This window comes from Ruditapes philippinarum, unplaced genomic scaffold (genome assembly GCF_026571515.1).
Source record: "Ruditapes philippinarum isolate M1 unplaced genomic scaffold, ASM2657151v2 ctg3575_1_1_1_1, whole genome shotgun sequence".
In the NCBI taxonomy this organism is placed as follows: Eukaryota; Metazoa; Mollusca; class Bivalvia; order Venerida; family Veneridae; genus Ruditapes; species Ruditapes philippinarum.
Window position 1 is genome coordinate 6,477 of NW_026861127.1, and position 123,413 is coordinate 129,889.

General features: G+C 33.5%; 6 protein-coding genes and 1 long non-coding RNA gene across 13 annotated transcripts; 3 read left to right on the plus strand and 4 right to left on the minus strand.

The window, feature by feature from the left end:
- Positions 1 to 7,903: 7,903 nt before the first annotated feature.
- On the minus strand, positions 7,904 to 10,955 carry LOC132714607 (uncharacterized). Its single transcript, XM_060697501.1, has 2 exons — positions 10,128 to 10,955; positions 7,904 to 9,659 (listed from the first exon to the last, which is right to left on the minus strand). The coding sequence occupies exons 1-2, from the start codon at positions 10,612 to 10,614 to the stop codon at positions 8,284 to 8,286; spliced, it is 1,863 nt and encodes a 620-aa protein (XP_060553484.1). The 5' UTR covers positions 10,615 to 10,955; the 3' UTR covers positions 7,904 to 8,283.
- A 9,725-nt stretch (positions 10,956 to 20,680) lies between these two features.
- LOC132714599 (uncharacterized) lies at positions 20,681 to 40,287 on the plus strand. The gene is made up of 4 exons (XM_060697489.1): positions 20,681 to 28,614; positions 29,622 to 30,186; positions 33,087 to 33,224; positions 37,203 to 40,287. Exons 1-4 carry the CDS (start codon positions 21,778 to 21,780, stop codon positions 37,802 to 37,804), a joined length of 8,142 nt encoding a protein of 2,713 aa, XP_060553472.1. The 5' UTR covers positions 20,681 to 21,777; the 3' UTR covers positions 37,805 to 40,287.
- Positions 40,288 to 43,409: 3,122 nt separating this feature from the next.
- LOC132714601 (E3 ubiquitin-protein ligase CHIP-like) lies at positions 43,410 to 59,768 on the minus strand. Of its 3 annotated transcripts, none has more exons than XR_009623581.1 (8): positions 59,545 to 59,768; positions 53,497 to 53,695; positions 52,920 to 53,085; positions 49,993 to 50,083; positions 49,061 to 49,117; positions 48,383 to 48,499; positions 44,743 to 47,176; positions 43,410 to 44,590 (listed from the first exon to the last, which is right to left on the minus strand). XR_009623581.1 is itself a non-coding variant. In XM_060697496.1 (7 exons), the coding sequence occupies exons 1-7, from the start codon at positions 59,632 to 59,634 to the stop codon at positions 47,051 to 47,053; spliced, it is 846 nt and encodes a 281-aa protein (XP_060553479.1). In that variant the 5' UTR covers positions 59,635 to 59,768; the 3' UTR covers positions 43,410 to 47,050. The 3 variants fall into 3 exon arrangements, 1 of the variants encoding a protein (XP_060553479.1); XR_009623582.1 differs by having other exon boundaries at positions 43,410 to 44,032; positions 44,308 to 47,176; XM_060697496.1 differs by having other exon boundaries at positions 43,410 to 47,176.
- A 92-nt stretch (positions 59,769 to 59,860) lies between these two features.
- Positions 59,861 to 96,980, plus strand: LOC132714600 (zinc finger protein DPF3-like). Of its 5 annotated transcripts, XM_060697490.1 has the most exons (13): positions 59,861 to 60,020; positions 63,845 to 64,011; positions 64,910 to 65,029; positions 65,463 to 65,510; positions 77,008 to 77,219; positions 78,433 to 78,526; positions 79,686 to 79,793; positions 81,419 to 81,454; positions 84,938 to 84,967; positions 88,393 to 88,518; positions 91,397 to 91,509; positions 95,088 to 95,169; positions 96,279 to 96,980. In XM_060697490.1, exons 1-13 carry the CDS (start codon positions 59,980 to 59,982, stop codon positions 96,344 to 96,346), a joined length of 1,245 nt encoding a protein of 414 aa, XP_060553473.1. In that variant the 5' UTR covers positions 59,861 to 59,979; the 3' UTR covers positions 96,347 to 96,980. The 5 variants fall into 5 exon arrangements, with proteins under 5 accessions (XP_060553473.1, XP_060553474.1, XP_060553475.1 ...); XM_060697491.1 differs by lacking the exon at positions 84,938 to 84,967; XM_060697492.1 differs by lacking the exon at positions 81,419 to 81,454.
- LOC132714604 (uncharacterized) lies at positions 71,448 to 73,684 on the minus strand. The gene is made up of 3 exons (XR_009623583.1): positions 73,114 to 73,684; positions 72,678 to 72,790; positions 71,448 to 72,185 (listed from the first exon to the last, which is right to left on the minus strand). It is a non-coding gene; the product is annotated as an uncharacterized LOC132714604 (long non-coding RNA).
- Positions 96,981 to 98,978: 1,998 nt separating the features above from the next.
- On the minus strand, positions 98,979 to 110,324 carry LOC132714603 (ragulator complex protein LAMTOR3-B-like). The gene is made up of 6 exons (XM_060697498.1): positions 110,225 to 110,324; positions 109,695 to 109,729; positions 108,578 to 108,636; positions 101,496 to 101,629; positions 99,773 to 99,836; positions 98,979 to 99,251 (listed from the first exon to the last, which is right to left on the minus strand). Exons 1-6 carry the CDS (start codon positions 110,231 to 110,233, stop codon positions 99,178 to 99,180), a joined length of 375 nt encoding a protein of 124 aa, XP_060553481.1. The 5' UTR covers positions 110,234 to 110,324; the 3' UTR covers positions 98,979 to 99,177.
- Positions 110,325 to 110,382: 58 nt separating this feature from the next.
- Positions 110,383 to 121,512, plus strand: LOC132714602 (IQ domain-containing protein K-like). Its single transcript, XM_060697497.1, has 7 exons — positions 110,383 to 110,537; positions 111,439 to 111,690; positions 112,198 to 112,295; positions 113,091 to 113,143; positions 116,548 to 116,625; positions 120,724 to 120,808; positions 121,161 to 121,512. The coding sequence occupies exons 1-7, from the start codon at positions 110,483 to 110,485 to the stop codon at positions 121,347 to 121,349; spliced, it is 810 nt and encodes a 269-aa protein (XP_060553480.1). The 5' UTR covers positions 110,383 to 110,482; the 3' UTR covers positions 121,350 to 121,512.
- Positions 121,513 to 123,413: the final 1,901 nt, after the last annotated feature.

The window sequence follows — 123,413 nt, forward strand, 5'->3', positions numbered from 1 at the left end:
TGAAATTTTCATTTTTTTTGGCTATAATTGGCTGTAACTTTGTTATTTTTGAATGGATTGTCTTCAAACTTGAACATAATAATCTTCAAAGATAACTGTTAAAAATATACCGAAAGACCTTGACCTTCACTCATTAATGACATTGTCTTTGAAGGTCAAATTATTGAAATTTTCATTGTTTTGGCAGTAACTGACTGTAACTTTGCTATTTATATAAAATGTGTGTGTGTGTGTGTGTATATATATATATATATATATATATATATATATATATATATATATATATATATATATATATATATATATATCAAATATATATATAGACACATATATATACATGTGTATATATATATATATATATATATATCAAATATATATATATATATATATACATATATATATATGGATTTATATTCAATCAACACATTGAAAAACACATTTTCCTTTACTAATTAGTTTCATGCGCAAAACGCAATCTTCAGAAGTGTAAATGGTAGTTCTCAATAAAGGGGCGTAACTATGAAGTGTAAATGGTGGTTTCTCAATAAAGGGGCGTAACTATATTAATGCTCATTTTTTAAAGTTGCTTAATAGATATTTCCTGGAATGTCTGCAGGTTGATACAAGTTCGTTTCTTTTGTTAAGTTTAGCGTTTTCTTGTTTGCAGATAATGTAGAATTTCTCCCATAGGCACAAGTTGCATCGGTCGGAGGCTGGGTTGTAGGGTGAGGCTTGTTTTAAGATATTCCATGTTATGTTAAAGTCGATGTTTTCTTCTTTGAGTTCCCAGATATATTTACTTAATTCAGTGCTGTTTTTAAGTTTAGGATTTCTAAATGATGCTTTGTGGTTTGTAAATCGGGTTTTAAAGGTATTTTCTGTTAATCCTACATAAGTTTGTTTAGGCTTGTCGTCGTTTGTTTCCACTGTAGCTCTATATACAACCGATTTCACCAAACATCGTCCTGACATGGGGCAATCTATTATTTTGATATAGCAACACCAATCTACCAAAGGTCTATTACAAATAGTGGATATAAACACCAACTTAAATACTCAAATGAAGAAAAGACTGACAACGGTACCAAGAATCGCAAAAACAGAAGCAGAAATATAATCTGGTATAACCCACCATATAGTAAAAATGTAGAAACCAACATTGGAAAAACGTTTCTGAAAATACTAGACGAAGAATTTCCCAAAGAACACTTGCTACACAAAATATTCAATAGAAACACAGTCAAATTAAGTTATAGTTGCATGAACAATATAAAAAACATAATCGACGGACATAACAAAGCTATTCTTTCCAAAGAAATAGTAAAAAAAATCAGCCTAAAACATGCAATTGTAGGAAAATAATAGATTGCCCCATGTCAGGACGATGTTTGGTGAAATCGGGTTGTATATAGAGCTACAGTGGAAACAAACGACGACAAGCCTAAACAAACTTATGTAGGATTAACAGAAAATACTTTAAAACCCGATTTACAAACCACAAAGCATCATTTAGAAATCCTAAACTTAAAAACAGCACTGAATTAAGTAAATATATCTGGGAACTCAAAGAAAGAAAACATCGACTTTAACATAACATGGAATATCTTAAAACAAGCCTCACCCTACAACCCAGCCTCCGACCGATGCAACTTGTGCCTATGGGAGAAATTCTACATTATCTGCAAACAAGAAAACGCTAAACTTAACAAAAGAAACGAACTTGTATCAACCTGCAGACATTCCAGGAAATATCTATTAAGCAACTTTAAAAAATGAACAGTATTAATATAGTTACGCCCCTTTATTGAGAAACCACCATTTACATTTCATAGTTACGCCCCTTTATTGAGAACTACCATTTACACTTCTGAAGATTGCGTTTTGCGCATGAAACTAATTAGTAAAGGAAAATGTATTTTTCAATGTGTTGATTGAATATAAATCCATACATACAGCTCTGGGATACCATCGAGCACTCTGTCTAGGGTTTGTACTGACTTTTAGTGTTATTGGATTTACATATATATATATATATATATATATATATATATATATATACATATATATATATATATATATATATATATATATATATATATATATACATATATATACATTGTTGCTATTTTTAGAAATTGCGTCATTTTTTTTCTATTTTTAGAAATTGCGTCATTTTTTTCTATTTTTAGAAATTGCGTCATTTTTTTCTTTTTTTAGAAATTGCGTCATTTTTTTTCTATTTTTAGAAATTGCGTCATTTTTTTTCTATTTTTAGAAATTGCGTCATTGTTGCTATTTTTAGAAATTGCGTCATTTTTTCTATTTTTAGAAATTGCGTCATTTTTTTTCTATTTTTAGAAATTGCGTCATTGTTGTTATTTTTAGAAATTGCGTCATTTTTTCTATTTTTAGAAATTGCGTCATTTTTTTCTATTTTTAGAAATTGTGTCATTTTTTCTATTTTTAGAAATTGTGTCATTTTTTTCTATTTTTAGAAATTGTGTCATTGTTGCTATTTTTAGAAATTGCGTCATTTTTTCTATTTTTAGAAATTGCATCATTGTTGCTATTTTTAGAAATTGCGTCATTTTTTTATTTTTAGAAGTTATGTCATTTTTTTCTATTTTTAGAAATTGCGTCATTTTTTTCTATTTTTAGAAATTGCGTCATGTTGCTATTTTAAGAAATTGCGTACTGTTGCTATTTTTAGAAATATGCTTAATGTTTCTATTCATAAATATACAAAATATATAAACAAAACTAATGTGACAAGACAGACCAACTAAATTTATAAAAAGGAAACGTCAATATATGTTCAAACCTTTCTATGTTTGCGTTTAGAAAAAGTAAAAAGTCGAGCGTTGCCCCCGCCCGGCGGTGGCTCTTGTTATCTGTTTTTCATACATTGATACATATTTGGTAAATTTTATTTGAACAAGAATGTCATTTTTAAATAAAATTTCTTAATCATAAATTTCAAAAAACAAATATTCTCTCAATGTCTATCATGCAAATTTATATGATAATGAGTTATCTGTCATCTGTAGCTGAAAAAAAACTCGCACAATTTGCAACAATACCAAACTTTTGCACCACTATAAAACAACAATGCAGACTTCAACTCGTATTTGTTGGAACTTAATAACATTTGATCATTGACAGGGACAACTGTATCTGATTTAAACTCGTCGCTAGAACTTTTAAAACCCAGAGAAGGAACATCATTGTGGTAACTCACGGTCACTGTTGAAGGATTTCCCATTAGTACTTGCAGTTTCATTCGCCGTTACCGTTTCAGAAGTACAACTCTTTTCCGAGAGAGTCGCTTGCGTAAACATTAAATCATTTTTTCTGTTTTTATCAGTGCTTTTTTAACGTTTGAAACATTTTGATTTACTTTCACTTTCTAAGGTCGTCGGTATCGTAAGACGCTCGATAAACTTATACTAAGAAATCAAGCGTCTACTTAACACGTGGGTTGTTTAGACGCCGGCTATTTGCTTAATTTTACGTTCCCCCAAAGATCGATTTTTAAAAAAAAAATTTTAAGTTTTCGATTGGGAATTTTTGTATCAAAATTGGGAAAAAAACATACTATTTTCAATTGGGAATATGACCGAATAACGGCTATAAAATCGGCCAAAAAAAAACCCTGAATTGAAAATTTTTTTATTTTTTCATTATGAATATTTCTATCAGTTTGAGTCAATAGTGTTTTTCACACATTAAAACAGAGAACAGAAATGGAATCTACACCAAAAATTCTATAAGATTGCCAAGTTTGAATACACTATCTGAAAAATTAAAAAAGTTGTGAAATTTTGAATAAAAAATTTTTGCTTTGTTCGGGTCCGCAAATTCGCATCATTTTTCTATATAATATATCGGTACAATGTTCCAGAAAATCATGACATTTCACAAACAAAAATTTTAGCTGGGGTTGCTAATTCTCTCCCTTACTAGTCTTATAAATATGATATCACTTTGAGATATTTTTGCTTCTGTGCAAATCAACGTCCTATCGAAATTGCTCAAAAACCCATAGCATGTTTCGCCAGAAAGTCAGGCTGAACGACAGGCTTTGGGAAACTGCTGAAAATTTTGCCTGACATTCGGTCAGACAAACTTTCAATTCTTGTCTGACCGAAAGAACTTTTGTCTGACCGGATTTTTTCCCCAAATATATGTATATGGTAATACCTTTATGTTTTTTTTAAGACATAGCAACTTTTAAAGATTTGCAACACAATTTTATTTTCTTATATAAAACATCAGTTTATCCAGATTGATGGACTCTGTCTGGAAATCGAAACATTCATGATCAAAATCATCATCATCATTCACCATGAGCAGCCATTTTTCCATATACCCACAAATTTTCTGGGCGGGCGCCTGGACTCGTATTCCTTTTGTTTTGCTTTATTTTTCTGCATTAGATAGTTTACGTTTTTTGCCTGGCGTAGCGCCATCGTAATAAGGCCTAAAAAAGAGGAAGGACGGACGGACGGACGTTCTCACAGGACAGTAATTATGTGGCTAGAGGAACAATATAATGTTCTTTCACTTTGATGTCATTCATTTCATAATGCTTTTATATGGCTATTTTCTTTTGTGTGGCTAAAAAGAACAATAGAGTAGCCACATAATTACAAAGTGACAGGGTGAGCTTTTGTGATCGCTTTTAGTCCGGCGTCCGTCCGTTGTGACCGTCCGTAAACTTTTACTTTAAATAACATCTCCTCATAAACCACTATGCCAATTTCATCAGGAATGTTCCTTTGGTGGTCACCTTTAAAAATTGTTCAAAGAATTTAATTCCATGCAGAACTCTGGTTGCCATTGCAACGGAAAGAAAAACTTTAAATATCTTCTTTAAAAAAGCCCTGGGGTCAAAATTGGTCCCGCCCCAGGGGGTCATTGATTGTCCTTATATGCACATAGTAAAAACTTAAAAAATCTTCTTTTAAAGAACTCAAAGAGCTAGAGCTAAGATATTAATCATGAAACATGTTCTAATGGGTGTCTTCCAAGTTTGTTCAAATGAAAGCCCTGGGGTCAAAATTGGCCCCGCCCCGCCCCAGGGGGTCATTGATTTTATATGTATAAAGCAAAAACTTAAAAAATCTCTTTTGAAAAAAGCCAAATAGCTACAGTTTAGATATTAAGCATGAAACATCTTCTAGTGAGTGTCTACAAAGTTTGTTCAAATAAAAGCCCTGGGGTCAAAATTGGCCCGGCCCCGGGGGTCATTGATTTTCCTTATTTGTGTATAGCAAAAACTTAAAACTCTGTGAAAAAACCGAAATAGGTAGAGTTTAGATATTAAGTATGAAACATCTTCTAGTTAGTGTCTACAAAGTTTGTTCAAATAGAAGCCCTGGGTTCAAAACTTGCATCGCCCTTGTGGTGTCATTGTTTTAAACTATATGTGTATAGTAAAAACTTTAAAAAGCTTCTTTGAAAAAACCCAATGAGCTCAGAGCTTAGATGTTAAGCATGAAACATCTTCTTATGAGTGTCTACCAAGTTTGTTCAAATAAAAGCCCTTGGACTAAAATTGGCCCTGCCAAGGAGGGGGGGGTGGTGGCCTTACAGGTGAGCGACCTCAGGGCCATCATGGCCCTCTTGTTTTAGAAAAAACTTTTACAAATAAAATACTTACTCAGTGTGAAACAATACAAAACATGATCTGTTAAGTCAGACTTCCAGAGTATACTGGAACTCAATTTAGGATAAGCAGCAAAATTATCAGGGCTTTCATTTTCAAAATTTGGAAGTCAATTCAAAGACTTTAAAATCTCTGATATTGGAAGTCACATTATATAGGTAAAGTAGGAAAAGTATTAGATTTTGGAAGTCACAAGCCAAAATGAAGGAGGAAATGACTCCCAAACTTCCACTAGTGGAAGCCCTGAAATTATTTTATATTGTAGGAGTCAATAGTTACATAAGTCTTGGACTTGTTTTCAAATCCTCTTCTGAATTTAATAAAGTTAAGAATTTTTAAGCGTTGTTTATCATTAACTTATAATGTCTAATGATTATCCTTATCAAGTAAACTATTCATTAATTCAGAGCTACAGATACAGTGATTTTTTTCACTGTATTTTACAGCCGAATAAAGGCTGTTTCCCCTAGCCCAAAATAGATATATTTTCCCCTGAAAATGCTAATATTTTCCCCTAAAATGCCTCGTGCTCTTCCTAACAAGAATGATGACTTAACAGCAGCTGACTAATATATCAGCTAGAAGACAGAAATTTGTCCCTATAGACAGCCTCTGCTATGTACAATGCATGTTAAATTGAATTGAAATTATTATTTTTTCATAAAATGTTTGGGAAAATTTCATTTTCAGTTTTTGGAATTTGATTTCAGGTTTCCCCCTTTTTTGTTTTATGGCGCTATATTTTCCCCTTCAGAAAGCCACAGGTTGTTTTGAAAATTGGAAAAAAAATCACTGAGATAAGCTTTTATGTTAATTGGGTATGTACCCCTGGACTTGACACAATTGGGTAACACAGAAACAAAATTGGTTAGGCCATCCTTAAAAAAATGTTTGTTTGCAGTAACGCTACCGACTCACAAAATTTGCCCCTACTCAAATTTTTTTTTCATGGTCTGGATAATAAAATTTTTCTTTTGAATCGGAAAATTATGTCTTGTGCTTTGTTTTCGTTCTTTTAAAGGTTAATAGAAGAAATAAAATGTTATTAAATTAGAATTCAGTTATCAATTTATTAATTGTTACCAGATTATCAAAGCATATATTGTCCAGCATTTTGAAATTCCATGTTTATTTGTGAGTACAGTTCAATAAAAAAAAAAAAATCGACCTACCTACCCACCTTGAAAATTCTGGGTCGGGTTACTGCAAACAAACATTTTTTTAAGGATGGCCTTATCATTGAAAAATTTATTAATTTATAGAAATAGTCTCCTTCCATCCGTCCAACATTTTTGTCCAAAGCATATATGCCTCTGTTCAAATAATTGTTATCAATGTACAAGTCCGAGTTCAGACACTGTTCAATGGCTATTCTCACTCTCATTTCTTCTTGTGCGCTTTCATTGCCAAATAACAATATGCTACCTGTTCTAGGCAAACAGTTGCCGTCCGCCGTAACATTTACTGGCAACATCCCTCCAAGGCCTAGGAACTTCAAACTTGGTATGGTGATTGGTCATGATCAGTAGATGACCCCTATTGATTTGGGGTCAAGGGGTCAAAGGTCAAGGTCACATTGACCTCTTAGGTAAAAAATGTTTCCGATCAATAATTAAAGAACCCTTAGGCCTAGGAACTTCAAACTTGGTATGGTGATTGGTTATGACCAGCCAATGACCCTGATTGATTTTAGGTTAAGGGGTCAAAAGTCAAGGTCACATTGACCTTGTGGGTAAAAACTGTTTCCGATCAATAACTAAAGAACCCCTAGGCCTAGGGACTTCAGACTTGATATGGTGATTAGTCATGATCAGTAGATGTCCCCTGTTGATTTTGGGGTCAAGGGGTCAAAGGTCAAGGTCACATTGACCTCTTAGGTAAAAACGGTTTCCGATCAATAACTAAAGAACCCTAAGGCTTAGGAACTTCAAACTTGGTATGGTGATTGGTCATGACCAGTAGATGACCCTTATTAATTTTGGGGTTAAGGGGTCAAAGGCCAAGGTCACATTGGCCTTGTAGGTAAAAACGGTTTCCGGTCAATAACTTAAGAACCCGTAGGCCTAGGAACTTCAAACTTGGTATGGTGATTGGTCATGACCAGCAGATGACCACTATTGATTTTGGGGTCAAGGGGTCAAAGGTCAAGGTCACATTGACCTTGTAGGTAAAAACGGTTTTCAATCAATTAACTAAAAACGCTTAGGCCAAGGAACTTCAAACTTTGTATGATGATTGGTCATTGCCAGCAGATGACCCCTATTGATTTTGGGGTCAAGGGTTCCAAGGTCAAGGTCACATTGACCTTGTACTTAATGACGGTTTCTGACCAATAACTCAACAACTCAAGTTGTCTTGGTTGATATTTTTATATTAAACTAAAATGCTTTTGGTATACACATTTGAAGGTCTTATGTAATATAACAACTTGGCTGTCATGATTCATAAAATTTATGCATATATTATTTGGTAAGATTTGAAATAACTTAAATTGCTGCACACAACCTATGGGGTCATAATAAGTATTACCTTGTGACTAGTCATGACCAGTAGATACTAGATAACCCTTATTAATTGTTTGTTCACTGGGTCAGAAGTCATGCATAATAACCTGATCACATGACTAATTGGCTGCCGATAGGGGGCAAACATGTTTTACAAACATATCTTGTTTCAGTATGAAGGGCTGAGCTTACTTCTTTCAGTTTTGCAAATCCTTCTGATCCTGATAGTTCCATTATGGTTAATAATGAACTGAAATACTGCTGACGTTCATTTTCTGCATTTGATGTTTCTGATCGTCCTCTTGTTTTACCTGTCTGTGGTTTTTCGTCTGATTGTTTCACTGTTTTACCTTTCTTTGGTTTTTCTTCTGATTGTCTTGTTTTACCTGTCTGTGGTTTTTCTTCTGATTGTTTCACTGTTTCACCTTTCTTTGGTTTTTCTTCTGATTGTCTTGTTTTACCTGTCTGTGGTTTTTCTTCTGATTGTTTCACTGTTTTACCTTGCTTTGGGTTTTCTTCTGATTGTCTTGTTTTACCTGCCTTTGGTTTCTCTGATGTGGACTTCTTTGATTCATCACCTGCTTGAGTTTTACTTGACTTTGTTTGTTCTACGAGGGTCGTCTCTTTATACGAGTTCACATACTTTGAATTCAAACAATCAGGGTTGCCAGCTTCACACTTTATGCAAAAACACGACAGATTTCGAGCCTTGAAAGTGTTTCTGGTTTGAAGATTCAATACTTGGTGGATTTTTCTAGTGTCCTGCACAGTCTGTGCTTTCATTATACCAGGTCTCTCTCTGTCTATTTCCCCTAATTTCACTAAATGAAATGTTCTTTTTGAAAACGGCGAGTCTGATTCTAAATTTTTCTTACAGTATTGGTACAGATCTTCTGCATCATTTATAACCGTCTGATTAGCTACAATAGCTCTGTCAATACACCGATTCACAACACCGGTTTCAGCGTCACATTCACTTTTTCCGTGTTCAGAACCATAGTAATTTCGATTGATAACATCACTTGAATCTGCCAATTCAGCAAACGGTCCCTTGGACTTATACTGACAGCTACATCCATCGCTAAAGATGACTTTCCTGTTTGGTTTGCAGCCTCCAAGTTTCTCTTCAAGTTCAATATCAACTATCTCCTGAAAATGCTGAACTGCATAATAATCATGGCCGTTATCCTCTGAGATCACTATACTTGAATTTCTTACTAAACCAGTGTCTGCCTTGTAAAATGTGATGATTGGGTGCATTGTAATTTGGCCAGCTGTATAGAATGCTCCCTTGATTTCATCTTGATATTTGATTTCTCTATTCTTTGCAAAGTCCATGACTTGTAAAATGTCACAAGTGGGAAGTTGATTCTTGATTTGATTGAACTGAGCAATTTGCCAATGTGCTGTGTGAATGTGTTGGAAATAGCTAATTGCTTGAACTGGTCTCTTAAGAACTCCTTCAAGCATGCCTGCTTGTTGCCTTGCTTTGTCACAACCACTCTATTTGGCCATCATGTTTTGGGCAGAGCAAAATATCTAGAACATCAGTTTCACGTGTTTTTTTTCCTGTCCTTGTCAACAACAGCTCTACTCAAGCAAAGCATTTTGTAAAGTACATTGACGCAATAAACACAACAACAAAATTCCCTATCAGAAACACTCAATAGACGAACATTCTTTGTCCGCAATGCAGAGAACTTGCCAAGGCTCACACGTTTTGTTGGATTTTCAGCTAGATATTTAGAATGTGCTGCTTTTAGAGATACTTGCATCGCATACCCAGGTCCATCCTTTGTTGTGTATCTCTTCCCTGGCAAGACTCTTGAAATATCTTCCCGAAGAAAAATTGTCTGAATTGAATTTCTATCAACGTGAGATTTTCTTTTCATGATAGAACCTTTTTTATGTGCGATATGTCCTGCTCTATATTTTTTTACTAAATGCTCAGCGACAATGACAGAAGAAGCCTTCGAACTTTTCAACATCAGTCTGTTTAATAGCTAGTACCTTTCTGGCATATTGCACACTTGTAGTTGACTTTGAAATTTTCAGCTGTTTTAGAGCTTCGACTTTCCTTGGTGATGCTTTGGACAGCAAATTATCCACAACTTTCGCAAATTTTGTTGGTGATTTAGGTATACTTTTCCTTACTTTTGATGTTATATTGTACTCTGTTTTTTTAGACGCAAACGGACTTCCTGTTGATGTTGATAAAATTTCCTTTAGTTTCGCTGCTTCTTTTCTATTTATCTTTTTTCTTTCTCTGTCCTTCTTTCTAATCCACATCTTTTTTTGCCACGACATTTCCTGTCTTTCTTTTCTTTTCTTTTGTCTATTGTACTCCCTTCTTGTTTCAATAATGTTCCTAGTTTGAGGTTTAGCCTTTGTACTAGGTGTTGAACTTTGGATGCTTATCCCTTGTTCTTTCTTTCTCTCCATATACCTGTGAATAAGTTTAAACAAGAGCTATTTATAAATACTTACATTGCTAAACATGTGTTAATAATGGTTTCGAAAGATTTGTACTAGTGACCAAGTATGATCCAGTTTCGAAATTGACCTAGATTTCATTGACACAAACAATTTGAAATAAGAGATCACAGAGTGATCTTGATGCCCACCATAGACCCATTTGTGGATGTTCCAAATTTTATCAAATCATTAAAGGCAATTCGGCGATCTTTTAATCCGTTCTATATGTCTAGATTACATTTTCATATGACGCAGCTAAGTGAATTTTTGTCATGTGTTGTGATCCATTTCAGTGTTTAATATTCTATGAAATGTACTAAATTCAATGCTAGATTTTACCGACCTTTTTTGTCTGCGTCTGCATCTCATTTTGATGTGCTTTTTTGGCTTTAGATTGCTCATTTCCTTTTTAGCTCACCTGTCACAAAGTGACAGGGTGAGCTTTTGTGATCGCTTTTCGTCCGGCGTCCGTCCGTCCGTCGTCCGTCCGTCGTCCGTCCGTAAACTTTTGCTTTAAATGACATCTCCTCATAAACCACTGAGCCAATTTCATCCAAACTTCACAGGAATGTTCCTTTGGTGGTCACCTTTAAAAATTGTTCAAAGAATTTAATTCCATGCAGAACTCTGGTTGCCATGGCAACCGAAAGAAAAATCTTTAAATATCTTCTTTTTAAACAACCCTAAGAGCTAGAGCTTAGATATTTGGCATGAAACATCTTCTAATGAGTGTCTACCAAGTTTGTTCAAATAAAAGCCCTGGGGTCAAAATTGCCCCGCCCCCGGGGGGTCATTGATTTTCCCTATATGCATATAGTAAAAACTTAAAAGATCTTCTTTTAAAGAACTGTAAGAGCTAGAGCTAAGATTTTTGGCATGGAACATCTTCTAGTGAGTGTCTACCAAGTTTGTTCAAATAAAAGCCCTGGGGTCAAAATGGCCCCGCCCGGGGGGTCATTGATTTTCCCTATATGCATATAGTAAACACTTAAAAAATCTTCCTTTAAAGAACTGTAAGAGCTAGAGCTTAGATATTTGGCATGAAACATCTTCTAGTGAATGTCTACCAAGTTTGTTCAAATAAAAGCCCTGGGGTCAAAATTGGCCCGTCCCAGGGGTCATTGATTTTCCTATATGCATAAAGTAAAAACTTAAAAAAATCTTCTTTTAAAGAACCCAAAGAGCTAGAGCTTAGATATTTGGCATGAAACATCTTCTAGTGAATGTCTACCAAGTTTGTTCAAATAAAAGCCCTGGGGTCAAAATTGGCCCCGCCCTGGGGGTAATTGATTTTCCCTATATGCATATAGTTTAAACTTAAAAAATCTTCTTTTAAAGAACTGTAAGAGCTAGAGCTTAGATATTTGGCATAAAACATCTTCTAGTAAATGTCTACCAGGTTTGTTCAAATAAAAGCCCTGGGGTCAAAATTGGCCCCGCCCCAGGGGGTCATTGATTTTCCCTATATGCATATAGTAAAAACTTAAAAAATCTTCTTTTAAAGAACTGTAAGAGCTAAAGCTTATATATTTGGCATGAAACATCTTCTAGTGAATGTCTACCAAGTTTGTTCAAATAAAACCCCTGGGGTCCAAATTGGCCCCTTTTCGTCCGGCGTCCGTCCGTCCGTCGTCCGTCCGTAAACTTTTGCTTTAAATGACATCTCCTCATAAACCACTGAGCCAATTTCATCCAAACTTCACAGGAATGTTCCTTTGGTGGTCACCTTTAAAAATTGTTCAAAGAATTTAATTCCATGCAGAACTCTGGTTGCCATGGCAACCGAAAGAAAAATCTTTAAATATCTTCTTTTAAACAACCCTAAGAGCTAGAGCTTAGATATTTGGCATGAAACATCTTCTAATGAGTGTCTACCAAGTTTGTTCAAATAAAAGCCCTGGGGTCAAAATTGGCCCCGCCCCCGGGGGGTCATTGATTTTCCCTATATGCATATAGTAAAAACTTAAAAGATCTTCTTTTAAAGAACTGTAAGAGCTAGAGCTAAGATTTTTGGCATGGAACATCTTCTAGTGAGTGTCTACCAAGTTTGTTCAAATAAAAGCCCTGGGGTCAAAATTGGCCCCGCCCCGGGGGGTCATTGATTTTCCTATATGCATATAGGAAACACTTAAAAAATCTTCCTTTAAAGAACTGTAAGAGCTAGAGCTTAGATATTTGGCATGAAACATCTTCTAGTGAATGTCTACCAAGTTTGTTCAAATAAAAGCCCTGGGGTCAAAATTGGCCCCGCCCCAGGGGGTCATTGATTTTCCCTATATGCATAAAGTAAAAACTTAAAAAATCTTCTTTTAAAGAACCCAAAGAGCTAGAGCTTAGATATTTGGCATGAAACATCTTCTAGTGAATGTCTACCAAGTTTGTTCAAATAAATATGCTGAAAACACAATTCTAAGTTAGTTTGTGAAAACACAGTTCTAAGTTTTTTGCCGCCTTTAACAGGACACGTGCCTGGATAGGAGATTTTGTTGACGACCTCAAGTAGTGTAGACGTTAAACAAGAAGGTAAATCAAAAGGATGACATTCAGAACTTAAAAGCTGTCAAAAGCTGACGTTCACAACATTAATGGTAACAATTGTTTGTACAATGGGTTAATAAGTTTCAAAATTAACTCTGGTGTTAAGCAAAACGCTAAAACTTTCAAATCATAAAATAAGTGGCCCTATCTACAAGATTAAACAAGTTTATTTGATTTTGTCTGTCAAAATGACTTTAGCAACTTCAAAAGAAATGACGTTCGCCTCCTTTGTCTGTCATGATTATGACGTTCATTCATGCGCATGGCTGTTTTTCAAAATTAACAGAACCTATCTAAGCGATCATCTGTTGCCCGGGAATCAAATGCATTTCTGACCTCAAATACAAAATGTCAGTGCCACAAAATGACTGGAATCGATAGAACACAACATCTTTGGAGAACGTCATTAGTTGCGAACATAAAATAAAGTTGACAGACACGATTAAACTTCAAAATACCAACCTAAATATTTCAGTTTCTACCCGCCCGCCATTTTTAAGCATTCGGTTTACTTCGGTGTTTACCTCAATGAACCCAATCAGAATGAATCAACGGAAAGTAACCCTCTAAGACAGTGCGCGATAGGTCGAACGTCACTAAAAAAAATTGACGGAAATTATGTTCGCAAATTATTTTTTTAGAAATTCGTACGAAAGTCGTACAAAAACTATCGATGGTGGCATTTTTTAACAAGGACTAGTTGTATCTATCTAACTAAGATAGCCTCATTAAACATTTGTGCTTACAAGCTTGAGTTTCTTCACATTTTGCAAACGTCACTCGATTGACAGATGTGCAGTACGATACGTACCAAAAATGAAATCCATAAAATTTCTTTCATTAATCAAACTAAACAGCAGGAGATGTTATTTTTAGCTCATCTGTGGTCAAGGTGAGGTATAGTGATGGGGCCATGTCCGAGCTGTCGTCGTGCGTCGTCAACAATTGGGTTGTTAACAGTCTAGCAGTCACAGTTTTGATTGGATCATCATCAAACTTTGTCAGAATGTTTGTCTCAATGAAATACAGATCGAGTTCGAAGATGGGTTATCTCGGGCAAAATCTAGGTCACAGGAGCTAAAAATAGAAAAAGCTTGTTAACACTCTAACAATTGGGTTGTTAACAGTCTAGCAGTCACAGTTTTGATTGGATCATCATCAAACTTTGTCAGAATGTTTGTCTCAATGAAAGACATATCGAGTTCGAAGATGGGTTATCTTGGGTCAAAAACTAGGTCACAGGAGCTAAAAATAGAAAAAGCTTGTGAACACTCTAGTGGCTGTAGTTTTCGTCTAAATATTCCGGCAATTTGTCAAGAAGGTTGTTTTGACGATATCTAAGTTAAGTTTGAAATGGGTCATCTCCGGTCAAAAACTAGGTCACAGTAGCTAAAAATAGAAAAGCTTGTTAACAGATTAGGGGCTGCAGTTTTCATCCAAATATTCTGGAAATTTGTCAGGAAGGTTGTTTTGATGATTTCTAGGTCAAGTTTGAAGATGGGTTATCTTCTGTCAAAAACTAGGTCACAGGAGCTAAAAATAGAAAAAGCTTGTAAACACTCAAGTGGCTGCAGTATTGATTCAAATATTCTGGAAATTTGTCAGGAAGGTTGTTTTGATGATTTCTGGGTCAAGTGCTAAGATTGGTCATGTCCGGTCAAAAACAAGGTCACAGGAGCTTAAAATAGAAAAATCTTTTTAACACTCTAGTGGCTGCAGTTTTGATCCAAATTTCCTGGAAATTGGTTAGGAAGGTTGTTTTGATGATTTCTAGGTCAAGTTTGAATATGGGTTGTGTCCGGTCAAAAATTAGGTCACATTGCCCAAATGTGGAAAAATCTTTATAACACACTAGAGGTCACATGTTTTGACTCAGTTGTCATCAAACTTGGCCATGATGCTTGTTTAAGACATTGCTTGGATTTGGTTGTGTCAGGTGAGCAATTCAGGGCCATCATGGCCCTCTTGTTTATTATTGAAAAGTATTTATATCAATAATAAACCGTACTTACCTTGGATTTTGGTCTTTGAATTGAAAAAATATACCAGGTAATTAACATGGTGTAAACGCCGGGACATAAATTGTGTCAAAGTGACAACGGATGTGCTATTAAGGGTGTAACGGTTTACCGGTATACCGATATATTGCAATATGAAAAAATAAATTTCGTACCGCGGTATGATTTTTGGAAAACCGGTATTTTATAAAAATCATAATTTTCAATTAATTGCCCTCTATATTTGTACAAATTTCACATAAAATCTTTAATTGGCGAATTTTATTGGCGCCAACGTAAGGTAAAAGTATCCGACAACTAGTACACTTAATAATCAATTAGCGGCCGCATAATTTACATAGGCGGCCCAAATGTGAAAGGTCACACGGGACTAGTTTTGTTTATCAAATTGTGTGACACTTTACTTTCTATTTATTCCTTACATTTTTATTAAGTTTCTAGTAAAAACATATACATACAATGTATAATAATAATATATAATGTTACTCCATCTTTACATCAAAACATATACACGACAATACGTATTGCAATATATTGCAATACGCTTCGGCAAAATGGCAATATATTGCAATACGGTTTTTTCCGTATTGTTACACCCCTATGTGCTATACATTTGCAGTTTTTTCCCTCAAAATGTCAGATTTATGGAATTTAAACAATTTTTTTTTAAGAACTATTTTCAATATTCTAATTCACTAGGCCTAGTAAATGAAGATACATTACAAGGTCGTTTAAATTTTTAAGCTAAAAAAAATTGACGGACAAAATGACGTTTTCACAAGTTTTAAATGGAATCTGTCATATCTCAAAAAGTATTTGAGGTATCAACTAGAAACTTCATAGGTGGATAGACCACATTTAGGAGGAGTGCAGTGCACTTGTAAGAATGATAACTCTACCCTGCATAATTTTTGAGTTATTGCCCTTGGTTATTTTTCAAAATTAATTTTTGTCAAGAGCATAACTCAAAAGGCCTTTGAGACATCAATATGAAACTTCATAGGTGCATAGTTCACACTCAGGAGGTGTGCAGTGCACAAGAATGATAACTCTACCTTTCCAGGGCGGCAGGATGCCAAAATGCCTGTCTCAAATGCATTATGGGCCGCTTCAAAATTAAGAAAACACTCTTTGTTAAGCATGATAAAGACAGAAATGACCGCCTCAAGTTCAAAACAAACCTTCTGCAAAAAATGTTAATGACAACCCTGCCTTTCTATTTTTGAGTTATGGCCCTTTGTTATTTTTCATACTTAATTTTTCACCCGAGTGGAGCATAACTCGAAAGTGTTTGAGATGTCAACATGAAATGTCATAGGTGGATAGATCTTATTGAGGAGGAATGCTGTGTGCAAGAATGATAACTCTTCCCTATATAATTTTTGAGTTATAGCCCTTTGTTCTTTTTCATACTATTTTGTCCGGAGCTTATCACAAAAAGAATTTGCAGTATCAACTTGAAACTTCATAGGTGGATAGATTTTAATGAGGAGGAGTGCAGCACACAAGAATGATAACCTACTCTGCATTATTATCCCCCGCGGATGGAATCGGGAGGGTGATATAGTTTTGGCATTGTCCGTCCTTCCAATCGTCCGTCCGTCCGAATTTCATTTCCGGACTAGTTCTCTGCAACTAATGGCTGAAATTCAAAGAAACTTTATGGAAATCATCAATATCAAGAGGAGATGTGCATATGTCGGCTTGTTCCGGTCCAACACTTTAACTCAGAGTTATGGCCCTTGATTAGTTATGCAATATGCATATAGAGTAAAAATCGTTTCCACGCTACTTCTCTGCAACTACTGGCTGGAATTCAACGAAACTTTATGGGAACCTTCAATATCAAGAGGGGATGTGCATATCGTAAGCTTGTTTCGGTCCGACACTTTAAACTCAGAGTTATGGCCTTTGATTAGTTATGCAGTATGCATATAGAGTAAAAATTGTTTCCATGCTACTTCTCTGGAACTACTGGCTGGAATTCAACGAAACTTTATGGGAACCTTCAATACCAAGAGGAGATGAGCATATTGTCGCCTTGTTCCGGTCAGACTCTTTAACTAAGAGTTATGGCCCTTGATTAGTTATGGTTATGCATAGAGAAAATCGTTTTCATGCTACTTCTCTGCAACTACTGGCTGGAATTCAACAAAACTTTATGGTCGCCTTCAATACCAACAGGAGAGGCGCATAGCGTTACCTTGTTTGGGTCAGACACCTTAACTCAGAGTTATGGCCCTTGATTAGTTATGCAGTATGCATATAGAGCAAAAATGGTTTCCGCGCTACTTCTCTGCAACTACTGGCTGGAATTCAACAAAACTTTATGGTCGCCTTCAATACCAAGAGAAGATTCCGCATATCATTGCCTTGTTGGGGTCAGACATTTTAACTCAGAGTTGTGGCCCTTGATTAGTTATGCAGTATGCATATAGAAAAATATTCGTTTCTGCGCTACTTCTCTGCAACTACTGGCTGGAATTCAATGAAACTTTATTGGAACCTTCAATACCAAGAGGAGATGGGCATATCATCGCCTTGTTTGGGTCAGACATTTTAACTTAAGAGTTATGGCCCTTGATAACTTATGCAGTATACAACCAGAGCAATAATCATTTCCCTTGATAACTTATGCAGTATACAACAATTGTTTCCGTGCTACTTCTCTGTAACTTAACTGGCTGGAATTCAATGAAACTTTATGGGATGAGTGGCCTTGTTCCTGTCGGACACTTATAACTCAGATTTATGGCCCTTGATTAGTTATGCAGTATGCATACATCTCATTGGCATTTCCAGATATTACTATTTAACACAGAGTTATGGCTCTGTTATTCCCCTGAATATTTATCAAGTTCAAAGAATATTACTGTTTATGCCATGATAAATATATAAATAAAGGCTTATGTCTTCAGTTGTTGCGCTAGTAATAACCAGTACTCGGCGGGGGATATAAATTCAATGAATTTGCTTGTTTTTCAGTTATTGCCCTTTGTTATTTTCAACCATCAGTATTCATATAGGTTTCAAATCTGTAATCACTTCAGCCATCAGTTTTCATTACCAAAAGACCTCTTAAAATTGAATTATTCTGCTCTACTACATATACATTCTTCCAATGAGCAAACACATTTAGCAGGGGATGGTCATGTTGACATGGCTCTTGTCTGTAAAAAAAATTGATATTTGCATAACCAGTCTACTCAGCATCTCTCTGTAAACCAATGGAAAAAGAAAGTACAGAAAAGGAAATAGGCTATTTCGGATTTGTTTGGCTGAATTCGCCAGGCAAATAAGGGTCCAAGATATTGGAAATACGCTACAGAATTGAAACAAATTGGGTACAAGCCTTTGATTTGCATTTTTATTACTCAAAGATTTTATTGAAATTGGGTAAATTGGTCAAAATTATTAGGTTATTACGCAGATACCCTGCTTATCTGTAGCTCTGTTAATAATTTTCAATGGCTTAACACATTAATTATGCCCCCCCCCCCCCCTTCAAAGAAGTGGGGGGTATATTGCTTTGCATTTGTCGTTCCGTAGACCAAAAGGTTTCCGAGTGATAACTAAAGAACACTTAGGTCTAGGAACTTCAAACTTGGTATGATGATTGTTCATGACCAGTAAATGACCCTTATTGATTTGGGGGCCAAGGGGTCAAAGGTCAATGTCACATTGAATTGACCTTGTAGGTAAAAATGGTTTCCAAGTGATAACTTAAGAACGCTTAGGCCTAGGAACTTCAAACTAAAAATGGTATGACGATTGTTCATGACCAGTAAATGACCCCTATTGATTTTGGGGTCAATGGGCCAAAGGTCAAGGTCACACAGACTTTGTTACTAAGGTAAAGACAGTTTCTGATTGATAACTAAATAACGCTTACGCCAAGAAACTTTAAACTTAGTATATTTATTGTTCATGACCAGCGGATGACCCCTATTGATTTTGGGGTCAATGGGTCAAAGGTCAAAGACACATTGACCGTATAGGGAAAAACTGTTTTCAATCAATAACTAAAGAATGCTTAGGCCTAGGAACTTAAAACCTGGTATGATGATTGTTCATGACCAGCAGATGAACCCTATTGATTTTGGTGTCAATGGGTCAAAGGTCAAGGTCTCATGACCTTGAAAGTAAAAAGGTGTCTGATCAATAACTAAAGAACGCTTAGACCGAGGAACTTTAAACTGTCTTGGTATGATGATTGTTCATGACCAGCAGATGACCCCTATTGATTTTGGGGTTGAGGGGACACAGGTCAAGGTCACATTGCAGGGCACCGGTTTGGTCATTTTTGGGGCCGAATATGGGTACCATTCCCCTCTCAAAATCATGTATATTTTTATATGCCCGAAAGGACATATTATGTTATACCCCCTGGCGTCCGTCTGTCTGTCAGTCCGTCCGTCCGAGCAAACATTTTGGGTTTAGGGACTATATAACAGTAAAGAGTACAGAAGAGAACAATAGGTATATTCTGTGATCAAAGGGTTTAGGGGCTAGTAGCCCTTAAGAAAACAAAGAAAATAACAAAGAAAATAGCCCCTAAAGCCAAAATGTTGGAACGTCCTTCCATCCGTTAGCAATTTGGTTTCCGGAGCATAACTTAAGTTCCATTTGGCCCACAATGTTCAAACTTCATAGGATGATTGTCCATATTGGGTAGAAGACCCCGATTGATTTTGGGGTCAGAAGGTCAATGTCACAATTACCTTAAAATTGAAAACAGTTTCCAAAGCATAACTTAAGTTCCATTTGACCCTTAGTGTTCAAACTTCATAATGTAGGATGATTGTTCATATTGGTAGAAGACCCCTTTTGATTTTGGGGTCACAAGGTCAAAGGTCAAGGTCACTATTACCTTGATACTGAAAATAGTTTCCAGAGCATAACTTAAGTTCCATTTGACCCACAATATTCAAACTTCATAGGATTATTGTCCATATTGTGTAAAAGACCCCTATTGATTTTTGGGTCAAAAGGTCAAGGTCACTATCACCTTAAAATTTAAAACAGTTTCCCGAGCATAACTTAAATTCCATTTGACCCAATATTCAAACTTCATAGGATGATTGTCCATATTGGGTAGGATACCCCTATTGATTTTGGGGTCACAAGGTCAAGGTCACTATTACCTTTATACTGAAAACAGTTTCCGAAGCATAACTTAAGTTCCATTGGGCCCACAATATTCAAACTTCATAGGATGATGTTTGTCCATATTAGGCTTAAGACCCCTATTGATTTTGGGGTCACAAGGTCAAGGTCACTATTACCTTAATACTGAAAACAGTTTCTGAAGCATAACTTAAGTTCCATTTGGCCCACAATATTCCAACTTCATAGGATGGTTGTCCATATTGGGCTTAAGACCCCAGTTTCCAGAGCATAGCGTAAGTTCCATTTGGCCCACAATATTCAAACTTCATAGTATGATTGTGCATATTGGATAGCAGACCCTTATTGATTTTTGGGTCAAAAGGTCAAGGTCACTATTGCCTTGAAATTGAAAGCAGTTTCCGCAGGATAACTAAAGTTCCATTTTGCCCACATTTTCAAACTTCATAGGATGATTGTCCATATTAGATAGAAGACCCCTATTGATGTTGGGGTCACAAGGTCAAAGGTTAAGGTCATTATTAATAACCTAAGCATTAATCAACCTACAGCTGTAAAATTCTATAGGATGAACAGCTAATTCCCATGTCTTACAAATGCTTCATCCTTACTAAAAAGAACAAAACACTTTCAAGCATATAATGCTCCGCCTGGCTGTGCTTTTGTTACACTATGTCAGAAAAGAATCCCCTTCAAATTCTATTAAAAATCAACTTAAAGTAATTTGTTTGATTTGTTAGACTTAATTAAAAAATATACTAGCTATTGATTTCAGTGGTAGGAAAATCACAAACTATTGAAACCACTGGTGAGTAGTGTAATGAGTAAATGTGAAAAAAAATACACTAAAATACAAAATAACAATAAAAATGAATTTTGCCTTAAAAGGACGCAAAACTCCCCTTCTTTAGGGTGTGGGTACCTGTCCCCTAAAGGTGTCTAGTGCCCTGCATTCACTCTAGGCATAATAGTTTGTGCTTTTGAATTTTTATTATTTAAAAACCAACATTGTTGCTTTCAGTCAGTACATATATATTGCATGGAGATAGATAATCACCACTCTGTGCTTCGAAAAAAGCTTTTTAAGAGCATGACTGGTGACATGTTTGGGGTCTATACTTCACAGCTGTGGCATATAAAATTGTCTAAGTATTCATGTGACAAGAGCACAGCTATGAAATAAACATGCTTAGTTTTGGACAAATGTTATAAATGAGTATCCTCTCTGACTGTTTAAACATTATGTTTGATAACTTTAAATTTTATGTACTTAAAACAAATTTGTATTCGAGAGATAATGCCACGCCTATGCGGTGCTTTTGTTTTGTTTGGCCTCATCTTATTTTCTCTTGTTTTGTTTGGCCCAATTTTATTTTCTCTTGTTCTATGTTTTACAATTGATGGAAGCTTTCATTAACCAGATGTATCAATTTCAGGTGGTTCAAAAATGCGTCACAGACGAAATGAATTTAATGATGGAAGAAAGCAGTATGGAGATAAAAGGAGAGGAAACACGTACAAACCTTGGGATCAGCATATGTACAGGGAACATTTGCCAAGGGACAGATATTCTAGTAGCAACATTAATGAAGATAGACAGTCTTCTGAAGCAAGATATTCAGGAAGTTTATCTGGATTTGATTGTGGACTTGGGAAACTTACTGAGTATAAGGAGTACCTGAATAACAAGTATTGTGACACTTCAGTAAATGTTTGTAATAAGTTAGATATTGCTGGTAATATGCAAAATCCTAACATAGACATGAACAGAGACATGAACAATCTAGATACAAGAGACAAGTTTAAAAATACAATGCCTGTTCAAAGGTCTGACATTCCGAATGATGTTAACAAGTTACAGTATAATCAGTCAGTTCATTCTAATTATCAAAATCCAGATGTAATTGAGAAAAACAATTTACAAAGTGAGTATGTCAATAATTATGATCCAAGAAGTTTCGGAAGAAATGATGTATTACCTAATCAATCAAGGTTCAACTATGGAGTTTCAAAGTCAAAAGAACAAAAAGACTCTTACGAATTCAAGGAGAGACAGTCTGATGCATTATCAAACCATGGTCCATTTGAAAAAGGAAATGTGAATTGGAAAAGAAACGAGTCTGATAAATATTTAGATTTGCAAAGACAAAACAGTGATTATTTTAGAAAAGATAGAACCAATACTGATCATGTGCACCAAAATTACCCGCTTCAAAAATTTCATCATACAGACTTTTTTGCAAACAACAGTAGAGTGCATTCTCATGATAAATTTGATAAATTTCATCAAGATAGAGTACAAGTCCCTGATACTACACAACCAAGGACAAACCAAACTTTTGGGATTAAAAGTTCTACTTTTAATTTAAATTTGAATCCAGCAGTTAGAGATGAAAATTATCAGAGGTTGCCATTAGTCCAGGAGGCACCATATTTTGTTAGCAGTGTTGCTAATTTTTCTCAGCATGGAGAACAGGTTTGGAAAGAGGTTCAACCACCAGTGTCAAGAAATGGCTTTGAAATATTTCAGAGCATCAATAGGTCAGAGAAATGTTTAGGTTCAATTCAAGACACACCAGTGCCTGAAAGCTTGCCTATATGCAGAAGACCAAAAGACTCTTTTAGAGGTTATCACTCTCTAAATGCTGCTGACAGTGAAGATAGCATACATCAATCCACAGAGAGTATCCATCACTTATTTGTGAGAAGTGGAACATCACTACCTATACAGCTTAATATTGATACAAATATACATGCTCCCCAAATTCATACAAATATAATTCAAGATGTGTCGATGATACCATTACCATTACCACCACCACCGCCACCACCTCCTCCACCTCCTTCAGCACCTTGTTATCCTCAACAACAATTAGAAGACAGTTCTAATTCTACTACATCAACTTTCGCAAAGGACAAATTAACAAATAAATCACAAACCAAATGTCCAGTTGCTACCTCTGTTAATGTAGTGTCATCAACATCAACAGATGAGGTTTCTTCAGCTGTAGATAAACAAAACAAGGCAGAGGAATTAAGGACAACTAGTGCACTTCCTATAGAAAATAAGGAAATGAAAGAAAACTTGTCACATCAGGAAATGTTCAAGGCAAAATATTTTCAAGAAACCTGTAATGAAGACTTTAAAGGTTCAAACTCTCCTGTCAATGAGGAGTCAAATGAAAGTATGAATAATGACACTGTTTTTAAAAAAAGATGTGATCAGTCAAGAGAATGTAAAAGTAGATTTGACAGTGATCAAATAGATGAATTAACAATAGATAAAAGAAATCCAATTCCTGCATCTGAAATTAAAGGGAATTCTAATGGAGATCAGGTTAAGATACATGATAGAAATACAGTAGTGAACATTGAAGACAAGAAACTTGAAAATAGTTGTGGAAATAATATACAACATCAAAATAAGGAAGATGCAAATGATAAACAATACAATAAAAGAACTATTTATAAACATGGCCTGAGACAACACCAGAATGGTAGATTTTTTTCAAACTTAAATGAACCATGGAAAACAAATGCAAAGTTTCATAGACCATGGCAGGTTGACCATCGGATGAATGGACAATACAGATTCAAACAACATAACACAAATCGGCCAATAATACGACAATCATATAAGAGAACAAGAAATGAAAATCAGAGATTATCTGGTCTAGGGATACATACCTATATTCGTCATAGAGATAACCAGAGTAACAGACACCCAATCTCTTCAGACTATTTTAGGCCATGGGAGAAGCAGGGGCAGATACAATGTGACATTACTGATGATAAGAATGGTAATAGGGATCAAATCAACACTAGCAAATCAATTTGCTCATCTTTCTTTTCAACAGATCTTTTTCCTATCAGTGGAAATGAAGAGTTTTGGACAAGTCCTACAGAAATATATGGATCTGACAAAAATAGCAGATTTTGGACAAATAAGGATTTAAATACTGTGAAATATAAGAGGCGTTATCATGATAAAGATAAAAACATTTCATCTGAGAAAAAAGAAGAGAAAAGCGAAGGAAAGAAATGTATCACTAAAATGGATGATGAAGAGAAAATTAAAGAAGTGTCTGTAAGTACCATAAATGCTGCTGCAAAGAGTCAGGAAGGAAATAATACAGATTCACAAGAAACTAAAAACCTGTCATCAGATGATCTGTATAAAAAGAAAAGACAAGAGAGATATAATCATGGTCATCTATTCACAGAGATAATTGCAGTAAAAAATAGACATGATAAAGACAAGAAATTTAGAGATGAAAAAAATGGAATTGAAAGCAATAGCTGTAAAGATATAAATGCTGTGAGCACTAAAACATCTCAAAATTTTAGCAAGTCAATATTTGGCACTTCAAAAGGTTTAAAGAACTTAAGTCCACCAAGTACTGTAGCTATGCCTATTCTTTCAATACTTGAGAGTGCAATTTCAAAAGTTACTTCAAAAGGTCTGTCTAAAGTCGCTAAACCAGATATATCATTGGAGAACAAATTGTTAAAATCAGGATTAAGTCATAAAACAAAGCTAGGTACATACAAAATACCTTACTTAACAGATAGTAAAGAAGACACAAAAAATGACAAGAAAGTGAGATTTAACATGTCTTTAGAAGTGAATGTTGATGAATGTAGAAGAAGTTCAACCAAGCAAAAGGATACATCAAGCAAATTTATGACTGATAGTAAAATAAAGAATAATAAGAAGTGTCTGAAAGCTGAAAAAAGAAGTCCTGACAACTTGAAAAAACATAGATTAAAATCAGGTAAAGAAGCCAAGACAACTGTCTACATGAAAAAATTGCATCCAAAATTGAGACATAAAATTGCAAAGTCTTGTGAGGTTTCAAAAGAAATTGAGGATAGCATTGCTGTGACAGGAGGTAATATTGAACAAATGTCTACTGAAGGTGAAGAAATGTATACAAAAAATAATAAAAGTCAAACACAAGACAAAGTCGAAGAACATCAGCTGGAGATCACAAGGAATAAATCCTCACATATGACACGAGGTAAATTTGTTCTTTTTACGCCAAATACTTTTAAAGTTAAAGAAACATTAAAAACAAATCAGAAAGAGAAAACCTCTGAAAACTCGACATATCGCAGTGATACATATGCAAAAGAAAATTTGGACAAAGCAGTGCTTTCTGCCAAGAAACATTTGTTAAACAGAGCTTTGGCAATGGAGGCATTGACCAGGGATAAAACTAAACCTTTAGTTGAAGCAAAACAGTGTCAGAGAAAGTCTTTGATCACATCAGACACGGGAAGAGAGGAGCAGAAGCATCTTGCAGAAACGTATCTTACTGATTTTGGGGAAAATGTGTCTGATAGAATTGACAAAAGTATTGGAAAAGATGACAATAATAATGAAAAAAACATGCTTGAAAATCCAGAAGAGGCTAGTAAATATTCTCCTTTAAAGCTTGATCCTCCTTCAACTGAGTATAAACCACAGAGAACTCTGATAGGAAACTATGCAACACAATGTTTATTTGGCCCAATTGTCTCTTCAACATACTACAAGAGACCAGGTAAAGCTAGAGTTACAAGGAATTCTAAAGAAACATTCACTGGCTATTTAGGATGCCATGCAGGTTCAAGTCAAAATGACAAAGTAGACTTAAATCAAAACATACATAATAACATTTGTGACAATAGTAAAGATGAATCTTGTAATGTACAACAGAATTTTACTAACAGTACATCTGTAGCAGAAACATCTCCCTTAATTGATGTTGTATCAGTCAAGAGCAATGCATCACCTTGTGGATTTGGGAATTTTTCAGGAAAAGACTTTGATATGAATAATGATGAAGTAAAGGATAATATTGATGTTGTATCAGTCAGTTGCAGTGCATCACCATGTGGACTGGGGAATTTTTCAAGAAAAGACATTGATACTAACAATGAAGAACTAAAGGACAATATTGCATTAGGTGAATTTGAAAATGTAGCACATATTGGAATAATAGATTACCCTAAAAACTCATGTGCCAATATTGCTGATGTTTCAGATTTAGATTTTGAAAAGGGAAAGAAACAACTTTCTGAGAGTGTGAATGATTATCAAAGACAAAATTCGTATGCACAACATTCAAGCAATATATATTCTCCACCCATCCAGTCAGTATGGCTTAATAAATACTTGTGCGCTAAACAGGAGCTTGTTGATACATTAAAATCATGTCAAAATGTAAGCTCTCCCCCAACCTCTACACTGATGACTACCTCTAAAAATAGTGAGATGTTACCTGTCTGTAGTAGTACACCTGTCCACAATTCTGATGCAATTGGTATGAGCCCAATCCTAACTATAGACTTTGAGCACAAGTCTCCTGGAAATTCAGTTGCTAATACAAGTAGTACTAGTGAGTTACAGTATGAAACATCACATGAGGAGATTGAAATGTACAGGAATTATCAATTAAGCAGAGGTGTATCATATTCTGATAGTGATGTACTTAGGTCTCCAAATATAGGAACAAATGACTTTACTGAACGGAAAACAGGAGTGATTAATCAAAATTCAATTGACGTTGAAACATTAGAAAATGAAAACTGTTACGTTCAAAATACAATGTGTGTGTCTGAGAAAAATGCTGCAGAATCAAGCTCAGAAATACCATTTACTGGAAATGGTTTTGAAAACAGTGCAGGGAACTTTGAATCTCAATTTATTGAAGATAGTATCTCAGATGAGAAGTCTGCATTTCAGAATTCAGAAGGAAATATTGATTTACAACAGAAAAGATGTGAAAATATCAATATTGTTGAAGATTTTCTTGATACATCAAAGAACATATTTGAAGATCTAGTGACTGATATCCTTACAGATGTAGAACTGATGTCAAGTATACCAATTACTACTCCAGACCTGGCTAATGAGAACACTAATGCATCAATTGAGTTTCAAAATTCTTCTACAGACAGTTACCAGTATCAGTTTTATTCCCCAGAGAATGGAACATTGTCTCAAATGCCATCATGTGAAGAGGAACACCATTATGGGCACTGTAACCAAACTGATGCAAAAACAGACAGTGGAACTGTCTTTAAATCAGCCAGAGCACCTACTCCTCTCAGACAAAGCAGAAAGCCTAGGTTTGAAAAGAGGTTTCCGAAACCACTGCCTAGAGCTAAACCACAGAAAGCAATAAATGCTGAAAGGAGTTTGTATGAAGCTGCTGAGAGATTTTTGGGAGATTTTGACCACAAGAACAAAAGATCATGCTGTAAAGTAAACCCCGAAGTTATGAATAATACAGAGTCGGGAAAGATGGAGTCTGTCAAGGTTAATAAAAATGAGGAACAAGGGAAGAAAACTATTGGGAATGACAAGATTCCTAATAACATGTGCAGTGATAAAACAAATGAACAGATTAAACAGTTGGACAAACCATGTGATGTTAGTGACAATGTAACAAAGAAAATGTCTATAAAATTGAAAAATATGGATTCTGAAGTACCAGTTGTTACTCGACAACAAGTAGCTATGAAAAAGTTGATATTGAGATCTAAAGGGCAGATGAAAATATCAAAGCAAAATGTACATAAATATTACAAAAGCGCATCTAAAAAGAGACAGAATCTCCTGAAGGGAGTATATAAATCGAGAGAAAAGAATTTGGGAGACAACAGAATTCCAAGTATCAGACTAAAAGCAAGTAAGAAATTGAATGGAAAGGGAAAGATTGCTGTAGAAAAATGGAAAAAAATCACCCCAACATCTAGTGCAAAAGAACATACAAAAGAGAAACAACATAAATTCCATTCAAAACCTGATTCAGATGAAAAGTTTAAGGATGCTTTCATAAAAGATGAAAATAAATTGCTAAAATTGAATAAGCATAACAAAGGTAAACATACTGCCGAGCATCTGCATAAAGAATCACCAAGTCCTGTTCATGAAAATAAAATAAAGAATAAGTCTGTCAAACATTCTACATCATTTAATACCTTTAAAAAAGGAGAAAGTAAGAAGTCCAATGAAAAATATGTTCGAGACTATCCTGGTGTCTCTGAAAAAGGAAAGGGCAAAACAAATACTGAATCCAAGAAAAACAAGAGTAGCACAGTGGCTAGTTCACCTAATAACCAAAGCATGAGATCAGCAAAAGCAGATATGGATAGAAAAGTGAAGGATATAATGTATAAACAGACCTGTAGACTGTGTAGCTTCTCTTGTTACAGTGTAATGGACATGAAGCTTCATTACAGCAGAAAACATGAAAACTGGTGTCATAGATGCAAAATACAGTTTAATGATAAGGTAAGTTGATTTTCTCTTCCAGTTTGGCTTCAATATTTTATTCACCAGCTGTCATCAATAGGTTAGAGGGCATAATATTTCTATCTTATTGGCCAAAGAAGCAATGCTTTAGCTTCACTGATGACCAGTTAGATGCCACTGGTATATTTCAGGGTCAAGCTGGCAATCAAATGTTACTTTTTGATCAATCCTAAGCTTGCCTAATAACTGTCACTTGAGCTCTTGATGCAAGTTGATCATACAATCACATATGTCCTTAAAAACCGGACAGATAGTTAACTTTATGATGATGATATACGAAATGGTAGGGTCTAACTTGAAGCATTATGAGGGCGTTTGTGGCCGAGTTGTTGTCTTTGACTTCAAACTACTTGTCCAATGCTACTGTGGGCTCAAATCTGCCAGGGATTATTTTGTATGAGGAATGTATCAAGCTACCTTACAAATTGTCAATTGTTCTTTTCTGGTGCCACTTTGTACATGAAATCATGGCTGGAGAGAAAAGTTTTTGCTAAATAATTTATAAAAGTGGGAAACATATGGCTGTCAAAACCTAAGATAAACAGTGAAATACTTGTGTTTTAGATTTAAAGATCTTTGTAAAGGGATTCCATGAAACTTTTACTTTAATCTTTAATTTATATCTACAAGTTTATATAAAAGTAGTATAGCAAAATAAATCATAGTTAAAGAAATCTTTTCATTTCTGGTCTAATTGGATTCCATGAATTGATAATTTGTTTATAAATTTTGCATGCCTCACTTACTGTCTTATTCATAGTGACATTTTTCAAAATAAAAGAAAGGATGAAGTTGCACCATATTGTAATATTTTTAGTATCATTATATTTCGAAAAGGATGGGATTTGACTATTATAGTTAATTTGCTGGACTATGCTGGTGTAGTTTGAATTAATTTTTGTTGGCTTTGTGACACTATACTTGTATAAGTAATGCTGCTAGATCCAGGGAGATGTTAATTCAGCAAATTACTATTATGTTTACAGGAGTCATGTCGTTACCATATAAGTCAAAACCATAATGCAGAGGCATGGTGTGATGTGTGTGGCTCCCTGTTTTGTCATAAAGCTAGCTTTGAACGGCATCTTAGATCTCAGGTCCATCATGAGAATCTAAAGTTTGTTAATTACATTAAGAACGGAAGTAAAAGAAAAGAAACTGTTTCAATCAGCGATGATGATGATGACAATTCTGTAGAAATAGTGGCTGTGTCTAAAAATGTTTATGATACAAAGAGATTGGATAGCATTGGACCAGGTAAGCATAAAAAATTAAAAACGACAGATGACAAAAGCCCTACAGTCGATCTCAATTTAAAGAAACAAACTAGCTCAGAGTATGTTGAAATATCCGAGGATGATGTGGAAACAAAGAAAGTGAGGCAAGTGAAATATTGTGCAGTTTGCAAACAATACTATAGGAAAATGAGTGCTCATTTGAAGACGAAGAAACATGATGATATGCTGAAAGAGAAATTGAACACCGTGAATCCAGAGGATGATAGTTGCTCTGTATATTACTCTGACATGGAAGATATGTCCATTCATATAGGTAAGTCTGCTGTCTTCTGATGATATTCATCACACGGACTTTGTGAAAAAGTAATGTAAAACTATTCATTGTGTAAGACATCAATATCATTAAATTTTGTATTGTTGCAGTCTTGAACTATTGTATAAATATCAGTTAACCTCACAGAGCATGGGCGTTCTGCCCTATCACTAACCTTCATAATGCAAAATAACTTTATATTGTATCACAGTTTTGGGACTTTTCTGTTGAAAAAATGTCAGAGTTCAATCGTATACATATACATGCACTGTGCGTTAAGTGGAGTGCAGGTAACAGTTACCAGCACTCCAGAGCATGCCCGTTGATTGGCTCATTTTTGCTGGGGTTTACTTATTATGACGGCAGAGAAAGGAAAGGCGGCAGAAATATTATATTCAGATGCTCTTTCATTGGTTACTTTTTTTCTGGGGTTTTATATTGTGACAACAAGGAACGTGTTTTTATGTTTGACTAAGATACAAAAGAGAAAGAACACCAAAACACTCGGCAATCTGATTTATACTCGGGGGCTACGCCCCCTCGTACAAATCAGATTCCCTCGTGTTTCGGTGCTCTTTCTATTACAAAACACGGATCTGTTATTTCCTTAAATTGTATTTTAGACGCACTGTAATAAAGGTAATTTATGTCAGGGTAAAAGTTTAGATGCATATGTATAATGATATGTATAATAGAGTCATGTATAATGAATCAAAAGGTTAAAATTGAGCAATCAACAGTTGTTCTTCTTGCATGTTATACATGTAGCTCTTTTTATGAAAGTAAAGGTCAAGAAGGAGAACAATGTTGAACACATTTAAAAAGCTAATGGCAATTTTAGCAAAAACTTTACTATTCTTTTTGATAAAAGAAGGGAATTGTTCACCTGTTCATTTTGTCAATGGTTTTTCTTATTTAAAAGGAAAGAAGCATTAGCAAACAAAGCTGGTGTAAGTTTGGATTTTTTGGAAAACTGCATGGTTTTAAAGAAAATTTCTATTGGGTAGAAGCCTTTTATAGGCCTCTTTTTAGATCACCTGTCACAAAGTGACGGGGTGAGCTTTTGTGATCGCTTTTCGTCCGGCGTCCGTCCGTCCGGCGTCCGTCCATCCGTCCGTAAACTTTTACTTTAAATGACATCTCCTCATAAACCACTAAGCCAATTTCATCCAAACTTCACAGGAATGTTCCTTTGGTGGTCACCTTTAAAAATTGTTCAAAGAATTTAATTCCATGTAAAACTCTGGTTGCCATGGCAACCGAAAGAAAAAACTTTAAATATCTTCTTTTAAAAAACCATAAGAGCTAGAGCTTAGATATTTGGCATGAAACATCTACTAGTGAGTGTCTACCAAGTTTGTTCAAATAAAAGCCCTGGGGTCAAAATTGGCCCCGCCCCGGGGGGTCATTGATTTTCCCTATATGCATATAGTAAAAACTTAAAAAATCTTCTTTTAAAGAACCCAAAGAGCTAGAGCTAAGATATTTAGCATGAAACATGTTCTAATGGGTGTTTACCAAGTTTGTTCAAATAAAAGCCCTGGGGTGAAAATTGGCCCCGCCCCAGGGGGTCATTGATTTTCCCTATATGCATATGGTAAAAACTTAAAAAATCTTCTTTTAAAGAACTCAAAGAGCTAGAGCTTAGATATTTGGCATGAAACATCTTCTAGTAAGTGTCTACCAAGTTTGTTCAAATAAAAGCCCTGGGGTCAAAATTGGCCATGCCCCGGGGGGTCATTGATTTTCCCTATATGCATATAGTAAAAACGTAAAAAATCTTCTTTTAAAGAACCCAAAGAGCTAGAGCTAAGATATTTAGCATGAAACATGTTCTAATGGGTGTCTACCAAGTTTGTTCAAATAAAAGCCCTGGGGTGAAAATTGGCCCCGCCCCGGGGGTCATTGATTTTCCCTATATGCATATAGTAAAAACTTAAAAATCTTCTTTTAAAGAACTCAAAGAGCTAGAGCTTAGATATTTGGCATGAAACATCTTCTAGTGTGTGTCTACCAAGTTTGTTCAAATAAAAGCCCTGGGGTCAAAATTGGCCCGCCCTGGGGGGTCATTGATTTTCCCTATATGCATATAGTAAAAACTTAAAAAATCTTCTTTTAAAGAACCCAAAGAGCTAGAGCTAAGATATTTAGCATGAAACATGTTCTAATGGGTGTCTACCAAGTTTGTTCAAATAAAAGCCCTGGGGTTAAAATTGGCCCCGCCCCCGGGGGGTCATTGATTTTCCCTATATGCATATAGTAAAAACTTAAAAAACCTTCTTTTAAAGAACTCAAAGAGCTATGGCTAAGATATTGAGCATCAAACATGTTCTAATAGGTGTCTACCAAGTTTGTTCAAATACAAGCCCAGGGGTCAAAATTGGCCCCGCCCCGGGGGTCATTGATTTTCTTTATAATATATGTGTTTAGCAAAAACTTTAAATCTTCTTTGAAAAAACCCAAATAGCTAGAGTTTAGATATTAAGCATGAAACATCTTCTAGTAAGTGTCTACAAAGTTTGTTCAAATAAAAGCCCTGGGGTCAAAACTGGCCCGCCCCAGGGGTGTCATTGTTTTTAACTATATGTGTATAGTAAAAACTTAAAAAAAATCTTCTTTTAAAAAGCCCAATGAGCTAGAGCTTAAATTTTAGCATGAAACATCTTCTTATGGGTGTCTACCAAGTTTGTGCAAATAAAAGCCCTTGGGTTAAATTGGCTCTGCAACGTTGGGGGGGGGGGGGGGTTGGGGGGGGGGCCTATATACAGGTGAGCGACCTCAGGGCCATCATGGCCCTCTTGTTATTTTTAGGGTGAAAAATCACTGACTTTCAATAATACTACTGTATGTATGTAGATGCTTGTAGTGTTACTAGGTAAATGTGATTTTGTTATATCTAGATGATGACACTCAGGATGAGGATGACATGGAAATGACAGATAATATGTCTCACAGCTCGGACAAGTCCGTTGTTATTGTATCTGACCATGATGGCAATTTTGAGTATGAATCCGATGAATGCAGGGCAATTCCAAGTGGTAATACAATTTGATTTACTAATATTTATGCCCCTGACTAGATAGTAATTTAATAGAGTGTCTGTTTAAACAGTTAAAAGTTATGTCTGGCAGCAAGTTATTCTTGTTCAGTTGTTGTTCAGTTGTCTACTACACACTCTATACTAAAACAATAACTATTATTCTTCACTTTTGAGTGTATAACTAAAGGAATCCTTATTATACCCCCGAAACGAAGTTTGGGGGGTATATAGGAGTCACCCGGTGGTTGGTCCAGCAGTCTGTTGCATTTTCCTTGTCCGGAGCATAACTTAAAGACTAATGGTTTGAATTCAATACAACTTCATACAATGGCCAAGCACATTGAGAGGAAGTGCATTGCACAAGAACCATAACTCGATCTTGACTTATTACAGAGTTATTGCCCTTTGTTACTTTTCCTTGTCCAGAGCATAACTTGAAAACTTCTGGTTGGAATTCAAAACAACTTCATACAATGGTCAAGCACAGTAAAGGGGAAGTGCAGTGCACAAGAACCATAACTGTATCTAAAGTAATTAAGAGTTATTGCCCTTTGTTACTTTTCCTTGTCAAGAGCATAACTTGAAAACTTCTGGTTGGAATTCAAAACAACTTCATACAATGGTCAAGCACAGTAAAGGGGAAGTGCAGTGCACAAGAACCATAACTCTATCTAAAGTAATTAAGAGTTATTGCCCTTTGTTACTTTTCCATTGCTTTATTTTGTCCGGACCATAACTTAAGACTAATGGTTGGAATTCAATAAACTTCATACAAAAGTCAAGCACATTGAGAGGAAGTGCAGTGCACAAGAACCATAACTCCATCTTGACTAATTACAGAGTTATTTCCCTTTGTTACTTTCTTTGTCCGGAGCATAACTTGAAAACTACTAGTTGGAATTCAAAACAACTTCATACAATGGTCAAGCACAATAAAAGGAAGTGCAGTGCACACAAACCTTATCTAAAGTAATTAAAGAGTTATTGCCCTTTGTTACTTTTCCATTGCTTTTTTGTCCGGAGCATAACTTGAAGACTAATGGTTGGAATTCAATACAACTTCATACAATGGTCAAGCACATTGAGAGGAAGTACAGTGCACAAGAACCATAACTCCACCTGAACTTATTACAGAGTTATTGCCCTTTGTTACTTTTCCTTGTCCAGAGCATAACTTGACAACTACTAGCTGGAATTAAGTACAACTTCATACAATCATCAAGCACATTAAGAGGAAGTGCATGCACAAGAATCATAATACCATTTTGACAAATTACAGAGTTATTGCCCTTTGATAATTTTCCTTGTCCGGAGCATAACTTGAAAAGAACTGGTTGGAATTCAAAACAACTTCATACAATGGTCAAGCACAATAAGAGGAAGTGCAGTGCACAAGAACCATAAATCTATCTAGAGTAATTATAGAGTTATTGCCATTTGTAACTTTTCCATTGCTTTTTCTTGTCCAGAGCATAACTTGAAAACTACTAGTTGCAATTCAATACAATTTCATACAATGGTCAAGTATATTAAGAGGAAGCGCAGTGCGCAGAAATCATAACTCTTTCTTGACTCATTCAAGAGTTTTTGCCCTTTATTACTTTTTTTTGTCCAGTGCATAACTTGAAAACTAGTATTTGGAATTCAATACAACTTTATACAATGGTCAAGCGCAAGGAGAGGAAGTGCAGTGTACAATAACCATAACTCCATGTTCAGTATTTGTAGAGTTATTGCCCTTTGTAAACCACATTGAAAGGAAATGCAACATTCAAGAACCACAACTATCTTTAATTGCCCACAACCATAAGTCTATTTCAATTCTTTTGCAAGGTATTATGTTACTAGTAATTTCCTCTTTTCTGAAGCAGTCTTGCAGGGGTATTAATCACATTTAGTGATAGTTCTAGTTCAACATACTCTCGCTTCTTACAGGGATCACACTTGTCCTAAATTTTAGGGAGAAGTGACTTCTCCCTCCAGTGAAAATAGGGAGAAGTTTTTGGGGACAAGGAGAAGTGCATACAAGTTGTATTTTGGGAAATGTTGATGTTCCATTTAAAATACTTACTATAAGTTTTAAGATTGACCAAACATTAGGTGGACTAAGACAATGCATGTACACAACAGTTTATTAAGTAACTTGTAGCAAATATTTGTAACAATAAACAGCAAAATTACAAATGTTGTGAAATGAACTGGATGCTTGGAGACATTTTAAGCAAAGGCTTATTAAACAGCTGGTATCCTTTCAGTGAATTGGTTTATTTTATGAAAGATGAATGATTAAGGAAATTTTTTATGCTTTGTGGAGTTTTTGCCCTTGAATAAAGAAAAGGTTGGAGATAAAGGCATTAATTGCACAATAACTTCAAGAAAGAAAGAAGACTAAAAAAGTAATATGAGCATACTGTCTTGACAGAGTTAATAGCCAGCTGAATCCACACATACTCCTTGCAGTTAATAGCTTGTGTTTATGTAAGGAGGATAAAATAGCCTTTATGAGCTTGCAAATTAAAATGTTTTCCAAGTATTTAAGTGGGTAAAAAAACTTAAGTTTTTATGATGGATTGGCACTTTGTCCTAAAATAAAAGCCTTTGTCCCTTCCACAAATTTAAAGTTTTTAAAACAGATGCAAATGTTTAACAATCTTTACTCCACAACATGTCTCTGGTTATGAATACAGTAAAAACCCTCAATTAAGACCACCATTGGGACTGGACCAAAGGGTCTTAATTGCAGAGTGGTCTTAATTGTGGATATTCTTATCATTGTCATACACGTTATGACCATGGTCTATTTTAGTCTTTTTGTATGAACAAACATTATGTATCTTAACCTGCAAATACAATATAAAAGTATGTTATAATGTTACATCTGATGGGAAGAAAACATATTACTAACAAATTCTCTTTGTTCTGATTTCAATATTAATTATTGTATGATGTACATAATTCACATATCATATAAGACATTATTTCTTTACAAAATAAATGTGCTTAAAGCAACATTTAACCACTTTGAAATATACTTTTTCACCTTACTTTTTGACACCTTCTGTAATCAAGTGTCATGCCTAAGAGCAAGCAAGCAGATAATAACAAATATGTGATCTTGGTAGGTGTTCACTTTAACATAAGTGGTCTCAATAGTGAGGTCAAATTATATTAAAAGAACAAAACAAAGAATTGGGACTGAATTTGGTGGTCTTAAAAGTGGATAAGCGAGGTGGTCTTAATTCTGGATCATGTAACCATTGACATAAAGAACAGAAAATTCTGTTCTTTTAAAAACTGGTCTTAATAGCGGGGTGGTCTTAGTTCTGAGGTGGTCTCAAGTAGGGATTCTACTGTATTTGTATTTTGAGTTACCATTAAACCAAGTTAGTCAGTAGACTTGATTGTTTGAGTCTTGTATTGGTTGTGTGTCGGACTGTCAGGTATCTGTCAATCTTATTGATGTACACTTTTCTTAATAAGATTCAAAAGTCTCTTGTCCTAAGACTTCCTGACCAAATGGATAAAATTATTGGTCCTAGCTGTTCAGTTATTATCAATATCTAACAGGCATTTAGGTTTCAAGTGGAATCTGTGTCAGCCTGCTTATGAAAAAAGATCTATGTTTTTGCCCCAAGTGTAAGCTTGTGTCTGAGGTCTTCCTAATGTTTCAAAAATTGCAATTTTTAAGTTGAAGAAAGCTTATAATAATATTTGTCTAATATTTACACTTTTGAGTGGACTGCCAGAATTGGGATAACAATGTCATAGGTCACAATAGATAAAAAAAATTTCTAAATGTTTGTTACAGCATACAGTGCCATCCATAAAAAACTTTATTTTTTTCGTTACATAAAATAAGCATGTTATTAACCACAGTTACCTTCATAAACTGAGAAATAGACTCTGGATATTGCTTAGTAAATATCTATATATTTACCTTTTAATTATGTGAAAATCTGCTTTAATGGTGTTTCAGAGGAGGATGTTACAATGTACATGAAGCCTGGTCTGCCAGTTAAACATGCTGATTACAGTTCACATGCTAAAATAAAGCAGGAAACTGACGGAGATCAAGGGTCACAAATTCAACGCAGGATCAGAGATAGTACTTCAAGGTTGAAAGGCGTTGATGGAAAAAGAGAAGGTAGAAGTACAAATGTCCCTATTGTGGTTTCTACTTGCAAGAAAGAGAAATGTAGTCCAACACTTTTAGTACGAAATATAGCGGCTGATTTGATGTGTAAAGATGAACCTATTGATGACAGACAGAATATCTTTGAGAGTGTAAAACAAAAGTATTGCAATATATCGGGATCTAAGTCAAAGAATGAATCTAATGATGAATGTTGTAAGAGAAATGAGTTAGTTAAAAATATTTCAAATATTAAAGATATAAATAAAGTGGAAGAAAGCAATGAGGATAGAATAGATAATGATGCTGGTATGTCAGATGAAGTTGATTTATATAGAGATATGAAAGATGAGGATGCTGATGACTTTGAAATATTATCAGGCACTGACTATGAAGTGACAGAAAATCCTTTGTTTCATGATGATGTGAGTATGGATCAAGACTGAAAAACAGAAAATAATAATACTTGATTTGAGAAGTGATGAAGTTTGTATTAAGGTTTTAAAGTGGAAGAAGTTTTTAGTTTATTCAGTTGATTGGATTTTGTTAACATTTATTGAAACCAAAATATCTTGGTAAGGTACTCTGAAGGTACAGTACTAGATTAAAATAGTTTTCAATTGAGCATTTGTTAAGTTATAGTATTGATATGTGAAACGAGATATATTTGTTTGTGTTACTTTATATACTTGTATGTGTTATGATATTAAGACAAAAGTATGTCATATTTTTGCACATAGAAGAAACTGTGATCTAACTTTGTGATATAATTTCAAGTTTTATTTTGTTTTTGGTTCTGTAAAATTTTAGTTGTATTATTTGTTTTCAAATATATTATCACTGTTTTGTTGTCATTTATTCTTAAGTTACTCATCACTGATTTAACTTTGTTTTAGCCTTGTTTATTTTTGGGGGAAAAGGGGGAGGTACACTGTTAGCAGAAAAATATTGCTGATCTTGTTTTGGAAGTATTTCTGTTCATCATTCTGTTCCTGAATGATAAGATCAAGTTTATTTACTGCTCCATTTCAGGCTTCTTTAAACTAAATAGAAAGCAAAATAAAGATAAAAAAACATTACCTCTAAAATAAATGTGTGGATGGAGTTTATTCTATTTATATTGATAGGTATATATAAAAAGTTGCTTTCAAAAAACATTTTAGACTGCTTTAAGCACTTAAAAATTACTTTAAAAATGTAATTATTACAGATTTGTTTTCTGCTATTTTTTTGTTACTTTATTAAAGAATATCTTCTGAAAGTTTTTATCCTTTTAAAACCTCTCAAAAACAGGAGATCTGGGGAGGTCACAGTTATGCATCATTTGTGAAAATGTGTTTTAATGGTTATGGATTACCAAGTAAATATGGTGGTTAGATCGGATTCACGATTATTGCCAGAGACTTTCATTGTTTACTACTTAAAACTTTAATTGTACCATTGTTTAAACCAAACTAAAGAACAAGGCATTTCATCCAAGATAACGCTTTATGTCTTTATTATATATAAGGTTGGTAAGATAAGTGGATGTTAAGGTTCAGGTAAGAAAAGTAATTGTTATGGTTGGTAAAGATAAATGGTGTAAAGGTTGGTAAGCTAAGTGCTATTCTTACTGTTGTTGTTTTTCCCCGATAATGTTTTATATATTGTTATACAGTTTGTACAGCATATTTTATTTTTAGGAATTTCCATATTTGTTCAGTTTTGATTTTTATGTTTATTCATATCACAAGAATGGTTCTGTCTAAATATTGTTTTTCTTGTTGTTTTATATATGTACATATATTTGATATGATCACTGGTTGACAAAAATTGTGCAATGACAATAAGGTGGAAAATCTGTATTATTGGTCATCCTAAACTGTTACCTTGGTTATAGATTATTTGCATTGAAAAGCATTTGATGACCTCATAACTGATATTGAATTATCAATTACTGAGGCATATGTTGCATGGAGTTGTGTATTTGACAAAAGGTAATAAGTTGAAAAAAATCAGAAAATTGAACTATATATAACACTATTAGAAATTTTGCTGAAACAGCTTTTAAATTATTGAAATATTTTATAAGGGAAATTTATATTGACTGGTCTAAGGTGCTGTCCATTTTAGTATTTTGTAAAAATAATACAGGTTTTAGTCTTTTCAAGTATGTACAGTTAATTAATGATAATATTGAAATTGCTATGTTGTCCAGTAATGCCATCTAAAACTGTTAAACTGACAATAACTTAGGTAATTGAAAGATTTGATCATATCATCATTTGCTTGTTGGTTGAAAAAAAAATGTTCTGTGCACCTGTTTAGAATATGTTTTACTTGTGATTTTCAAATATTTTAATGGAAAAAAAAGAAAGAAAATAAAACAAAAATTGTCCACTTTTTTCCAAGATAGTTTTTACTCAGTTGTAGATCTATGATAGAGAATAACATGACATTGTTTATTTATTAAAGCAGTCCCCTTTTCATTGACAATCTCTTGGTATTTGAAGAATGTGTTCAGACAATTTGAATAAGTTATACATCTATGTTATTGTAGTTTACAGAAACCAAAAATCTTGTTAGAGAATTCTTATGAAGAAAATACTGTTAGAATTCTTTGAATAACTACTTGTACTGTGTTTTGTCTTGGATAACCTCATTGTTTTCAAATAATACAGGAGCATAAGATTTCATAATTTTATTCACATTTGAAGGGAGAGTTTGTCATGGAAGGTATCATACTGATTTATTCTATACATATATTACATATATATTTTGTATGTATTTGCACATTGTTTTGATATATTGATGCAGGTAGCATAAAGTATTTAGATATTGTTAAGTGTTTTGTTTCTTTTTTTAAGTTTTGAAATTTTTGATGTTTTACTTTTTATATATTTTATCTTTAAGCAAGATGCTTCATAACAAATAAAAGTTTTAAACATTACAGATTGTTCTGTTAACTCTGCACTTAATCACTTGATATTCCTGTAAACTTGAGTGCTCCAGTATATTGTGATATTTACCCACTGTCATGCCGCGTTTCAAGGGGTTAGAGTCGATGACTTCTAATCCAGTTACCTCTCTGGCATGGGTTTGATCCCCGGGAAATGCTTTGGTAGTTTAGCGCGGAGGAAGGTAGTCTAGTACTGGTGTAACTCTCCAGGAACGATGGTTAGGAAACTACCCGATGGTTAGGAAACTACCCGCCTATATGACTGAAATACTGTTGGGAAAAGGCGTAAAATGAAACAAACAAACAAAACTAGTTAAAGGTATTTATTTTAGAGCATCATCACTTGGCAAGATGTTATTTAAGTTATTCTTCATATTATAAGATATTTGTTACATAGCATAACTACTTGGCAAGAAGTTTTTTAAATAAAAAAGGCAGTTTGTTTAAATTCAAATGTAACTGAGACTATTGCCTTTATCCTTCCTCTGTTGTTTTGGCCTTCACAGTTACATGTATTAATTTCATTAACCAGTGGCTATATGACAGCATGTCAAGATGAAAGACATTGTTTACATGAAAGTTATTGGAAGGTTTTCAATTGGTATTTAACAGCTTTGAAAACAGAATGATTAACTGCAAGTCCAAAATGAATTGAAAATGGTATTCTATCTGTAACTTGAGCAAAATGTATACAAGACAGTTTATTTGAGAAAGTGGAGCTCGTCTCTTGTAATGGTTCATTAGTCAGAAAGTGTTTAAGCTAGAGCTGTCATCGACAGAAACAATATCAATGTATCGTTGATATTTTTCTGTCAATCAATAATCTGTACACATTTCAAAAAATCGATAATTTTGACTAATTAATTAAATGTTTAGAAATTATGAAAAATCTCACCCAAAACATACAGTAGCAGGTGTCCATATCTTAACATTATGCTGTTGTTACATAGTGGAAATATTTAATAGCAATCATGACCAAAATAGAATGGTCTGGAAAACAGTCATGCTATGGGCTTTTATAAACAAGACACTGAAAAGAACATGATTTTAAATCGGAAATCATTTAAACAGGCATGAAAGTGAATGACAGACAGGTAATTATCGATATATATTGGTGTATTGTTGATATTTGTCATCCAATATCAATATATTGTTGATATGCTTTGCACTGAATCAATGGCAGCTCTAGTTTGCACTGAATCAATGGCAGCTCCAGTTTAAGCTTATCTTCTTCATACTTTGTATACCATGTACATGCCCACTACTTTAAGAGTGCAGATAACCCATAAAAGAAATGGACACTTTTCAACATTTTGTTCTTATTAAACTTAAAATTTTGAAAAACAGATCAAAAATTTGTTTCATCTACGAGCTTGACTGAAATAACTTACACCTTTCTAAAGTTTTCTGTCTGGTAAATTTGGTAAAAAATTGATAATGTATTCAGCGTAATATTTTCAAGCAAGCTGGTTGATATATATCGTAAGCATTAATGTCATCTTGGATGTTATCTTGTGAGGCATTGCAACAATCACTAGGAATTGTGCAACAGACAGATCATACTGTAAGAGTCATCCACATGATGTGCAGGCAGCAACCTGTTTTGTCTGGATTTTATCTCCTAACTCTTAAAATGCATGAAGGGATTTCAGTGTTACTTAATACAATTAATGACCATCATGAGATGTTGTGTTGCACACATGGGTCACACTTGAAAATGCTTGCGCTTGGCAAAACTTTAAAAATCCTTTAATTATTTAAATATAACTTGAGGCACATTATTATGTTCCCCATTGTTAAACAGTGTTGCATGCAAAATTCTGAGGTCCCAATGTTTGAAATAAAGGTCAAAAGTCAGATTAATCTATAAAAGTTTTTATATGAAGTTTATAATTTATTCCATCACAAATACTCACCATTACATGCATAATCCAGGTCTTTTTGCAACAAGTTCAATGACTTTAAAGATGATGAAATGTCTAGAATTTGTCGGGAGCATTTATTACTGTTTGATGCAATTGTTCACCTTTGTGCACATGAAAGAGGTCTCAAGGTCAAAGATTAAGGTCTCCCTTGGAGGTCAGAGGAAATCACTCGTCAGGAGCAAAACTTCTACAGATATTGAGGGATTTATATACATGTACATGTATATTCGGTTTATATATAACTTAGCACATGTGTACACAATTGTGAGATGGAGTGCCACACACAAAATTACTTGAAGTAAAGATCATACATGATAACAGTACGAAAAATGTGTATAAAGAACTTTTGATCATTTTATAAATTGAGGGTATTTAACACAAATATTTACCATGATGAGTCTGAGTATTACAAGTATAATGCAGGTCCATACGTGCAAAGTCAAGGTCACTAAAAAATTAAAAATGATGAAATGTCCAGATTTGGTGTGTAACATATCTCTTACATGCATAGAGGGATTTCAGTATTACTCCAAACAAATTTTCACCATCATGTTAAGTAAAGCTGAATGCTTGAACTAGATCAAAGGTCAAGCTCACAATTTGAGGTCAGAGGAAAAAATTGTCAATGGTATAAGTATCCGTTTCTGTGTGCAAAATTCTTGTCTTGGTGAATTCTTGTGCTTCAGTCATGCATAGAATTTTGACCACATGAACATTTTTTCATTTGAATGATGGCTTTTAAAAAGTGTTTGTTTCACTTAAGTCAAATTCACTTCTCTACTAATATTTTAATACATTATCTTCATCAGAAACTTTTGTGAAAAGCATTATTTTGTGGCAATGGCATCCGCGTTGAAAATTTGAGGTCAAATGATTTCTCAAAACCACTTAAGATGTTCTCTTTATACTCTGTAATATTTCTTCACTGTCAAAATAGGAATGCATTTCTGAAGGACAGATAAACAAGTCTTTTTATTCTCAATTATTTCCCTTTTTGACTGGGATATTTCCTTTTCTCAGACTGTAAAAGGTAATTCATTTCAAACTTGCAAGTAGAATAGCCTTTGAAAAAAAATCGAGCTGAAAATGAAAAATCTGAACACTGTTTAAATGCCAAAACAATTTCCTTGTTACTACAGCATATTTCTACTTATAATTGAATGGTAAGCATTAATAAAGACACTTACATCACAAAGGCATCTTTATTGATAATAATAACAATATACATTTCAATGAAAGTATTATACATATGACTCATGTATGTTATAAACAAATATTTTGGATTAGATGTGACTGTATTCTGTTTACAGCTGAGCTAGCCATTGAAGAAACTTCATGGGTGTGTAATAAATTTTAAAGACAGAAATGTAGATGCACATTCATATAATATATATGGGTATTGTGTAATATTACACACCCTGATACGTGGATACCACAAATTGTAATGTTACAAAGGTTTAATAACAGGATTATACAATGCATTTTACAATAAGTTAAATTCTTAAGTAAATAAAATGACCAACTTGAAGTGTTAAAACCCAGAAAAAGAAACATTAAACAAACATTGTATCATATACAAAGAAATGAATGATAAATAATAAAACAAGAGCACTGCTAGGCGGAGCATTATATGCCCGAAAGTGATTATTTTTTTTAGTAAAGATGAAGCATTTGTAAGACATGGGAATTAAATAAAGTATTACCTCCTTCACAAAATAATCCTCCTTTGAAGTTTCAATATTGTGGTCCAAATGGAACTTAAGTTATGCCCCGGAAACTGTCTTCAGTTCTAAGGTAATAGTGACTTTGACCTTGTGACCCCAAATCAATAGGGGTCTTCTACCCAATATGGACAATCATACTATGAAGTTTAAACATAGTGGGCCAAATGAAACTTAAGTTATGTTCCGACAACTGTTTTCAGTTTTAAGGTCATAGTGACTTTGACCGTGTGACCCCAAAATCAATAGGAGTCTTCTACCTAATATGGACAATCATCCTATGAAGTTTGAATATTGTGGGCTAAATTAAACTTAAGTTATGCTAAAGAAACTGTTTTCAATTTCTAAGTAATAGTGACTTTGACCTTGTGACCCCAAAATCAATAGGGGTCTTCTACCCAATATGGACAATCATCCTATGAAGTTTGAACACTGTGGGCCAAATGAAACTTAAGTTATGCTCCGGAAACTGTTGTCAGTTTTAAGGTCATAGTGACCTTGACCTTTGACCTTGGGATCCCAAAATCAATAGGGGTCTTCTACCCAATATGGACAATCATCCTATGAAGTTTGAACACTGTGGGCCAAATGGAACTTAAGTTATGCTCCGGAAACTGTTTTCAGTTTTAAGGTCATAGTGACCTTGACCTTTGACCTTGTGACCCCAAAATCAATAGGGGTCTTGTACCCAATATGGACAATCATCCTATGAAGTTTGAACACTGTGGGCCAAATGGAACTTAAGTTATGCTCCGGAAACTGTTTTCAGTTTTAAGGTCTTAGTGACCTTGACCTTTGACCTTGTGACCCCAAAATCAATAGGGGTCTTCTACCCAATATGGACAATCATCCTATGAAGTTTGAATACTGTGGGCCAAATGGAACTTAAGTTATGCTCCGGAAACCAAATTGCTAACGGACGGACGTACGGACGCCAGGGGGTATAACATAATATGCCCGAAATTCTTTCGGGCATATAAAAAGTATGAAAATTAAATAACTTTTACCCTGCCTGAAATTGTGGTATGACTGTTCTTTGAATTTAGAACAAGAGGAAATGATCTGTTAATATATATTTGAATAAATGTTGCAGTTTATGTCTACAAAAATAATAAATTGATTAAACCTTGATTGAACATGAGTTAACTGGCTTTGAATTCAGAAATATCCAAAATTATGCAAATATGTTTAGTCTAAAGAGATATGTACCAAACTTAGATCTATAATAGTTGCAAAACGACTGTTGGCATTCAAATGTTTATCCAATACCTCCATCTAAAATCATCTTAAAATTACTCTGCATTTAAAGCAGCACACCTTTGCATTAGAAAAATAAATTTTCAAAAAAATCAAATTAAGAACAATATGTTTTTACAGTATAAATATTCATAATTTAGGTGAAACTTGGAATGTATAATGCAATTAATAATTATGTCTGTTTTTTTTTATTTTCACCCTGTTGTGATAAGTCATAGGTAATATCCTGTGGATAGTTAGTGATTTAAATATGGAAGCATACTATTATAAAGTTTGAATTCTGCAATCTAAAAATATTGCTGAAGGGTTTTTTAGTATTCTTAATTTACTATTAAAGTATAAATACAAGACCTGACGAGACCCTATACTGTAAGATGCTCTTGTCAAGTTAAAACATCTTGAAACCCTTTAAACTGGCTATGGACATTTCATTACTTAATGAACAAATGTATAAAAATTCAGCCTGTTGCCTATACAATTTTCTACGTACGAGACAATTTTCTGTGTATGTCAAATATTTTGTCGAGATTAGAGACCCTGTCCAAAAATAAGAAACAAACAAAGAGTATCATAATGACCCAGCATTACTCTCAAGATAATAAATGTACAATGTATATTAATTCATATTCTTGAATCAAACTGTGCATGCAGTTGTACATTAACAGAGAAACAAACATGAGCATGCGACATTGTAGTAGGACTTTAAATATGCCCGACTCTTTGGGTCCATGTAAAAATAGCTTAAGGTAATGACAGTCCAAGGAGTTTTATTATCAAAACATAACAGTCAAATAACATTTGATAGCATGTGGAAGGCATGACAAAAAAATAGTTTCTTTATTAGAGAAACAGACAATAAATGCGGAATTACCAAAACATGAGAATACGTCTAATGCAGCTTTTTTTTCATGTATTAACATCTGCAGAATTTCTCAGACTGATATAATAGCTCCCCCTGTGAGCTCACGCTTAACATGCTTCCTTCTACTGCAGAATGATGTGCAGTAGCCCTCTGACATAAAATCTTTACTTTTGTCCTTTAAAGCAGCACGCCTCCAGATTCATGTTAATTTTCATGTAAATTTTGGAAAATGTATTTAAAAGAAAAATATTGTGAGGTGAACAAATTAAGTAATAAACATATTGCAATCAGCACTTACAATCCACAAAAACAACAAAAAGTGGTTAATAGATGCAATAACAGCCCTTACTGCGTTAGTAACACAGTAGAATTATGGTGATAAAATACTGCAAAATCATTCTAAAACTGCACATGTAAAATATAACTTGGATCTTTTTTTACCTTTCTTAAAAGTTTAGTGCATTTTACTCAAAATTGATTTTCTTGAAATATTTTGGCTCATCTGGAGGCATGCAGCTTTAAACAAGTTGGCTAAATTGATGGTAATATAAACACTAGACCCAATTTCATGAAGCTCTGTTTCACCTTGATATAGCCTTTAATTTTCCTAGCACAACTTTCAGCATCATCTGTTTACTATCACAGGGCTGATCTGATACTCAGAAATGTTTTTGTGGATATCATCACTGGTATGTTGTTAAACAGATTGAAACTAAACTGTTCACGGAGTAATTATAAATCTTTAGGACTATTCTAGAATACATGCGTAGTTGTTTTAATTTCACATATTTTGATTTCTACATCTGTAAAATTGCATGATGTCATTCTATCTCGACTTTCCCAGCCATAAATTTGAAACTGCCTGCTCCTGTTTTCAAAGCTGGCAGAAGTTAATGCTGCTAGCACTGGTGAGTCATTCTCACTGCCAACATTTAAAACAGTTCAATCTGGTCATGTTTCCCATTTATACAAGATTACATTTAACACAATTAAAACTCCTCTGCCCATGGATTTTCTTCGAGATAATGTTCTATAACTTCTTTCATTGATAAATTGGGTATTAATTGAGTCTGATTTAAATCTGTTCTTGTCACAGGATCAAAATGACCAACTCTCTGAAAACAAACCAAAATAGATTATAAATAAAGGATCAAGAAGACTGACTGGTTAATTACATGTATATGTGGTGATCTTTATAAGTTTTCTTTAGTTTCTGCTGTGGGAGGGCAATAATTATGTAAAAAATCCTGGTTCTAAATCATCAATCTGGACTATGATCCTTTTCATGTTATCTTTTTATCAATGTTTTTTAACTAAACACAACAATCCAGTTGTCTTGTTTCACTTTCATTTTAATTCTCTCACATTTCTATCGAGTTGTCTTCTTTCACTTTTATTTTAATCCTCTCATATTTAACAACTTTAAAACTTTACAATCATCAACTTTTAACACACATTTAAAACTTTTTAGAATGATCACAGTGACAAAATACTAGCAAATTATACCATCATTGATTACTCTAGATGGAAAGTTGCGAATACATTCTAAACTACTAGAATATAGTAGAATCAATGCATCAATCATTTCTAGCAGTATCTAGATAATTACAAACGTTATACATCATTGATTATAAATACAAATTGTTTAACAATGTAACCGCTGAAATGAAAACCCAATAACTATTCATCAATACATATATAATCCTAACCTGTATTCAAATAATAACAAAAGGAGATAATCACAGTATTAAATATGTATGATTTTGTTAAAAGAAAGATGTGTCAATTGTTAAATCTTAACCAGTGGCACAAGATCCATCCTGTTCATCTGTCTTTCTCACCTTTCCATGACTTTATCATGAAACAATGTTAAGGTATTATCTGCAGATTCTGGCTCAACAAGAGAAAACAGTTTGTACATAATTTAAGACAAAAAAGACCTACTTGTCAGGTTGTTTTCTTCTTCACATAAAAATTCAACTCAAAGGAAATGTTTCAATGTTAGTAATCATAACCATTTGATCATGGAGACCATAGAGCAAATGATAAATAATGCATTACAACATTAGGAAATTTTATATTAAGTTTATTGAGTGTCCATGTCAATAGAACATGCATAAAATAAATCTATGCAGCATTTCATAATTCTAAATCTTTAAAAAAGTTCTTTTAAAGCAGTCAAAGATAACAAAGGTACTTGAACTCTATAAAACTCTCTCCTAACAAATTTAGATGTCACATCAGCAAAATTATCATTTCTATCTATTATTGATCAGGGAAAGATAACTGTAATTTGTAAAATTAAAGTTAAAATGGCTCACCTGTAAATGTTCAAGTATGTCTTTTTTATCATAGGTAATTCCACTAGGTGTTATCACAGGATCTCTCATTAACTCAAAACTGATTCTACCACACATACAGTCTGGTACATCTCGTTTCTATAACATATTATATACGAGTATAAGACTTAGTAACCTCTACCCTCTAGATAATGTTATACATTGTACATATATTTTAAGGAAAGCAACATCATATAACAGTATAAGTAATGATTGTAGTGTATGGACAAATCTAATCACACAGAGAATAATTCATGCTGCATATAAATGAAAATGTATTGCATGAAGATAATTTATCCCAAATTAAAGTTATGATCAATTATCATAAATAAGAAAAGAATCATTACAAGAGTACCTTGAATACTGACATGTTTGTTTTGTTTGTTTCATTTTACGCCTTTTCCCGTCATATAGGCGGGTAGTTTCCTAACCATTGTTCCTGGAGAGTTACACCAGTACTAGACTACCTTCCTCCGTGCTAAACTACCAAAGCATTACAGGGGATCAAACCCACACGAGAGAGGTAACTGGATTAGAAGTCATCAACTCTAACCCCTAAACCACGGAGACGGTTTCCTGATATGTAGTCATGTTAAGTTTTATTTCTCGTAAATATTATAAATATATATTTTCTAAATATTTCCTGTATTTCATACTTACTTGTCTTCTTTCATCAACTTGACCGAATAAATCATTGAGTTCTGCCATATGTTTATCCTGAAAAAATGAATAAATTTGATTATTTATCAACACAGAGAAGAAGTGAAATGTATGTAATGTTTAACTTTGTCATAAGGAGATAAACATCACTGTTTATATGAATTGTCAACAAAATGCTCCATTTTCATCAGTCTACAATAAACGACAAAATCCCTATTGGCATTTAGACATTTAAAATATTAGTTTTACCGGTATTTAAAAAGTGGCAAAGTTCCTATATTACAATGAGTGTTATAATTATGCTACATGCATCACTTGTAGTGTATTGTATTCCAAGAAACTTTCACGGAAACAATACTTTGCGTTTTTCATAAGTTTTGCGATTTCCTGGAGACAAAGTTTCATGCAATCATAGAGGCCTTGAATTTTGCGAATTTTATGTCGCTGGGGGTAAAGAGCATATATGTTACTAATATCACAATTGGGTTTCTGTATTTGTTCTATCTGTACCCGCAAGAAAAGACTTACATACAAAATTGACAAAACTGATTTTATTTGATCTGCAAATAATGGACTTTTACCTTGAAATAAGTATTAGTTAAGCATAGATAAAAGTTATGTATACTAAAAAAAAGTTCAGAATACTTCATACTGATATAATGAAAATCTAAGTGGTTGAAGCTACAAATGTTCGCGGATTTGTTACATGCAACTTTTTCGTGGATACTAACATTCGCGGAACTATATCTTCCACGAAAATCTCACATGAAAGATCTTTTCAGTAATTTTAGTTAGAGCAGACTGCAAGGGTTAATCAACCATACTTTCTGATTCTGTATTCAAACATAGTTTCAGCTGTAAACCCCAATGCTCTAAAAAACATACTAGTTTATTTTTATTCCAACAATATTTATTGTAACATTTACTATTACCTGTTCCTCCTCTAACACTCTAATTTGTTTATCACAGTCTGAATCTGACAGTTTATTTTCTCCTGCATTCTCTATCAATTTATCTTTCCTTCTGTAAAAAACAAGAGTAAAATATATGTATACACTGTATAACTATTGATGTTTTTCATTCTTCCTGGATAATTTTATAGGCCTAACATGTTTTTAAGAAACCTGTTCCATGACCAAATTGATAGTAAAATAACAACCAATGACATGCGCCTCACCACTGTTGATCTAAATCCCACCAAGGACTCTGGATGTTTATGCTGATTTATGAAAGGCTCCAAATGTCTACCTCTACCAATGAGCTGCAAAGTCACCATGCAAAGTGACTTGAAACCAAACCATAGGCAAAAGAAAATGTTCCCGTATGTGTAACTATAATCTCTGCTACAATATTGTCCCATCTGACACTCTGATGTTTTCACCATGTGATATGCTTAATATATGACACAACAATCTGCTGTTTATTAGTCCTGAATTTAAAATGAAAATGTTTTAAGCCAAATTATTCTACAGCAAGTCATCTATATTGTGAGCTGTTCATATACCACCTGTCAATAATACTAGGTATACAGTTTTAAAGTAATTGTGGGACAGACATTCAATGATTGGAAATGTATAGCTACACCCTAGTAAATTTAAATAAATGATTAATAACAGAATTAATTTGTCTAAAGTGAGATTTCTGAGAATGTTTGGTAAGTTTGCAATCTTAAGACAAGTCTCTGATTAGTAACAGAAAGTAAATTGAAATATTTCTAAGTTCTAACCAACATAAATACATGTTATACTATGGATGTGCAAAGTAGTTGCTGGATCTCATATTGATGTTAACAGTATTAGTCAACTTTATAGTCATAAGATAATACGAATTTTGTAGTTTACACAGATAACTTAAATAAAAGTTGCACTTTTATTATTATTACAATGAGAATTACTAATGTAAAATAACAAGATAGAAAGTTCTAAAGATTTACATGTTGAATTAGGCACATGTAAATTTAAAGTGACATTATGCTCATATGTTCATTATCAAGTTGAGCTAAATTAACTATATATTTTAAAACCTTTACTAACAGTGATTGACCAACAATTGATATTGAAAAATGTTTAGGATAAAATATAAAGCTGTCCCACTCTATAGGTAAATTTCGATGGATAAATATAGAAATTTCCATGGGCTGCTTGAGTTATTTATCATTCATGCAAAGTTAATTACAAAATTGAAAGGAATTATGGCAAAATTTAATTTAACTTATTTTGACTTTCACCTGCACACTCATTTTATACTTTAGCATGATTAATGTCATTTTAACATTTTGCTGTTAAAAAAATTCCATATTGAAAATCAATATAAATATTTTACGAAACCCTCACATTTCTTACTATTATAGTAGAACTCGATTAATTATTATTCCTACATGTGTATTTTCTATATTGTATTAATTTGCATAATATTGATGTATGTACTATTCTTTGCACATGTTTAAGTATTGTTGGTTAAAACAATAAACAGAGGCCATACCTTATAGTATGGTATGGCCATTAAACACAATTTGATAGTTTGTTATTCCTCGCGTGGCGGTTCATAAATATAAGCTATGCCGAAAAGCATCAGCGAACTTTATGCGCCGCCACGGGAGGTACGGGTTTTAGCCGTTCGTAGAGACGGCTGAACGGATAATAGCCCTACATAAAATCGTCTTGAACCAGTTAGCAATTACTAAGAAGCGTAGAAAGAGGAAGCAAAAATTTTACCCTCCTCCACCCCCTTCACCACAACAAAATTTTCAAAGGGTCTCAGTGTAACCCACATATTTCAGTGATTGTTAGAAAGATAGGCAGTATTTACTTTTTTATACATGCAATACTTTCTGTAACACTTGTAATGTTAATGATTATGTAGGCGTTTTTCTTACGAAACCCTCACATTTCTTACTATTATAGTAGAACTTGATTAATTATTATTCCTACATGTGTATTTTCTATATTGTATTAATTTGCATAATATTGATGTATGTACTATTCTTTGCACATGTTTAAGTATTGTTGGTTAAAACAATAAACAGAGGCCATACCTTATAGTATGGTATGGCCATTAAACACAATTTGATAGTTTGTTATTCCTCGCGTGGCGGTTCATAAATACATTTATACATAAATAAGGTACCATTCATAAAGTTAAACCAATGAACACATACATCATTTAATTTACTTTAAATAACTAAATTCAAGGTTGATGTTGGCATGTGAAAAATTTATTTAAGCAACAAAATAAAAGATAGTCAAATAATTATAATTATAAATTTTAATTCCTGCTGTTGCCATTCAATACCAAAAGGTTCATTATTGCAATGAAACAAAATGTGTTAATTTTACTTATTATACTTGAACATATAGATAACTAATATAGTAATTAAAGGATTTAAGATTTTTCAAGAGATAGCATGTTTGAGTTGTTACCATGACAGACTAACAGACTAGTAATCTAAGGATTGAACACAGTGTGGGTTCAAACACCTTCAGGGGCAAACGGTCATTTCCATCAGCAACAAACATCCATTGCTAAGTGGTTGGTTCCAGGACTGGATTACATTGTGTGTCTATAAGCTTATAGCTTCCTTCATAATCAAAATAATATATAAAATTTGAGCCGCGTCACGACAAAACCAACATAGTGTGTTTGCGACCAGCATGGATCCAGACCAGCCTGCGCTCTGCGCAGTCTGATCAGGATCTATGCTGTTCGCTATCAGTTTCTCTACTTGTAATAGGGTTGGTAAGCGAACAGCATGGATCCTGATCAGACTGCGCGGATCCATGCTGGTCGCAAACGCACTTTGTTGGTTTTGTTGTGACGCGGCTCAAATTCTGTATTTTTAACTTATTTCTAGTACATGTACCTTTCAATATCATCCCTAATCAATTTGTTTAAATATGACTGTAGATCTATTTCCTGCTGTATACGTTTATCTTCTAACTGACTCCATCTTTTTCTCTTGGCAAGTCTTAGAGCACTAGTTATATCATCTCCAAAATTCTTTCTTGAATCTTTAGCTAGTTCATTTGCTATGGATATAAAAAGAATAATTAAGAATGAACATTTATATTCTTTAAACTGTAATTTGTATCCAAATCTAGTCATCCTTACATTTTATTCTGATTTATAATATAACCAGTCATCAGATTTAGCACTGGCCCGGTGGCCCATGGCCAGTAAAAATTAGTTCAGGCCAGTGAAAATTTTAAGAAAATTTAGTTAAATATCTAGTAGAATAAATTCAAAACTGGAATTCGGGTTAGTAAATTCAAAATCTTAAATTCATTGACTGTATAACAGCAATTTTAATTTGCTTTTTGCACTATGATAATAAAAGAATAATCACTGAAAAAATCTTAAACAAGATCACAATTACATTGTAATAAGAATTATAATTATATACACTGAATATTTATCATTCTGTATGTAAGCTAGTATACCTCGTTTTAGGCAAGCTATAGCCTCATCATGGTGATTTTGTTCTGTAAGAGCAAGTCCCATAAAGTAGTGACCTTTGACCAGGGTTTTATCCAGTTCTAAAGCTCTACGACAATCCTGTACTGCATTCTCCCAGTGTTTCTGTTTTATGTAGCAAAGTGCTCGGTTTGTGAAGTATGTTGCCGTGTATGGATTTTTAATCTGAAAGAAGTGTTTATAGAAAGATCATAAGACTTCAAAGATCAAAAACTCCTACAACTTATTTCTTACACATGAAATGTGATATTAAATAATTTTAATTATCAAATTTCAATGACACTTTTCAATCTCTACAGTCCTGGTTATTCATATTCTATTATAAGAATGTTCATCACACTGAATACTAAAAATCCTATAGAATAAAATTTGCCCTCAAATAATTTGCATTTAGACGTAAAAAAAGTTTTATACATAACTTTTGGCACAATAACAAAATAACTATTAAACAAATGATAATTACATGAAGACTGGATGCGCGAAAAACTGAAAATGATATTTTTATAAACGCACATTCTCTGTTGGTGTAACAACAATTAAATCTATTGTCTGCTTCTGAATGAGCAAACAAACCGGTGCCACATTTTCCCAATTTGATAAAAACAAAATCATACATGAATTTCTTTTTAAACAAGAGCTATCACCCAAGTGATGAATGCCCCCCGAAAAGGTTTCTTAAGCATGCAAGTATTATGAAAAGAAAAGAGAATGAAAGTAACTTATTTCTTAATATTGTTCTTGTGAAGTAAAGTGCTATTTATAGCAAACTTAACACCTTTGGACAAGGGTCTTGAACGCAACACATCGTCTTGATGTGGTTGACATTTTAAAATCCTTTGATGCATGACAAAGTTACAGTCTAGACACAAATAAAGTGGGGATGTACAGACAGACAGATGGATAAAGACAGAGGTGCGATTTTAATATGCTGCCCTTCTGGGGCATAAAAAGTGGCTGAGTCCACCTTTTTAGCTCACCTGTCACAAAGTGACAGGGTGAGCTTTTGTGATCGCTTTTCGTCCGTCGTCCGTCCGTCCGGCGTCCGTAAACTTTTGCTTTAAATGACATCTCCTCATAAACCACTGAGCCAATTTCATCCAAACTTCACAGGAATGTTCCTTTGGTGGTCACCTTTAAAAATTGTTCAAAGAATTTAATTCCATGCAGAACTCTGGTTGCCATGGCAACCGAAAGAAAAATCTTTAAATATCTTCTTTTAAACAACCCTAACAGCTAGAGCTTAGATATTTGGCATGAAACATCTTATAGTGAGTGTCTACCAAGTCTGTTCAAATAAAAGCCCTGGGGTCAAAATTGGCCCCGCCCCGGGGGGTCATTGATTTTCCCTATATTCATATAGTAAAAACTTAAAAAATCTTCTTTTAAAGAACCCAAAGAGCTAGAGCTAAGATATTTGGCATGAAACATATTCTAGTGAGTGTCTACCAAGTTTGTTCAAATAAAAGCCCTGGGGTCAAAATTGGCCCCGCCCCGGGGGGTCATTGATTTTCCCTATATGCATATAGTAAAAACTTAAAAAATCTTCTTTTAAAGAACCGCAAGAGCTAGAGCTTAGATATTAAGCATGAAACATCTTCTAGTGAATGTCTACCAAGTTTGTTCAAATAAAAGCCCTGGGGTCAAAATTGGCCCCGCCCCAGGGGGTCATTGATTTTCCCTATATGCATATAGTAAAAACTTAAAAAATCTTCTTTTAAAGAACCCAAAGAACTAGAGCTAAGATATTAAGCATGAAACATCTTCTAGTGAGTGTCTACCAAGTTTGTTCAAATTAAAGCCCTGGGGTCAAAATTGGCCCCGCCCCAGGGGGTCATTGATTTTTCCTAAATGTATATAGTAAACTTAAAAAATCTTCTTTTAAAGAACCATAAGAGCTAGAGCTTAGATATTTGGCATGAAACATCTTCTAGTGAATGTCTACCAAGTTTGTTCAAATAAAAGCCCTGGGGTCAAAATTGACCCCGCCCCAGGGGGTCATAGATTTTCCCTATATGCATATAGTAAAAACTTAAAAAATCTTCTTTTAAAGAACCCAAAGAGCTAGAGCTAAGATATTTAGCATGAAACATCTTCTAATGAGTGTCTACCAAGTTTGTTCAAATAAAAGCCCTGGGGACAAAACTGGCCCCGCCCTGGGGGTCATTGATTTTCCTTATATGTGTATGGCAAAAACTTAAAAATCTTCTTTGAAAAAACCCAAATAGCTAGAGTTTAGATATTAAGCATGAAACATCTTTAAGTAAATATCTACAAAGTTTGTTCAATTAAAAGCCTGGGGGTTAAAACTGGCCCTGCCCCAGGGGTGTCATTGTTTTTAACTATATGTGTATAGTAAAAACTTTAAAAATCTTCTTTTAAAAAACCCAATGAGCTAGAACTTAGATGTTTAGCATGAAACATCTTCTTATGGGTGTCTACCAAGTCTGTTCAAATAAACAAATAAAAGCCCTTGGGTAAAAATTGGCCCGGGGGTTGGGGGGGGGGGGCCTATATACAGGTGAGCGACCTCAGGGCCATCATGGCCCTCTTGTTTCTATGAGTTACAACTTGATCAACATATCAGTGAAAAAGTGTTACCAACATCTTATAAAGAGCTGAAAGTTTAATACCTAAGAAAATTAAGATATTGTTAATCACCGTGATAAGACGTGCTAGGATATGTTTCGTAAATATGGTTTTCTCATCTTAATGTGCAGTTTTTTATACATGACAGATATAAAGAATTATTTTTATTTAGATCTGTTTGCCATTTGATGTTGGTTCAGACCAATAATAACTTGTCAGCGAAATTTTACCAAAAAAACTTTAACTTTCAGTTCAATTCTGAGTATATTTCTTTATTATCTTTTGCATATTTTTCTATTTTATGTGCCCCAGTTCATGTTAAAATTTCAAATTTATAAGTTTTTGTATCATACCCACTGCGAAACCTAACCAAAACAACACAAATTAACCTCATTATAATTCACAGATCATTTTTTCATAATAAATTCTTGTTCATTATTCAATAAAACATATATTTCAACATCATTCTACACCATTTAAAGTATCAAAATACTAAGTAGGTCACTGCAAAACATTAGTTACATTGACATTAATGTCTGCCATGACACTTAAGAGATATGCAAGAATATGCAGACATGTATATATTGAACATCTTTGTGAATTTCAACACTTTTTAGTGCTCAGTATTTATTGTCTAAATAAAACAATGCAATCTTCCATGTATTTAAAAAATATAAACAACATAAACAACAGTATAACTGTTGTATATGAGTTGTCTTTTACACAAAGTATTGATGACTGACACTTCTTTACACTTTTACTCTGCTTATCTTCTCAATACCATTGGTAAGTTTAAACTGGTGGTGGCGCAATAGCTCAATTGGTTAGACCAATGATTATCACTCAATATCACTCCTGAGGTCCAAGGTTTGATCCCGGGTTATAACCTTGGGATTTTTCAGAGACACTTTCAGTGTTTCCCACCTACCTAGAGGTGTACTGGTAAGAAATCCAGGTAATCCTATCATGTATCAGTCCTATTTACTGGGCATGTAAAAGAACCATGGGGTTTATTCAATAAGAGCTAGGAACTGGTTCCCGAATTCCCTTATATCTCATATCTGTCTCTTGAAATTGTATACAATGTATACCTGCTTAGAGTGATCGTAAACGATTTTAAAGCAGTATGATGTAGAACTAGACATTCTCTTCAACAATACTGTTGAGGAAAGTTTTTTCACGTGATAGATGCAAGCAGAAACATTTAATAAACATATTTAAAAGTCAACAATTTTACTATATATATTCTTCCATTTTAATTTTATCATGAGATTTTTTTATTACTGTACATTAATTTTATGTTTAGACCGATTAGACGCAATTTGCAGTTATAATAACCTTCTTTTATCAAAAAAAGGATGTTTCACAAAAGTTATTCTGGGGCTGATTTAGATAGTTTTGAGGTAAATTTGACTAATTTTGGGACAGATTCGACTTAGGACCCAAGGCCGTCGTCGATGGTCCGGCCGGACCAATATTTTGGCCAAAAATGAGTAAAAAAAGAACACAAAAACAAAAAAAAACATGCATCGCTGATTAGCAATTTGACACTTAACTGGCCCCTTATGCAATGCGCGGTAATATACAAACATGACACGAAGAAACAACTGGACACAATTAATTGACCAGGTATATGTAGGGGTCCTACAAAGTCAAGTTTGAGTACCTTTTCGGTGTAATGTTTGCACACGACATCCTAGCATTGACAGACAACCTCAGCAAATCTCCTCAACAAGTTTCATTGTCAGCATCCGAGGGCCAGCGGCTAGCAAAGCGGACTCTAGATAGTTTGATAGACATGAGATCAGACGACAGTTTTGATTCTTTATAGATTAAACTTCAAAGTTGGTGTTAACGATCCAAATGTTCCGCAGAAGAGAAAGGCGCCCACACGATTCGAGATGGGGCACAGTGTTGGCTACAACCCCGTTACAGTGCAGGACGTGTTCCGGCCTAAGTACTTTGAAGCAATCGATCTTGCCATCGCCAGTATTAAAGAGATTTGACCAACCGGGATATCGTGGAGAATTTACTTAAAAAGGCCGCACAACCTTTGAAGACTGAGTCCACTAGAGAACTTGGTTTTGTTTGTGATTTCTGTGGTAACGATATTAACCGAGACATCTTAGATGTGCAGCTTCACATTTTGACAAATCAGAAAATAGTACTGTTACTCTACCCGGCTTTTGAAATTTGCGTCAGAACAGTCGGTGCTAGACTGAGCACTGTTCGTTGTGTTGTTAAAGATTTTGTTTGTAATGCCTGCTACTAATGCTACCAGTGAAAGGACATTCTCGGCGTTCAGAAGAATTAAGACATACCTGAGATCAACAATGTCTCAAGTACGTTTGAACAATCTAATGGTGTTAACTGGACAGATCTACTCAACTTACATGTAATTGCCAATGAGTTCATCACTACCAGAGCACGACGGCGTTGTGTTTTTGGAAAATTTACATAAAATGAGACTCTGTGTTGTGTAAGATTATTGTTAACAAAATACAAGTTACTGCTAAACAAAAAGTGGTTATTGTTGACTCGTAATGAACTATTCTTCCATCATGTCATTGATTGTTATTTAAGCTTATACCAATGTGTGATTTATGCTAAACAATAATCCATGTACTGTAATATTTCTTTTATTTGTTTATTTATAATCATCAGATAAAAATGCATTTAAAGAATTATAATAACATCAGTTATTGTTTATTTTTCATTTGCCAAATATCAATTACATGTATTCATCTTTTATGTACACCTGTCCGTCCGTCATGCGAACCTTAAATTTCACCCTTAAAACTTACGACGCACTTAAATCTGTAAAAAATCGTTGACATATTACTATAACATGTACTAGCGGCAAGCTGTAAACTGTGCCAAATATACGGTAAAACGCCCCTGACAGCATCCTAGAATAAAAAATTTTCCGGGGGGAGCATGCCCCCCTACCCCCGTAGATTCTACCTAAAACCAATCAAATTGGCCGCACCAATCACAAAATCGTGACGACGGGCCTGGGACCAGTTTGACTTGGGGCCAATCTGACTTTGGGCTGATTTGACTTTTTAAGTAGTTTGTTAACGCAACAGCATGTCTGTTGAAAATGTCCGACACCTGTAATCACTACAAGTAAAAACAGTCTGCTAATTTGTCACTGAAAAGTAGAAGTAAAGAGCAACAAGGAATTATTTTCCTTGAGTTGTTCTACCATAGTAGTCCATTACTGCTTTCCTGGGTCTGGCCCTGGGATAGTCTCAATATTTCGACGGCAAGACAGACCGATTTTATAATATGATATTTCATAGATGTCTGTCTTTTTGTCGCGAAGGGGGACCACCGAATATACAAAAAAGCCCTAAAGCGCACAATTTGTTGGGCTAGCCCTGGGATGACTGACATAAGCTATTATAAATCATTTATAAACTCACAATGGCTTTTGAATAGCATCCAATGGCCTCATCATATTTCCTTGCGGTAAAAAAACGATTTCCCTGTTCTTTTAAGTCAGAGTCTGTCATACTTTATTCTTTTTTTCCGCTATTATTTGTTTTCCTTTCAATCTAAGTTGTCAGACGCTTATTCAAGAAGCATCATTTTTTACCGGGGATCATCTAATATTTAAAATTTATAATAATCTAGATTTTACTTTGTGTCTATCATTTCAATCTTCCAAGCTTCTTTAGTCATAAAGAAACAGTTGCTAAATTTACATATTTACAAGTAACAAAAAACACTATAAATTTCTATCGAGTGTCTAAAATTATAAATTTATGAAATAACTTATCCTGCAATCAAGGGAAGCTACTCGTCAAATTTATTTTCTATCAAACAAAGCGAAAAAAAACACAAAAATCCAAAAAGAAATGACAGAAATAACACTCCGATACGATGCGATTCAGAAAAGGTTTATTGATATATTGTCTTTGAAGTCTTTCTTTTTTAATTTAGATTTGTGTTTTAAACATAGATAGTGCAACATTTTTTCTTTCATGATCCAGTTTTCTGACCCCACCCACTCATTTTGTAATATGAAAAAGGCAAAGCCTCAAAGCGAGCTCGATTTACTTTTACCTTGAAATAGCATTAAATATTCGTTCATTTTTATTTTACATTTTCCGTTTTAAAATTGTCAATTGTTATTTTATACACTGCTTCCATTTATTCTGGTTCCCCCTTTCTATTAATATAGTTCCTATATATACTGACAACATCACTAATTCCGCGTCATCACTTATCTCACGGTAATGGCATATTTTCATGTGACCATTGTTATAGCGAGCTCGACGAGCTGGCCCGAAGGGCCTGCTCGCAAAGCGAGCTTTACGGTAACGCGAGTACCTGATGGTTTTGAAAACTTTCGTCCAAAGTACCGAATTGGACACATCGCAACTTTTCGAATTTAAAGATAATGATAAAAACTAAGGAATTCTGACTGAAAACGGATGTGTAGACTGGTCACCCGCGCACGTCTATGGGAACCATAATTGGACAGGGAACCAGAATAACGGAAGCTGTGTATAAAAAATGAAAATCGAAGGCGCCATTTTGTTTGAAATCTGATAAAAAAAAACATTTTTTTGTCGAATTTTGTTGTGAAAACTATCTAGAATGAAAGAAAATGGTCTAACTAAGAAAATGAATCCGAACACCAATATCTTTTATTCAGTCGTTAACGCTGTACAGACGTTTAAAGTATTGTTTACGTGACGTCACAATGTAGCGCCAAACAGTACGTGCAAAACAAACAAATCAAGTACGCTATTTTAATCTTTATTTCGCTTGAAAAATTATAGAGTGAAAGAAAATAAACAAAGTTTTATCAACGTTTTCAAAACTCGTTATTCATTTCACGACAGGGGCGGAGCCATATTTAACACAGTACGTATGACGTCACACGCACTCGTTACTGCATTTCAAATAAAAATGAGCGATTATTTATACTATTTCACGTAAAAAGTACATCAAGCTCGCTTTGAGGCTTTGCCTTTTTCATATTAATTGGCCAGAATTGACATTTTTTATTCAACCACCTTAACAACAAAGTTTTTGTGCAAAATAATTTAAATCTATAGATTTTTACGTAAAACTGAACAACATTTTACAAACTTCTGCAAAAAACAACAATAGTCCATTAAATTTGTGCATATGTCTGAAACAATCATCATTTTCTAAATGTTCTTGTTTGTTGAAAAAATAAATTTTGAGTTACAATGTAAAGATACTTTTAATATTTAAAATTATGCAAAATAACTTTAAGAAATTTTAACAGAAACAAGAAAAACTGAAATAAAACACCATTACCGCGAGGTAAATGATGACATACTGTTTTCAAAATGGCCGACACACGTTTTACATCTGACAAATTAAAACTAATTTTGATTGAATATATTGTTGTTTCATTGTGTCATATAACAGAAAAATGACTAAATGATACAGTTTATAACAGTTTTTGTTATGTAAGTTTATTGTTTGTGTTCTTTACTGTTTTAAAGTGTTAAGTACCGTGAACTAAGAGGAGCACAGTATAAGTGCGCAGGACACCAGTCTACGCTTCCGTTTTCAATCAGAGTACATCGGCTTTTATCGTTATCTTGTAATTCGAAAAGTTGCGATGTGTCCAATTCGGTACTTCGGACGAAAGTTTTCAAAACCATCACTTGGCAGGTACTCGCGTTACAGTAAAGCTGGCTATGCGAGCAGGCCCTTTGGGCCAGCTCGTCGAGCTCGCTAATAAGAAATTAAGGCAAAGCCTCAAAGCTAAATCTCAGACAGAAGTTATCTTACATACAAATGTGAGATAGATAGATTTAATTTATACGATATTGAGTTGCTTTAAAAATCTAATTACTTTGCCTGTGATTAAATCTAGTGCATTGAACATCGCAATATCGATATACCATCAATATTCATCATCCGATACAATATCTATACACACTTTCACATATCGATACAAGCTAAAAAAAATTTTATTTCTGTAAATTAATATATCTCTATTTTGGCTTATAAGACAGTGATTTTTTTTCCAATTTTCAAAACAACCTGTGGCTTTCTGAAGGGGAAAATATAGTGTGATGAATCAAAAAAGGGGGAAAACCTGAAATCAAATTCCAACAACTGAAAATGGAATTTACCCACACTTTTTAATATGGAAAAAAAATAATAACAATTCAATTTTACATGCATGGAACATAGCAGAGGCTATATATCAGGACAGATTTCTGTCTTCTGGATAATAAAAGTCAGATGCTGTTAAGTCATGGTTCTGGTAAGGAAGAGCACGAGGCATTTTGGGGAAAATGTTAGCATTTTTAGGGGAAAATATACCTATTTTGGGCTAGGGGAAACAGCCTTTATTCGGCTGTAAAATACAGTGAAAAAAATCACTGTAAGAGAAGTCACTTTTTTTTGTTTTCTTGGCAAACTTGAAATTTAAACTCTGTTTTCAAATGTCAGTGACAAAAATAACAGAAAAAACAAACTTTCTGTTTGTTTGTAGTATTTGTAATGTGTAATACAAGCATGTATAACACTATGATCCCAATTTATAACACATATATAAATGTTTTTCTTTGTATCTACTGTCAAAGTCGATATATCGATGTATCGTCAATATTTGTCTCTCGATATATCACTACAATATTTTCCATCAATGACAGCACTTATTAAATCTTAGCCTGTTATCCTGTTGTGAAGCAGTCAATTTTTTAGTTTTGGTTTCCAAAATTTTTTAAGCTTCTTTTTTTTTCTTGTATTTCATCTGATGCAGCATTGAAGTTTGGAGCAGAACCATTGTGAAACCTAACCAAAATTATTTTAATATCGATTTATACATTTTAAAGTATCAAAATATTAACACTGTCATTAAAGTTGCCTATTTAACTGTGAAACATCAATTACATTGAGGCAGTCAGCCATGACATTAAGGAGTTATGTGAGACCTCTTATATAAATGACGTAATTTTTGGGAATCGATTTAACTTAAGTCATGTACTATATTTCGAACATCTTTGTTGTCATGATTTCAATATTTATAATTCAAGATAATGCTTTTATTTATTTTCTAATTTTATTTTTTAATATTTTAATAAAATTGAACACAAAAGTCAATATCTTTAAAAAAAGTAATTTATAAAAAGGTTAGAGGCACATTGGTTCTGTTTTCTTACCCATCTGCACAAATTAACCCTTAAAGGTCAATCCCGTAATCATATGGTATGGTCAAACATTTTTGCTTTATTCATACTAGAACATTGTATTCTTCCTCACTACAAAAATTAGTGAATAGTAATTAAGGTGAATCATATAATGGGAGCACTTTGAGCCCAGTGGGGTAATTTTATTGCAGCATGGGCATGTCCACGTAATAGCAAGCTCAAAGAGCAGGCCCTTTCCAAACAAGAAAAGGATTTCATTTAACAGGATCTTGTTTAGTTATCGGGATTAGGATTATTGTCATCATGGGTACCCATCAATCTAAATTACACATTGATGATTGTTGGAGAATTAAACACACCGAAAGCTTTTGTTGTAAAACTATTTATATAAATTAAACAAAAAAAGATTTGTTTTCTGTATCAGGACTGCATTCCTTTTCTTGTCATTGTTGCTTAGGCCATACAAATGAAAACAGTTTTCACGATGTCACTGTGCTTGACTTTAGACATGATTTAATTGTTGTTTTTGTTGTTATGAAATTAAAAAAGGATCTGCACTGTGTTTGTGTTTCAGTATTGGGGGCTCTGATGCCTATTACAATGATGCTATAGAACAAGCTGCAAGCTTCAATGTTAGATTAAAGAATGATCGTAAAATGAGACTGCCATTCCTTGACTCACAAACTGGTGTAGCTCAAAGTCATACAGATCTATGGCATACATACAGGCACAGGCAACCAGGTGAGTAATATTCTAACTTCATTGGGATTGTATTGATTTTTGACTGTTCTGCAGAGTTTAAGTGACCTAAAAAATTATTTACTGTTACTTACATGCATATTCAATGATATATGCCTTTCTGTAGCATGCAACAACAAATCCAAGTTCTGCCCTTGTATACAGACTTGATTACATGTTATTATTGTACACAGTTGTCTTGATTAAAAAATTTTGAGAAGTTTGTCTAACTCTGCTGCAAAAAGATAAAAAAATTGTTTTAAATGAAAGTCAGTTTTTGAAACCCAAAATGATTTCATTTTTCTACTGATAATGAAATTGATGAAAAATGAAAATCAGGTTTGTATCATAGTATAATGCATTTAGAATATTTAGGTAGTCTTCTGTTGATTTCATAAACTTTTTTTAGCTCAAAAAACATTACTTAAGTTATAATTTAAGGTATTCAAAAAGTTATATTCTAGCTGCAATTGCAGAACAGAACAGAAAAACAGAACAGATTATTTATTCAGATTGGCACATAGTTCATTATCTTGTACATGTGTATAAATAAATATATATGTCAACGTGAGATACATTAATTAAGAACAGACTAATTTTTTTACAGCAACCTTAGAAAATCGAGTACATATTTATGCATATAAATCAAAACAATTTATCATGTATAAGGAGATAGAACATGTATCAGAGTTATCTTTCTACAGTTAATACTGAATTTCTTAAAGCAAGAGCGTTTTTGATGAACTGTGATAATTTAATGAGCTCAGTTTTATCACAAGAATTCAAGAGTTTGATAAATTCACCGGATATAAACAGATGGTGTTTTGATGTAGATGTTGATGTTTTTTCCTTAATTCTGAATAACTTATTATAAATATTATATGAACATCTGTTTTACTAGGAAAGTTTCCAGGTCAGATATACTCGTATCCAGAGAGAAGATGGAAAAAGAAACGCCATTACTTCTTGTTCCCTGAAGAGCGTACAGCAAAAACAAGTGAAATAGAGACTGGTGAATCAGGTACATACAATAATTGCTAATAATATTATAGCTTTTCCTTTCATACATCTTTTTGACACATTACATGAAATAAATAGCAATATCACAGATGACTGAAATTAAAATCGTCAATCTGAAGAATACTATGTAGCTCCTACTGTAGTCTAAAAAAGCATTGTTATTCTTTAGCCTATACATGTTTGTATTCTGTTTTTCTCGTTCAAAATTTGTATTAGCATAAGTATTTATGTGAATTTATTTTTGAGTCTTAATTGTATTTTTGTGTTATATGTTTTACTGTTTTATAAAACATTGAGTTTGTCAGTATGTAGATGCCAGAATGAGGCTTGTTTAGATCAGAATGATTATAATTTTGAATAACACATTGACGTAGGCTTGTAGGGCCATGTCTAGTTATAATATGAATGTTTTGGCTAGACTTGTACATTTACAGAGATTAGTACCCCAAGACGTAAACAACGACAAGAAGTGGTACAGCCAGGTATTATATGCTTACACTTGGCCTGCAATATTGTCTTAATACTTGGTTAATATGCAGTTGTTTTTTATAACACTGAACCGTGGGGTGTAATATTCTAATATGACAAATTTGCTTAATTTAGCATGCCTGCTTTTGATTAGGATTAAACAGTATGGGCTAGTGAGTTTAATTGCAGACATAATACATGTATATTATGTTAAAGATAATAATGATTAAGTTTAAGGCTTTGACTATATTTGAATTCATCTACTGATGCTTGCTTGAGAGTTTGTCATACAAACCATAATAGTTTCTGCTACTTTATTCTGGAATACCAGTACTGATTACTGGAAGGTAAACTGCCTTTCCCTTTATGACGGGTAACCATAACCGGTTCAAAGTCTGCTGTAGATGATAATTTTTTTTAACATTTAAGGAATTTTTCAGCTAGCTAATGAAAATCTGATGTTCAGCAACGAGTAAATACAGAAAGTTATGAACTTTACACTGTTGATGTGATTGTTGTTACCATATGAGTACTTATTTCTGCAAGGACTTTATTTCTGCGAAAAACAATGAGACCTAAGATTTGAAGTTAATGTTGTGTGTAATACTAGGTGCCTGTACACTTGAATGTTGCATTGTTTGTGCAGGTAATGTGTAATACATTGCCGACTTGCGTTGAAATAAATTATAGCGGCTTCAAAGGAGCAATTAACACCATTGATAAGATTTTCTAATTTATGTATGTCATCTCAGGGCTTCCAATCACGGAAGTATAGGAGCCAGGTACTGCTAATTTTGGCTTGTGACTTCCAAACTATAATGCTTTTCCTTCTTTACCTATATAATGTGACTTCCAGTGTTAGACATTTTGCAGTCTCTGACTTCCAAATTTTGGAACTTAATAGAAGCTCTGTCAACTTAAAGCTACTATCCCACACATTGTAGTTTGGATGCTTTTGAAATAAAATGTCATGACAAGATAAAATTTGAACACAGACTTGTACATTTATATTTAACTAGATGATTTATACATGTCTTGTTCGACAAAGAAACATCTAATTAAAAAGTTTTTGCAGTGTTTATTCTGTTGTAACTTTAAAAAATGGTTGCTAGTAGATCCGTTGGATGAGGGAGTTGTGGGCTTGGTAAGTTTTTTTTATCCTGCAATTGATTGCTGCACTATACATTAAAAAAATTATGTCTTTAAAAAAAAGAGAAGAACATATTTTGGTATCTGGTTTAAAAGTGACATTTACATAGTAAGTTCTATCTGCATCAAACTGGTCCTGCTTGATACATGTTAATGGGTGTGATAACAGGGGTGTTTATTATTGTGTCAAGTGAAACATGACAACCATTACCACGTGGAAACTGCAAATTTTTCTTCTATATATATTTAATAACTGTAAACAAATATGTTGATTTTTAGACCCATTTTTTTTGGGAGAGTAGCTTTAAATGAATTGATAAGCTTATAAAAGAAAAAGACACAGTAATATTTTCAATTTCATAATATCAAGACTAGCTGTCAATGTATACAGTAAAACCCCTCCATCAACTTGACTGACAGGTGGTCTCATTAGTAGATGTTATTATCAAGGCATATACATGTATATGCACTGACCCACAGTCTCTTTTTGTCATTTCATATGAACATGTTCAAACAATATGTATTTTAATCTTCAAATAAAAAAAATGTTCCGATATTTAATCTGATGACAGCAAAACATAATTCTGGAGAAATTTAATATTAAAGATTAAATTCTCTTTGGCTAGGTTTCAATATTAAATGATGTACATAATTCATCTATCAAATAAGTATTTAATTTTTTGGCAAAGTAAATGTGCAGAAAGCATCATTAAACCACTCTGAAATTTATTTTCTCAATTTGCTTTAGACAAAATTCCAAGTTTTTAGACATTGTTTCATTAAGAGTCTAGCCCAAGAGCATGCAAGCAGATAACAGTAAACTTGTGGTCTAAATAGGTGTTGAGTGGATTGTCAATGGTCTCAAAGTGGGGTCAAATAAAGAATAAAACAGTCAGTGGTACTAAAGTTGATAAGCACTGTGGTCTTAATTATGGATCATGTTAACATTGACATGAAGAACAGAAAAAATTTTTCTTGTAAAAATTGGTCTAAATAATGGGTTGGCCATAATTCTGGATTTCTTCTTCTGTACTTTTGAATTGTTGCTGTTTCTTTGTGTATATTATATGATGATGACAAAACAATTTTGCTTATCGGTTATTAGCACTCTGAGGTTAAAAAAAAACTGTCAAATACAGGTAAATGTCACTGACATAAGTTATTATATGTCTTTTCCTCTAAAGCTTAATGATCTAGAGATACGCATCAATTTGAAACCGATATGGGATATGCAGATGTCAATATCATGTTGTTTTAACAAAATTCACAGAATACTAAGCTTGCAGAAATAATTACCTATAGAGTTATTATGATTTATTTATGTTAAAAATGCTTAATAAAGGTACAGATAAATATTAAGCTGTAAAGATGCTTCAGGGAGGAGTGATATTTTGTACTAAGGCGATGAAGGAAAATTTAACCTAGTGTGGAGAACTATCCTAAACTTTGCATGATTAAAGAGAATCTTAATTGACAAAAATTGATGAAAAAAACATTATAGGTGGTCACAGTTCTACTTTTTGAGATATCTGCTCCTGAAAGGACTTTTCTGCTCTTTTAATTAGCTCACCAGAGCCGAAGGCTCAGGGTGAGCTATCAGTATCAAAGGGGGATACTCCGTCGTCCGTCGTCATGCGTCAACAATCGTCTTCTTCTCTGAAACTGCTGGACAGATTTACTTCAAATTTGGTCTGTAGCATCCTTGTGACAGTCACACTTGAATTTGCTCATGTCATTTCAATTGGCCCTTTTTAGGGATCAACAGAGCTAAAAATAGAAAAACCTTTTAACATCTTTTACTACAGAACTAATTGATGGATGATCACCAAACTTTGTCTGTAGCATTCTTGGGTAGTCTTTTATCAAGTTTGCTCATATTAATTTGATTGGCCCCTTTTAGGGGTCAATAGGGCTAAAATTAGAAAAAAACATTTAGACATCTTCTATAGAACTAATGGATGGATGATCACCAAACTTTGTCTCTATCATTCTTGGGTAGTCTTTTATCAAGTTTGCTCATATTAATTTGATTGGCCCCTTTTAGGGGCTGCTAAAGCTAAAAATAGAAATTTCTTTAAACATCTATATCTAGAGAACTAATTAATGGATAATCACCAAAATTTGTCTGTAGCATTCTTGGGTAGTTTTTTTTATCAAATTTGCCCATATTAATTTGATTGGCCCCTTTTAGGGGTCTCTAGACCTAAAAATAGAAAATCCTTTAGACATCTTCTTCTACAGAACCAATTGATGGATGATCACCAAACTTTGTCTGTAGCCTTCTTAGGTAGTCTTTTATCAAATTTGCTCATATCAATTTGATAGGGTTAGGGTTAGGGGTCAAGGGAGCTAAAAATAATATAAACCTTTAGACAGCTTTTTCTACAGAACGTATTGATGGATGATCACCAAACTTTGTTATTAGCACTCTTATAGTAATCTTTTATAAAAATTGCTCATATTTATTTGATTGGCCCCTTTTAGGGACTGCTAAAGCTAAGATACCACAGACCATGGCATTTCTTCAAATTATAGTTTAATGAAAGGGAAACAACTCATGTTTGAATTTCTTTCATACATGTGAATGACCTGCTGTTTGCTGATGAAATTATTTGAGGTCATGACCTCTTATGAAATAACTTGGATATATAAGGACTTCGTATCAAGCTTTACTTGGTTTCATTCATATTCACTTAATTACATCACTACATGCAGTGTTTTCTCTAGAAAGCTTTTTCTGCGTTTTTGACGCAGTCCTTTTGCATTTGACGCGGTAATATCATAGCGTGTGTTTTCCGTGACGCATATATTTGCGAGCGTCATTGTATATATTTTTTTCTATAAATAGCATGAATCAGCTGATTGGTCACATGATTTATCTTAGACGATTTAGTGAATATTACACGTTAAAAGCGCTTAGATGCTTCAGATTCTGACGTCATTATCCGGGTAAATTCACAAATGTCTGCTTCGAAAAAAAGCAGTGAAGATTGACTTCATTCTTCAATAAAGACAATGTTAACATTAATGGGCCAACAGAATCTACCGTAAACAACTCTGCGCCTATACCAAATGAGGTTTCCCAACCAAATCAATCGGCGAATGCTGAAACAACTGAGAAATCCAAGCAAAATGATAAATTATGCTCCGATGAAAGCAATTTTTGGTTGCGGTATGATGGTAATAAAATGACTTGCACAGTTTGTATAACTGAAAATAAAGACAATCCATTCACATCGGGATGCACAAACTTTAGAGTTTTGTAGTACCGTATGGTACTGGTTACGGGAGTTGACGGAAGTTCGGAACTAGTGTGTTAGGCTTGACAGTTAGTGTAATTTATAACTAGAAGAAGTACTGAAGTAGGCAATTCCTAGCTTGGCTACGATCCATACGTGGAAGGTAACTCGATTGTTTGTATTGTCTAACAAAGCTCCATAATTTTACCGATTGGGCACGAATTTGCCCTCAAATAAAAAGTTTGTTGTCCCATACTGTAAAAACCTTACATATTTTGCATGTGACATTTTGTGTATTCATTCACAAAAGTTATAAAGAAAAAATGTTCCATCAAAATTAACCCTGATGTAGTGGTCATTTATCAGGTCTAGGATTTCATGATATTTATGGACTGTCCGTAAATTTATGGATAGTCTAGAAATTTAAAGATTTTTCAATCCATAAATTTACAAATCTATATTCAATGTGAAATTTGCTGTTTTTAGTTTTACACTAAAATCCGCAGCTTCTGACTAGTTTTTTTTATTGATTGTTTATATTTACAAACGTAATGTGGTGAGTTTCATCTTTGTATGATGATTTTGAAATATTTAATAAAAGTGAAAATTGAAAGTCATCATATTGTTTTGAATCTTACCATACTGTTACATTTAATCATATAGTATGTAACCTTATTAATTTTAACCTGTGGTTTTGAATTTTAATGCAACTTCTACTATTTTCTTACTTAATGTCTGTAAATTTACAGATACAAAAATCTGTAAAATTATGGCTCGTCCAAAAATTTACAGACTGTCCGTAAATATCATAAAATCCTAGACCTGTTTATTCTGCATTATTTTATTCTACATAATCTCATGGGAACACACTTGCAACATAGATATTTTTAATAAAGCCTCCAAAATATTAGAGCAAAATATTTCAATAATTAGAAGGGCAAGTAAAAGTTGAGCTGGACTGGTCTTTCATCAAGTTCTTTGAAAAATAACACTGAAAAACAGTTGTTTCTGGTGAGCTACTCAGGGCCATCATGGCCCTCTTGTATAATATTCAGTTGTTATTGTTGTTAAGGCATCATCAGGGTATGATGTCATAAAGACAACATGCCATGTCATAAAGACGACTTGCCAAAGCTTTCACTTAAATTATAAAATGTAACCTACAATGTGTAAATCTTGAAATTGAGCAATATCAATACTTATATATGATATTACATGTACTTGGATTTCATTATTTGTTGTCAATGATTAATTGTAATGTGTCTAAAGTTTAGATCTTCTTATATTTTATATGAAAGATTATAATATTAGCATTATTTACTTGTATGAGTTGATTTTAATGTCAGGTTACATTATATTTGATAATGAGGTGGTTTGTTCTACCAAATCAATTCAGTTATGGAGCTAATTTTAATGAATTCCAGCAACATGTAGTAAACAGAACTCAGCAGCACCTTACATCTTTTTTGGTCTGTAATTTTAGCTGAATAATCAACATATAAACAGCTGATAATATGATTCTTGCTGAAGTTTTAATCTTTTTTTTTTTAATTTAGTCTTCTAATACCCGTCCGTACATTTTCCATGAATTTCCATGAAAACTTCCGGAATTTTCATGGAAATTGCCAACTCTGGATAATTCGGACTAGTTTTCCGGAGTTGTTCAAAGAAAACTGAAAAAAAAATCGTGAATTTTCATGTACTTTCTTCATGAATTTCCAGAGCTTTTTTATAAAACTTTTCCGGAGTTTTCCATGAAAATGTTCTGGAGTCTTCAAAGCAACTCTGGAAATTGTTCTGCTAAAATGACATTCTACTCCGGAAAAAATGTTCCAGAGTGACTCTGGAAAATGTTCCGGAGTTACTCTGGAAAATGTTCCGGAGTTACTCTGGAAAATGTTCCGGAGTTACTCTGGAAAATGTTCCGGAGCCGCTGTGGAAAAAGTTCCGCAGTTAAAAATAGGATATGGGGTAAGATGCCATTAGCCTTGAAATAATTCTGGAAATACTATGGAATTCACTCTGGAACATTTTGGGATTACTGAAATGATGGTTGCATAATAAAATTAAATGACCTTTTAATTTGCATTTAAATGTTTTTATTAGCATATCCAAAAAAGCACTCTAGTCATCAAGAATTCAAACACTTATAGTAATTTGCACATTTCATAATTATTTTGAAGTCAGAGTGTTTTATTCAAACAAATGTAATTTAACATCCATCTAGAACACATGTATATATCCTTCACTTCGCATGATACAACATCTTCTTGACTTGTGGTGTGACCTCTCTGATGGATACTGAAAAATATGAATTAATTGTATATAAATGCATGTACTTGTGTTATATGCACAATGTCAATATAATTAGTATTGTTTAAACAGGATTGATAAAAAACACAAAAGGGTGAAAAAAGTTAAGATGGAAAACTTTCAATTCAATGATTTTTGCAGAATATCAGCACAGAGTTATAAAGTAAATACCATGCTTTGATGAAAATATTTTTTTTTGGTCAAAATCAACATTATGATAAACTTGTGTCAATTATTTCCCTGCTTTTCCTATAGCTATGTAATGACAACTTTATGTAATGGCAGTTTAAATTACTTAATGATCTTCACAAGTACTTAATTACCACTGAAAGTTTGAGATGTGTTCAGTGGAGTCAGTATAACAATAATATAATTATGCATAAAGAGCAACATTTTGTTCAGACTGTTTGGAAAATAGCATGCATTTATATGAAAACATGTTACTTCGACTTTTTTCAACAAAACAAACTAAATTATTACCAGGATAGTTCTGTAAGCATTCTGTATTCAACAGTACATTTATTCATTTTCCCTGATCTGATATCCTTGAGAGGAAACATCTCATGTGACTCCAAGACTTGAAAGTTTGCAACCTAATATGTTGAAAAATAAACATATGTACATGAGTAACAAGAAATTACAATTAAGGCATATGAATTTTATAAAATGTGAATTTGGAAATTCATTGCTTGATATGGAATCTGTTTCAATCACAAATATTTTGAATGGAAAATTATAATCTCTGATTTAAAATTTCCCGCCATTATTCAAAAATGAAAAAGATTTTCCTAACTATTGATATTGTAAAGTTACATGTATGTAAAAATACAATCACTAAAACAGTGTATACTTGCAAAGAAAATTTGAAAAAACTAAAATAATAAGTGTTAAAAAATAAAAATACATTTGTACTTACTGTTAGAAATGGTTATATATACAATGATATACATGTAGTTCCCTCCATTTTCACTGAATCATGAAATACACATGTTTAAAAGTTCATATTTCCAGAAAACTTTTGTAAATTTGTCCAGTTTAAACTCATTTGATATAATATTCAATGCTCAAACATAATTTTTCAAGTTATAACTTTTAAGCAGTTAGTCACTTATAAACATTATATTTCAATGCTTTCTGTTTAAATGACCCGCCTGGAAGGAGTGTTCTGACCTGTGATTTGTTCTGCAAGGGTATTAAGTTACTTGGGAACTACAGTGTAATATAGTAGGTTGTAAACCTACTTTACCTCTTTCTATTCTCTTATATCAGATAGGTGAGTTTAACTTTGGTGTTTATGAAAACAGTTGGTTCCACTTGAGGGGTCATAAATATTTACATTGTGGCTGATGCTGATTTGAATGTTCCAGAAATTAATCACTATACATAAGTTACCTCTACACAGGATGAATATATAGATAAAATAATTATATACTTCAATAGAGATACATAATAAATTTATCATCAATTTTAATAATAAAGAAACATAAGTGCATAACAATTACATTTGTTCTTAAATTTAGTTGTTTCTCTTTAATTGTGTATTTATTTTTTCCAACTAAGGGTAATATATAATTATGAACCTCTCAGATCTGAGGCTTGATATGAGATACCTTGAAAATAATGAGAGTTAAATGAAAAAAATACCTAAATGCATTTTTAATGCCAAAGTGTGGCAATGGAGTTGCATGTGTTTTTTATAAGCTTTTTTTTTTTTTGCAATAAAAAAAGAAACAGTTGAGCTCTTGAGGGGCTTATTATGGTTTCATTTTGTTTAACTATAAGTGTTTATTTTGCTAACTGCTACTTTTAATTACAATGAGTACACATGTTGACCAATCTCAATGCTAAGTAATTAAAATCATTTGTTCTTGCTGTTCAACATTGTGTTAATGCCATATTTTAAATTGTCTTTTTTTTTTCATTATGTCTTAAAACCAGAAAACTGTCTTATATTAAAAAGATTATTTATGACTACTTAGGAAAAAATATTTTAGTTAAATGTATTAAGTGAAGTATATGTAAATGCAGAAATAAAATGAAAATTTCCTAAGTCCAAAACTTTCTAAAAAATGACTAAGTGTTTTCCAGAGTAAAACTCCTTGAAAATTGTCTAAGTGTTAACTTTCCAGAGTTTCCAGAACTGTTTCATGGTTATTTCTTTGATGAAAAAGTCAAGTTCCAGAGTTCTCCATGAAAATTGTTCCAGAGTACTCTGTAAATACTGTGGAAAAAAGCTTGTTTCCATGAAAATTCATGGAAATTCATGGAAAATCAGTTATTTTCCAGAGTTTTTCCAGAAAGACTGTGGAAAATCTACAGACGGGTATTAAACTTGCTGGCTTAATTATCTGAGCTTACAGCTTTGCTGTTTTGTTACACTGCAAAGAAACTTTATTATAATGCCTGTGGAAATACAGCAGAAGGTTAGAGTCCATAGAAATTTTTTAAAACCAAAATCTGCTGTGAAATGCCAATATGATATGATTTGTGTCCGGACTGTAACTTTGTAATACATTGAGGGATTTCGAAATAATGTGGCACAAAAGTCTACCACATCAAGAATATGTGTCACATCCAAAACCCACATCCCTACCTCAAAGGTCACACTTTCATTTTGAAGTTTCACATTATCGCAATTAGAGTAAATAGGTACATGTACACTCATTCGTGTCCGGACTGTAACTTTGTCGTGCATTGAATGATTTTAAAATTACTAGGCATAAATGTCTACCACATTAAGACGATGTGTCGCGTACAAGAATTACGTCCTTATCTCAAATGTCAAGGTCACATTAACATTTTGAAGTTTCACATTATCACAATTAGAATTAATAGGCACACACAATCGTGTCCGGGTTGTAACTTTGTCATGCATCGAAGGATTTTAGAATTACTTGGCATAAATGTCTACCACATAGAGACGATGTGTGGCGTCCAATAATTACGTCCCTACCTCAAAGGTCAAGGTCACACTAACATTTTGAAGTTTCACTTCATCACAATAAGAGTTTATAGGTACACACATTTGTGTCCGGGCTGTAACTTTGTCAAGGATTTTAGAATAACTTGGCATAAATGTCTACCACATCAAGACGATGTGTCGCATTCAACAATCTTGTCCCTACCTCAAAGGTCAAGGTCACACTTCCATTTTGAATTTCACTTTATCACAATTAGAGTTAATAGGTACACACAATTGTGTCCGGAATGTAGCTTTGTCATGCATCAAAGGATTTTAATATAACTTGGCATAAATGTCTACCACATCAAAACGACATGTCACGACTAAGACCCATGTCCCTACCTTCAAGGTCAAGGTCACACTTATAGTTTGAAGGTACTCATTCTCTAGAGAAGAGTTTGAAGATACACATTCATGTCCGGACAGTTACTTTGTCATGCATGGAAGGATTTTAAAATAACTTGGCACAAATGTCTACCACATCAAGACAATGTGTCACGGCTAAGGCTCATGTCCATCTGTCTGTCCGTGTGTCCCCTCTTACACAACAATCATTCCAGACTGTAACTTTGTCATGCATTGAGGGATTTTGTAAAAACTTGGCACAAATGTCTATCTCATTCTGTCGCGTCCAGGAACCATGTCCCTTCTTCAAAGGTCAAGGTCACACTTATATTTTGAAGGTTCACGCTATCACAATTAGAGATTACAGGTTAAATAATACAAAGAACAATTTTAAGAAATTAGTTACTTTCATTCTCTTTTCTTTTCATAATACCTGCATGCTTAAGAAACCTTTTCGGGGGCATTTGTCACTTGGGTGACAGCTCTTGTTTGTCAAAACATTTTCCAACCAATAACTCTAAACCCATGAGCCCCTGGCTCCCAGACTTCACACTTGTATTGGTCTTCAAGGTCAGATGACCCCTTTCAGTTTTTGGGTCAAAGGTCTAGGTTAAACTTATCTATTATTTATTTATATTCATCAATTGAATAAGACAGAGTCTTTGGATAAAAAACCCCAAAAAAACTCAAAATATATTTGTCTTTCTGAAAAAAGATGAATACATGTACTGCATTGTACCATTTGATGTATTGACTTATATAAGATTGCATTCAGGAAGTAATATGGCCAGATATAATTTGTCCTTTACAGCCAGTATATTATGATTATGTATGAATTGTAATACTGCATGAAGAGTATGTTTTGTTTTATGCATCACTTTTTTTACAACTGCATGCTTTGCTCTATTTTTTGTTGGAACAGTTTTAGGTGACAGACAGATGAGGTTTTATTTTATCATGTTACTATATAAACCTTCATATGATGTTTTTCTTACTATATCAGCCAGTTTTTATGATGTTTTTTGTTACTGTATCAACCAGTTAACAGTTATTATGATGTTTTTGTTACTATATCAACCAGTTATTATCTCAATTATTGCTCTCTATCTATTCTGTCTTCATTGTTTATGTAAGTCATATATAAAGAAGTTACACCTTACATATAGATAATTTTATTTTAAACACATTTTGAAAAAGTCATTTGTTGACAGTGTCAGCTTTCAAGAATCAAGTTAAAATTGTAAGGTATGTTTTGTAGGTAAGATTAGTCATTTTCTTTTCTTCTTTTTTTTAATGAAAAAGGTATCCATTTTTGTACAGAAAACATTAGTATTTAAAAAAAAAATGAGGGTCTAATTTATGTATGGACATCAGGATTGACAATAATGGTGGAGTGTTTATTAGAAAAAAGATAAAGGTTATTTATGTATTAATACCATTATTAACAATTTAGTGTATAGTAGTAGATGGTAGTGGTTATTCAAGAAAACTTTGTTATTTCAGACATGCATCAGATTAGTACAGTAGAAAACCCTGCAGCAAGGACAGAAGCTGAAGAGTTTGGAGACCTGAAGAGTGAGACAAGCAAGGACAAGTGGTATGATGATTATGACGAGTACATGGAGCCACCAGATGCCGGGGAAATGTGTGACGACCAATCAGATATCAGTGACTTTGAACAGGAGTATATCAAGAAAAGAAAACGCAAGGGCAAGGTACTGATCCAATCTTGATGACAGATGTCTGCTAGTAAAGTTCTGATGCAGTTGTTTTGATGAGTTTATGAATAATGTTTATGCTTATCATTCAACCATTATTTAAATATTTTTATAATTATTCAAACCTTGATTTAAGAATTTCAGTAACAAAACAGTTTCGGGTCATAGATACTAAAAGCATACTGATGGCATAGATATGTCATTATTGCCACTTACTCTTAAGCGGTTAAATGAAGTATTGTTTCAAAAAAAAAATTTTTTTTTAAATGTGTTTTCTTGATTTTTTGTCTTTATAACACAAGTTTCATTTTAAAATTCTCAACATCTCAACTTGCAAAAAGTAAATATTAAACTTTTAGTTATCTTATTAATAATTCAAATATTATATATATATTAGGGATGGCAACGAATACCAAAATTAATACTCGAGTACTCGGTCATTTTTCCGATCGAGTACTCGGTTACTCGGACGATTTCCAATGATCTTCAAAGTTTATCACACAATATCAACACCGTCCGCATGCTACTTTCGTTTTTCTATTTACATTCATAGAATTCGTAACTATAGATAGGACTGCAAAGGAGACAAATTAATTAAAATTAAATCAACGACATTATACTTTAGAAACATTTTAATTAAATTAAGTGCAATATCAAGTTTAAAACATGTTTAGCAGTTGAAACATCTTTTTTCTTCTTGTAATAAAATAGACTGATCGGCGGCAACGAAAAGTTTATCCGGGTCTAAATATTACCTTAATTATTATATCATAATAGCAATACGGCCCTTTGTTGTTTTTCAAAAATGTTACCTTAAAACAAGATTCGGGTACAAACTGCATTGTGTTACACAATTAAAGGTTACTAAATATCATAAGAGACTGGATGACGTAAGCGACACATGTGCGCGTTTCAAACTGTTGATCGCCTCATTAAATTAATGGTATCATTTTTCGCACCTCTGCAAGGAAGTTGTGATTGTATTTAACAGGTATTTATGAAGGTATATGCACATCTCCGAATTTTTGAACTAATTGGATACACCAAACTGTCTAAATAGCAAATAAAAATAGAAATTATACATTTTTTCCGAGTAATCGAATATCAATTTTGTTAACCGATATTCGGACGTTCGATCGAGTACTCGGTTAACCGGTTACTCGTTGCCATCCCTAATATATATATATATATGTTATTATGTTTGATATAGGGTGGTGGTAGAGTCGTTCGTAAGAAGAAGGTAGTTGAGAAAGAAGATAAGGAGAAGATTGATGAAGAGAAAGAAAAGCCATATGCATGTGAAGGTAATAGTCTTTTCTAATGTTATATATTGTATATATTTCTGATGGCAAATGTGACAAAAGGTACTATTGTTCACACTTTTGTTAGCTCGACTATTCGATAAGAATAAGTAGAGCTATTGCAGTCACCCGAGCGTCGGCGTCGGCGTCGGCGTCGGCGTAACCACTTATGTTAAAGTTTTTGTAATAGTTCAAATATTTTCAAAGTCCATTGACATATGGCTTTGAAACTTTGCACACTTGTTCACCATCATGACCCCAACCTGTAGACAGGAGGAGGTAACTCTATCAAGCATTTTGACAGAATTATGCCCCTTTTTGACTTAGAATTTACGTTAAAGTTTTTTGTAATAGTTCAAATATTTTCAAAGTCCATTGACATATGGCTTTTTGAAACTTTGCACACTTGTTCACCATCATGACCCCAACCTGTAGACAGGAGGAGGTAACTCTATCAAGTATTTTGACAGAATTTTGCCCCTTTTTCGACTTAGAATTTACGTTAAAGTTTTTGTAATAGTTCAAATATTTTTCAAAGTCCATAGACATATGGCTTTGAAACTTTGCACACTTGTTCAACATCATGACCCCAACCTGTAGACAGCAGGAGGTAACTCTATTAAGCATTTTGACAGAATTATGCCCCTTTTTCGACTTAGAATTTACGTTAAAGTTTTTGTAATAGTTCAAATATTTTCAAAGTCCATTGACATATGGCTTTGAAACTTTGCACGCTTGTTCAACATCATGACCCCAACCTGTAAACAGGAGGAGGTAACTCTATCAAGCATTTTGACAGAATTATGCCCCTTTTTCGACTTAGAATTTACGTTAAAGTTTTTGTAATAGTTCAAATATTTTCAAAGTCCATTGACATATGGCTTTGAAACTTTGCACACTTGTTCACCATCATGACCCCAACCTGTAAACAGGAGGAGGTAACTGTATCAGGCATTTTTTTTACTATCAAGCACTAAGAATAGTCGAGCATGCTGTCCTACCGACAGCTCTTGTTTATATTTCTACTGTCAAAACTTTGTAAAGGTAGCAATTTCAATTTGATGATGAATAAAGACTTAAGCTTGCTTAAATTAAAACAGATTCTATAAAATGGAGGAGATATAAATTGTAATGTATATTACAAGGGTTTTACTATATTTAGTGTGCAATGCCCGTTACAAGACTCGGCCTGGATTGTCATATCACTATAATCATTTCCACAACGGCATGATGGAACCCGAGGAGCCAGAACCCTCACCCAAGTCTGTCGGTATGTACTTTCTTAATGTGAATAATCAGAGTGTTACCATAGTAACTACTTTGACATTTTATAGCATTACAAGTATGATACCCATTAGTTTAGATCTCCTCTAGTCTACTGTATATATACAATAAGGTACATAATCATGTAATACCTTGTGTGACTTTAACTGTAATTCTATGCTTGTATTTTATTAAATATTGTCATATTTGGTTTTCTGTGTTTTATTGTTTAATTTTGATATTTGTCTGACAGTCAAAGATAACATCTGTGAAACTTTATTGTTCAAGCTTAAGACATTCCAAAGATGATCTATTTTGACAAGATTTTTTAACAAACAAAAATGTTCTAAATTATTTTTATAAATCATTGAAGTGCATTTCATTTTTTGAAAATGTTTAATTTTGAAGAAGAACATACGTAGTCAATATCAGTATATCAACTGGTGAAGTAATTTTAAAATAAAAAGAGGCTACATTAAATTTTATTGGATAACAATGTAACTATTGGCAGTACTGTTGAATACATTAGATATTTGATACTTATATAAGACAAGTCAACCTTTTTCTTTAATAATCATGACAAATTCAAATTTTCCTGAAGGCTATTTGTACAGTTATATTGATAGCTATTGATAGTTATTCATATAGTTCATTTATGACTGAGTAGTTAAGGTCATTGGCTTCAAACTACTTGCCCCTAAACACAGTGGAACTTTTGATTCTTTTATGTGAAGAAACTATCAAGCTATTTTGTTGAACATCGTCACTTCTATTTGGGTGCCAGTTCATGCCTGAAATTATTCACAGAGGTCTACCTCCACCAATAAAGTTAGAATAATACCATATGACCTCTGCTGTGTTGGCGGGAGGTTAAACCCACCAAAAGAAAATGAGTTATATTGAAGGCTATTAATACAGTGATATTGAAAGCTATTGATACAGTGATATTGAAAGCTATTGATATAGTAATATTGAAAGCTATTAATACAGTTATATTGAAAGCTATTAATACAGTTATATTATTAGTTATAAAGATTCTTGACAGATTATATGGCCCTATATATTGTTTGTATATATAACCTTAGCTGCAAGGTGAGGTTTATATTGCAAACAACTGTTTATATACGGCCATATAACATGTCAGGAATCTTAATGACAAATTTATAATACAGCAAGCTTCCTTTATTTAGGGGAAAAATGTGAATTCTTAGTAAACTGACTGAAGCCGTGTATATAAAGCTATATAAATGTCACGATTATCCAATGAAAAGCACCGTTACAAACGTGCAGTATTATAATAAAAGCTATTGGTTTAGTTATATTGAAAGCTATTGATACAGTTATATTGAAAGCTATTTATACAGTTATATTGACTGTCAGTAAAGCATTTGTTAACAGTGACAGTGATAAGTTAAAGAATTTAGAAATTTGTGATTAGTCTATTTATCTGTCTATGTAATGTAAACAGTGATTATGATATGATTTTACAGTTTTAATGTCTCTAGCAACAAGGATGTTTTTTTGTCTGTCAGATAATGTTATTTAAATTATGATAATGATAATATATTTGTTTTTTATCTGTTAATTAATATAATATAAACAGTGATAATAACATTATATTTTTCCTGTCAGTTAAGACTCCTCCGAAACTGGAAAAGGAGGAGAGAGGTGAGTGACTTGCTTGATTAACACTGTACCCTAAGAAATGCTTGTGTCAACACACGCTCTACAATACTGCTAATACCCCTGCCTCTCCAACCTAAAAGTGAAAGGGACAGTTCTACAGAGATAAATAAAAAATTGATAATTTATTTTTAAAAGTTCTATTTATTTTAAGAACAACTATTCAAAGAAATAATTTGAGCCAAGTTGTCAGCTTCAGAGTAATACTTGTTTAAAGTTTTCATTGTAAAGTCATTTCTTATAAAACACTGAAAGTATTAATTTCAAAATTAGTAATTGTAAGTTATTCTAATTATACCCATACATAAACATAGAAGTTCCAGTTTTAGACTTTCTATGCAACAGCTGCTGAATGTATTAAATTTTACTTTTGAGTTTCAAAAAATGTCATTGAGGCCATAATTGTAGGTCACTATCAAAGACCCATGACTTTAGAATGGAGTTTTACTGAGTTACGATCCTTAAAACATCCTCTTTGTAGCCCAGTCTCTGGTTTTACTTTCAAGCACTAGAATAGTTGAGAGTGCTGTCTGAATGGAGGCTCTTGTACATTTTACTTTTTTGTGTTTTCTAAATTAACTTGGTAACCCTATTGGTATATGGCAAATTATTAAAATATAGATGTTTTATAAAAGCTGATGTGATTCAGTTATTATTCACGCATCCAATGAATGGAGAATACTATGTATATCGTATATTGTTTTATAATTTGATTGGTCTGTCAGTCATTTAAGATTACAATGGCACTGATACATGTTTAAAAAGTTTTCCAGCACCTACTATAACTAGAATTATTCATAGCCTTTCTGATAAGACTCTAAAAGACATGGTCATGTTTCATGGTGCTTTATATCTATGCATGTTAATTTTTCTGTGATTGTCAGTTAAACCAAAAATAGCTTGTAAAATCATCGACAATAGAAGGCCAAAGACCACATACTGCATTAGAATCAGTTACTGTCAACTATAGTTTTATAGGCTGTCATACGGCACATATGTTGTATGTGATACAAACAACTTTTTAAAAAGATTTTTATAAATATCAAACAACTTATCTGTATTTCTTTCATCATGCTTATGCAAGGAACTTACTAGTGAATTTCTTATAATGATCTTTTTTTAATCAATAAAACATTTTATTCTGTTATATACATTTTATGTTTTGAGATGATGTATGTTGGGTGCATTCTTTGTTATGATTAGAACAGCTTAATTTTCTCTTGGGGATCATTTTTTTTTTATTTTAAACCTTTTTAACTTTGTTTGTCAAACCTGTTTAACTTATATTATCTTTCCAAAGTAGGTAAGAATACAGAACATCTTAGGTCTTTCAATTTTTATGTGTAGTTACCTAGTTAACATAATTATTAATTATATCTATGCAGTAAAGACCTGTGTAGCATACAACATTATTTTTCTCATAATCTCCTCAGTGTACTTTCAAAAAACTTCAATGCCTTTGTACAAGAAGTCCCTATCTTGATGAAAGTTTAGCATAATCTAGGACAAATCCAACCAGCTGAGATTTTTCATCCCAAGATCTAGTTAGAACTGGGAAACACCCACAGCATGATCTTTATATCTGGGTCTGCCTTTGAAGACTATTTATACATTATGACAATCACAGCCTTGACAAAGGTGATTCTCAACACTCTCTTTGCTGTGCCAAATTTCTGTCATCCACCATTTTACAGTGGCTAATGTATGGGCATTCGTACATATTGTCAATATATTATCAACATGAATAGTCTTATATTAGGTGACACCAATGTTGAATTACTGTTTGTTCAGCAATTTCGCCCATACTACAAAAGTCACTTGCCTTGTTTAATTAAAACATTATGCTCACCCATATAATAAGACATTTACTATTTTGATATTAAAGGAGCTGGTGGTTAAAAACCATTTAATATAAAAAAAACGACAATAGGGTGGACAAATAGCTGCCTTGCTGATTTCCTATACAAAAAAAAAATAAACTCAAATGTGTTAATCTGCCCTTGTATAATACATACCTGTAGGAACTGATTTAACATTTACCAGCCTCAGTTGTGAAGTTTTTTGCTTGGCTTAAGCTGCTATTTAGTCATTGGTCATTCAAGTGTCCGAATATTTTACCCAACAAAAGTAGTGGAAATTTCAGTGTGACACTTGTAGCTTTGTATTTCATCCACACTCTTTTTTTTGTTTGAAATAAAATAAAAGCATGTATTATAAGACTGACCTGCATGTATTTAGACTGACCTACAGTAACCTGAAATATTCTTCTTTTTAGTTCCTGAAAAAATTTATATTTGATAGACATTGCAGTAAAACAATTACAATATTTATCATAATATTAAAGAATTAACATTTGTTGTATCCTGTTGATAAATTTAGCCAGACCACTTATCATGATGATATAATTACTGATCGTGTATATTTCAGGTTTATTTAGAAGTATGTTTAATACAAAGCATGAACTGTGTTTTAACAAGAATGGCATGCTGTGTGTATAATGAAATAATTACTGTTGTGAACTTTCAAGAATCAAAATGAAGAATTTATGTTTGTAATAAAATAAAATGGAGTTAAATGATCTTAAAATTCATGACATGTATGTGGTTTTGAAGTATTTTTGTAACAAAGCAAGTTAAAAAAATTGCAAGCCTGACATGTATATAAATGTTTTCAAATATCAGGATGTTATAAAAACCAAAAGAAAATAGCTTTGTAGATTTTATGCTGTTTTCTTGAGATACAATGTTATTAGATCTATGTAATGATATAAATTTGATGTTATATTACTGTTATATTATTGAAGGGTTTGTTGTTGTACTATCAGAGATGCTTAACTGAGTTATTTATTATAGTCACAAGGGTTACTATAACTCAAACAGAGTAAAAGATGTTCATGTGTAGTATGGATTTTATATTTTTATTATATCACTAACTGTGCATTTATAATGTGATGTTTTTTTACTTGCTTTAATTGGTACATATTTGTTAAAATGAAACATTATTATATCATTAATGCTGTGTAACCACAAGTATATAAGCAGTGGGTAAATAACTTAATATAAAATCTTATGTTAAGAGTACTTTCCCTTGACAAAATATGAAAGTATAAAGCAATTTTGAATCTTATCAATTTTTAATTTAAGATGGCAAGAATAGTAAAAGGCTATTCTAGATAAATTCGATTTTCCTATCTATATTTGAATAAGTAGCAAATTGTACTCTAAATTTATAAGGCAGGTAAAGGACTTTAATGACTTGAAAAGTTATTTTTAGCATGTTCTCATAGTATCTGAATATAATTAAGGTTCTTTAGAATAAATAGACTTTGATATTTTTCTTACAAGTAGTACTAATGATAGTCAGTGGATTACTAAAACATGAAAGAAAATGTTGGGTAAATTCCTTTCATTAACTTCCAAAAGTTGTATACATACACAAAAGTTGAGTGTTATTTGTTATTAATTTCAGTGAAACAAACTCCTATTATAATACTGCCAGGTAAGATTCTGTAGTCTTGACAAATTGTCAGTATTATTTGTCTTGACAAGCATTGGTTTTGTTGTTTATGCAACGTTGTGTCAAATTCATTTTTAATTCAAAACAAAATTATTTTTAGCTCATGGGGGAAAAGCTGCAGTATTCATTCCTTATATGTGACCAGCTTTGTTTGTTTTGTCTGTTGATTATGCAACCTTTCCTGGTCCCATTGCATTCATTATATTTATCTTTATTAGGCCATTAACTCATTGATCTGGTTTATTTTAATGTTTCCCGATACACAGAATCAATGAAAACTTGTGAGGTAACTGCCTGCTTCCATACAACCATCATAACCATAGTAAGTTATGAGATAGCCATGGAAAAAATTAGACCATTGCGACTCTTCTTTTAATTCTATAATTTACAATAGAAAAAAGAAATTAACTGTAAGTTTCATGAGCCTGATTGTTCACAGACAAACTTATATCCTGTTTAAAACTGTTAGATTAAACTCTGCACTGAAGTCACTATATAAGGGGGAGTAAAAAAGCACTTTGTGTGAAGGATTTTTATATCATACAGTCTCACTTTTATAAAAGGGCTAAATGCAAGTCATCTGACAAGCTAAAGCTTATCACTTATAAATTAGCTTAAAGCAAGCCATTTTCATACTACAAAAGAACCTAAAGTTTTGTTACTTATGAAAAGAACAAAAAGCAAGTTATGTTGAAAGCTTTAAGTAGGTCTTTTTGTCACTTAGTTTTATAAAGCAGCAAAGTGCATCTCACTGCTTTAAAGGAGCATATACCATTTCTTATTGTAGTTAAAAGAAAGATACATGTACTTCTTAACAGAAAGGACAATTAAGTATTTCATTTTGTTAAAGAAAGGATTGTAAAATGTATTGGTAAATGAGCCGCGTCACGACAAAACCACATAAGGGGTTTGCGACTAGCATGGATCCAGACCAGCCTGTGCATCCGCGCAGTCTGATCAGGATCCATGCTGTTCGCTTACCAACTCTATTACAAGTAGAGAAACTGATAGTGAACAGCATGGATCCTGATCAGACTGCACGGATGCGCAGGCTGGTCTGGATCCATGCTGGACGCAAACCCATTATGTTGGTTTTGCCATGACCCGGCTCAAATTAGTTTTATAATATCTAAAAAATTAGAGAAATCCCTGAAGAACAATGAAATTAAAGATAGAAATTGCAGATGTATGTGATTTAGATAAAATGAAATGTACAACATCTCTCACAACTCTAGCACTGGCTTATGCAGTTTTCAATCTTTAACATTAAAAGTATTGGAATGGGTGACAAGTGAATTTGTTATAGAGCATAATAAAAGTCAAGTTGTGAGGATATGTTATATACAGTAACATTTTAGCTGAATGTCAAACATGATTTGAATGGTCCATTAAAGTCTCTGAATTCAAGATAGATTTGTCATTTACATAAATTTATCTATACATGCATATTCTTTCCTGCTGAATGCTGTCATAATCCAGTATGGCTGTATCACAATTAAATTCTATATCAACCTATACTCTATTGATATTTTGTTCATATAATTCACCATTTCAAAAATCAAACAACATTCACTCAAGCCTTTGTTTAGGAAAGTGAATCCAAAACCTCGCTGATCTTGTGTTGTCCATTTACCAGTATTTTAGCACAGCTCTAATTAAAGCTGTAATTTTAGGAATAAAATGCATTAAACATTGTAATTTGTAAAAAATATTGAAGAATGCTGTCATTCAGATAATAGATACATTAAATCTCAATAATCAGTACATGTACTATATTAAAGGCTCAAATTTGATTAAAATTGGACAGTGACTGATATTTCCAGGACATAGATGACAGTTATTGAACCAGGACTCAAGTCCTGTCCAGGATTCTGGTATGGTTGTCTCCCTTGTAAGATTGAAGCAACTTAAGATATGACTGTTTCTAGAGATGACAATGACATTGTCACACATGATATTTACAATGTATTTTACTATACATGTACTAAGTAAAAATTTATAGTTACTTTGTATACACAATTAACAATGATGTCATCACTATAAATAATATTTATGAGGGAGGTTGCTTGGTCACAAAAAATATGGTAATCAAAATAAATCTTTTTCTAGAGTAAGAAGGTTTCATCAAAATTGTGGACACAAGTGAAACACCATTAGTCCAAATACCGAAATATCATTGTACTTTCTGAATTTTATGTCTCTTAAAATTGTAGAGTTTAATAATTGTAAAGATATTAAAGCAATAGGGTCCATACAATGCATATATTTAGATTTTGGATGCACGGCTGTATCAAAGAAATTGCCATGTTATTTTTTTTCATCAAAAACGAGTCACATACAGCTTTTATGCGTCAAACCAGACCTGTGCTTGCTTTGGTATACTTTAACTTTTATTTTCTTATACTTCAATTATATGCATGACATAATTTCAGAAATTTAATTACTCTTTCGTTCAGCTGTTAATATTTTAGGTTGCTTACAATCTAGAAAAGAAGCTACTTTTTTCAGCTAATTAATTGAACATAACATTAGGCTAACACCATTTCTATAAACATTTTTGTAGTTTGTGTTTCTTTGGAGAAAAAAAGTATAATAGATATAAATTATTCATACTTGGGATATTTGTTTCTTATGAATTTTCATTTTGCAGTGAATAATTATAAAACTGTAATTAATGTATGTTTAATAGGTTGTGTTTGGAGTGAAGGACTTTGTTTTAATTAGTCTATATAATTACTTTGATTGGCACTTGCTAGTGATTTAATTTTTTTTTACATATAGCATCAATTGTTTTACTGATGTAGTTTTTGTAAATCAGCTTTGATTAACAAGGGAGCAACCTTACTTTAATTGCTAAACTATTGTTAAAGTTTTTTTCAGAACTGAATTACATATACAGGGTTAAGATAAAATTAATCTTTACTGACCATTAATTTTGTAATATAACTAAATTTTCAATTCAAAATTATAAAACAGTTACTGACAATATGTTTATTTAACAATTTCTATTTTAGGAATACTTGTACTGTGTTTTTCTACAACACTCATTATATCTATTAATATGAGCCGCGTCATGACAAAACTAACATAATGGGTTTGCGACCAGCATGGATCCAGACCAGCCAGCGCATCCCCCAGGCTGATCAGGATCCATGCTGTTCGCTTACAAACCCTATAACAAGTAGAGAAACAGCATGGATCCTCACAGATCAGACTGCGTGGATGCGCAGGCTGGTCTGGATCCATGCTGGTCGCAAACCCATTATGTTGATTTTGTCATGACGCGGCTCATATTATTGTTTCTTATTTTGTTCCATTGTCTAAACTGACTACTAATTATAAGCATGTGAGTATGACAAGATGAATTAACAAAGAAGGGCCATATAACAGTGTTGATTGTATTATAGAGCGAGGAGAAGATGGTAAGATACAGAACAGTAACTATTGTGACTTCTGCCTTGGTGACGCTGACGAGAATAAAAAGACCGGTACAGCCGAGGAACTTGTGTCCTGTAGTGACTGTGGAAGATCAGGTTTGTCTTGTATTTATACATCTGAAAATTATTGTAAAATGGCCTCACAATTAAGCTGGTTAAAAACAATAGTCCAATTTTCCAGGCCCTGGATTCAAAACCAGTAAATGTTTAAACTAGGTAGTCCATTCATTTCTGACGTCAACTGAATGGTTGTTTTCTGATATTGTTGTTGTTATAATAATATTAAGAGGATATTTTTGAGTTTGAGTGAAATATGGAATATATTTTCACGAAACATGATAAAATGCCACATATTGTCACGAGCCGGGACGGCGATTGAAAATATGTGGCATTTTATCATGTTTCTTGAAAATATATACCATATTTCACAAAAAACGAAAAAATAACCTTTTTATTTAATTTCATTATCAAAGAAAATGGTTACGAACCCTATTGCTTGCTACGCAACTGCAATTGTACAGCACGCAGTAATATATTATTGCGTCTTGTTTTGCATGCGATATTTTGCGCTACATTGTGACGTCACATAAACAACTGTTTAAACGCCTTTACAGCGTTAATAACTGAATTTAAGATATTGGTGTTCGGATTTCTTTTCTTAGTTAGACCATTTTCTATCATTCTTGATAGTTTTCAAAGCAAAATTTAGCAAAAACTTGTTTTGTATTTATCAGATTTTTCAAACAAAATGGCGAAAGAAGTCCCTTAAAATAAATATGAGTTTTGACTCCGCCCACATTCATATTTATATTTCATATTTATTTTTGAAAAATATGAAATGTATTTGACTGATATAGCACCATATTTCATGGGTAAAATTAAATAATGATGTCTTATTGTTCTCTTTGCAATATGATAACCAGTAAAAGCACAAATAACTTTTTCTTTTAAGTTCAATATAATTGAAAATTGGATCAGTGCTCTGAATGATGGCAAACTTGTCGGAACTGTTTTTCTAGACTTATCAAAAGCCTTTGATTTAGTAAACCACCAAATTCTTCTAGAAAAACTACCTTTCTATAATTTCTCTTCACATACTATAGATTGGATAAGATCTTATCTATCAGACAGGTCACAAAAAGTCAATGTGTCTGGTGTTTTATCTGAACCAGCTGAAGTTGTCTCAGGAGTGCCTCAGGGCTCAGTCCTTGGGCCCCTACTATTTTTGATATACATAAATGACATCCATCTTCATGTTAAACAGTCAACTACCGATATGTTTGCAGACGACACTTCCCTTACTTCTACTGGAAATACTTTAAAGGAAATGAATGATAATCTTCAAACAGATCTTGATAGTGTTAGCACATGGTGTAGGCAAAATGCAATGATATTAAATGCACAAAAAACTAAGGCCATAAATTTCTCTATAAAAAATACTAAATCAAAAAATACTGCTTCATCTACTCTGCACCTTCAAAACAAAGAGATAGAATTTACAGACACTGAAAAACTGCTAGAAGTCCAGGTTGACAAAAATCTTAAATGGAAAACACAAATTCAAAATATTATTAAAAAATGCAATTCACAGCTCTATTTGCTTCTTAGAATCAAACAGTACCTTGATCTCCACTCCAGAAAACTCTTTTTTAATGCTTATATTTTGCCACATATTGACTACTGTTGCACTATTTGGGGAAATTGCAGTAGTGAATTACTTTCACAAATTGTCAACTTTCAAAAAAGAGGTGCAAGAATTATTTTAGACAAAAGTTTTGATACCCCATCAAATATTCTATTTAAAGAATTAAATTGGATGTCCTTTGACCAAAGAATTATGTACAAAAAGGCAATCCTCATGTATAAATCTATAAATGAACCATCCTTTCCTATTTATATGAAAAATAAATTCCAAACAATAAATGACAAACATGACTTTAACTTAAGGTCTATACAAAATGAAAAACTAACTGTACCCAAACCAAAAACAGAATTTTTTAGAAAATCATTTAATTACTCTGGTCCTGTGGTATGGAACAGCATACCAATCCATATTCGAAATTCTGATACCATGAGGAAATTTCAATCCTCCTATATCCAGTGGCAATTTTCTAACTAATTGTTTGTACATATTGTTTCAAAAACATATACTTTCCATGCTGAAGTTATGAAAATGTCACTTCTCTATGTAAGAAGAAAAAATTGTTTACTTATTGTATTGATATGATGTTTAATGTACATATTTATGTTTTGTCTAAATGTTGATTGTGATTGTATTTTATGTTGTTTTGTATATACTGAGGCCCACATGGAAGATCGGGAAACTGAATGTGTTAGCCTCATAAAATAAAGTCGACTTACTTACTTACTTACTTACTTACTTACTTACTTACTTACTTACTTACTTACTTACTTACTTACTTACTAATGTAAAAGTCAGCTCCACTGAGGTCAAAAATATAAAAAAACAATAAAAAAAAAAGATTTGAAATACTCATGAAGTGATGCACTTAAAATTAAAATTTCTGCAAAATATAATTAAGAAACATTCTCTTGTTAATATGAAAATCAATTTTTGCATTATTTTTAGCCCAGTTTTAGTCAACAGTGTTCCACGCTATTCGTTTTTGGTAATAATTCACCATAAAAATAATTACTCTGGGAAAACAGAGTGAGTGAATGATCTGAAATTTTGCACACAAGTTATTAGTCCAGACTTACATCAACTGGTACACAAGTCACAATTTTTTTTTTTATTTCATGTCCCTTCATATAAAAAACCTCAGTTTGTAGTTTGGATGCGAGGAAATATATCACGAGGGCGTGTTAGAATTCTTAATACAATTTTACTTGTGTATAAAGATACATATATAATATTGTTGATAAATATATGCTTGAAATTTTCTTTTAGCCAGGCTGGTATAAGTACGTCATGTCTATTTTATTGAGTTTATAATTTCTTCTTTGGTTTCAGGTCACCCAACATGTCTACAGTTTACAACTAACATGACAATATCAGTGAAGAAATATCCCTGGCAGTGTATAGAATGTAAATCATGTGGTCTCTGTGGAACATCAGAAAATGATGTGAGTAAATCTGTAATAAATCTTAGTGCTGCAAAAAAACTAGAGTCATAATTCTTTAAGCTAGTATCTGCTGGAATTGAAAGGAACTAGCCTTTGTCTCCAGTATAGACATAAGATAAGATAAGATAAGCTAATCTTTATTTATAGTCGGTTTCATAAAAACATATAAACATTAGCTATATAAGCTATTTTCCGACATAACTGACTATCCTTTAACAATTCAAACAAACAATCTGTATAAAAGAAAATATATAAAAGTATTAGGAAGATCAATGTACATTTATGAAAAACTCTGTAAAACAGTTAAGATTTATCAGCACATATAAATATGGGTAAGAAAGCATTAAATGATTAAAAGCAAATATAACACTACAATCAAACATCACATAAAATTACATCATACAAGAATTTTATTTATGTACAGACCTAGGTCAGTCTCCAGTATAGACCTAGGTCAGTCTCCAGTATAGACCTAGGTCAGTCTCCAGTATAGACCTAGGTCAGTCTCCAGTATAGACCTAGGTCAGTCTCCAGTATAGACCTAGGTCAGTCTCCAGTATAGACCTAGGTCAGTCTCCAGTACAGACCAAGGTCAGTCTCCAGTATAGACCTAGGTCAGTCTCCAGTATAGACCTAGGTCAGCCTCCAGTACAGACCTAGGTCAGTCTCCAGTATAGACCTAGGTCAGTCTCCAGTATAGACCTAGGTCAGTCTCCAGTATAGACCTAGATCAGTCTCCAGTATAGACCTAGATCAGTCTCCAGTATAGACCTAGATCAGTCTCCAGTATAGACCTAGATCAGTCTCCAGTATAGACCTAGATCAGTCTCCAGGATAGACTTAGATCAGCCTCCAGTATAGACCTAGGTCAGCCTCCAGTATAGACCTAGATCAGTCTCCAGTATATACCTAGGTCAGCCTCCAGTATAGACCTAGGTCAGTCTCCAGTATAGACCTAGATCAGTCTCCAGTATAGACCTAGGTCAGCCTCCAGTATAGACCTAGATCAGTCTCCAGTATAGACCTAGATCAGTCTCCAGTATAGACCTAGATCAGTCTCCAGTATAGACCTAGATCAGTCTCCAGTATAGACCTAGATCAGTCTCCAGTATAGACCTAGATCAGTCTCCAGTATAGACATAGGTCAGCCTCCAGTATAGACCTAGGTCAGTCTCCAGTATAGACCTAGGTCAGTCTCCAGTATAGACCTAGATCAGTCTCCAGTATAGACCTAGGTCAGCCTCCAGTATAGACCTAGGTCAGTCTCCAGTATAGACCTAGGTCAGTCTCCAGTATAGAACCTAGGTCAGTCTCCAGTATAGACCTAGATCAGTCTCCAGTATAGACCTAGATCAGTCTCCAGTATAGACCTAGGTCAGTCTCCAGTAGTAGACCTAGGTCAGTCTCCAGTATAGACCTAGTCAGCCTCCAGTATAGACCTAGGTCAGCCTCCAGTATAGACCTAGGTCAGTCTCCAGTATAGACCTAGGTCAGTCTCCAGTATAGACCTAGGTCAGTCTCCAGTATAGACCTAGATCAGTCTCCAGTATAGACCTAGATCAGCCTCCAGTATAGACCTAGGTCAGCCTCCAGTATAGACCTAGGTCAGCCTCCAGTATAGACCTAGGTCAGCCTCCAGTATAGACTAGATCAGTCTCCAGTATAGACCTAGGTCAGCCTCCAGTATGAGACTAGTTCAGTCTCCAGTATAGACCTAGGTCAGCCTCCAGTATAGACCTAGGTCAGTCTCCAGTATAGACCTAGGTCAGCCTCCAGTATAGACCTAGGTCAGCCTCCAGTATAGACCTAGGTCAGTCTCCAGTATAGACCTAGGTCAGTCTTCCAGTATAGACCTAGGTCAGCCTCCAGTATAGACCTAGGTCAGCCTCCAGTATAGACCTAGGTCAGTCTCCAGTATAGACCTAGGTCAGTCTCCAGTATAGACCTAGGTCAGCCTCCAGTATAGACCTAGGTCAGTCTCCAGTATAGACCTAGGTCAGCCTCCAGTATAGACCTAGGTCAGCCTCCAGTATAGACCTAGGTCAGTCTCCAGTATAGACCTAGATCAGTCTCCAGTATAGACCTAGGTCAGCCTCCAGTATAGACATAGGTCAGCCTCCAGTATAGACCTCGGTCAGTCTCCAGTATAGACCTAGGTCAGTCTCCAGTATAGACCTAGGTCAGCCTCCAGTATAGACCTAGGTCAGCCTCCAGTATAGACCTAGATCAGTCTCCAGTATAGACCTAGGTCAGTCTCCAGTATAGACCTAGGTCAGTCTCCAGTATAGACCTAGATCAGCCTCCAGTATAGACCTAGGTCAGCCTCCAGTATAGACCTAGGTCAGTCTCCAGTATAGACCTAGATCAGCCTCCAGTATAGACCTAGGTCATATAGACCTAGGTCAGTCTCCAGTATAGACCTAGGTCAGTCTCCAGTATAGACCTAGGTCAGCCTCCAGTATAGACCTAGGTCAGTCTCCAGTATAGACCTAGGTCAGCCTCCAGTATAGACCTAGGTCAGCCTCCAGTATAGACCTAGGTCAGCCTCCAGTATAGACCTAGGTCAGCCTCCAGTATAGACCTAGGTCAGCCTCCAGTATAGACCTAGGTCAGCCTCCAGTATAGACCTAGGTCAGCCGCCAGTATAGACCTAGGTCAGCCTCCAGTATAGACCTAGGTCAGCCTCCAGTATAGACCTAGGTCAGTCTCCAGTATAGACCTAGGTCAGTCTCCAGTATAGACCTAGGTCAGCCTCCAGTATAGACCTAGGTCAGCCTCCAGTATAGACCTAGGTCAGCCTCCAGTATAGACCTAGGTCAGCCTCCAGTATAGACCTAGGTCAGTATCCAGTATAGACCTTGGTCAGTCTGCATATCTGTACAGTCTCGTCTGGCTATATACTGTTGGCTGACTAGCTTAAGATTTTTATCTTGATATACCCAAATTGTTATTGGATAGTTCCATAAATGGGAGCTGGAACAAATGCCACAAATATTGATGGAAATTTCCAAAAATACAAGCTGGACAAGTCCATTAAAGAAATACGGCCTGTTAAGGATACTTAATAGTCAATTTGGGAAGAAATAGAAATGTTATGTTTTTATCAAGTTGTAAGTTTGCTTCTATTGTACTGTTTATCAAATATGAAAACAATTACACATGAAACTTGTTACATTTTCTCTATTGTTTAAAACATAAATATTTATTTATTACTGGAGTGATGTAACCTACATTTAAGTTAATATTACTTGCCTATTAAAACCCTCCATGCATGTAGAAGATATGCTGTAGACAAAACTGGCCCACCAGTCAGGGGCAATCCTTTCATGTGACCCATTTTTTCAAACAGGTGTAAGAAAAAGATTTATAAAATTTTACAAATCCAACGAAAGCAGTGATAACAGTCAAACATGTTTTTTTTATCTTGCCTTCGCCTTAATGTCATTGGGTTATTCCCTGAAGCCTTTGTTTTTTTAGTGTAACCAAGATTATTATAAGAATAAGAATTATTTTAGATGTATTACTTTTTGTAAACAATGTTAATAATAAAATAAAAATTTTATTTTGTGTATATTTAGGAGCAGTTGTTGTTTTGTGATGACTGTGACCGTGGTTACCACATGTATTGTTTGAATCCGCCTCTACAGGAGGCACCTGAAGGTAATTTTCATCATCTTAGTGCAATAAGTGATTAACCCACATTATATTAATTATTAAATCTAGCAGAACTTATCGTTACTGCACTAGGTTGGCAATTTGTTCAAAATTGTTTATTGATGTTATGAAATAATTTTAAGTATCAGAAATTTGTATTTGATGTTGAAATCTTTAATGCATGCATTTAAGTGGTTTTGTCTGGACATTTAGCAGTTTTGAAATTCATTCATAGATTTATTTACTGGTATATTTAATTTGAGCATTAACATCTTTAGCATGTTTATACTACATGTGTTTTACCAGTTTATGACAAGAACCAGTTTGATCATTAAACATATCTTCGAATTGTCTTAGTTTGCACAATCTTTTGAATAAATGTTCGAAAATATTGTTAAAATAACATCCCTGAAGATAAGCCACTTGGTCATGTTTAAGTTTTCAGCAAAATAATAAATGAAAATTTGAAATTGGCGATAAATTAATGAACATTAGAACCTCATTTAAATCTGTGAAGCTTACTAAAAGCTTATTAGGGAAACTGAAAATTTATGTAAAATGTCTATAGCTCTGAATTCTGGTTAAAATCATTCTGAAATGTTACATAATTTGGGTATACTGTACCAAAACAAATTTCTGTATATTTGAGGAGTATGTCATGTTTTAGAAATGACTAATAAGTAGCAGATGTATTTGCTGAATGAAAAGTAGCTCAATTGATAGGACTGCTGAACAGCTTTCTAAGTGTTCTTTGTTCATGGTTTAAATCACAACCAGACTGCACATTTTTTTTTAAGACATAAGAAAATAAAGGGTGTACCAGTTTTATCTTGGGACATTTAGGAATATAAAAGTAGAAAAAATGATGTTATAAGAACTATATGAACCGCTTCACGACAAAACCAATGTTATGCGTTTGCGACCAGCATGAATCCAGACCAGCCTGCGCATCCCCAGTCTGATCAGTATCCATGCTGTTCACATACAAACCCTATAACAAGTAGTGAAACTGATAGCGAACAGCATGAATCCATGCTGGTCACAAACACACTATGTTGGTTTTGTCGTGATGCAGCTAAAATGTTTTAAATTTCCTACTGTTATTATAATTGTAGGTAATTGGAGTTGTCACCTGTGTATTGAAGAGTTCCATGGAGGCAAGAAGCCAGCTGGCATGGTATAAAATGTTCATCTCTATTACACATTCATCATGGGAGCAAGAGAAATCTATGATATGTTTTTGTTGGATTATACACATGCTAATGTGTACAAGTATATTACTGAAATATGTAAATACAGTAACAATGTTGTGTCATAATGCTTGAACATAATGTACAAAACACAGTAAGAACTTGTTTGTAGATAAAAGATTTTGTTAGCCTTCTTGAATAAAGATTATTTAGGATATAGAGAATTAAATGCAATGATGTGAAAATCAAGTAAAACATGAAATACACATACTGGAAAACTGTAACGTTAAATGATACATGATGTAATCTCTATTAAAGTGTTGTATTTTCATACATGTATTGTTGTCCTGAAGTTTTGTATATTTAATGTTGTGCTTGCATTTTCTTGTTTTGATGTACGTGAGCACATCACAATTTCAGTGGGAGAATATTTTCATAAGACAAGTTTAAATTGCTTTTTTTTGGAGACATTATCTTTTTTGTTAATTCTTCAAGATTTTTGCCATAAAAAATATTCAGACACAATTTTCGAAATCATTGTAACAATATTGTAGCAAGTTAATTGTTGTCATTATTTCATGTCAAACATGTAGTTCTAGTACTAGAAATAAATCATTAACAGTTGAAGTTTTCTTTCATTGTTTTATCAACTGCATAAGGAAATATCTCCTAATCACCTTTCAAAGAAAAAAATATTTGCTTATGTAAAAGTAATAAATGTTGATGTTGCTGTCCAGAAACTTTGGCCATCAATGCATTGCCTTCATGGTTTGGACACAAGATTATCAAGTGAACCAGGATGAACTTGACCCCTAAGTAACAAAATAACACTGACTAAACCAAAATGTATAATTATTCAAGCTGAACCTTGACCTTTAATTTAAATGACCTAAATTTGACCATGAAGATTTAAATTATTGACACTTGCTTAAATTGAGATAACTTTATTAATTATAAATTATATTCATACTATTGACAAAACTTACATGTTGAACAATTGATTTCAAATCCTTGACATTGAAATGACCTTGATTGTCGAGGTCAAATTATTGGATTTTGCCTAAATTGTGATCTATTGATTTATTTATAAATTTGACTTGTGCTTCCACAAAACAATGCTCATTATACAGTTATGTTGAATGTTTCAAATATGATCTTAAGATGGTGACTGCCTGCCAAGATCAAATCTTAAATAGTAAAAAAACAAGCAGTGAACTGCAAGTTCTATAATTTCCTTTAAATTCTCAAATTTTGCTAGAGTTGTGATAACTTTCGTTATCTATTCAGGAATTTGATTCATACTTTGACAAGAAAAATGCTAACTGCCAAACCAAATTATTCAAGTTTAATTTTGACCTTCAACTGTCAAGTTCTTGAATTTTAATCACATTGCCTTATTAACCAGGTTTTCAATTTTGAAAATCCTGGTTATTAGATTGGGGTATGGCGGGCGGATGGGCGACTGGGCGGATGGGCGGGCGGGCGTCAAACGAAATTGTGTCCGCTCTGTAACTCTTCAACCCTTTGAAGAATTTTGATGAAACTTCAGACAAATGTTTACCACATCAAGATGACGTGCAGAACGCATGTTCCGCATGGCTGGCTCCAAGGTCAAGGTCACAGTGACATTAACATTGAAAATCCTGTCCGCTCTGTAACTCTTCAACCCTTTGAAGAATTTTGATGAAACTTCAGACAAATGTTTACCACATCAAGATGACGTGCAGAACGCATGTTCCGCATGGCTGGCTCCAAGGTCAAGGTCACAGTGACATTAACATTGAAAATCCTGTTTACATGATTTTTAACTTGATTTGGCAGTCAAAGGTCATATCATCTTTGGAGGTAATTTAAAAAAGATATGATATATTATTTCATGTCTACTTTGTAACTTGTTTTCATTATACAGAATTATCAATATAATTATAGTGAACAAATTCTTCTGTGCTGAACTCGTCCTACATTTCTCAACGGATTTTGTTCAAACTTTCACAGAAGCTTTGTCATCAAGCATCCTGGCACATATTGTCGGGGTTTTGTGATTGGATAGTTTTTGACCTAATTATGGCCCTTTGTTTTTTTCCTTATACATAATATTATAGTGAACACTTCTTCAGTGGCAATTCCTCCTACATTATTCATGTTTTACATTGCACATAGTTACATTGTTTGTTGCTTGTATTTGTATTTCAAATACAACATATTTATCTACAATGGTGATAATTGAAAACCTGGTTTCATGGCATTGCCATGTTTCTTGTTTTTTAATTGAAGAGATTTGATTCATATATTGAAAATACAACACTGACAAAAACATGTTTAATGATTTTAATATGACCTTGATCTGCAAATGAGCTTAATTGTCCAGGTCAAATATAAATTTTGAATTTAATCTGGTACACAAAAATATGATATCTTTAGAAATTCTTCAATACTATATTATGTGTTTGCCTTTGGAAATAAGAAGTCAAGCATTGACTCCGTCTTGCAGTGGCTATTGTTTATGAAAATTGTTAATCTAACTCTTGACCCTATGTTTCCCTAGTTTTTTCAACAATTAATTATTCTCAACTTAACCAAATGAAATTAATATAAAGGAGGAATTAAATTAAAATAACTCAAAAAAATATTTCAAAATATTTATTGCACTATAATGTTACACACTGTTCTGTGTAAGTTTAACTGCATCACAAAATTTACACAAACTTATTTTATAAATTCAATGAGCTGAACTGAATTCAACAATTTATAAGCTATCATCCCAAAGTGGACTGGCACAACGGAACAGGTGAAATAATGATTAAAAGTTAACAAAATGTTGAAACTAGGACACAGTCACAACCTTCTGTAAATCCTGTAGAATGTCCTTGAAACAATTGTCCATATCTAATAAAACACCTGAAATAATAAAATAAACAATATCTGATTTTATTATTCTGCTTATGAGATAATAAAATGTCTGTTGAAATCAAAAACCAAATTGACTTGCCTTGTTATATAGAATATTTATATTAGAACCTTTACATAACAACACAATATTCCATTCTATTACAGCAAAACTATATAAAACTTTATAGTTTGTGTTATTGACACATATTCTTAATTGATCTATATTTAAATGAAGAGATAAACGGTGACTAAAATGTCTCCAGTGTGACTTATTCAACATTGAGGGAAGAGGTTTATCACAAATACTATCCTAGAGAAACAAAAATACAAGCCGTATGTCACTACTTATGAAAATAGGGTCTATTTGAAAGACCCTGATGAAAGTCAGTCAAAGCAAAATACTAATTTAGTTCTTTAAATATCAAGGTGATTATGATACACGTCCATATGCCCAATTTTCCATATGCAGCATTTTATTTTCAGGTGGCCAATTAACAAAGGTGTGACTGTATGTCTGTAAATACTAGTACCTGTATTAGTATCACTGGATGCTATAAATGTCAACAAGAGAGGAGACTTGTTTATCTGTACTACCTGAAAACAATACAAATTAATCTATATGAGCCGCGTCACGACAAAACCAACAGAATGGGTTTGCCACCAGCATGGATCCAGACCAGCCTGCGTATCCGCGCAGTCTGATCAGGATCCATGCTGTAAGCTATCAGTTTCTCTACTTATAATAGGGTTTGTAAGCGAACAGCATGGATCCTTATCAGACTGCGCGGTTGCGCTGCAGAGTGAGGCTGGTCTGGATCCATGCTGGTCGCAAACGCACTATGTTGGTTTTGTCGTGACGCGGCTCATATAATGACATAAAACCTTACTTATATTATCTGTTATCCCAATGTTGATAAAGTTTACCATCCAAAATATTTTTAATGGACTTCTCCATTTTCAAATCGGGACAAAGAAATCATTTAGTGAAAATTTCAAATTATGTAGTGGCTAAAAAAGAGAACATTGCAGACCATGATAAGCAGTACAGTTGTGCTGTGTCACATGTGTAATTTCTGTCACAACCAGCAGGTTAGAGGTTAAACTAAAGATCCTTTAAACTGTGACATTTGATTTAAAAAAAAAAAAAAAGTTAAATTTGACAAAAAGTCATAATTTAACAAGCAATTATCATAGAATTGCAAGCAATCCATAAGTCCCCTACCGGTTAAAACCCCAGCAACATTCTGATGGGCCATTGGCCATTCAATTTTACCAGTGGATGAATGACATGAATGAACTTAAATCTTTTGAGTTCTAAGTTTGTCTATATCACAGTAATGTGTTTAGTTTCCCTGCCTAGTATGGTAATTATGTTTATACAACCTTGTCATATTATTATGAAGTGGGATTTTAAAGTAAATCCTATAAGGAATGAAGAAGTTGGAGTGAAAAGTACCAATTTTTCGAAAAAAAATCTAAGTTCAAGGGGTCAATAATTCTGGAAATAGTCTTGCTAGAGTATTTAACCTTCTCAAAAATGTTGAGTGATAATAAGAAACAGATATATGAAGTTTGAAGTAGATACATTAGGAAATAAAGAAGTTATTTAAAAAAGACAACATTTTTTTTTCATTAAAATTCTAAGTTCAAGGGAGGTAATACTGATAATTTTTGTATTAGAGTTGTAAACCTTGTCACATATGATGTGGTTGATGGCCAGAAACTTACAATTAAAGTTTGAAATAAACACCTTAAGAAATAAAGACCTTATAGTGAAAAAGCTGAAAAATTTAAATCAGAAATCTTGAAATTCAGGCTATTTGTTGCCATAGCAACCAGAATTTTCAACATAGGAAAAAAAGAAAAAGATGCGCATAATCTCCAGACTGCCATCTACCCATATTTTAAGTTTCATTAAAATATTTTCAGAACTTTTTGAGTTATCACTGGATCCAGTTTATGTGTTAAATTTGCCATATTTTCAGACTATTTGTTGCCATAGCAACCAGAATTTTCAACACAGGAAGAAAAAAAAAAGACGTGCATAATGTCCATACTGCCATCTATCCATATATCAAGTTTCATTAAAATATTTTCAGAACTTTTTGCGTTATCGCGGGATCCAATTTTGTGGACTGACAGACAGACAGACGGACGGAGGGTAAACCTAAAGTCCCCTCCGGTTAAACCGGTAGGGGACTAATAAAAATAGAAATAAATACAAAGAACACTGTCTAGGTTTAAATTACATACCTGATGATTTTCATACATACAGATGATAGATTTATTTGTTCCCATTCCAAGTTTACTAGCTTGATTAGCAGCTAAACCAAATGTTCCTAGAAAATTATGACGCAAAACAAGCTCTGGTGTTTGCTCTGTTGCAACTGTAACAATACAATGATTAAAACAATTCTTAAATGATGATTAACTGCTATATCTTTATATATATAGATATATATAGAGGATATTAAATTTCTTGTAAGTTAAATACTGAATTTATTGCACGAGTTGAATAAAATTATATTATGCGAGCCTCTGGCGAGCATTATATTATTTTATTCAACTCGTGCAATAAATTCAGTAATGAACTTACAAGAAATTTAATGTTCTATTTATCACATACCCAAATAAAAACCATTTGAAGTGAAATAAGAGTCATTTTTGTGTCGCCTCTACAGAGTAGTGGCGACATATAGGGATCACTTCTCCGTCGTCTGTCTGTCCGTCCGTCACAAAACTTGTCCGGACTACTCCTCATAAACTACTGGTGCAATTTCATCCAAACTTTACAGGAATGATCAGTACCAAGTCAAGTTGTGCATATTGTCAGCATTTTCCGGTTCAATAATTTTTGTAAGAGTTATGGCCCTTTAATAATTTTTATTTTTAAAGTTTGTCCGGACTACTTCTCTTATACCACTTATGCAATTTTGCAATTTCAATGAAACTTTACAGGATTGATCTGTAGCTCAAGTTCTTTAGCATATTGCACAGGTTTTCCGGTTGAATGATTTTTGGCCGAGTTATGGCCCTTTGATTAAAAGGTGTTTTTATGCTCCCCGCAGTCTGTCCTTCATACAGTGGTAGAGGGCATTGAGGGGAAGTGCAGTGTCAAAGAACCATAGCTCAATTTTGCCCGGTTTTTGAATTATCTCCCCTTATAGAAAAATCTTGTCCGGGACATAACTCTAAAACTATAAGAGATATCAACATGAAACTTTGTAGGTGAATAGATCTCAATGGGTAGATGTGCAGTGCATAAGAACAATAACTATTTTTGTCCTAATTTTGGGTTATTACCCTTTGTTAATTTTAACACTTTGAACTTTGTCCGGAACATAAGTCTAAAACTATAAGAGATATCAAGATAAAACATTGTAGGTAGATAGATCTCATTGAGTAGAAGTGCAGTGCAAAAGAACCATAACTCTTTTAAGGCTCATTTTTAGCTCACCTGTCACAAAGTGACAGGGTGAGCTTTTGTGATCGCTTTTCGTCCGGCGTCCGTCCGTCCGGCGTCCGTCCTTAAACTTTTACTTTAAATGACATCTCCTCATAAACCACTAAGCCAATTTCATCCAAACTTCACAGGAATGTTCCTTTGGTGGTCACCTTTAAAAATTGTTCAAAGAATTTAATTCCATGCAGAACTCTGGTTGCCATGGCAACCGAAAGAAAAAACTTTAAATATCTTCTTTTAAAAAACCCTAAGAGCTAGAGCTTAGATATTTGCCATGAAACATCTTCTAATGAGTGTCTACCAAGTTTGTTCAAATAAAAGCCCTGGGGTCAAAATTGGCCCCGCCCCAGGGGGTCTTTGATTTTCCCTATATGCATATAGTAAAAACTTAAAAAATCTTCTTTTAAAGAACCCAAAGAGCTAGAGCTAAGATATTTAGCATGAAACATCTTCTAATGAGTGTCTACCAAGTTTGTTCAAATAAAAGCCCTAGGGTCAAAATTGGCCCCGCCCCAGGGGGTCATTGATTTTCCCTATATGCATATAGTAAAAACTTAAAAAATCTTCTTTTAAAGAACCCAAAGAGCTAGAGCTAAGATATTTAGCATGAAACATCTTCTAATGAGTGTCTACCAAGTTTGTTCAAATAAAAGCCCTAGGGTCAAAATTGGCCCCGCCCCAGGGGGTCATTGATTTTCCCTATATGCATATAGTAAAAACTTAAAAAATCTTCTTTTAAAGAACCCAAAGAGCTAGAGCTAAGATATTTAGCATGAAACATGTTCTAATGAGTGTCTACCAAGTTTGTTCAAATAAAAGCCCTGGGGTCAAAATTGGCCCCGTCCCAGGGGGTCATTGATTTTCCCTATATGCATATAGTAAAAACTTAAAAAGTCTTCTTTTAAAGAACTCAAAGAGCTAGAGCTAAGATATTTAGCATGAAACATGTTCTAATTGGTATCTACCAAGTTTGTTTAAGTAAAAGCCCTGGGGTCAAAATTGGCCCCGCCCTGGGGGTCATTGATTTTCCTTATATGTATATAGCAAAAACTGAAAAAATCTTCTTTGAAAAAACCCAAATAGCTGGAGTTTAGATATTAAGCATGAAACATATTCTAGTGAGTGTCTACAAAGTTTGTTCAAATAAAAGCCTTGGAGTCAAAATTGGCCCCGCCCCGGGTGTTATTGATTTTCCTTATATGTGTATAGCAAAAACTTAAAAATCTTCTTTGAAAAAACCCAAATAGCTAGAGTTTAGATATTAAGCATGAAACATCTTCTAGTAATTGTCTACAAAGTTTGTCCAAATAAAAGCCCTGGGATCAAAATTGGCCCCGCCCCAGGGGTGTCATTGGTTTTAACTATATGTGTATAGTAAAAACTTAAAAAATCTTCTTTTAAAAAAAACCAATGAGCTAGAGCTTAGATGTTTAGCATGAAACATCTTCTTATGGGTGTCTACCAAGTTTGTTCAAATAAAAGCCCTTGGGTTAAAATTGGCCCTGCTGGGGGGGGGGTGGGAACGAGGGGGGTAGATCGTTGTTTTTCATTATATGTGTGTAGGAAAAACTTAACATCCTGAAACATCTTCTAATGGGTGTCTTCTTAGTTTGTTCAAATAAAAGCCCTGGGGGTTTAAACTGGCCCCGCTCCGGGTGCATTTATACAGGTGAGCGACCTCAGGGCCATCATGGCCCTCTTGTTGAATTATCTCCCCTTATAGAAAAATCTTGTCCGGGACATAACTCTCAAACTGTAAGAGATATCAACATGAAACTTTGTAGGTGAATAGATCTCAATGGGTAGATGTTCACTGCATAAGAACAATAACTCTTTTTGTCCTAATTTTGGAGTTATTGCCCTTTGTGTATTTTAACACTTTGAACTTTGTCCGGAACATAACTCTAAAACTATAAGAGATATCAAGATGAAACATTGTAGGTAGATAGATCTCATTGAGTAGAAATGCAGTGCAAAAGAACCATAATTCTGTTAAGCCTCATTTTTGAATAATCTCCCCTTTTAGAAAAATCTTGTCCAGGACATAGCTGTAAAACTTTAAGAGATATCAACATGAAACTTTGTAGGTAGATATATCTCAATGGGTAGATGTGCAGTGCAAAAGAATCATAACTCTGCCTTGCCTAATTCGTGAGTTATTGCCCTTTATTTATTTTTACTTTTTGAAGTTGTCCGGGACATAACTCGGAAACCATAAGAGATATCAACAAGAAACTTTGTAGGTTGATAGATCACATTGATTAGAAGTGCAGTGCAAAGAACAGTAACTCTGCCTTGCCTAATTTTGGAATTATTGCACTTTGAACTTTTTCCAGGGACATAACTAACAAGCAAATTCGTTGAATTTATATCCCCCGCCGAGTACTGGTTATTATTAAAACAACAACTGAAGACATAAGGCTTTATTTATATATTAATCATGGCATAAACTGTAATATTCTTTGAACTTGAAGCCTTGTACTTTCAAACAAGAAGAATTTTTAAGTTTTCACTATATACATATAAGGAAAATCTATGACCCCCTGGAGTGGGGCAAATTTTGACCCCAGGGCTAAAATTTGAACAATTTTGGTAGAGGACCTATAGGTTATATCATATACCTAATATCAAAGCTCTAGGCCTTGTACTTTCAGACAAGATTTTTTAATTTTGCATTTTTGAAACTCCTTTTCTGGCCCTGTGACCTACTTATGCAACAGACCGGAACCATTTGATCAACTTTGGCAGGGGGGACCACCCTAGGATCATTCCTGTAAAGTTTGGTTGCTGTGCAGTCATTTGTTTCTGAGGAGATGTTGTTTAAAGAAATTGCTGACGACGCACGACAACGGACGGTGGGGATCACAATAGCTCACCTAGAATGTAAAAACATCTTAATCTCCAGACTTCATTGCCATATTCAAGGCATAAAGAAGGGTTCTCACAATTTTCAAATATTTTAAATGTTATTGTAACAAATCATTTTAATTCTTTTTTAATAAAAACTAGAAATGCGTCCATAGGACACGGGTGCCCCCCACCGCGCCACTGTTCTGTCAATCTTATGACTCTTAGTCTAGGTCAAATATTTTTTGAAAACTAAAAATCTTTTTACTAAGTAAAGGGCAAGAACTTTACCAAATACTGAATAAATCCCCAAGCAAACCCCAAGTTGAAAATTGCAAATTTATACTACTGTTATTCAAGGGCAATAACTCTAACAAAACTGAAAAAAAATCCACATGCAAAGTCCCAGGTTCATAGCTTCACAGTGAGGTGAATCATTATTCCTGTAATTTAGTGATGTTGATCATTATTCCTGTAAAGTTGGTCGATTCTAACACTCAAGGATCAAATAACAACATAATGAAACAGTTTTTACTAAGTCAAGGGAAATAACTCTACAAAATACTGGATAAATCCACAAGCGAAACCCAGGAACACACTAAATATGCTGAGCAACTTCCAATAAGGTTTAATGACTCTATGTCAAATCCTTTTGAGTTACATGCGACACATGTTGAAAATTGCAAACATTTTTTTAGTCAAGGGCAATAACTCTAAAAATACTAAAAAATATCCAGACGAAAATACCCAGGTGCACAACTACACATGCTGATCAACATTCCCATAAAGTTTCATGACTCTAGGTCAAATCCTTTTTGAGTTACGTGCGACACAAGTTGAAAAATTACAAAATTTTACTAAGTCAAGGGCAATAACTCTAAAAATTACTAATAATATCCAGACGAAAATACCCAGGTGCACAACTACACATACTGATCAACATTCCTGTAAAGTTTCATGACTCTAGGTCAAATACTTTTGAGTTACATGCGACACAAGTTGAAAATTACAAAATTTTACTAAGTCAAGGGCAATAACTCTAAAAATACTAAAAATATCCAGACGAAAATACCCAGGTGCACAAACTACACATACTGATCAACATTCCTGTAAAGTTTCATGACTCTAGGTCAAATACTTTTGAGTTACATGCAACACAAGTTGAAAATTACAAAATTTTACTAAGTCAAGGGCAATAACTCTAAAAATACTAAAAATATCCAGACGAAAATACCCAGGTGCACAACTTTACATGCTGAGCAACATTCCAATAAAGTTTCGTTGAATTCCAGCCATTAGTTGCAGAGAACTACTCCGGAAACGAAAAAAATTTTTTTACTAAGTCAAGGGCAATAACTCTAAAAATACTAAAAATATCCAGACGAAAATACCAAGGTGCACAACTTCACATGCTTATCAACATTCCCATAAAGTTTCATTGAATTCCAGCCATTAGTTGCAGAGAACTACTCCGGAAACGAAAAAAAAATTTTTACTAAGTCAAGGGCAATAACTCTAAAAATACTAAAAATATCCAGACGAAAATACCCAGGTGCACAACTTCACATGTTGATCAACATTCCCATAAAGTTTCGTTGAATTCCAGCCATTAGTTGCAGAGAACTACTCCGGAAACGAAATTCGGACGGACGGACGGACGGAAGGACGGACGGACAACGCCAAAACTATATCCCCCTCCTGATTCCATCGGCGGGGGATAACTACAAGAGGTGTACTTTCCTGTGTCCAAAACCTATTTGGGGAGCATCACCCGGCTCAAACCGGGCTCTTGTTTTCTGTGTGTTGCCAGATACACAAAAGCTTGTCTGGACTACTCCTCATAAACTACTGGTGCAATTTTATCTAAACTTTAAAAGAAAGATCAGTACCCAGTCTAATTGTGCACTGTCTGTCTGTCCGTCTGTCACAAAACTTGTCCCCACTACTCCTCATAAACTACTGGGGCAATTTCATCCTAACTTTACAGGAATTTATGTCGCCACTCCTCCGATCACTTCTACGTCTGTAACAAGACTTGTCCCAACATGAAATTGGCCATCATGACGTCACATCAAAATATATGCCAGCCGTGCAATACCATATTTACTGAGTCGCAAAATCGGCATGGGTGTGTGATAAATATATATACAAATTTGGAGAAAATAAACATTCATACAGTGCTAAATACCCAAGTACTTTCGGCGTTTTATGCCTTCATCAGGGGTGTATTACATGTATAATGTGCACACAATAGAGCACAAAATCTCCATATGTGTGTACTGTATAGTATCAAAAATTGAATTGAGTTTAGAGTCTTGTATAGTGATCCAGGAATACTTTCAGTTCACAGAGGGCAATATTCATTCATAATCAATGCAAGATTTATTGCTCTTGAAAATTGACCTTCAAATTAATTTGGAAGACATGTATTAAGTTTAAAGTGAACAGGGAGGATGATCACATGAAAGTTTATGGTAACTTTGTCACCAACACCAATATGAAAGAAATATCAATAATATGTGCAAATACCTTTTAGATAATGCTATGAACCTTGGCACTAACTGTGACACAATGTTACAGCCACCAAAAATTATGTGATCACCAAACATAATGAATATCATCATAGTACTGATGTTGCATCAGGATTTTTTTTAAGTTCATAAAGAGCAAGAGGCAGTAAAAATTCATGTCAGTTATAGGCTTTGGATAATGACCTCCAATGTTAATAAAGGGTCATAATTTAGTCAAAATTCATGTCAAGAGTTATCGGTCTTGCAAAAAGACCACCAATCATGATTACAAAGACATGAGTGAAATTATAAGCCAACACATTTAGTGGTTGATAAACAGAGCTAAAAATGAGTTATACCAATTTACAAATCTACTCTAAAATATAAGCCAATTACATGTTATGCAATGTAAGTTTTAATTGAAAAGACATACAAGAGTACATATACTTCAATAAATTTTGTATTGGAATGTTGGAAACAATCTGCATCTTGAACAGTATAAAAAACTGTGATACCTTTGAAAACTGGAACCCCATCTCTGTCAGTGATTACTATTGCCATCAAACCATCTACACTGAAATAATATGTGTATTGAATTTTTTTAACTAGTTAATACTTGCCAATTTTTATCAGTATCAATTATGGTTAAAATAATAATCTTAATATCAGAATCAATAACACCATATATACATTGTCCATGCTATTGCTGAATGATATTGAACAATGTTAACTAGCAGGTGTTTATCTACATTGGATAATATCATACATTACATGTGGACTGAATTGTCACTTAAATGAGGTGAATCATCATTACCAAAAATATTACTAACTACCTGGCAGTGCTAGTCTAAAATATGCCTCCTGATATTTTAATCTCTTCCTTTCTTCCATCTTTTTATAACTCTGTGGTTTTGAAATGCAAACATGTCAACATTGCTGTGAGGTGTTTGACATTATTGGGATAAAGACTGTTGATCTACTGATCTAGAGTGGGTGGACCAACGCTCGGCGTAAAAATATTATATTTGATATGGCAAATTCAAGTCAACGTCAACAAACCTCAATGTTATATGTCCATGTTCAAGACCCATGATATTGTTTAAATAGCCCTTGTGTAAAATTCGCTAATCAAATAATAATGTGCATGGCTGGAGCTAAAGATAGTTCGAATAAACAAGAGTGGTTTGCATGAAATTGTACCATAGCTCGGCGTACAATACTACATGATGCAGGATTGTTTTTCAAATAAAATCTCTTTTTCATCTTATGAAGAAAACATATTGAATCAATTGTAACAACCAAATTAGGTTCATATATTTACAAGAACCAGACTTTTAGTTTTAATTGTACAGCCCCAGAACTCTAGTGTTAATAGATTTTAATAATTTATATGTTGCGGATTACATACGGTCGTTTGTCTGCTATTAGCATTGTCATGTGAATTCACCAGCAGTAAAACGCACCAGTATAAAATGGTGAAAGATATAAATAAAAGCACCAGTGACCTAAATCGGAGATAACTTAAGACATTTTCAGATGTTCTAAAAAAATATTTTTTACGCCGAGCATTGGTATGCGCCGAGCATTGGTCCAACCACTCTACTATATTATCAATTACACTTTAATACTCACCTTTGTAGCAGCTTATTAAAATGGGCCTTCACTTCCTGAAAATGAGATCAAGGACTGTGTTTTAAATCATTCACAAATAAACTGCCACATATCAATCATGCAAGTATATTTTTATAATTTAATGTATAAAATAGATCAAGTTGGCTGTCACATGATGTTGATAAAGCAGGTATTTCAAGCATATCCTCAAATAATTCAACTTATCTGGATCATTTTATATGCTTTTATTTAATGTATAAATAGGAATTCTTTGTACTTCTTTTAGATTCAAGGAGATTGCTTTCATCCTTGCCAGATGTTGACAATAAAGTACAAGTATAAATATATAGGATTAATACATGTAGATTAACCATCGACAGGTAATCAACCGGTAACTGCTACACTTATGATACCTTTTGGTTTAATTTGAATGATTTAAAGGAAATTCTACTTCTAATTTCCAAAAACTTTGAAAAAAATAGCAATTCGTCGCAAATGTACGTTATACATTGCGTGACACGTATATTAAATTAAGATAAAACGACATATACCTCTGTCATTTTTAATTCTTGACTTCCTACACGGAGTAACTTCCCTTGATTCAATGCCTGACAACATTGTATTCATACACAAATTTGCTAACTGTATCCCAACGTTACAATAATAGCTTATCGATGACAAAAATGATTTTCAAATACAATTTTAATATATAAAGTTTCAATTAAGAGGCCTTTGATTGTTGATATTATACAAATAGTAGAACTCATTTATAGGAGGATTTGTTTACATCGGAAGTTGTACGGTCCAAGATGTCTGTCATAACAAAAGTGCCCGAACCAAATATTTTTGATCAAATATGTAAAGGTAATCTTATCATGAAAATAAGTTAACTTAATTTAATTTATCATAACATATATTTCTTAACTGCTGTGTAAATTGAAGGGAATTCAAACTACATCCTCAGGATTAAATGAAATATTAGTCTGAGACTCTGATGCTTTTAACTTAACTGCTTACACATGTTACATGGCCTATGCTGATGTTAAGTTATAATTACTCCTATTTAGGTACAGAGCAGCAGACCATGGGACAGAGCACAGGCTCTCGGCGTGATACCAATGCCTACCTCAAGGACCTACCCTCTATATAGATGTCTGCCAGTCTGCTAGTCATAATCAGAATTGATTGTTATCATGATTCATGTAGATACAAAATCAAACAATTCTAACCAAAATATGTTACTCAATTTACTGATACTATAATCTATATTCATAGTATCAGTAAATTATTTTATTAGTTTTTTGACATGATGGGACTGAAAATAATTTTGGAGACTAATGTTTCATATAATTATTGATGTCGGTCTAGACCTGGACCAAAGTTTTGGTCCTAGATCTACATGTAGAGCCTAGACCAATAAATTTACTCCATTTTCCAGAAAAAATATTGTTCCTGCCTATCCTTGTAAGAAATTGAAATTTTATATTTTTAGGTTTTTGGACCCTTGAAATTAATTTGATTGTTTTACCCAATTAATATAAATGTATAAAAGTTTTTGTATATGTTTAATGTGCAAATATGACTTTACACCATTATTATCATGTCACCTCAAAGACTCAATGATTAGCTGGTTAATGAGTTATGTACATGGTAATTACTCATTTATAATTTGTGTACAAAATATAATTATTTATATTGATCGCTGTAACTAGTATGTGTTATAGCTATATATATACACTACTGAATTCATAAATACATTTTGTAGAATTTTCTGGGTTCAAAGGATATAGAGATGATGATGAAGTTTCAGTTGCCACCGACTACCAGGACTATGATCCAGCCAAACACAACCCCGTGTTTTATGGCAAGATGCACTACCCTGTTAATGTAGACAGTGATGTACGGGAAGACGTTGATCCAGCTGTTACACATCCATCTGTGATTGGTTATTCATTTACAGAGAAACCACCAAAAACACCTCCACCCCCACCACCACCAGTTCCATCTAAAGAAGAGTGTATGTGACATGTATCCAATTTTGTTTAATTTTCATATATGATGACCTCATAATATTTGTATGAACTAAATCTCTTCCAATGTGATTTTGTATCTCATTTATGAAGTTATGTTAGATATAATATTTCTGTATTAAATAATTTGTATGCCAATTTTCATGATTGATTGATCTGATTTAAATCCTTTTATAAATTATGAATTTAATTTTTTTAACTTCTATATTTTACTTGTTTTGGGAAGTGAATTATGACAAATGTGGAAATGATGTTGAAAAATCTTAATAATTTGAGTGAAATTCATTCAGTAATATTCAATGTTGATTGTCAATTATATTAATCAAACATTTTTTGTCTTTCATTTGCTAATATAGATACATGTATGTGTTAATAACAATATTTTATAATCTCTAGTGTCTATGATTCCTTTTAAATCTTTCTTATAAACAGGGTAGTTATTAAGTATTGTTCATATTACAAATCTCCTCATTCTATTGCTATACTATTTACAGGTTCACCAAGAGAATATTTGCAACACTATGTTTTTCCAGTGTTGGTACCTGCAATGGAGGAAATGTTAAGACAGGCTAAAAAGGAAAAATGTTTTGAGGTAATGAAATGTGTTGTGCTGAAATCATTTTCATTCTAAACAAATCAATCAAATTCTCAAGATTGTTATTTGTCAGTTCATCATTTTGTTCTGTACGGTACCAAAAAACAATCTCGCTAATTGTGAATTTTCTTCACAGTTTTGTGAATTTTTTATGTTGTTATTTTTATGTATTATTCTAAATGAGAATGAGTCTAGTTGTCCAGTGGTAATACTGTCTGACAACCAATTCTATGGTTGCAAGTTCAATCCTGCCACTCCCATGACTTTTAGGTGCGGACTTTATAAAAAAAAAGGTATGTAGTACAAATGTAATGTTTTACATACACATTAAAGAACCACCATCATTATTACTGTATTTTTTGTAACATGCTCCAAGGAGTAAAATTTACCAGAGTGAGTCAACCATATATGTCTCTAGTGGCATCTATAATATATACATAAGTATATGTTATCATACATTATGACTGTATTATACAAATGTGGTTTATTAATTCAAATAATAATACTTTGAAGCATTTAAGTTTTTCAATTATAAACTCTGTTTTATCAAAATTTAAGCTAGTGAGTTTTTTTTTAAAACCTAATAAATATTTATTTTTTTTTCTTTGTTTTTTTTTTCAGAATAAATATTAAAGCCTTTAATGATTGTTATTTGCATTGGCTAGACTTATTCCCTAATGTTAGAATATTTATCCATTTTCTTTGATACTTTTTTTCTGTCCATAAGATTTACTTTAGTTTGTGATCAAGCAAATACTTTCTTTATTAAATTTCTATTGTTTTCTATTTCAGAGAAAGAGAACAAAATTCAATGCTTTAGATTTTGTGACTGAGTTCTTGTACAAGTAAGTATATTTGATTCTTATCCTTGAAATTACACCATTGCTTAATCTATCATTTGATTATTTTTTAGCTCACCTGTCACAAAGTGACATGGTGAGCTTTTGTGATCACTTTCCGACTGGTGTCCGTCCGTATGTCTGTAAACTTTTACTTTAAATGACATCTCCTCATAAACAGCTTAGCCAAATTCATCCAAACTTCACAGGAATGTTCCTTCGGTGGTCAACTTTAAAAAATGTTGAATTAAATTCCATGCAGAACTCTGGTTGCCATGGCAACCGAAAGAAAAAACTTAAAAAAGTCTTCTTTCAAAAAAACCAAAAGAGGTAGAGCTTAAATATTTTGCATGAAACATCGTCTAGTTTGTTCAAATAAAATTTCTAGGGTAAAAACTGGCCCCGCCCCTGGGGGTCATTGATATTCCCAATATGTATATTGTAAAAACTTTTAAAAAAATCTCCTTTTAAAGAACCAAAAGAGCTAGAGCTTAGATATTTGGCATGAGACATCATCAGATTCTAGTCAGTGTCTACCAAGTTGTTCAAATAAAATCCCTGGGATCAAAATTGGCCCAGTCTTGGGGGGTGATATATATTCCTTAAACGTATATATTAAAAACCTAAAAAAATCTTCTTTTAAAAATCCCAAAGAGCTAGAGCTAAGATATTAAGCATAAAATTTTACACATTATCAATGGCACTTATAAGGTATATAGTTATAAATAATTAAATACTGAAAATCAGTCAATAAGCGCAGAAAACATGTCAGTTATTACTGGAATCTTAATTATGCCCCCATTTCGAAGAAAAGGGGGTATATTGCTTTGCACTTGTCGGTCCGTCGGTCCGTAGACCAAATGGTTTCCGAGTGATAACTAAAGAACCCTTAGGCCTAGGAACTTCAAACTTGGTATGGTGATTGGTCATGACCAGTAGATGACCCCTATTGATTTTGGGGTCAAGGGGTCAAAGGTCAAGGTCACATTGATCTTGTAAGCAAAAACGGTTTCCTATCAATAACTAAAGAACCTTAAGGCCTAGGAACTTCAAACTTGGTATGGTGATTGGTCATGATCAGTAGATGACCCCTATTGATTTTGGGGTCAAGGGGTCAAAGGTCAAGGTCACATTGACTTTGTAAGCAATAACGGTTTCAGATCAATAACTAAAGAACTTTAAGGCCTAGGAACTTCAAACTTGGTATGGTGATTGGTCATGATCAGTAGATGACCCCTATTGAATTTGGGGTCAAGGGGTTAAAGGTCAAGGTCACATTGACCTCTTGGGTAAAAACGGTTTCTGATCAATAACAAAAGAACCCTTAGGCCTAGGAACTTCAAACTTGGTATGGTGATTGGTCATGACCAGCAGATGACCCCTATTGATTTTTGGGTTAAGGGGTCAAAGGTCAAGGTCACATTGACTTTGTAGGTAAAAACGGTTTCCTATCAATAACGAAAGAACCCTTAGGCCTAAGGACTTCAAACTTGATATGGTGATTGGTCATGATCAGTAGATGACCCCTATTGATTTTGGGGTCAAGTGGTCAAAGGTCAAGGTCACATTGACCTCTTAGGTAAAAACGGTTTCCGATCAATAACTAAAGAACCCTTAGGCCTAGGAACTTCAAATCTGGTATGGTGATTGGTCATGACCAGTAGATGACCCCTATTGGGGTTAAGGGGTCAAAGGGCAAGGTCACATTGACCTTGTAGGTAAAAATGCTTTCAAATCAATAACTTAAGAACCCTTTGGCCTAGGAACTTCAAACATGGTATGGTGATTGGTCATGACCAGCAGATGACCTATTGATTTTGGGGTCAAGGGGTCAAAGGTCAAGGTCACATTGACCTTCTATGTTAAAACGGTTTCCGATCAATTAACTAAAAACGCTTAGGCCTAGGAACTTCAAACTTTGTATGATGATTGGTCGTGACCAGCAGATGACCCCTATTGAGTTTTGGGTCAAGGGGTCAAAGGTTAAGGTCATGACCAGTGGATACTTGATAACCCTTATTAATTGTTTGATCACTGGGTCAGAAGTCATGCATAATAACCTTTTCACATGACTAATTGGCTGCTGATAGGGGGCATACATGTTTTACAAACATATCTTGTTTATTTTTACTTTTCCTAAAATCTTAGTACATTTTTCTCAATTTTATTGAAATATTTTGGCTCATCTGGAAGCATGCAGCTTTAGTTATTTCAAAATTTTGCTTGAAATTTGTATGAAATTTTTTAAAAGTGTTTCTGCTATGATACAACATTTTCTTTTCTTTAGTTTTTATTTATAACAGAACATGTATTATTCTTTATCTGCTCTGATTTTTCTTTTTATTTGACAGATAGAAATATTTATGAGATACTAACTAATTTTCAATTTTAAAAGAATTACATAAAAGCCTTTTCTTTTGCCCATTTCTTAACTATACCCACGAAAAGAAGTAGGGATGGGGGGGGGTATATAGGAGTCACTCGATGGTTGGTTAAATTTTCCTTGTCCGGAGCATTACTTGAAGACTAATGGTTCGAATTCAATACAACTTCATACAATGGTTAGGCACATTGAGAGGAATTGCAGTGCACAAGGACCACAACTCCTTCTTCACTAATTACAGAGTTATTGCCCTTTGTTACTTTTCCTTGTCCTGAGCATAACTTGACAACTACTGGTTGGAATTCAAAACAACTTCATACAATGGTCAAGCACAATAAGGGGAAGTGCAGTGCATGAGAACCATAACTCTATCTAAAGTAATTACAGTGTTATTGCCCTTCGTTACTTTTCCATTACTTTCTTTTATCAGGACCATAACTTGAAGACTCAATATAACTTCATACAATGTTCTAGCACATTGAGAGGAAATGCAGTGCTTAAGAACCATAACTCCATCTTGACTAATTACATAGTTATTGCCCTTTGATACTTTTCCTTGTCCGGAGCATAACTTAAAAACATCTGGTTGGAATTCAAAACAACTTCATACAATGGTCAAGCACAATAAGAGGAAATGCAGTGCACAAGAACCATAACACCATTTTGACAAATTACAGAGTTATTGCCCTTTGATACTTTTCCTTGTCCGCAGCATAACTTGAAAAGAACTGGTTGGAAGTGCCATGCTCAAGAAGCATAACTTCCTGGACTTATTACAGAGCAATTCAATAAAACTTCATCAATGTTCAACCATATTGAAAGGAAATGCAACATAACCACAACTATCTTTAATTGCCCACAACCATAAACTCTATTTCAATTCTTTTGCAAGGTTTTTTATTACTAGTAACTTCCTCATTTTCAAAGCAGTCTTGCGTGGGTATTAATCACATTTAGTGATAATTCTAGTTTAGTTAGTTGTAAAAAATGTTTATTTGCTGCTGCATTGATGGTTTATATATTTCAGCCACAACCCTAACCAGCTGGAAAGATCCAAAACACAATTAGAAAACATTTCTTTTGTGAAAGAATGGCTAAAAGATCAGTAAGTCTCAGTTTTAAGTCTTTATCTGAATAATTAACTGAAAATACATATGATAGCTTCGGATTTGTTTTTTATGTGCCAGAAAGAATTTTGGGAATATTATGTTATACCCCCTGGTGTCCGTCAGTCTGTCCGTCCCTTAGCAATTTGGTTTCTGGAGCAGAACTTAAGTTCCATTTGGCCCACAATATTCAAACTTCATAGGATGATTGTCCATATTGGGTAGAAGACCCCTATTGATTTTGGGGTCACAAGGTAAAAGGTCAAGGTCACTACATTGTAACTTCCGAATTTCGGAACTTCTAAAATTCGGAGACTTCTGAAACCCAAACATTTTTCAGGGTCCCTAAATTTCTCCTTCTGTTTTCTATATAATTAAAACCTCCGAATTACGAAACTTCTAAATTCTGAATTCCGAACGATTTTCTGGTAAAATTTGGGTTAAATCAATTCAAATTTACTTCCAAAAGCCGGAAATTGAAAAAGGGGTGAAGGAATATTATACTTGTGAAACCATAAAAATGTGCGTATCTTCTAATTAACAGTTAACCATTTACTGTGACACCTTTTAGAATCGCCACCATGTCAAACACTTGAAAGTAGTATAATGTGATATTATTATCCCCCGCCGATGGAATCGGGAGGGGGATATAGTTTTGGCGTTGTCCGTCCGTCCTTCCGTCCGTCCGCACTCACAGGACAGTAATTATGTGGCTAGAGGGACAATAGGTAACTGTTCTTTCTCTTTGATGTCATTCATTCCGTAATGCTTTTATGTGGCTATTTTCTTTTGCATGGCTAAAAAGAACAATAGAGAGAACAATAGAGTAGCCACATAATTACTCTCCTGTTAGAACTTCCGTCCATCCGTCCGTCCAAATTTCGTTTCCGGAGTAGTTCTCTGCAACTACTGGCTGGAATTCAACGAAACTTTATGGGAATCATCAATATCAAGAGGAGATGCGCATATCGTTGGCTTGTTCCGGTCCGACCCTTTAACTCAGAGTTATGGCCCTTGGTTAGTTATGTAGTATGCATATAGATTAAAAATTGTTTCCAGAGTAGTTCTCTGCAACTACTGGTTGGAATTCAACAAAACTTTATGGGAATCATCAATATCAAGAGGAGATGTGCATATCGTCGGCTTGTTCCGGTCAGACACTTTAACTCAGAGTTATGGCCCTTGATTAGTTATGTAGTATGCATATAGAGTAAAAATTGTTTCCGCACTACTTCTCTGCAACTACTGGCGGGAATTCAACGAAACTTTATGGGAACCTTCAATACCAAGAGGAGATGTGCATATTGCAGCTTGTTTGGGTCAGACACTTTAACTCAGAGTTATGGCCCTTGATTAGTTATGCAGTATCCATATACAAAAATATTTGTTTCCTCGCTACTTCTCCGCTACTACTGGCTGGAATTCAATGAAACTTTATGGGATACTAAGAGGAGATGTGCATATAGTCGCCTTGTTCCAGTCAGATACTTATAACTCAGATTTATGGCCCTTGATTAGTTATGTAGTATGCATACATCTCATTGGCATTTCCAGATTTTACTATTTAACACAAAGTTATGGCTCTGTTATTGCCCTGAATATTTATCAAGTTCAAAGAATATTACTGTTTTTGCCATGATTGATATATAAATAAAGCCTTATGTCTTCAGTTGTTGTGTTAATAATAACCAGTACTCGGCGGGGGATATAAATTCAACAAATTTGCTTGTTACAGATTAATAGCAGGCAGGTACTACATGAAATGTACTAAAGGATAAATTGTGATAATTAACATAATCCTATTGTTTCAACCAATTCATTTATGGGTGATAATGAAATTTAAAATAGTAAGAAAGTTTTAAGTTTTTTAAAGTCCTATAGTTTTGCCATTTTATAAATTTAATGAACTTCATTACTTTTCAACATGTCTGACTTAAACAATTTATGTTAAATGTTTCTAGTTTTTCAGTTAATTACGAACTTCTAAATTCCAGAAACTTCCAAATTACAAACTTTTTGGCTAGTCCCACAGGTGTCTGGTTTTCAGAAGTTCCACTGTATTACCTTAAAACTTAAAACAGTTTCCTGAGCATAACTTAATTTGGCCGACAGTCTTCAAACTTCATAGGATGATTGTCAATATTGGGTAGAAGATCCCGATTGATTTTGGGGTCACAAGGTCAAAGGTCAAAGTCACTATTACTTTAAAACTGAAAACAGTTTCTGGAGCATAACTTAAGTTCTAATTGGCCCACAGTATTCAAACTTCATAGGATGATTGTCCATATTGGGAAGAAGACCCTTATTGATTTTGGGGTCACAAGGTCAAAGGTCAATTTCACTATTACCTTAAAACTGAAAACAGTTTCTGAAGCATAACTATAAAGGAGGATTGCTTTTTGAAGGAGGTAATACTTTATTCATTTCCCATGTCTTACAAATGCTTCATCCTTACTAAAGAAAAAAAAACACTTTCGGGCATATAATGCTCCGCCTAGCGGTGCTCTTGTTAAGTCATTATACCACCCACAAACGAACATCATAAATTATAGGCGAGTTCAGAGTTCAAATTTAGCTTCAGACCACTTATTTTTCAAAAAGTCAAGGTTGTTGGTGTGGGAAAAGAATCACATTTAGTGATAGGCTGATAGCTATAGTTAGTATCTATAGTTTTATAATCTTGCATCTGTATAATATAATAATAGCCTGCTTGTATTTGTTAAAGACGCAAGCTTATTATTGATAGAAATATATGTTATATAATTTTATAACCAAATGGGGCATCAAGTAAAAAGAGACTTTATCACCTCTCTTGAAATATCAAGCTTAATGTTTTTCAGTAAATGCTATAGACATTTTCTAACATACTGTTCATTTGACAATCTATTTTAACCTCAGTTATCATCATTGAATGTTTTGTTAATAGACCAAAGGAGTACCAAATAGACCAGAAGGGTACCGAAGGTCTTCCTCCACCAGAATGGCGGAAAGTTGCCAAAAATTGATAACAAAAAGCATAAAGCAAATGTTAAAAATTGGTAACAAATATAAAAAATCAAGTGTTAAACATTGATAACAAATAACATAAAGCAAATGTTAAAAATTGATAACAAATAACATATAGCAAATGTGAAAAATTGATAACAAGTATCATAAAGCAAATGTTAAAAATTGATAACAAATATCATAAAGCAAATGTTAAAAATTGATAACAAATATCATAAAGCAAATGTTAAAAATTGATAACAAGTATCATAAAGCTAATGTTAAAAATTGATAACAAATAACATAAAGCATACCGAAAATTGCTTTATTATAAGATGTTATTTATATTTGTACTAAACTAAAAATTAGCTTAAATATTTTGCACAACAGTATCTTGTTTTGTTATAATGTACATTATATTGACATTTCAGCCCACGTCCACCTCTACCATTTGTATTGTTATAATGTACATTATATTCACATTTCAGCCCACGTCCACCACTACCATTTGTATTGTTATAATGTACATTATATTCACATTTCAGCCCACGTCCACCTCTACCATTTGTATTGTTATAATGTACATTATATTCACATTTCAGCCCACGTCCACCACTACCATTTGTATAGTTATAATGTACATTATATTCACATTTCAGCCCATGTCATCTCTACCATTTGTATTGTTATAATGTACATTATATTCACATTTCAGCCCACGTCCACCACTACCATTTGTATTGTTATAATGTACATTATATTGACATTTCAGCCCACGTCCACCTCTACCATTTGTATTGTTATAATGTACATTATATTCACATTCAGCCCACGTCCACCACTACCATTTGTATTGTTATAATGTACATTATATTGACATTTCAGCCCACGTCCACCTCTACCATATGTATTGTTATAATGTACATTATATTCACATTTCAGCCCACGTCCACCACTACCATTTGTATTGTTATAATGTACATTATATTCACATTCAGCCCACGTCCACCACTACCATTTGTATTGTTATAATGTACATTATATTCACATTTCAGCCCACGTCCACCACTACCATTTGTATTGTTATAATGTACATTATATTCACATTTCAGCCCACGTCCACCACTACCATTGTCTCTTATCTGGACGGAGGAAGAAGCTGCACTTAAAATACAATCTTTCTGGAGGGGTTATTTAGTAAGTGAAGTATTAGTATCATATTAATGTTCATATTAGTAATATTCATGTATAATTACCAATGATGAATCATATCTCTGAACAACACTTGATCTTTAGTAACTTTTCTGTCTCAGATTTTATCATGAGATTGTCAAATTAAATCATTTTTCTTCTGTATGTTTATTAAAATACACCTGTTTTTGTAAAAATACATAATCCACCCACATAAAGTTGTGATACAATATAAGACTTTAAGCCTTTCCACACTAATTATCTAAAACAGACTCTTGAATCCTTCCTTCTATCTGGACAAAATCATTAATCATATTCAAGGAAAACTTCAAATTAAGCTATTTATTCATATGTACAGATACGGCGCGAACCAGAGGTACAAGAGTTAAGACAGTGGCAAGCAGAGTGGAGGGAGGAAAATGGAGGCATCAAAGATAAAGTTACGGACTTCTGGGAAAAGAAAATGCCAGATTCTCCAAAAGTATCAAATGATTCCTTAAATAAAGACACTAAAATTGGGGAGGCAGAGCAAGATAAATCCTCATAACCTACTCATATTTCTGTTATAAGTTACTGACAATATGCCTTTAGCATGAATACTTTCCCATGTGGTGAATCCTTGAATTGTTTTAAATAAATTATATACTTTATTTCATGTACATGTATATTTTATTATGATTTCAATCTGTGATAAACTTTTTTTCAAAATTGATAGGATTTATTCTTTTCTTTTGTACTTTTACCTCACCTAAGAACAAAGTGCTTAAGATGAGCTTTACTGATCACAATTTGTCTGGCGTCCATTGTCCATCAGTGTGTCTGTCATCAACTTTTTATCACCCCACCTCCTGCATTTAGTAATTAAACCGTCACTCCATCTGTTCGTCCATCTGACCGTCTGAGATTAACCTAAAACGTAATAATATACAAAAATATTTTGATGTACGGTTTGCAAAATAAAAATAGACATGGTGTATACAGTTGAAGTGCGGATCAAGAAGGGGAGCTTAGCACAAAACCCAAAGTATCTGTGAGTGTTACATCATTGGCCATTCTAAAATTAAATGAAAAGGATAGTTCTTGTCATTCTAAGATAGTTCTTAACAAAAATGTAAAGGATAGTTCTTGCCATTATGAAATAAAATGTAACAAATAGATCTAAAATAAAATGAACATGATTGTTCTGTAACATTCTGGTCCAATTTCTCAGATATTTAAGTTATTTTTAACAATTTCTCAGATATTTAAGTTATGTTTAACAATTTCTCAGATATTTAAGTTATGTTTAACAATACCTCTGACCACGGATTTATATTACAGTATTTTTTACTTATTGTAATATAAATCCGTGCTCTGACATTCAGATCGCATTACATTTTCTAATCCAACAGTTGTTCTTCTGATCAGATTTTGTAGTAAGATAAATCTACAATCCCTAATGTACGTGCCTTTACAAATATCTACATATTCATATGTATATTCAGTTTGAACAGAATTTCATTACGTTTAAAAAAGTCAATTATTTACGTGCGGGAGTTTTTTTAAACGTAAAAATAGCGAAAAAAAAGTAGGTGTAAACAGCGATCGGAGCAGGAGCGTTAAAAGAGTTATATAGACAACCTTAATTTCAATACATATATACATGCATCTTTTGAGCTAAATAAAACTTATATTATACTTTAAATCTAAATGTACATATATTTATACGACCTCTCACTACACGCTTCTACTAACTCCATTAGTCCAATCCTCAGCAATATTGCTTTGAAAATTTTTGTGTGGGCTTACAAGTAAAAAGAATTAATTGAAAAGCATACTAGTATCTTTATATGGAATTGCCACACATGTCCTCTATAACTTTTGTTAACAAAAAAGTGTAGGCTTATGATTAAAATCTTCTTTTTGTGTGTTAGATTTTGGCTTTTGAAATGTTGCAATGTGTTACATCCTCGTAATTAACTCGTTTCATATACTATTACTAATAAACCATCGCTATCGCATTTAAGGAATGTTTTCTTTGTTCTAACTAACCCGTTACATTCAGTACACTTTCAAAGAGGATATGAAAACATTATAACAGTGCTGTTTTTTTATTGATTCATATAGGAAAACAACTCAAATGATATATACCAATTTAGTTTTTACATAGGTTGGACCTGGGTGGGGGTATCACACATGCCTGCAGGACATGGCGGACCGTGAGACAGGGCGGACCATACCAGGGCGGACCGTGACTCGAGACTAGGCGGACCATATTTTGGGACAGGGCGGACCGTCACTCGAGACTAGGCGGACCTTGATTTAAAAAAAGTATTTATATGTGTACTAATGTAATAATATGACTCGCCATTAAAACTGGATCGGGTTCCTCCCTGGGAAAAAAAAAGAAATCTGCATGTTAAATGTTTACTTCTTTAACATGGACGAGTAATATTTTCTGCTCCATTTGTTGTCCGTGGGCAATTGGCAAAAAAATCATATTTCCAGTTTACCACACCCCTGGCTTTTTCATTAATGGACTGAGAAACGTGCAATTAAAAGAACTACGCACGTTTATTATGGATATGCAAAAGAAAATACAACAAGGAACAACAATGCTAAGTAACATTCA

Bases quoted from the DNA above. Each gene is read 5' to 3' on its own strand.
- LOC132714607 (XM_060697501.1), bottom strand. From the start codon at position 10,614: ATGGAGAGAAAGAAAGAACAAGGGATAAGCATCCAAAGTTCAACACCT. The intron at 9,660-10,127 runs GTCGCTGAGCAT...GTTGTGACAAAG, and splicing joins CGAAGGCTTCTTCTGTCATT to CAAGGCAACAAGCAGGCATG.
- LOC132714599 (XM_060697489.1), top strand. From the start codon at position 21,778: ATGCGTCACAGACGAAATGAATTTAATGATGGAAGAAAGCAGTATGGA. The intron at 28,615-29,621 runs GTAAGTTGATTT...TTATGTTTACAG, and splicing joins AAATACAGTTTAATGATAAG to GAGTCATGTCGTTACCATAT. The intron at 30,187-33,086 runs GTAAGTCTGCTG...TGTTATATCTAG, and splicing joins AGATATGTCCATTCATATAG to ATGATGACACTCAGGATGAG.
- LOC132714601 (XM_060697496.1), bottom strand. From the start codon at position 59,634: ATGACAGACTCTGACTTAAAAGAACAGGGAAATCGTTTTTTTACCGCA. The intron at 50,084-52,919 runs GTACATGTACTA...TGTTTTTTACAG, and splicing joins ATTAGGGATGATATTGAAAG to AAGGAAAGATAAATTGATAG. The intron at 48,500-49,060 runs GTAAGTATGAAA...AATATGTTATAG, and splicing joins AAGTTGATGAAAGAAGACAA to AAACGAGATGTACCAGACTG.
- LOC132714600 (XM_060697490.1), top strand. From the start codon at position 59,980: ATGACAGAAATAACACTCCGATACGATGCGATTCAGAAAAG. The intron at 60,021-63,844 runs GTTTATTGATAT...TTTGTGTTTCAG, and splicing joins TACGATGCGATTCAGAAAAG to TATTGGGGGCTCTGATGCCT. The intron at 91,510-95,087 runs GTGAGTAAATCT...GTGTATATTTAG, and splicing joins GTGGAACATCAGAAAATGAT to GAGCAGTTGTTGTTTTGTGA.
- LOC132714603 (XM_060697498.1), bottom strand. The intron at 108,637-109,694 runs GTGAGTATTAAA...ATATTATTTCAG, and splicing joins TTTAATAAGCTGCTACAAAG to TGTAGATGGTTTGATGGCAA. The intron at 99,252-99,772 runs GTACTAGTATTT...TTATTATTTCAG, and splicing joins ATCCAGTGATACTAATACAG to GTGTTTTATTAGATATGGAC.
- LOC132714602 (XM_060697497.1), top strand. From the start codon at position 110,483: ATGTCTGTCATAACAAAAGTGCCCGAACCAAATATTTTTGATCAAATA. The intron at 110,538-111,438 runs GTAATCTTATCA...TACATTTTGTAG, and splicing joins TTTTGATCAAATATGTAAAG to AATTTTCTGGGTTCAAAGGA. The intron at 116,626-120,723 runs GTAAGTCTCAGT...TTCACATTTCAG, and splicing joins AAAGAATGGCTAAAAGATCA to CCCACGTCCACCACTACCAT.